Source organism: Felis catus, chromosome C2 (assembly GCF_018350175.1).
Source record: "Felis catus isolate Fca126 chromosome C2, F.catus_Fca126_mat1.0, whole genome shotgun sequence".
Classification (NCBI taxonomy): domain Eukaryota; kingdom Metazoa; phylum Chordata; class Mammalia; order Carnivora; family Felidae; genus Felis; species Felis catus.
The window spans coordinates 116,266,509-116,410,687 of record NC_058376.1 but is presented as its reverse complement, the minus strand read 5'-3'; the positions used below and the strand labels follow the sequence as shown (position 1 = coordinate 116,410,687).

Genomic DNA, 144,179 nt, shown 5'->3' with positions numbered 1-144,179 from the left:
GTCAAGCTTTCCTTTCCAAACAGTCAGATGATTTTAAAAAGAAGGCAAAGGAGAAGAAGAAAAAACCTCCACCACCATCACCACCCAAGAAATGATAAATAGCATCGCATAGCTAATCGCTGGAGGGCGCATTTACCAATTCATAATCATTTATTCTTGGTGATGTATGGCTCTTACACTTAAATCTGAAAAGCTTCTATTTGAAGGTGTAAATAGCTTTTTTTTTTTCTTTCCTGCAGTAAACCTTCCTGCATTAGCAGTGATTGATCTCATGTACAATTCGTCCCAGAGTGCTATTTTACAGGGGGAACACTAGCTTTTGGAGATTAACTGGGGAGTCTGTTACATATTAATGAAGCCGGGAGATATACTAACGTTTTGGTAATTTAGTTATTTGTGTCTATAGCTATCGTCGTTATTTTCTTTTAGACCCCTGCGGTTGTTATCCATCGAATTAAAAAGTGGTCCTTAGCATTATTTTTTCTTCCAATGGCAACTAAACGCCATTTAATGTGAAAAACAAATGTTGACTTCTCTCTTGAAGGAACTGTGTCTCTTGGCAAGACATCAAAGTGTTTTAAACTGTATTAGTGGGTTATGTTAGTTTTCTTACCCTGAGTCTGCGCTAAAATAATGACTAACAGGGAGAAAAAGGGGGGGGGGCAGTCTGCCTGCCTCTAAGAAAAATTATTTAATCTGGGAGAAAGGGATACAGTTAAAACTCTAGGATAAAAGTATTCCTGGCAAAAGCTTCCGCAAAACATTTGGAAATCCAAACTTAATGTTGGGAGTAGGGTTGGGGGAGGAGAAGCAGAGGTTTCCCATTGATTTGCAACTTGATAATTAATATCCCGCCAAATGAGACATCAGCTTCATTAATGCCTGTGGGTTCACAGATAGAGACTTTTGAGTCAATTGCAAATAAAATCCACATTCCGCAAAGAACTTGCTTCATGGCCCTGGATAAAATGGCACTGATTCTGTTTTCCTGTAGGATTTTTATGGGGAGAGAGTGTATCTAAAATGCTCTGGCTTCCCACACTAGACCTAGGGGAGTGTCTGCAGGCAGGTAGCCTCCCCAGATACTCCCCAGTTCCCAGGTTCTGTGGAGGATTCAGAACCACTACCAATTGCAGGAGTAACAGGATGAGAGGGGAGAAGCTGTTGAGAAATGCTGTGCTTAGAGTGCTGTGAGCACCTACGTGTGCCTCGCGTAATAAAAGGTGGATAACTCATTTCCACTTCCACGGAGTCGGGGAACTGCCTGCTGAGTTCAGGAGAGGCCAGGAAGTGGCATAACCTCCCCTAGGGACACATCTGCTTCTGGGTCTTGATCACATGAATCTTAGCTCCAAGGCCCTTCTGACGCTTACCCTAGGCCTCATCCTTCTCCCCTCCCCCCCAAATAAAGTCTTCTCTACATTCCCCTCCCTCAGACAGTTATCACTCTCCTCCCAGAAACCGGGATCTGGAGCTCTAGACTATGGGGGCCTTCCAGCCAGGGTTTGCCATGAGGGCAGCTTCAAGAAGCAACAAACTTTCCAGGGCCACAAAACACTGAAGCGTGATGGCGCCAGTTGGCCGGGGCGCGCCCCTTTTGTTTTGGGGGGCGATTTATGTTCTTTATAAAAATGTGGATCGGAAAAAATAGAAAGGGCCTTGAAAACGTTGTTACAATGAAAAAGGGACAAATTAGAAGACATTTTCCATGATCAAAGGCGGGAGGGAGAGCGCGCATGGGCATTCACAAAGCTTGACTTATTCACTCCCCTCCTTTGCAAGCCGGGGCAACAAGCGTGTCCCCCATTGACAAGGCGCCCTATTCAGACTGCAGGTGCGAAGTGGGCCGGCGCGCCCGGCCACATTATGTCAAGGTTGTTGGAGATTAGTGTTCGGCCTTAATAACTAAAGCGCTTGATTTACATTGGAAAAAAGCCCCCTCAGCCGTGAAAACAAAATCGTTGAACGCGTGATCATTGCGAGGGCGGCTGATATCCTAATACTCGCATTGTCCTAGGCTGGGCCCTGGCGAGACAGGCCTCCTCAGAAAGGGCAAGGCCTGGGTTGCTGGTCGTGGACCAGGTCCCCAGTCACATACCCTGTTCGGATTCAGAAAGAAAAGAAAAGAAAAGAAAAAGCTATGGGTGGAGTTTTACAGGAGCCTAAGGAGAACAGAGTGAGGGCTTCCCTGAGAGTTCAGATCTGGGATAGGAGAGTCATGGGAGTCCCCCGGCCCAAGAATAGGCCCATGGTCCATGGTCTTGTGGCAAGTTTGCTGGGCCTCCAACATTACTTTGGGAGCGAGCTGGGGACATGTGTTGAAGTGTCACGGGCAAGAACAACTTTACTCAAAGATGATGATCATCTAGGGGTGACTGGAGAGCTGGAGGAACTTACAAAGGACTAAGACACATCCACTGACAGGCTGTCTTCAAGAAGAGCTTTGCTTTCAAGCTAAATCCTCCAAGAAGAGCCCATTTCAGAGAAGTGCAGAACAGCGGGCAGCCCCTGCCAATCTTTCTAGTTTTGTCTTCCCAATAACTGAGAGGGGCATCTACCTTGGCCTTGGTCCTGTTTCTCCCTATACCCTATATGGGTATTTCAGGGAAGATTCCATTCCCCCATACACTATCTGTGTCTCCCATACACCCCTCTTCCTCCACTCATGAGAAAAGATCCAGAGAATAAGACATCTGTAGTTAGAACCTAGGAACAGGCATTTCAATATGGATATGTATCTATTCTAACTGCAATATTTGTGTGTGTGTGTGTGTGTGTGTGTGTGTGTGTGTGTGTGTGTAAGTCAAGCAACTTAAAGCGATTTCCATAAGGTCTGTCCTGAAAGAAAAGGTTTGGTGGGGACAAGGTGAGAAAGCTATTAACTATTGTCTGGCCCTGAAAAGGTCGTAAGTCAGTGCCTTGGTAGCTGACCTGTCAGGGGAAGGTATAAAGGCTTTATTCATGCAGTCGTTTCAATGTTCTCAGCTCTCACAAAAGTGTTTTTATGATTCAATTTTCTTACCTCTTTTCTTAATTAAAAAAGCTGAACCATTAGAATAGCACCTGCATCGTGTCCTGACGGTGCCTGCATACTAATTCCAGAGTCTTTACAACCAGTAATTATAACATAAAATCAGAGATTGAATAAAACAGAAGGATTTTGCTCCCAAAGCCCTGCTAATCCCCTTTTAAAAGGGTCTGGTGAAATAATTCAGAACAGTATCCGGAAGTTGGATTACCGCTCCTTTTTTTAACTTTTTACAATGAAATGATATTTCACACTTAAAGAAAGCTCTGTTTTTCTACAACAGTTTTTTTTTTTAATTGGCAGGGTTTTTTTTGAATGATAGAAAGCATTTGACTATGGATTCCTTGCTTACTAAATGCACCAGCAGAAAATGTAGGGGAAATTTTTATAGTGCATTTGAAACACTTAAACGTTCTCAGGTGAAAGTGGCTGCAGTGTGATTGAGAATTCCGTGCATCACGCATTAGGCAACTTTCCTTGTTTCCCTCAGAGGAAATAAATAAGCAAATCTTTCAGGGGCAGATACCTATTATTCATGACTTAGAAATATGCACATTTCAGGCAGAACATTTTTGAGAGTATGCTGGGTGCATTTTTAAACACTTACTGAATACATTGATGAGTGCAAAAGCTAGAGACCTCCATTAACCCTGCCCTCCCCCAGAGCAAGACCTTGCAGTGGCTTAAGCCAAGGAGTTTGAGCTGTCTGCATTTTCTCCCCTGTTCTGTCAAGAAACACTATCTTCATCTGGCTAATCTGATCTTGCTTGGGCCAGCCGTCAGCCACAAACAAGGAAAAACTGGGTCATCCTTCTGATATTCTATATAAATCATCCAATAATATTACTAGTGTTTTTTTAAACCCTTCTTTTTGCCATTATCCTACAACTGCATGGTACAGCCAAACCCATAGAAGTTTACCCAATTTTGCTCTCTTCCCTCTGCAAACATTTCCCAAGTCTGCCCATTCATTATGAGGTTCAGAACCATGCACAGCCCTGCCTGACTTGTTTTGAATTGATCAATATTCTTGCCCTGCATGTTGGCTCATACAGAGTCTCACTGGATCTAAAGAAGCCAAAAATGCAAGACAAGTTTCAAATCCATCTCCCTCCTCATATTTACATTTAATTAACTTGCATCCTAAGATGATTTTTTTTCTTTCTTTTTTTCTATGCAGCTGTTGTATATGTTTGCAAGACTACTGGAAGATTCAGAAGCAACCCCCAAGACCACTCCTAATTGTCTAATGAGTTTCCTTTTCCTGAATGATTTTGGGATCTGAACTTGATAAGATTCCTAGAAAACTCTCAAGCATTTTCCTCACTGAAGATATTTGAGCAAAAAAGTGGTGCTGTCCTGATGCCCAAACAGGAAGTTGGTGACAAAGTGAACATGCTATCATGGGATCTTTGGTCGCTTAATGATATCAAGACATGATTAATTTCCCCACAATAAACATCAGTATGAGGAAACTATAATTATAGAAAAAGGCTTTGGCGCGCTAGGGGAGACTCAGTAGAACATGCGACTCTTGATCTTGGGGTTGAGTCTGAGCCCCAGGTTGAGTGTTAAGATTACTTAAAAATAAAAAATCTTAAAAACAAAAGTTCTGATGCCTTCCTGGGAAAAATATGCTTTTCTGTGACTTTTGCTCAAACGCTCTGTCCTCCGTTGCCCACCCTGGCACTCCCCCCCCCCCCAATCGCATATTCCCTCTCTTCTCACCCGGATCTTGAAAAACCCAACCGACCTAAGACAAAAATAAATCAACCTCTGGGCCGGGCAGGCCGTAGAGTTCACTGCAGTGCCAGTGTCTTAACAAGTCATGGGGGTGACATTAAGACGATTGGGTTTCTCCAGCTTCATCTCGCACCGAAATAAACTCGATTCCCTTTAATTTTTCTTGGACCTTTTAAAAAATAAATGTCTCTGCCTTAGCGCCCTGCTGCACCAGGCTCTGGAACTCTCAGAGAAGGTTACCTCACCTGGTTTCAGAACCCTCCTCTAGCCTCGGGGCTGTCTGGAGAGGTATACCCTGCTATGGAGCTTGAGGCCCCTGGCGGTACATTTTCCGGTCAGGTCCGGACATCTGATTCTGGGGGGAACTAGGGGACATGTCTGAAAGTCGCAGTCGGAGTCATATAAAGTAACGATAGTAACATTAACAAGCACTTAACATGTCAATGTTAAATGTTTCAAGGATTATCTTATTTAACGCTCAAAAAAGAAAAAAAAAAAACCAACAAAGTGAAGGAGAGTCTTTCAAACTCTATTTTACCAGATGAGGAAACTGAAGCACAGGACAGTGGAGGAAAAGCTCAGTGGAAACCACTAGCAGGCTAAGATACCCCCAAACTGCCCTTGGCGCCGCCATTGCGCGGTGGGAGGTGGGTAACCCCCAGAGGACACGCGAGTTCGTCTCCTAGGGTGAGGCTAGCCAAGGGCACTAGGGCACCGGTGAATGCAACCTCCCCCAGAGGCTACCCCATTCAACTTTCTGCCAAAAAATAGTGGTTTCCGGAAGGAAGTCTGAGCTCTCCCGGCGTCAGGGGCTGCTGAGGTGTTTCGCAGCACGACCAGCACGAGTTGCCAAGGGCAGCCATCCCTCCTCACACTCTCTTCTCCCTCCATTCCCAGGAATGGCTCGAGCCCTAACCCCCCGCCCCCCGGGGCCCTCGCGGCAGGCACATTGCTGTCCGGAGACGGATACAGAGGGCAGGGGAAAGGCCTGGCTCTGGGCTCTCTCCAGGCGCGCACCGAGCGAAGCGCTGAGCCGGAGAGTCCTTCCCAACCCCCATGCTCCCCAGCGCAGCGATTCTGTCGGTGAAACGGGTTTAACGAGCGCTCTCTCCAGGAGGCCGGGTCGGGGAGACCGAAGCGGCAGTGGAGGCAGGCCCCTCTAACCTGTCCCTGAGCCGGAGGAGGGGGACCTTTCCTCGAGAGGGACGGGAGGGGGCGCTAATCCCAGTACTAACATCCTATGGCCCTCCTCCCTCGCGGTTCCCAGCGACTCGGACCGGTCTTGGCGGCCCCAGGGGCCTTCCCCTTGTGGCCGCTCTTTTCCCACGCGCGCGTCCCCCTATCGCCTTTGCGAGCCGGGGCCCTTCCCCCAACCTTCTCTTCGGTACTGCAGCCTTTGCCCCAAGAGCTGATCTCTAAGGTGTTCTCGATGGAGCCCTAGTACCCCAACCCCAACAGCTGTGACCCTTCCACGGAGCGCAGCCCCGGATCCCCGCCAGACCCACAGGAACCAGTTGAAAGAGACCAGGCGGAGCGTGTGCGGACGCGGCGCCTGCGCAGTAGGGGGGCAGGGCGAGGGGGTCGCAGGAGCCCTCCAGGCTCTGTGAGCGCGGTGAAGGTGGGAGCGAGGCTCTGACGATTCAGGGGGTTCTGACACATCTGAAATCTCTAGTGGCAGGACCAAATAGGGCTTCCGCACTCGAAGCTACAGCCCACTGAAGATCCCGGTCAGGACCCAGGAAAGAGTCGCTGTGGGCTGTAGCCAGTCTAACGGCTTGGCCTTTCGCAGCTCTCTGAAGGGAGTCGTGAGGTCTGAGCTCCCGCCACTCCGGGAGGGAGTGGGATCCAGCTAGGAAGACTCCTGCGGGCAACTGTGCCCGAGGTACCCCATCAGGACGTAGGCAGGGCTTGAAGCCAGCTCACTCTCGCTTGTTCTTTGCCTGTGTTTATTCCGGATGACTACTGGGCTCTTGTCTGGGAAGTGAGAAGTGGTTTGTGAAAGGGTGCGACTTGTCCCAGCGGTGGGAAGGCTACCTTTCCAGGAAGCCATTGAGAGCATCGTTTTACCTTTCCGTCTTGTGTGACGGAAATTGGTTGATGAGTGCCAGTGTTAGCGGGATGAAATTGGGGACGGAGAAGGCCTCCTTCACAAAGGCCGCTTTGGTGGGGCCCTCCGTTTTGCTGTCCTGAACCACTAGGCTTCCGAGGTGTTTCTGTAAAGCCCTGAGGGAGAGGCAGGGAAAAGGACTGGAGGCTTCAGGAGGGCCCCAATTCTTTCCCTGGATGATGAAGTAATAACAGGACACTCGAATTCAAAAGAGGAAGGGAAACGTCACAACATTTATTACCAAAGAAAGTAGCAAAATGGAGCTCCATGTACACAACGCTCTTCGGAGGGAAAGAGAATCACAGATTTTAATCCATTTTTACATATTTACAGCAAGATGAAGCCACAGCTTTCGACTATGTTTTTTCATTCAACAATCACTTTCAATCAAATACATAACAACTTTTATTTTTCTTTCAGGTTAGTTCATAATTTAAGGATCTAAGGGGGAGAGATGATAAATCACAAACAGTGTGGGTAGAGATGTACCAAATAGTATAAGGTTTCAGTCAGGCTTCTTGTGTGTGTGTGTGTGTGTGTGTGTGTGTGTGTGTGTGTGTGTGTGTGCGTGTGTGTGTGAATTTATGATTACAAAACATTTGCCTGTCTGTATAATTCACATTCATTGCAATCATTACATTTCCCATAAATTAGTGATATAAACAAACATATGGGGACTTCCAGTAAACAAATAAAAATCAATATAAGAGACAACATTTTGCAGCAACTATAATAACAGCATGGGTTACAGCTTGGGGAAACTTCTTTACAAATCATTTATTCAGCACACACAGAGTAGGGAGGCCAGTACATCCTTATGTATGTAAACCACCTTTAAAACCACATCGGGAGGTTTGGGGAAAGCTGGACAGGGTGAAATTTTCTTTCCTGGGCACAATATTAAATGAAGAACTGCATATGTGGATGGGAGGAGGGTATTTGCATGCACTTTGGGGACACTATCTTGTAAACTGAACTTTCTGAACTCCAATTGCCAAGACTCTGAAGAAAACAGGAAATGATAAAAATGTCTCTCCTTCAAGCCACTCTACTTTCTATTAATGGCAAAAAGGGCTTGCTGATTGCTGCTAGTGGGAAGAAACACACAATGGGTCTATTTTTAGAAGAGATTGTCTTTGAAGGAGCAGAAAATATTAACAATTGCTTGGCTGCAGTCAAAGGTTCCAAGCATCCTTGGCAAGAATATTGGGAGTTTGAGGGGTCCCCAAAGGAGGTTCATCCAAGTGACCTGACTGGGACTGATGAGTGCAGGCCAGTGCAGAGAGAAGCGGACACACAGTTTGTGCTTGGGGTATGTACCCTCTGCCTACACCTCCTCTGCATTCTTTCCCCCATGCCCCAGGGCCTGTGCAAAAGGCCCCTCAACATCTGTGCGCCTCCACAGACCTTGGGCCTGATGTCTCTGTGTTGCTTTTGTTTTTTCCTTAGCAGGACTGAGTCCTAAAGTTATCAGTTAGTGTACTGTGCATGTATTTTTTTTTTAAGAAGTTTGATTTTATCTCTTTAGAAACGGTTTGAAACTAACGGGGCAGAGGGAGTTTGACAGAGAGGAGAACAAATCGCTGACAAAGAACCTTTTACGTTTCATCAGCGTTGTTAGGACGACAAGCAGGAATGTCTCAGATAATAACTCCCACTTCAAAGATTTCTCAGCTCAATAGAAAGCGGACCATCCTTTTTATTCAACCACAAGGACTGGCACTAAAGAAGACTCTACTGTTTGATTTTTTTTTTCACCGTGTTTATTTTTCCCCTATTCACTGGGGTACTTGGATAAAATAAACAACAAGACAATTAAGGGAACATGGACTTCTAACTTTCCTGCCATCTTCCCTATCCCCTTGGCCTTGGGCTCTTGAGTTCATGCCCAGGGCCAGCCTAGGCCTGATGGGTATCCTATGCCCCACACTAGGGAGAAACAATATGGGGGCCTGCAAGAGACCTCTGGGATAGAGGGGGCAGAATGGGTTGATCTGGGGACCAGAGTGGTAATGTCCCAAAGGCACAGTTTGAACTCCTTAGATTCATCCAGTGTGTCCCCTCCACAAGTCCCTTTCAAATTCAGGCCTCTACCCTGCTCAAGTGGCAGAGAGGCATTTTGCACAAAATCGAGCTGGGGATGCTCATTTGTTAAGCTTCTGAGGTTGCCCTAAAGTTATTTACTCTTGACCCTGGAGCTTCTTTGGGGGCGCAGTCAAGGTGCACGGAGTCCGGCTCCTCCTTTCCTGAATGCGTCCCTGGCATCAAAACGCCCCCTCCCCACAGGAGTGTAGGGTGAACCCCTAAACGCGGGCGACGCTGGTTCCAAAGAGGAAGTATATACTGGAGAACGTAGTGACAGTATTAAATGGCGTGAAAGCAAAGGTCAGCGCAAATGTATCTTAATAGAGTGTCTGCAGTGAAGTGTGCCGCCTTTGAAGCGGCCGCTCCCCGCGCGCATTTCCATGGCGAGCCTAACGCGGCATGCTGATGCACCGTCAAACTCACACTTTCAACCCCAAAACCCGACTCTTTGAACAACCCGAGCTTGATTAGACCTTTCTCCTTTTCTTTCCCCTCTTACAAACCATTTCCTCGCCTTTAGAAACTCGCCATCAAACCCAAATGCGCCCTCTGATCACCGCAGAAAGCAGAAACAAAGGGGGCTGAGCGGCGATTCAAGCGGCCCTTTTCTTCCCTCACATTATTATCCATTTTTATTATGATCGGGAACAAGTGCCCATTCGCGTGGGTTTTGTTTACCGGAAATTAAATGAAAATGATTTAGTCCGCGTCAAACAAAAATATATACTTGTATACACAAGAAAAAAGGCCTGTTAGACGTAAATATTATGTCCTTAATGAAAAGCCTGGACGGGCTCCAGGCTCGGCCTTTCAGGATTTCAGTGCAACTTGCCCATTGCCATAGAAATCCTAACTTACCATGAAGATGCACCGTGGCGAAGAAACATTGCTTTGTGCGCGGACCCTTTGATGTCGCAGGCGCTAGATGCGGGCGCTCAGCTGCGTTGGGCGAGATTACCTTGCGAGCAACGCGGTGGACATCTGTAACAAGCAAATGAAAAATTAAAGGCTATTAGGGGCCGACCAAGCATTTTTATTTTATTTCACTATTTTGGATGGGAGTGGAAGGCAAACAGGGGCCTAGAAACAGAAGAGAAAGGAATGAGTCCGATTTGTAGAGGGAAGAATTTTTAAACGTCAGAAGAAGCAAGTTCCGCAGATGCCCTCTCCACCTTGGCGGTGGGGCGGGTGTTTCCCCGATGGGAACGAGTCGTTTGCTGCAGGCCGCCGGCCCTTGGCCAGGCGGCCTCTGGACTCCATTGTACGGGTGAGAGGAGTGGGGGGAGGGGATTGCGGGCCACTTCCACAAGAATGGATTCACTAAGTGTGTGTTTGGAAGATTCTGGTTTTTTGTTTTTTTTTTTGAGAGGTACTGAAAACACTCCCATTCCAGTTAGGACATTGTTTATCTGATGAAAGTGTGGGGCTGCAGGGCAGGAGTGAGAATTGTCTAATAGTGTCTGAAGGGGAGGCTGTAGAAGAAAACCCAGCAGAGTAGCAGGGCCAGGACTTGTTGGGCAGTCTAGCGGGCTCCCCCTAGGTGGGACTAACAGAGTGCCCATCTTCCAATTCTTAGGGGATTGGGATAGGTCTACCAAAGCTTTTTCACCCTTCTTTTTTCTTTCTAACCCCCTCCCTCATGTTAGCAAGGATTTGGGGGCAGCCCCATCCTCCCTGCAGAGGGTGGGAGGCTGGGCAACAGGCCTTGATTCCTCCCCTCCTTGGCAACAATTGCAGACTTTCCTCTCCTCTGCTCCCAACATCTGGTTCTTTATCTGGGGACTTGGTCCGCAGAATATCGAATACTCATTCGATCTAGACCCATTGGGTATTTGCCTTTAAAACATTTATTGTTGAAGTTAATCTCTCTTGTCCTCCCCCGCACACACCTTTTAAAAAATAAGACGAACAATTGTATGATTTTTTACAAAGATTATCCCAGAATTGATGAGATTCATCCAGGCACTGTTCCCTAGGCCAGATCCCTTCACTGTGGAGGCCTTGGCTTGGTGACGTCATTGGCCCACTCTGCACCCCCAATGCCAAGCACCCACAAGATTTCAAAGGCAGCTCTTCTACAAGGGTAGGGGGGCTGGGGAGAGGGTGATTGTTCCCAGGAGGCTTCAGAGCATTGAATCTTAAAGCCCCTCTAGCACTCCTTTGTCTGCGTTTTCGGTTGTTAGGACTCACACCTTATCCCAGAGGTATAAGTATAGGGAGCCGATATTTCTGGGTGCTTGGGCCAGCTCTTGGGAGAATGGCATGTGATCCACAGGGGTAGGTGCTTAAACTTCTCTCCCTTTTAACCCTTTGTATAAGTAGTTGGAAATTTTGGGGCCTGGGACTTGTGCATTTTTGTTTGAGAGGTTAGCTGAAGGAGGAGAGAATGTAGGGAGGCAGAAGTAGAAGGAAATAGGCAAGATAATGGCTCAGGGATTCCCTCTGCCACCTTCTGCGATTGGAACTTTCGAGGAGACTCCCAATGGAAGCTGGGAAGGGAGTCCCGGTGGCAGTCCCAGCCGCCCAGGCCTCGAGGAAAACATTTCACATTCTGTGAACCACGAGAGGACTTTGTGGTCTTAATTTCACCGCCTGCAGCTGCCAAGTTCGCACATAAACTCTCCTAATGTGTATTTTTTTTTTCTTTCGTCTCTTTCTGTACTTTCTCCACCCAAACACTGGTGTCACGCTACTCAGTCGTGAAGGCGTCGATGGGGGTGGGTGCAGGGTGCTGGGTGTGATTGCGGAATAAATATGGGAACCATATTTATATTTTAAAATAATGGATATTATATTAGCATATTCAATGAGCTCTAACAACTTTTAGCGGTTACCTTCCTCCCTCTCTCCCTCCTTCCCTTCCATCCTTTCTTCCTTCCTCACCCTCTCTTCAAGACTCAGTAACCCCGCCTAGACAAGCAGTCAGTGTACCGGAAGCGGCAACCAGAGCAGCAGCGCTAAAACCGGAGGCGGTGGCGGCAGCGGCGGGACCAGGTGGTGGCCGGGGCTTTGGGGGTGCGGCGGGGGCGGTTGCGGAGGGGCCCGCGCCCTGACACACGTACCATTCACTCAGGTCGGCGCCACGCGCCGCCACCGCCGCCGAGGAGGCCACCGGCGGGTCGCGGCCGAAGTCCGATGAGGGCGACAGCAGGGCAGACGGCGTGGCTGAGTCGTAGCCAGAGCTAGGCGGCGGCGGCGAGCGCCCATGCACCTTCATGTGCTTACGCAGAGAACTGGGGTGCGTGTAGCACTTGTCGCAGCCGCGCACTTTGCACGTGTATGGCTTGTCGCTCGTGTGCACGTGCGAGTGCTTCTTGCGGTCGCTGCTGTTGGCGAAGCGCCGCTCGCAGCCCTCGAACTCGCACCTGAAGGGCTTCTCCCCTGGTGGAGGCAACGCAGAGACATTAGTGCGCGTGGGTCGTGGCCCCAGTTTGGCCTCACCACCCTTCTCAATTTCTCTGTCATTTTTACAAAAAGACCCACAGAAGATTTTCATAAACCTTCTTTCCTTTTGGCCTTTCAGGACTAGCACCCCCTTCGCCCGCTCAGAGCGCGCTCCGAGCTTCCTCCAGCACGCCGTCACCCCTCCCCCTCTCCCGCCCGGGCCGGAGCGGGGGGCGGGGGAGGGTACGGAGGAGGAGCGATGAAGACTCCATCTTTGTCGAGTTTCCATCCTGATCCACTCTGGTTGTTTTCCTCCAAATTTTCTCCACTCGGAACCAGAAGTATCTTTGCCCGAGAATAGAGTTGACCGAGGAGCTAGCGTCCGTTTGCTTTAAAATTGCTGTTCTAGCCAAACGTCTGTATTCCTCGCACCACCCCCACACACAGTAGTCAACCTCGCACGCACCCTACCATGGCCCAAATTATTTACTAGAGTAGATTTTGTGCAAACGCCAAAGTGATGGAATAATTTAAAGATGCGCAGCCGTTGCACACTATATGTGCATAATGTGGATTCGTGCTGCAGGAAAAGGTATTCTGAGCAACGATTCACTTCAGACGCGATTTTTACGGGAAATGGAGCCCCCTCCCCCTTCCCTTCTACCCCCTGAGGGCAAACATTTAGCAGCATTCTTCAAATCTTGCCTAAACCGTCCGGGATCCCTCCAGATACGCGCGCCGGCAATAATATTTTATTACGCTGCTGCAGCAGCCTCCCGGAGACGCTGCCGCTGGCAGCCTGCTCTCCCAGTCCGAACTGACTTGAGAGGTCGAAAAGCCTCCCCAGACCACCCACGCCCGGCTCTCGGGCCTTGCAGGCCTGAGCTGAGAGGCGGGCGCTGCAGGGTTTGCCCGCGCCAGGCGGGATCCGGGGCCTCTCGCGTAATCGCACCCTCGAGCTCGGCGGCTTCGGGATGAGCGCAGCTGCTGAGATCAGACCAGGCCAGGACAAGCGGGCAGCCGGGGTAGACCCGCGAGGGGTTCGGATTCGTGGTGCGATGCCCTATAGAGCCGCGGGAAGGCGCGAGCGCGCGTTAGGGTGGAAATATTCGCCGAAGACAGAGCCCCAATCCTGGAGCTCACTGGCGGCTGGATTCGCTGGAATGTGGGGGTGGAAAGGACCCCAAGAACCCGGAAGCCCAGGTTCCTGCTGGAGCTGCAGATGCTGTGGCAAGGTGGAGAGGAAGTGTCTAGGCGCTTTAAACAATGGATGCCACCGGGCGCCCAGGGTTGAGAGAAAGGCTACCAAGCGTCTGGCTAAGAAAGAGATGCATGGCTGGAGGACTGTTGCCTTTGTGGTCGCTTCTCCGCCGCTTCCAGGAAGGCTGGGTGCTTTGGGGCAGGTTTGAACACACAAAGCCCCTATTCCTGAGCCGGGCTGAAGCTCAGGCGGAGTCAGAGGTTTGCGCACAACCCTTGCCTCCGTGCGGCTGCGGATAGTGAGCCCAGGGTTCTGGCAGGGCCGGGTCGTTGCGTTCTGACCCTGCAGGAGTACTGCTAATACAGTGGAACACTGGGCGGTGCTGGCATCTGCCATTTCTCGGCACACTGGTACCATTTTATTAAAACAAAAACAAAAACAAAAACGAGAAAGATGCAGAATACATCAGTGTCCCTATTTGCCCCTTGTTTTCTCCTCTCTGATCCCTGTTGGCATCTGCAAAACTAAAACTTTTCTTCCTCCCTTCCTTCTTTTCTTTCTAAGATTACTTACAAGAACCATGCAATTCAGGGCCTGCAAAAGAAAACAAGATTTGCTGAGAACACAGAGGAGGAATAGAATTTGAGGTTGACCGCCCCCCTTCCCCAATATTCCCCTGCACACTTATCCCATCTTGCCAGCACCTCGTTGGACATTCACGTAAAACAGAAACAATGATTTCATCCCAGACGAGGAGCAGAGGGGAAAAAGCATGGCACTTCGAGCAGTCTGGAAGTTCTGAGGCCCCAGGGATGCCAGGTGAGGCCGCGCCCACTCGCGCCCTCCCGGCCTCTCCCCAGCTGCAGGAGGCCCCCTGGACTTCACGCTTAACACTGCGCCCCCACCCCCACCCCCATACACTGCTTCCCGCCCCCTCCCTTCCCACAGTGTCCGGGCGCTGCGCCCTGGGTGGGTGGGTGGATGTGCAGAGGCAGGGTAGGGCCAGGACCCTGCAGCCGGTCCGGAGCGGCCGGGGCCTGGGGCTTAAGTCAAGAGGGGCCGGAGTCTCCTCCCAGAGGCTCAGCACCCGGGAGCGGCCTCCTCCGCGGCCCTGCGCCAGGCCCGCAGGACAAAGTTCGGAAGCCGCGGGGCAGTTCGGCTAGCGCCATTTTCTCGCACTTGTGGCTGGACCAGGTTACCGAGCATCTCTGTAGCGGCGCGGTCACTTCTCTACCTGGGACCCCCCCGCCCTGTCTCTCTCTAACGACTGGCGGGGAAGGTGGGGCGAGCCCCCAGCTGAGGGGTCCCGAGAAGGGGGGGTTGGGGGACAGGCGGCCGGTTCGGGCCGGAGCTCGGCGGCTGCCCCGCATCTCCCTCGCGGCGGCACCATTGTTCCGGGATTGCTGTGACCGCCACAAAGTGAAACCTTTCGGCATGGGGCTTGGGGCAGCTGCCTCCCAAGCCGGGCCCGGGCTTCAGATCCGGGAGAATCTCAACTCCTGAGAAATCAGCTCCTGTTCGCCGCTTCCGCGACTCGAGGAAATGAAACGCCATTAATATTTGAAAAGGCAATTATTTTCCTGTTGAATCGAGAACTGTCTTCATGAATAATTTGTAGTGAGGTCTATTGCCATTTGAGAAACATTTTGTTGTTTTTTTTCCCCCCCTCTCTCTGTCTTTTCATTACTTGGGGGGGGGGGAGTTTGAGAGAAACGCTGGAGCAGGAGAATCTCAGTAGGTTTTTTTTTTCTCTCTCTCTTCCTTCCTTCCTTCCTTCCTTCCTTCCTTCCTTCCTTCCTTCCTTCCTTCCTTCCTTCCTTCCTTCCTTCCTTCCTTCCTTTCTTTCTTTCTTTCTTTCTTTCTTTCTTTCTTTCTTTCTTTCTTTCTTTCTTTCTTTCTTTCAACTCCAGAGATAATGAGTCAGGACTGCCAGTGGAAAGGACGCACTTACAATTCTGTCCTGAATGGACGCAAACCTGAGCCAGCCCGGGCGCACTGAACTTGCTTCTCTGCTGTAGGTCGATTGCACTAAGAATTTAACCATTTTCTGCTTCATGGACTTCAAACAGTAGGCCGGCAAAGAGCAGTAAAAGTTTGTTTGTTAAAAAAAACAAAAAAACCCGTCATTAAAAATGAGTTCCTTCTCTGGCTCAGGACTGCGCGTCTACCTTCGCAGTACGGGCCATCAACTCCTGGAGTCAGCGGGCCTGTGGGAGGTGATGGGGCCTCACTTCTCCTCCCCTCCTCTGGGATGAAACTCGGAGAGCGCTAAAGGGGAACAACTGCTTGCGGAGGGGGTGGGAAAGATACTGGAAACAGTGGGGGGGAAATTGTACATTTCTAGATATACTATGGAAATAAAGGAAACTAAGAGTGGACTTTGGTCTGGACTCCACCTGTGCCAGCGTCCTGGCCAAGGACCTTCCCCAAGATTGCAGGGCTTGGGGGAGAAATCAGGCTTTGCAAGTTTCTTTCCCCAGCAGTATCAGCCTGGGGGAGTCCTTTGACTTCAATCCTTGCTGATATTGCCACCAAGAAGAGAGGTGAGTAAGGTAGAGCCCCAAGAGAGTAAGAGAAGCAGGGGGCACCAAGCTGGAACTTATTTTATCTTCTCCTCTCCCCACCAGTCCCCTTCTCCGGCCCCCAAAATAGAGGAGAGGAGATGTTGCCTTCTTAAACTTCTAGGGTGTTTGGGTGAGAAAACCCTAGCTAGAGAGAATACAAACATCGGCTGCTAAACTAATTAATGTAACTTCACAGGCTGTTCTGGGAAGTGTGAAAACTTTCTCCTTGCAATTGCATTAATTAGAGATGCTTCTGGCCAGAGGAGTTCAACTTTGCATGCTCTTCAGCAGGCTCCTGTTCTTTCTGTTAACTAGAACTAACAGATGTGGTTGACACATGTCCCCATTTCACTTAACAGCTCAGTAAACGACATATAAGGCAGATGAGTCTCCTTGGTCTCTGCTAAAGCAAAGGAGTTTGTCAGACATCCCAAGTGTCAGGTCACCAAGGGTCCAAAACCTGGGCAAAGTCAGCCCATGAGACCCCCAAATCCTCAAGAAGACACCAAGGGCCCGATGATCCCTCAGTTCAGGTGGTAGTCAGGTTGTCAAGTCCACCAGGGGAAGAGCACTTGCCTCAGGATTCCAAAAGGACCAAGAAAATGAAATTGGTACTTTGTCTTATGACTTTGGGGAATAGTGCTGTTTTAAAACCTGTAAATCAAGCTCGATCAGCGAACACACATTTGCACACACAGAGACCCAAGTATGTTCACACTCGCCCCCTCTCACAGAGCAGAAATCACTTGCTTTCCTCCACACACAGGCTCAGGAAACTTCTGTGATTCTAATAGAAGGGCATAATTAGTATTTTATGGACTTGGGTCATGGAAATACCAAGATAGCCTCCCTCCACCCAGATGGAACTTGAGGAAATCCAGCCCCGAGGGCCCAGAAGAGGCCGCCTGCTCCCCCAGAGGGTCCGCACGAGACAGACAGTGCCGAATACTGACCTGTGTGAGTTCTTTTGTGTATTTTGAGATTTTCTGATCTAGCAAACACCTTCCCACACCCCGGGAAAGGACAGGGGAAGGGCTTCTCGCCCGTGTGCACGCGGATGTGATTTACAAGTTTGTATTTGGCTTTAAAGGGCTTGCCCTGGCGCGGACACTCCTCCCAGAAGCAGATGTGGTTGGCCTGCTCCGGGCCGCCGACGTGTTCCACGGTGACGTGCGTGACCAGCTCGTGCATGGTGCTGAAAGTTTTGGAGCAGAGGCGCGGGGGCGCGGGGCTATCGGCTGCCAGCCACTTGCAGATGAGCTCCTGTTTGATCGGCTGGCGCATGTAGCGGAAGAAGGCACCGGGACCGTGGGGCGCCGTGAGGTTCACGGTCAGGTTCATGCCCCCGTAGCCGTGCAGGGCCGCGGCAGCTGCCAGGGCGTCGCTGCGGGCCACCGGTCCCGGCGTAAAGGGTTCGGGCCGCGCGTACATGTCTCCAGGGAGCCCCAGACGCAGGAGTCCGTTCAAAGTGCCGCTGGGGGAGGCCTGCGGTGGCTGCTCTTGAAGGCCCGGGAACACCGAGGGGCTGGAGGCGGCAGCAAGCTGGGGGCCATGGTGTCCGGAGCTGCTACCTGTTGTGGAGACAAATAGCGCGCGTGAGAACGGGCGGCGTGGGCCGAGCATTCCACCGGGCCCCGGGGGGCAGGCCCAGCCCAGCCACACCACGGCCTCTGCCGTCAGCGCCGGGACCGCGAGCCAGACAGAGGCAGCAGCGAACGGAATGGACAGCAAGAGGCCAAGCACCTCTACTGCGGACCGGCTGGGCAGCAGTTCGGTAGAGCCCCCTGCCGCTCCATGAGCGGGAGAGGGAGAGAGACTGCAGGGCAGGTGGAAAGGGCAGTGGGGTGCGCAGTGCTGAGTCTGTGGGTTGCTCGGGGACCCCGGGCTGTGCTCCAGAGGGGCCCGACCTGCGCCCCCAGAGCGCTCTGGCAGCCAATCCCCTGGAGCACTCAGGGGTCTCGGAGCCCTGCGGGGAAATGGCAGTGAGGGAAGCGGTGATGTTTTAGGTGGTGGTGGTGCGGAAGCGCCCCAGCCATTTTTTTAATTTCAGTGCCCAGCTCTGCTGAAAGAGGGTGGCCTGCTGGATCCTGGCCGGGGCTCCCCAGAGCTCCCTAGGTCAGGTCGCTCAGGCCAGTCACCTGACAGCAGGGAGAGCAAAGAACAACCACAAAAAACTTATGCAAAGTTTTTTTTCCCCCCTCAAGTTTCGGGGTGTGTTCCCCCCTCCCTCAGTCTTTAATGCCTACTTGAAATCCCGTACACTACAGAGGTAGCAGCGGGGAGCGTGAGGAAGTGAATAGAGATTCGGGGCCATGGCCGGGGCCCGCGGAGAGGAACAATCGCCTAGGTCGCCTATTGGCCCGCAGCCGGGCCCGACGTCAGCAATGACAGGTCCCGCCACACGCAGATACACACACACACACACACACACTCTCTCTCTCTCTCTCTCTCTCTCTCTCTCTCTCTCTCTCTCTCTCTCCTGCTCCAGCGCCTCTCCACCCCACCCCACCCTACCCCCAACATATCTTGCTTCTACTGCTCATGCGCTCTGACCCGGGCACGGATTCTTTTCTCTCCTCTTGAGCCCCCTCCCCCTCCTCTCTGGAAAGCTGAGTAGATCTGCTCTGCCTCACTGCTCCAGGAAGTGAGAGGGGTTGGGTTATGCCTTCTTTCACCACGACTTTGGGGAGGGGGTGTTGCGCCTTACGTAAAATACTCGGGTTATTAGACGGGCAGTCCAGCCCTGCGGACGGGGCAGCACCGGGCGCGAGGGGATGGCGGCCTGCTTGGTGGGTTTGTCCCCGGAGCCAGAGGCGGGGGGGAGGGGGGGAGGGGGCTGCTGTACCCAGGGACTACGCGTCCGGGAGCGGAAGAAACTCTCAGGCTAGCAGCCCTTGAGCTTTATTATTATTTTTTCTCGCTTTTGCCGAAATTTCTCGTGTCCCTCATGTCTCTTTCTCTCATTTCCTTGGACTCCCCGACACTTTCCCTTCTCCCCACTCTATCCTTCCCACCTAGCCTTGCCAGCCTCTCCTTTCAAGTGGCGCTCGGAGACCCCTAAACCCAAGAGTCCGGCCCTGACCAGACCCAGAATGACCTGGGAGAGACTGGCCTCGAACCCACGCCACTCTCCCGAGAGGGGCTAAGAATCCTCTCCGCCACAAACCCCTTCGCCCCGCGGGCCGGCTGGCCAAAGAAACAGAGGCGAGGGGCACGCTGCAAGGAGAAACAGGTCCTCATCCCCGGGTCTCCCCGTGTCAATTTGCAGTCTTGAGCTCTGTACCCTGACGCCAAACAGAGCCTCTGGGAAACGGGACCGCGATCACTTCCACTTTCAGCTCCCTCCACTTGTTGCCAGTGGCCGGAGTCTCTGCGTCTATGCTCGCTAGCCCTTAGGGCTCTGAGAAGAGTGGACACCAAGTTTCCCAGCCCAGGCTGTGAAAGGGACTGCGGGCCCACGGCCTCCTTTCGCCGGACGCCCTCCCAGGCTGAGGCTCTACCGTCTTGGGGTGGGAGTCGGCGGGCGGAAATAAACCTTTCAGTTTCGGCCTAGCCTAGTACCGCCTGAACAGGGGGGAGTGTCCTTTGTCTGCGCCGCCGACCGGCTAGGGCTGGCTGCACAGCTTGGCGATTTAAAGGGCTGCTCGCCCTAACGCCTGCCCTGCTCTCTGAAGCCAAAAATGCCAACTTAGGTACTTGGGCCTCCCTAGCGGCCATAGAAAGGGCCTCCAAAAGCAGAGGAAAGCTTAGATTTTTAAGAGAAGTTGTAAGGATTGAGTAAAAGGTCCCATATCCCTAGCCGAGGTGAGAAGTTTGGACAGATTGCAAGGAACTCTGACTTGGAGTTGATTGAACTGCCCCACCCACCCCCAGCACGGAGAACTATTCTTATACATTTCCTGGTCAGTAAAAAGGGTTTCTTTTAAAATTTTTTAAAAAATAATTAACTTACTTATAATGGTTGGCAGATTCTTTGAGACGTTCTTCATTTAATACATTGTTCCCCGCTCGGGCCGCATTTTAGCGAGGGATTAACTTACACAATTTCCCTCGGCTTTGACAAGTCCAGGTCTTTTGCTCCTCTGGCCGGCCGGAAGAGCTTAAGCAATGCGACCAATAGATGCTGCGTTAGCATTAAAAAGAAAAGAAAAGAAAAGAAAAGAAAAGAAAAGAAAAGAAAAGAAAAGAAAAGAAAAGAAAAGAAAAGAAAAGAAAAGAAAAAGAAAGACAGACAGAAAGAAAGAAAGAAAAGAAAAGAAAGAAAGGAAAAGAAAAAAAGAAGAGGAGAGAGAAAAGAGAAGAGAGGGAAAGGAAAGGAAAGGAAAGGAAAGGGAAAGGAAAAGGAAAAGGAAAAGGAAAAGGAAAAGGAAAAGAAAGGTTGAAGGAGAGCTTTTGACAGTTGAATCCCTTCTGCTCTGGAAACCAAGGATGTGTACATAGTGTTGAGACTAGACTTTGAGGATTTGTCTCCTTCCTGGCTTTCACCTCCTCCCATACTCTCCTTCTGCCACAGAAGCCTCCTCTCCTCTCACTCTTGTTTTCCCTTCCCCCTTGTGATGGCCAGGTCTAGTCTTAGTGGTTTCAAGGCTCCTCACTGCTCAGGTGTCTGTTGAATGCGCAGTTGTCTAGGCAAGTGTGGGCCAAACCCATGAAGGGCTTCTAAAGACAAACAAACAAACAAACAAACAAAAAGCCCCCCCCACACACACACAAAAAAACCCAAACCCAAAATGAATGTGTTCCTCCCTGGGACCCCTTGCCTAGCTGTTTCTCCTAACCAACTCTGATAGAGCTTAGTCAACTCCTCCTGTAGCTTTCAGGCCTAAGTGCAGGGATACTTCTGCAGTGGTCCAGCAATAAAAATATCTTCTTTTCCACCTGAACCTACATGATCTACAACCTACTGTTCAGGATGTTTGTCAAATCATCATCCACTTTTGCTCCCATTAAATCTCTGATTTGCACAAAAATGGATCCCTCAATATATAACTGTGACGTCACCTACATCAAAAGCTTTGAATAACAGCAGAGAACAGGGGTATTAAAATTGTTTTAATCTATGGACCCTTTTGGAAGCTTTGTGAAGCCAGTGGACTCTAATAGTCTTGTTTTTGTTAACACATATAGTAGAAAAAACACGTAACTTTCCATTAGAAAGTGGTGAAAATAAAGATGCAATTTTTCCCTTTCAAGTTTGTGGACCCCCTAAGTTCCAAGCCCTGATTCTGTAGACTCTAGGGATAAGAAGCAGAGGTTTTATACTTGTAGACTGTTAGTACACTATATACCCTTACTAACTTTACCCTTGAAAAACTTTGAACATGTGCGTGGCTTTTTTGTGCCAACAGCGAAAGGGCAGATATGTCTGATTCAGCCAAATTCACCGATAGTAACCTGGCCCCATGGAGCTCCTTCCCAGATGCAGCATTCTCTTGAAGTACTGAAAACATATGGACCCATCCTGGGTAGATGCTTCTTGAGTAGCCAGGGATTACTTGACCTGCAGGTCAGTAAGGCTGTCTGATCCTTGCAAGTTCGTTAGAGCCACATGGTTCACATGTTGGCTAAACACAGAAATGGGACAAGGAATTCTCCTAGAGGGACATTTTCCCAGGGACAGAGACAGGGAGGGGAAAAAAATCCATTTAGCCACTAATATAGACAGGGAACTCTAGGTGATTACACGAGGGTCTTTAAGGCATATCTCCGAAATAAGACCCAAAGCAGTATCCAGGTAACCACAGATGACAGGTGGAACGCCGATGGCAGGGAGGTATATTTTAGTTTTCGGGGTGGTTTCTTTGAGTCTTCCAGTGCCAAGTATCAAAGAGTCCTGACTTCATTGACTTGACAGGGCAGGCTGAGGAGTGGTGTTCCTCAGTGGTGCTCACAATTTTTCTTTCAGAAAGTTATCTCACCACACTGACTCCCAATACCAAATGCTTGGCTGGAGCATTCTATTTCTAACCATGCTGGGAGTTACAGCCCTGTTGAGTTCACTTTCCTACTTGATTTGCAGGAGAAAAACCACCACATTCTGCAGCCCAGAGATCTTCAGCAGAATTCAAAGAAGCACTGGAGGCTTTTGTAGGGGCCTGTGTGGAGCAAGCTCCACCACCAGATGCCAAACATCCATCCAGTGCCCAGAATCCTGCCCTAAGAACCTTTGTTCACCTCAGCCTGGCCAAAACAACAACATACACTAAAGTGATTTTTTAGCCCTGCTGTATAGAAATATGACATTTGGTGGCCCTGCCATCTGCCAGAGCTCCTCACATCACTGGTTCAAATAGGGGAATGTCTGACCTCTCTCCTTTGGAAAAGAAAGAAATGGGGGAGGTTTCAGATCAATAGCTAGGCTATTTTTCCACTTTGATCTTTTAAGCAATGCTAACTGATGATTATCTGTTGCAGGTTATGCCCAGAGCAGGGTCTCAGGAGCTGAGGGCCACCACACAGAACCTAGACGAGAACAAGCCTTCTTGTCTGAATATTTGCATCTAGATCTGCAGTCACTTGTTCAATCCTTTCTTCCCTGTTTCTAGCCAGGTTACCACCCCAAACAAGAAACATATCTCTTTATAGGCTATTCACAGACAGACTTTAGATTCCTGCAGTGAGAGGTTGTCTCTAGTCTTATGAAAAAAAATAATAACTTAAGCCCCAGGAGCCCACTGTATGTCCCAGCCCAAATTGTACAAAGGAGATGAGATCTAGGATTTTGGAGATAAAGGAAGAGATTTCCCTCCTCTGCTATGGAAGTTTGGGCTTTAATCATCATTAATGGAACTGAGTATGAAAGAAAATATACTTGGATAAAATTTAATTTCCAAGCAAGGGTTCTGCTAAACATCTTTTGACAAAAGATTAAGAAACATGGTCAAAGACCTTCCAGAACAGCACTGAGGGATTAAAACAAGTGAATTTACATAATAAGCACATCTCTCTTGAGAATTCTACCATCGAATTATCCCAAAATAATAGAAGAGAGCCATTTCCTGAGTTGTCCATTTAACTTTTGTTAAGAAGGTTGATTTTCCTTCCACCAAGGGAATACCTTGGAGGCAAGCATCATCAGTTGGTGGTATAGTTGAAATGAGGAAAACTAGAAGCGCCTGGAAGGGAAAACACCCAACCCTAAATCATATGCTTATTCTAAATGGAATATTAAATTAAATTCTTCACAATGAAGGTATTCCTGACAGAGTGGCTGTCAGTCACTCCCTGTTCAGACACCACATTGTGGGAACGTAGTTGCCGCCACATTGCAGAAGGCTGGTGTCCCTGGTAAAGATGATGCATATCATGTAAACCCCATCACCAAGATCAAAGTCTGCTCCTTTCATGGAAGCCAATACATGTCAAACCTCATTCCAATCAAATCGTCTGGAAATGAATTCAAGATGAATATGTCATAGAATAATGTGACAGTGGAACTGCAGAAGGTCAGGGGTGGTTGTTTCAATGAGAGAGTCGTCAAATATTAATTCTAGAATGTCCAGATGAGTAGGCATTGAGGGGGATTAGCTGGCTGCTGGTGGGATGTTGTGTCACTGATTTGTGTGCAAATGCATCAAACGCCAAGGTGTTGTTCTCAGTTTCATTGGAACTCAAGAAATATCTCCAAGCTCACAACTCAACATCACCAGAAGGCCAAACAAAACTTCCTACTATAAAAGAATAACTTCAGCAAACCAATATTCGAAAGAGGATTTTAACTTACTAGACTCTTTTAGGGAGTTTCGGTAAAGCCGTAATCTTTTCCTCATCACCAGGGAAGTCTTGTATCTCATTTTCTGACTTTGCGCCTGTTTGAGAAGAAGAGAGATGGTCACTGGTTAAACAATTTCATACATGTTTGTATGGCAAGATTGTGTGGCCTTAATATATGAGTGAAAAACAGTGTGGTCTGAAGAGTCTTTCAGTCTTTCTTAAACCATTTTCAAATTTTAAAGTGAGAGAAAGCACTCTGCTGGGAACTACCGTTGCAAAACAATATATCCTTCATGATACAAAATATTAAAAATCATTTTCCTCCTAGACATTTTTTTGTGAAACTCATTTGTTGATTTCCCTTGTAAATAGGATTTAAGCACCAGCCAGTGTTCAAATACCTCTAACTTCTTGAATTTGAATTTAATGTATGAGAAGTTCCCATTTCTTTCTTTAAGTTTACTGAGTTTAGTAAAATGTAATGAGGAGGGCTAGGTGTCCTCTGGGAGGTTGACAGGTTAAAAATTGAGGTACAAATATTGAAATTGAGAAGAGAGAAATTTCTTTGTGGATTTGTAGATCTTGCCCATAGTGGTGTGGGATCCCTTATCCTTACATGGCTTCCACCCTCAAACCCATTTGGAAATCCTCATTGGTTGATTTTTTAAAGTTAGTATAAAATTCACCACAATAGGGGGGAAAAAAAGTATCATTTCTATCATCTGGTCCTGGTTGGCTCCAGTTCTTAGTTAAGAATGTCAGAACTGCAACCCCTCCCCCCTCCCGCAATACTTGCATCCCTTATCAAATTCACTTTGTGGATAATGCTACCAAACCTTTGGCCATCTTAAAGTCTGAAACCCATCCTGGGGACCTTTGCATCTGTCAGGCAACACTAAAGACAGTGGAACAGCCAAAGAGAGACGATCCACCCAGCCCCAACCCTCAATTTGGCCTAGAAAGACAAACAGTCATTGAAAAGGTCTCAGGCTGGACAAACACAGCACGCCCTCTGTCAATGAGGACGTCTGCCTGTCTTGACACTCCAGCCCACAGAACAAGCGATTGTTTAACTTGTTGAACCACAGGCCAAATCCAAATGGGGCTCTGCTATCTCAAAGGCTTTCCAATTCTCTATGCTCAAAGATCTCTTTTTCTCTCCCTCAACCCTCAACCTGGGCTTGAACTAGCTTGTGTGTTTTTGCCCTTTCCTCTATCTTTTCTAGGTCCAAGCCTGAGGGGGGTATGTGTGTGTGTGTGTGGGGGGGGGGGTAGACTCACCTTTTCCCAGAGGGTTTTATTTATTTTCATTTTTTTCCTAAACAAAAGGCTTCTATCCCCAAAAGTAATAAGCTCTTCCCTGCACAAATCAGGAAAGAACAGGGGGCCCAACGTTGCATTCCTACGGAAGTTTGGCACGCGAGGCATCCTCGCTCTAAATTTCCTCATGGCAGGGTATCTGGCACTGGAAACATTCTGGTTGGTTGGGATTAGTAGAATTTACCTTTTTGCTTCAGAGGAAAATGGGTGTGTTTCCCTAGAGACCCCATCCACCCACAATGCTGCCCAAGTCCCTCCCTGCTTAAGAGGCCTGGGTCGCTTCTACCCCTAGATCCTGGCAGTCTTTTGTGCATTACAAACCCACAGGCATGCAAACAAATGCTGCAGAGGCTGGGCTTTGGGCTGGCAGCCTGGCAGCTGAGAGCTTATGTGCTCTGTAGCAGCTCCATCACCAGGCTGGTGTAGAGAACCAGGGTAAATATCTCCTCCTTTGGTTCAAACTCTGGTCCCACTTAGCAAGCCAGTTATCTCACTGAAGGAGGGGTGAAAGGATATGGGAACAATCCCTGGGCCCCTAGACATGAGTTCCCCACTAAGCCAGGGATATAAAAGCTCTGAAAATGCTTGGCTAAGTTCTCCTCAAATTACTGCTCCTGGTTTGTCTCCGCACACTCCCATGGCTACTTAATCAGGAGTCAGGAGCACAACCTGGAGACATCAGAACTTACCTTCCTCCTCACACTTTGAGAAGAGGAAAGGGTGCCAGCCAGCTGCCGTAATTAATTGGTTTGGGGGAGAGCCAAGCAGGTGGGCCGGTGGGTACACGCAAAAGACACTGTTTTTCTTTGGGGGAACACCGAGGCTGAACGTTGTAGGGTCGCCCTGGACTGCTCAAGCCTGCCCAAGGTCAGAGGTCACCTACAGCCTGCTCTCCAAGCCAGAGATTTTAGTCCGGGAGCCATGAACGCTGCTCTGCACTGATTAACCCCCAGGCACTCAGGCAAAGGCATGCCGGCCTCTCGGCCACGGCTCAGCTGGGACGGTGCAGAACAGGGGCCCTTCAGCCTGCCAGGGAGCTCTGAAGCCAAAACCAAAAAAAGCTCCTGGCTTCTACCCGCAGCCTGCTATTGCCAGCTGCACCGACATCTCCCCGACTCCCCTCCATCAGGCCCTTTAGCACAGAGACAAGGCTGGACTGTGTGACAGCCTTCTCGCCTTTTTCTCCTCCCTTGAGGAAAGAGTCCCGGGTTTCCCGGCTGCGGGCTGAAGGCTGGGTGACCTCCGTGGGCTCAAAGAAGAGTATGCATTAGTGGGTTGCCAGCAGGACAAGCCGGGACATTTAACTGTCTCTTTGAACACCCCCGACCCCCACCTGCCGGCAGCTAGATAGAGGAAAGGAAGTTGGTGCCTCGCCTTGGGTCGCTCTGAGGCCAATGCTGTTCGAAAGTGGGTAGAAATATGGCCTTGGAATCCATAGGGAGCCTCCTGCAGACAGTGCCGGCCAAGGTACAGCCCTTCAATACCCCTTCTCCATTCCTAAGACCTCGCTGGCTTCCAGCTGTCCCCATGGACCGCCAACCTCATTCATCAACCCAAAACTTTCCGGTCTAGCCTTTGAGGCAGTCCTAGCTTTCTTTCACATCTCGACTCAGTTCCCGCCTTACTTGCCCCAAATTTCCTGTGTCCCTAAATGTCTAAGATACTGATCAGAATTCTAGGCGGCTGCGGCCTGCTCCCCAGAGAACTAGTCGTAGCCCTCGTTCGAATCTGGGAGAAAGAAAGCCAAGTCCCGAACCCGTGGCCCGCTACGCGCAGAGAGCGGATCCCAGCGGTCAACTTCCTGAAGCAGGACGAGGATACGCGAGGGCGAGGATCCGGGCCCCGCGGCTGACCCAGCCAGCATCTCCCCTCCGGTTGGGGCGGAGAAGTTCCATCATCTTGCTGCCAGCAAGGCTGACTTAGCTCCTTTGACCCTGGAAAGGGGTAGCCGGGTCCCTCCCTGCCATCCTCGCAGGGACGGGCGAGAAGCTGCCTGGAGTGGGGGGGGGGGGTCCTCCTCCTGGAGAGGGTCCCGCTCACTTGGTGAAAAGAAAGCTCTCCGCCACGACTCCCCTCCTTGTGCCTATGGTGGGGCACCCAGGCAGTTTACAAGGAGGGGAGGAAAGGCGGGTGGGTAAGAAGCTGGTCTTGGTCCCGGTGCCAGTGGGAACCCCATTCGTCCTCCTTGCCCCCCCCCCCCCTCCCTGGGAAGAAAAGATGGACTCATCCCCAGCGCTGCCCTTGGCGGAAGGGCCCCCTCCTCCCCTCAATGTCATTGGGGTGGGGCCTATGCCCACGGTTGGGGGGCTAATGAGGGAGGGGATGGGGAGAAAGTCTAGCTGGGCCTCTTTCCCCAGTGGGGTTTGGGTGCCAGTGGCCCCGCGAAGGGCGCTTGCTAGCCGGCAGCTGGCTGTACAGGTCCCGTCTATCTGCCCCCTGGACTCACACACTTACCCCGCTCCACCTGTTGCCGGGATCGCCTCATTTCTGCACATCACTTTGGGGTGGCCGAGGGGGAACCACAAACCCCTCCAAGCCTCTCTTTTGTGGTTCCAGCGAGGCGGTCATCCTTCATTTCTCCTTTTCCAGCTTTCGGGAAGCAGTTAGGGAATGTATGATGAAGCAGAAATGAGCCGTCAGGATGATATTTTAATGGCTTATATGTCACGTTGGTGCATGTGGCTTTGAACTGGAGCCGCTTGCGTTTCCTGCAGAGAGCGCCGCAAATCCCACTTGATAACTTCTACAACCCACAACTTTTTTTTTTTTTCCTCACATTCACTCTTACCCTGTATATTTGGAAGCGTTTCCTAAAAATACCCTCTTGTCAACGTCCCCCTTGGATTTTCCACGGACTGGAGAGAGAGGACTGACTTTTCTTTTTTGAAGAATTATTTTCCCTCTCCCCCTCCCAACGGCTACCATTCCCCCTCAGGTCCCCTCCCTTGTTTTTTTTTTTTTTTTTTTTTTGAACGGCAGGCGAGGTGGGTTCAATATTTGTTCTCCCTAGTGAGAACACTATTACAGCCTCTAGAGAAAACTTCTCCTTGCAAATAAGGTTTTTACAACTGAAATGAAGGCAAGATCCAACTTCCCCTTGAGTAGTTCTGATACATCTTTTGAACAAACTGTCTAATTGTTTTGTTTTGTTTTTGAAAAACCACCCCTCAAGCCATAGCCCTTTTCCCTCCATTCCCCAACCTGGTTCCACTCAAAGTTGGTGGGGAATACTGGGCTGCTATACTGACTTGTTGCTGGGGACAGAACATATGATTTTTTTTTTTTTTCCTTTCTCAAATTTCTATTTCCCAGCACAATAAGCGCAAATGCTGGCCAGGTCCCTCCAGACACCGGGAAACCATCCCAGATACACAAGCGGAGTTTTGAGCCGGGAGAGCCCAGGGAAAGGGCAACTCATCTTGCCAACACCAAGCGACAATCTAGTCGATGAAAAGACCAGAAAATTAGAAAGGCGAGGAGAGGCTGCCGCTGACCCTGCCTTCCTCCCACCGGTGCGGCCCGCGCGGGCGACTGGGCAAAAAAATATTCATTTTCATTTTTTCCTCTCGCCGGGGCACTGGTGAGTTTCCTAACGGGGCCGCCAGTGAAAGGATGAGTTGAGGTTTCTTTGTCTGAGAAGAGTTTAGGGCTCTGATTCAGCTGCAAAGAAGCCAAATGAAGTTAGAAACAAAGGGCAAATTGAAGGATTCCGACTCTTGGCTTTTTGTGTTTTCCTTACTAGAAAATAATTAGACCTAATGAATATGCAGACGCTACAGCTAAACCCTCGGCCGGCCGGCCGGGGCTGTTGGGTTTTAAACAGAGCTTCCAGAAATGCAACCTTCATCCCCCAACCCCCCGCATCTGCGTGCATTTTTTGAAATGCATAAATGTTGCTCGCCTTAATTGATTGAGTCACAGGGATTTTTTTTTTCCTGCTTTTAAGTGCCATACTCCTCTACCTTTCAACAATCATTTTAATATATAGTCAATGGCTCTTTGTGGACGGGACAAAAAGCAACTACGCGCAGTTGTTGAATAGACTTTGCGCTGGGCAAAGACAGGTTAATCGAGGGCCGCATCGCGAAAACAAGCGAGTGTTGTATGTTTGCACTGAATCCAAATGTCTGCATTTTCCTAACTAAATCAAAGGGAGTGTTATTTCTTTTTCTGCTCACTCATCTGAAGGTAAGTAAATTTTCTCTGGCGATCAAAAGCCTGGTCGGCAACAAAGACCGCGCCCGCTTTTTCCACCGTCCTGGTGTGGCGAGTTGCGGAATTTCAATAACTGTGACAAGGGTGACTGATTTGTGAACCAGAAAAGGTTTGAATGTCACAAAATTTACATTGGTCCTATCTATCGGGGATTTAAATACCAAAAAAGTATTCGGGGATTTCTAGGGAGCTTTGGGCAGTATTGAAGAACAATGGCGCGTTGGGAAATTTACAGTTTTACCTGAATGAAAGGGGCCTCGGTTGGGAACAGGAGTGCAGAAGGAGGGGGTTAGCGGGGGCAAACCAGGGAGACTAAGGAAAAGGAAGAAAAAAGAAGAATAACCCAGGAGAAGGAAAAAAAAAACCCAACTCGGCAACAATGTTTCCAATTTGCCACACACAAAAATATGTCACCTTAACAATCTGGAAAGTTAAGAGAGCTCATCCACCTGTGCTTATTGGGGTGGGGGGAGGGAAGCGCAGGAAGCCTGGTTTATTTGATAAAAGTGAGAAAATCGAGGCAGCCGATTACCCTCAGAAATCACATTTCTTGTAAATTCATAGTGGAGTGCCCGTGTGCTACCGAGATCTTAAATTATGAACAGGAGGGGGACGAGGCAAGAGGGAAGCAAACTTCAAAAGGAGCAAATAACAAAAGCCTCCTTTGCTGCCCTTGAAGGGGTGGGGGTAGAGGGGAGAAGAAAGAAAAGAAAGTTGCTGAATCGGGACATTCTGGAAGTGCCTTAGCTGTGTTTACCAGCCCCATCCCCACCTCCTACTCTCGGAGACGCCCGGAGTAGCTAATCGCTCAGCTAAGAGCAGGTCTGAAGAAGGACTAGATAGAGAAAAAGAGAGAGAGAGATGATAGAGATAGAAATAAGAGTGAGAGGGAGTGGAAGAGGGAGAGGGAATGGGAGACAGAGAGGCATCAGAAGAGAGAAGGAATGTATATCACTGCGAGAAGGAAAAGGAATCGTGGCAAAACAATTCTTCCATGAGAAGAGGGAAAAATTTGGCTAAAAAAAAAAAAAAAGTTGCTACTCCTGGCAGCCCTGTTTGTCAAAAGGGGATGTCAAGCGCTTTACAATACCTGGGATTGATGAGGCGGGCGGGCCAATGAACGGCGCGCGGCGCCTCGGCGCGCCCTCCGTTGGCGCGGCGGCTGCAGGAGGGGGGAGTGTGGGCACACCAATGGGCGCCCGCGTCAGCAGCACGTGACACCTCCCCCTGCTCCCATTCATCAAGGGGGGGACGGTGTCGTCCTTTCAATTCATTTATCTGCAGGAATGATTGCTGCTATCAGTCTCGCGCTCACCGCCCGGCTGAGGAGGTGAAAGTTTCTCCCCAGGAAGATAAACCGCAAAAGACAATATTGTGCATGATTTGCGCCTTTTCTTTGGTTTTTTCTTTCTTTCTTTTTTCTCCCCCCCCCTTTTTTTTTCGCAAAAAGCAGAGGGGGAAAAAGGAGAGTGAAGGAGCGAGAAGGCGAGCCTGAGAGAAAGGAGAGAGAGAGAGAGAGAGAGAGAGAGAGAGAGAGAGAGAGAGAGAGAAAAGAAAGGGCGAGGGGCTAGTGGAGAAGTAAGGAGGGGCATACGGCGCGAGGCGGAGAAAGGGCGAGCAGTCGCGGCTCCGGCGCTCACATTCCTCTATGCTACAAATCCGGGAGGAAGTTTTTTTTGGGGGGCTGAGATGCTCCATGCCTTTCCCTGGGCAGCCTTGACGCAAGGTCCTCTCGGCAGAGACTGAGCGGCGAGAAAGTGCGAGCCGGGCCGGCAAGGTCTGTTTGGCGGGAGCCGGAGCCCGCCTTGCTTGCGGCCCGGAGCCGTCCGGCTTCCCCGAGCTTGGTCAGGCGGGCGTCCCGGCGCGTCGCGCCGCTGCCTGCGGGCTAGGACTTCGCGAGGTGGGTCGACTCCTCCTCCCTCCTCTTCTTCTTCTTCCTCTTCCTCCGCCTCCCGTTCCTCCTCCTCCTCCTCCTCCTCCTCCTCCTCCTCCTCCTCCTGATTTTCCCTCCTCGGCGGGCGAGGGTGGGGGGGGCGGGGGAGGCCGGGGCTCGCCCCGAGCAGCCACGATGCTCCTGGACGCCGGCCCCCAGTACCCCGCGATCGGCGTGACCACCTTTGGCGCGTCCCGCCACCACTCGGCGGGCGACGTGGCCGAGCGCGACGTGGGCCTGGGCATCAACCCGTTCGCCGACGGCATGGGCGCCTTCAAGCTCAACCCCAGCTCGCACGAGCTGGCCTCCGCCGGCCAGACGGCCTTCACGTCTCAAGCGCCCGGCTACGCGGCTGCCGCGGCCCTGGGCCATCACCACCACCCGGGCCACGTCGGCTCCTATTCGAGCGCAGCCTTCAACTCCACGCGGGACTTTCTGTTCCGCAACCGGGGCTTTGGCGACGCGGCAGCGGCAGCCAGCGCTCAGCACAGTCTGTTCGCTGCTTCAGCTGGAGGCTTCGGGGGCCCACACGGTCACACGGACGCCGCGGGCCACCTCCTCTTCCCTGGCCTTCACGAGCAGGCGGCGGGCCACGCGTCGCCCAACGTGGTCAACGGGCAGATGAGGCTTGGCTTCTCCGGGGACATGTACCCGCGGCCCGAGCAGTACGGCCAGGTGACCAGCCCGCGTTCGGAGCATTATGCAGCACCGCAGCTGCACGGCTATGGGCCCATGAACGTGAACATGGCCGCGCATCACGGCGCCGGCGCCTTCTTCCGTTACATGCGCCAACCCATCAAGCAGGAGCTCATCTGCAAGTGGATCGAGCCAGAGCAGCTGGCCAACCCGAAAAAGTCGTGCAACAAAACTTTCAGCACCATGCACGAGCTGGTCACGCACGTCACCGTGGAGCACGTCGGCGGACCTGAGCAGAGTAACCACATCTGCTTTTGGGAGGAGTGTCCGCGCGAGGGCAAGCCCTTCAAAGCCAAATACAAACTGGTCAACCACATCCGCGTGCACACGGGCGAGAAGCCCTTCCCCTGCCCCTTTCCTGGCTGTGGCAAGGTCTTCGCGCGTTCTGAGAACTTAAAGATCCACAAAAGGACGCACACAGGTACGAAAACGCTGTTCTTGAATCCTCACCCCTCATCCCGGGTCTGGGACCCGAAATCCAAAAGTCAGCGGCCGGGGCGCACAAACCCGGCCGCGATTGGGTCTGGGCGTCATTTTCCAGTAGGCAGGCAGTGAAAAGTGTGTGCTGTTTTTTTTTGTTGTTGTTGTTGTTGCTGTTGTTGTTGTTTTCAGTTTGAGGCTTGAAATTATGAAGAGGTATAGAAAGGATCGGACAAGATATATCTAGGAATATAGATTTTAAAATGAGGACTAAAAAGCCTGGGAGAGCAGAGAGACAAGCCCAGCTTTGCGGAGACCTTGGTGCGCGCGAAGCCGAGAGAGGTGGCAGGCTCTCGGCGGCGGAGGCGCCAGCCGCTCCAGCTGCAGACAAATCTAAACGTTTGCTTCCAGCCAACATCTCTCTCCACGCACCTTAGTGAGGACTTTGTCAAAGGAAGGAACTGAGAAAATTGGAAGAGATAGGACGAAGGCGCAGAGAAAGAAACAAAAACCGAAAGGGGGGGCGGAGGATTGAAAGCAAGTAAGTTGGGCCTGAGGAGGCTTTTGGAGACTTCTGCATAAAGAGCCCAATTTTAGCAGTGACTTGATTTTGAGTAGGCTTGAAGAGTTGGGATAGTCGGCCGAAGGCGAAGTCTTTTTTTGTCAATTAGATTCTATGAGGTAGTTTTCAAAACACCGAATATTCTGCATTGGCCTTTAAAAATAAAGAGACCGGTCGGGAACAGTTAAAAGAAAAGTTCGCGGCGAGCTCAAGGCTGTGGTCTGAGTCCCAGGCCATTCCAGGCCTCTAGCGCCAACAAGGCCGGGAATCCTGTCTGCTTTCCCATTCTGGTTTGCCGGGGTGATTTCTGTGAACCGCGTTTGGAACTTGGGGTTTAATGCCGGAGTGAGGGAAGAATTTGCGGCGCCGAGCTCTCGGCCCCGATTACCTTATAAAATGTGAGTGTGTGTAGGGGGTGGGGTGGGGTGGAGGAGGCGACCGGGGGGGTGCGGAGCATCGGGGAGGGGGTAGGGGGTGGAGAGAAGAGCAAAACAGCAGGAGAAGCAGCTCGCGATGTGAAAATTAGAAACCAAGAGCTAGGTAGAAGCCGCCGGAAATCGTCTGTATAGCCTCAGGCAGAAAAACCAGCAGTCAGACCTGCTGCTGCTCTGGGATCTAGAAAAACTACCACTACTTATAATAATACTAAAAAATTAAATCCGGATCTGATTGGATTAGGAGTTAAAATGGTTCAGATACCAATAATTCCGCTGAAGATATAAGACTTTATTGAAGACCCAGGTTTTTGAACTTGCAAAGAATTAACACTGGGCTGCTTTGTTTTGGTTTTTATTTCTTCCATGGTTTATATTTTTAAAAACAGTTGCAGGATTTGTTCTAATCAGACTTCTTTCTTGCCTTTCGCACCAGGGGAGAAGCCCTTCAAATGCGAGTTCGAAGGCTGCGACCGACGCTTTGCCAATAGCAGCGACCGCAAGAAGCACATGCACGTGCACACGAGCGACAAGCCCTATCTTTGCAAGATGTGCGACAAGTCCTACACGCACCCCAGCTCGCTGCGCAAACACATGAAGGTAATCGCCGCGCTCTCGCTGCCCGCCTTCGAGCCGGGGCCTGCCCTGCTCTTCGGCCAGGGTCGGGCGGCGAGTCAGGGTCGCCGGCGGGAGGAGCGGGGGGCGCAGGCAGACAGGAACCGGTCCCACTTTGCTGAGTGGGGCCGGGCGGAGAGGGCAGGGGCTCGAAAGGGGGGGTGGGGGCACCCCAGGGCGTTCTAAGTTCACCGCCGAACGAGAAAAGTAAAAAGCAGTGTGCACTGGAGCAGAAGCCGCGGCAGTTTGGCCCAGGTAGGGAGCTAGGGCTGTACCGGCGGGCTGGCTCTGCCGAAGCTGCCGCCATTGGAGCCGCCGGCGTCGGCAGAAGAGTTGGGCTCTTGCGCGCAGGCCTGAGCGTTTGCTTACCTAACTCTGAGCAAGCAAAGTCCAGCGGCTGCGGGAGGGACCATCGCGGGCTCTGGCCTCCAGTCCAGCCTCTCTCTTCCCAGTTCTATTTTTCTTTTGTGAGTCCCGGGGGCGCTGTGCCTCTCTGGAGCGCTGCCTTCGCTGGGCGGAGGCGGGCAAGCCTCCCTCCCGCCCGCCAGGCCTCCCGCGAGCTGCACGGGATTCAGCGCGGCGTGGGGAGGCGGCCCGCGGCCTTCACTCCTGCTGGGCGGCCGCCGCGCGCGCTCGGTATCTCCGTAAAAACGCGACTTTATTCCCGCAGGTCCACGAATCCTCCTCGCAGGGCTCGCAGCCTTCGCCCGCCGCCAGCTCCGGCTACGAGTCCTCCACGCCGCCCACCATCGTGTCTCCCTCCACAGACAACCCGACCACCAGCTCCCTGTCGCCCTCCTCCTCCGCAGTCCACCACACAGCCGGCCACAGCGCGCTCTCTTCCAATTTTAATGAATGGTACGTTTAAACTCAGAAACAAAACACCGAGCAAAACCCTATTTAAGAGACTGAACACACACGTACACAAAATATTACTGAATGAACCCTGCGAATCAACACAGCCCCCCCACCCCCTCGCCCCAGACCCCGCAGTCCTATTTTTTTTTAACCTGCCAAAAGACCCAGGACCGAGTAAGAGAAAGAATACCCCAAACCTTTTATTTTTTTTCCTTTTCTTTCTTTCTTTTTCTTTGATTTATCTTTCTTTTTCTTTTTCTTTTCCTTTTTTTTTCTTTTCCTTTTTTTTTTTTTTTTTTTTTTTGGCAAAGGTTTGGTAGCCGAGGGGCGGGAGGGTGGTCGAGGAGAAGGCGGCCGCCTGACCAAGTGCCGCCAACCCCGACCGAGGGCCAGTTTCTCGTCGGAATCGAACAGGCTCTCTGGGCTTCCGTTTTTGTTTTTTGTTTGTTTGTTTTTTTTGTTTTTGTTTTTCTTTGCATTCTTGTAAATACAGAATTACTAGCTTAAAAAATGTACTGTTGGATTCTGTAAATAGTTATATCTCGGTTGGAGCGGGCGGGTGGGTTCGTGGCGTTGTGGTCTTTGCATTGGGGGAGGGGGGAGGGGCTGGGTGGGTGGGGGAGGGGAGGGAGGGTGGGCGGCCGAAAGCCAACTGTTTGTACTGAATGGCAAGAATGTTCTAGTAAATGTGTACCAAAATGTGAATTACTTTGTACGATTTCAGTCTCCACGTCGACCTAACAGAATATTATTGGTATTAATGTGCTTTTTTTTTTTTTTTTTTTTTTTTTTTGTATAAAGTGCAAACATTTCGTCCCAAAGTCTAAGTACTTTAGTGCAGTAAAATGTTGTTTCACGTCCTGTCAAGAATTCGTATAGTACGAGCCTGGATCTGCGTGTCAAACTGTTCCATTTGTTTATGTAAAGTGATATTAAAAAAGATATAAACTATAACTGTCCGTTGCTTTTGGCAAAAGATACAACCACATAATGTATATAATTCCTAGTTTCCATATTTATCCGCATGTAAAGGGCCGGTTTATTCATGTTACAGCTATTCAATATTTATGGCTAGAAAAACTCGTATGTACACTTTAGTTTCCAGAACTGTTTGGTAACCTTTCGTACCTTATTAAAGATTCTTAAATCTCAGTGATTGTGGTAGGAATTTCTTCTTCACCCCCAGCAACCTGCTGCCTCTTCGGCCAGCTTTAGTGGGTCTTGAAAGCTTTCCAGTCTCCCTCGCCTTTCTTTTCTGTCATCGCAGGTCGTATAAACGTGATAAATGAACGCTACCCTGCTGGCTCTCCGAGAGGGTGTAATTAGTATTTATATCAAAATTTATGAAACAAATTTTCGGCCGCTGTATAATTTAAATGACCTTTGCAGACGTAGAATAACAACCATAAAAATAACAGAAATAGATTGCACAGGCGACATCAATATTAATGTAGGTGAATTGTCAGAAGCTCAGGGGCTCACTCTGCAGTGTTGCAAATGAACTTGAAGCAGAGGGTTCCGCTGCCCCCCAAATTAAATTCCCCGGGCTGAAACCGACTTGCAGATTTACAATATCATATTTTAAATTGCTGTCTTCAATTAAACCATTTACGGCTATAACTAATTTTCAGGATGTTGATGCATGCTTTTACAGACCTTCCTTCTTTGTACAAAAGTAAACGTCCATAAAGCGTCTTACTTATATTTCTTCAAACGTGATGCTAATTTAAATTAATTACTTCCTATGATATGTTATTATTCCTATAATTTTGCCACTGTTATTAGTTCTTTCAGAAATACATCTAGGGAAGAGAATTATTTTATGTAATTTGATTATCTTTCTATCTCTTTTATTTATTTCTCATTTACTTAAGAAATTCGTTCCATTGGCTGGCGTTGATACAGTAAATTTGTAAATGAGGAGACAATATAAAAAATCTAAATTACTTGTGCTTAATGACTGTAGCAGAACGCCTTTTCTCTAAATCAGATTGTCTTTCTTGCAGTTTAGTTTGATAGATTTGCAAGCTATGCTGCTCCTTCGAAGTTAGCTGCGCTGGTAGGAACGCGAGCTTCTTTGTCTCTGGTTGTAGCTTGCATGATCGCCCCATTAAGCAGACAACGTAGGAGAGATCACAAATCAGGGCCTTGGCTGTAGCTGCAAGGGTGTGGATGTGTCAGAGCAGGAGGCAGAAACTGACCTCACTGTGGGCAAGGACGAACCTGGACCTGCTTTTTTAATATACTCTGTGTTTCAGGGAATCACAGGCCATATTGACTCAGCGAAGCAAAGTAAGAGGGGGAAACCCTACAAAAGTGTAAGAACCCCTTCAGATACTCACATCTATTTTAAAGTGACATTAATTTTTCAGAGTATGCCATTGACCAATTACAAAATCAAAATGTTAAATTCTCTTTAAAAATTCTTTGTTGACGTGGCTTTTCATTTATTGCCATTTGTATTTGTCACTTTTAGCCGACAAAGTTTTATTGGTGGAAGGGATTGCTGCACTTTATTTAGCACATGGAAAACTGGAGATGGTGGTGTTTAACTTTTTAAAAAATACTATTGTGATTCTAAGAGTAAATATCAACCTTCCATGAAAAGAGCGCCACCTTGCAAGGTTTGGCGATATTTAAGGAAGCTGAACACCTACATAAGCATTGCTTCTGACTCCTAAGATTTGTGAGACCAAAAGCTGGCCCCAGTTGGCTTGGAGGTTCCAGATTGATTAACGGTGTAGTACTTGAAGTGACACCAGACATTAGGCCCAATAATTTTTTTAAACATGGAAAGAAGAATAAAGATAGCTCCATCTCTCTAGGAAAGTCAGATAAACACCTCAATTAATAATCCTTTCTCTTCCCATTAGGAATCAGAATGTCTGGGAGCCTGACATGAGTATTTATGACAATGATCATAATCACAATAATAACAATACTTTTTAACTTTTTTAGTATATTTGAGAAGATAGTAAATGAGTGCATTTTTTTCTTTTGACCATTCATAAAAGCAGTTGACTTCAAATTTGGAAATATAAATGTGTCATTATTTGTTATGTTCCTGGTTATTTAATATTATTGTATAATAATTATACTATGATACATGATTTAAGTAGGATATTTTAAATATAAATTTTAGGGGTCAATATTTACTCTAAAAAAACATTTGAGGAATACTGTGTGTGTCTGTGAATAACACTCACAGGAAAGGAACTTTTACAGCAGAAGCCAATATTTATGCCAAAGCCCCTTATGCTTTCTTTTCTCCAACACCCACCACAAAGAAAAAGTCATTAATGATGTAGGTCGCTTAAAAAAAATGCTTCAAACTTAAATGTAGCCTATTATTTTGCTGGTACCTTTAATGTCTGCTTCTTGAGATGTATTCTTCATACTTTTCTTCATGGGCTATTAGGTTTTGAAATACATGAATGTGAACAGCGAGATATATTGTTAGACCCTATTTAGCAGGAGCACAGGATGCTGCAAATGGCTGGTTTCTGTGTGTAGCTGTAGATTTTGGTTTAGGTAGAAAGCCATCCTGATTCATATTTCAACTGCATTGTAATCTGGATACTACCAAATGATTGGAACAGCTGACAAGTTATTAAAAAGTTATATTGTGTCAACAAAAAAATGCCCAAGTACAAGCAATCATATTTGAGAAATGAAGAGAAATGAGTTGTGGTTTGTGTGTGTGTACATTTACAGAATAAGCATATAAATATACAAGCACCATTTATATGGGGGCTAAGTAATTTTCAACCATTTCAGATCCTTTGTTTTCTTCTTCAAAAGCTACCCCCAACTGCTTTAAGCATTTGCAGCTGATGATTTTGATTTTTTAAAGTCAAGCATTCAAGTTAACCTTTAAGAAGCAAACCACCTCCAAAAGAAAGATGTAACCTTTCAATTGGCCCATATGCTTATCATTTTTTTTCTTTTTCTTTCTTTCTTTTTTTTTTTTTTTTTCTTTAGCTGACAATGAAAATAGCACTAACCTTCTTTGGTGATGGGCCTGGCATTTAGATGTTTCTATTTGTTGATTGTGAAGTTTTCTCAGAACTTTTAAGGGCTGGCAACAGAACTGTACTCCCCAGCTCTGAAGCCTTCCAGACAGCCCATTTTTGAGGCCAAGATGTAACCAGTGTGCTGGATCCCTTGTGAATCAGTGCTGGTGTAGTTAGTACCTAAACATACTGCTTTCCAGGAAGAAGCTTGGAGAAGGCCCTGGTCCCTAAAGAACAGCATCAGTTTAAGATGGGTTGGGGAGTAACTATATATGGTCTGGCAAACTCAAAAGGAAAGCCCTGAGCTTGGGCTTTTGATTATTTGTGAACTAGATATGAAACCATCAGATTTCAGAGATTCCCAATTCACATTTCTTTCTTTTTTGTAAATGTGAAATACTAATTAGAAATTTATCTCCTCTCTAGGTATAGAGTTCTCACTTCCTCCTAGCACCAAGTGTAGTTCTTAGAACCTTGTGTTATTATTGGCTAAAAAAAAAAAAAAAAAAAAAAAAAAAAAGTCTTGCTTTCATAAAGATGGTCACAGTTGACAGCACTCTCTGGTTTTAGAATTTTTTAAAATAGAGGGGCAATGAAAAGATATATCCCATCTATGCCAGTTAAGCCACTAAAGGTTGACATTATCTATGGTACTCTTTCAGCTTTTACCACCTCATTCACCATCAGTAATATGTATCCATTCAAACTGGTTGGATATAGAAAGTAATACTTTATAAGGATACCTATATATATATTTTTCAAGTGACAATTACTAGTTTGGGGCTAGAAATAATAAAAAATGTTAACAACTTCCTATGACATGTCACATTTGAGCCTTTTCTTCAAAGTTTATTGCAAATATAATGGTGTAATATGCACAGAGAATGGGCAATATTCTCCATTAATCTATGCAAGACTGGTTGCTCCAGAGTCTCTGCCTGAGCAAGAGGCAACAAGACCAGGCCAAACCAGGGACTATTTATACCATGCAAGCTGAATTCTGGCATTAGTTCCTAACGTTTATTTCCACTTTAGAGGAGGAGCTAGAACAGTATAAAGTTTCCAATTGATGTTAAATTGGAGGTGGGTTTCTCAAGAATGAGAAATGAGAGTTAGCTATCCAGTATGGAAATAACATTGTTTGGCAGCGAAGATGCTAGAGACTTAAAACTGTCAACTGTCCACAATATTTTGGCTGCCTCTAATGGTTGCAGGGCATCTCTAGTAAATGCAGGGAAATTCACTGGTTGTGAAACTTACACAGTGATATTTTCACCTACAGCACCTACAGCCTACTCTTAAGCGTGGATAGAAACATATGGGAATCGTATCTTTAAAAAAAAAAAAAAAGCCTCCAGACGTTTGAAGGCGAGATACCTTAGCAAATCTATCCTTTGTGTAACAATTTTCATTAAGCTACAGAAAACATAAGGACGTAAAGACAGTGAGAGAAGCTCACATCTTGATTCCTTTTTAAAAATCATCTGTCCACTCGGAAAAACCCTAGCTTCTCGCAAAGCAAACTGAGTTGTGGAGGAAGGTAAAACCAAGAGAATGGCGTGGGTGAGTCTATGTGTCAAGGGAGATTTTTGTCCTAGAGAATTTCCTGAAAATATATAAACACAGGGGTTGGGGGTGGACGTGTGCGTCGGGGGTGGAGGGTGCGGAACAGCAAGACTTCCCCACAGCACCACCACCAAAGGCCAGGCGGTCAGCTTTTGAGGGGCCCTTTGCGCCACCCTGCAGGCCAGCGGGGCGCTTTCCAAGTCGCTGCCGCGGGCTGGGGCTGCGTCTGGGAACGCAGTGCGCATGCGCGGCCCGCGGCCCGCGGTTCCACGTGCTGATGAATATGCAGCAGGCGCCTTTGCCCACGCGGGCTGCGGAGGGAACCTCTCAGAGGCTCAGGCCTGTGAAAGCCGCCGGCCGGGCTGCCAAAATAGTGCGGCGAGGAAGCTGCACGTGTTTGTTTTCAAGCCGCGCTGGTTTAAGTAAGTTCACAAAGCCAGGCAGACAGAGTAGGCTCGAGCCTAAGCTCGCAGAACTTAGAAAGAACCGAAAGCTGAGCCGGCCAGGCAGTCTCCCTTACCCCGAGGGCCTGCGAGGTGCGAGAGTCCCAGACGAGAGCCAAGTCCGCTGAGGATTCCTCTACCTCCCGTCCCCGCCCAAACCGGAAGCTGGCATCCTGGCTCTTCTCATCCCTTAGCTCCTAGAAGGGGCACTCTCCTCTCTGCCCATAGAGAGAACCCAAGCCTGAGATGGTGGGAGGGGGGAGCAGGCAGTAGGGGTTTCCTAGTGCCCACTTCTTTGCCCAGATATAGGCCTGAATGTCCCCCTGTCTGTCTCTCTCCCCCTTTCCTTTCTCTCTCCTGGTCCCTCTTCCTCTTTCTGTGCCCTAGCCCTAGTTACCCATTTAGGGGGTTAGCAGCAGCTCGCTCTAAGGTTTTCATTTGACCCTTCCCAAATAATGCTCGTCAGCTCGCTTGTCTAGGAGCTGATGTAGTTCTGTTAACCTCAAACGTGCTTATGTGATGACTGGTGGAGGAACTGCCCCGGCTGAGAGACCTGGCAAGTGTAGGGTTTGCTGAGAGACATCCGGAGTTCAGGCGCTGGTGACATTCTTGGGGTTCTGCACGGTGCATGACATTTTGTGGCCAATGTGCTGACAGTTACAGAGCGAGTGAATAACCTGTCTGGTGGAGTGACCAACGCTTTTAAACAAAGGGGAGGGGTGGTGGAAGGCCCTTGGATCATTCTATTCTCAGACGCCTATAGAGTCCTGTCTTTGAGTGTGTTGGTCAAAATCCTAGGTCCCATGGCATCAGATAATGGCTGCCACAGGTTCTAATCTTCAGGATTTTACTTTTAACTGAACGGGTGGACCCATTCCATGACACCCATCCCTCTTGCTTCCTCCACTGCCAACAGGAGAGGCCTTGTGCCACTGCAGTCTTACTGAGGGCCAGCTTCACCCTACCAGTTCTGATGGGGGGCCGTAGCATCATTCCATCTGACAGTCACCAGTCGCCAAGTCTTCCGCTGAAGGGTGCAGCTGAGAGGGGTTTTGGAAACGTTCCTGCCAGGACGAGGCCTTTTCTCTTTGCCAGCCTTTAGGTCTCAGAGTTCGATAATACAAAGATGGTTTGAGAAGAGCCTCACGGACCTGGATCCACAGAAGCCTGGCAGAAGCCCCTCACTCCCACACCCAGGGACTTGGCGGAACTGGCTGGAGCAAGGGGTTCTCTTGACTGAGTTCCCCGGAGGCCAGAACGTCCAACGTTTAGTCCCGGGTGCAAAATCCCTTGATCCACTGAACCCCTGCCACAAGAGCCACCTCACGGGAAACCCTTCGCGATTTGGGTCCTTTTGTGTTTAAACGTGTTATGGGGAGGGCGATTCCACGGACTCCATGCTAATGATGAAGACCTGTGTCGGGCACACTCTGAGCAGAAAGCTCAAACCCAGCGTGGGTTCCTGCGTTCCTCCCCAAAAGGCCAAAGCCCAAAGAACCCTTTTCATTTGGCGAGGGGCTTGACGAAAGGGAGGGGCGTAGGCGGGAGCGGGCCGGGGTCTGCAAGCCAGCGGCCGGACGCGACGGACTTGCCCGGCTGCTCAGCTTGGCCGCCAGCATCAGTGCCGGCGACTTGGTTGCTTCCTCTCCGGCCAGAGAGTGGGGACGCTTCTCCCCCCCCCCCCCCCCCCCCCACGGCGCCTCGGGGTCGGCGCCAGAGGCCCAGAGGCTCTGGCCTGATGGAGGCGAGGCAGGCTCTGTGGCCTCCCCGGGTCAGTCCGAGTTTAGTCTGCGGAGGCGACGGCGGGGGAGCTGGCCGGGGCCAAGATGGACCCCAAACCAGACAGGCGCTTTCCTCCCCCCCACCCCCCCACCCACTCGCGCCTTAGTCCCTGCCCATATTGCCCGTCTCCGGTAGGACTATCTGCCCGGCTTCTGTCTGCTGCCAACCTTGCCCGAAACCTAGACCCCAGACTTGGTAAGTCGCGTTCTTCCCCCACCCCGCCCTGCCACCTTCCTAGCGGACTGGGCCCGCGACTTCGTGCACGCGCGTGGCCCGAGGCGCGCGCTGAGAAGTTGGGCTGGTTTGGAGCAGCCGCGCGAATCCGGCCTCTGCGGCTGGTGTGTATGAACGCCTAGGACCTCAAGGTAGTGAGAAATGTCGCGGGGCTCCCCAGTGAGGCGGGAGCGAAAAGGGTCCAGCCTCGCTCCCCTGGATCCTCTTTGTCCCTCTGGACACCAAAAGCTACCTTTTAAGAATAAGCTTTCTGCTGGTCTCTAAAGAGCGAGAGCGAGAGGAGAGAGTGAGAGGAGAGAGAGAGAGAGAGAGAGAGAGAGAGAGAGAGAGAGTGTTGGGGGAGTATGGGGGAGGGAAACTGTCCCTTCCCTAAAGCAGTGTCTAATCCCTAAGGTCTCCAACAAAGTTTACTCAGAGGTTTCATTCGAATGCTGTGAAGTCCTTGTCGTTGTTGTTGTTACTATTTTAAGTGAAGATTTCTAAGTCACGCTTCTCAAATATACGTGCCTCTTGAGGACATTTCGACAATTACCTTGTCCACTAACTCCACTCCCTTCCCCTGGAAAAAAAAATAAACGTAATTTTTCAGTAGTTGCCCTAGGACCCATCGTTTACATGTCACTAATGTGAAGAAAGAAGGAAAGAAAGAAAAGCAGCCTTGGTGTTTCTCGCTGGAACTCCGTGTGCTCTATTATTGAAACGTGAAAGATGGATTTTGGGGGGGGAGGGGTAGGCAGGGCTCTGGAAGAGTGCTTTTGAACCGTGCTGCCCTGTTGCACGGGACTGACCTTTGGCTGACACGGCCACGGAGCGGGCCGTTCGTTAACGAGGATTTGATACATTAGACATTCGAGCTGGGCGTGTAAACCCACACTCTGAATCCAGATTTTGCTCAAATTAGTGTACGAGGAAATGATCTTTTTAAGTCCCGAGGCTTAACCAAATGTCAGGAGGGCCAATCGCTGCCTGAAAAGGGCAGTGGAGGACACCGGGTAAAAGACACATTCCTAGCTCCTTAAAAAATAAACAAAACAAAACCAAAAAGCCTTCTCTGAATAATTCCTGAAATCTCCCAAGTCACCACTTGGACGAAATGCTTATAAATAAAGCTAATCGTTCGTTCTAATAAATTCTGTTGTGTTAAATCCTAACACTAAGCAAGACTGTGAAGGCAGCGGCACAGTTAGGGCAATAATCCTTTTCTGAGATTCGTATATTTTGAGATGCTGTTTTACTCGGTGGAGATACTGGAGTATGACAATTTATATCCGCCAGGCAGTGGGGCACACACAGAGGAGGGAGTCACAGATTTTAAAGCCGTTTCAAAGTTGACGCGTCCCTCAATTTGATTTGGTTCGATTTGTCTCCAGACGTTGGAGCCCGGAAAGGGAAGGCAGGCTGGCCACCAGCACCCTGGCCTGGAGCGCAGCGGCCGCACGGATGGGGCAGAGGTTGGGGACTTTGCTGCGGCCACTTGCAGGGTGCGGCGGCTCCCGCAGTATTTATTGACTGATTCGGGAAGGTGTCATTATATCTAAGCTCACATTAAAGCTCGAACTTAAAAAAAAAAAAAAAAAAGAGTACCGCCAGAAAATGCTTTTCTTTTCTTTCCCCCAATAGCAGAGCCCGCTGTTGTCAGTTGGAAAGGGGGGAGAAATTCTCTCCTGTCGAAGTTTCCAGCCACTCAAGGAGTGGAAGGGGGAGGGCGAAGCGAAACGGTGTTCTTGCTCTGTACCTGGCAACCCTCTAACCGCTGGCTTCTTCACGTTGCTGTCCTGGGGAGAGTATCGCAGAGGCAGACGCAGACGTTTTCTGCACCTGAGTGCTGGGTTCTGCCGCTGGGTTTTGCTGGGTCTACGCAGGGGCGGTTCCTGGGATGCGGATTTCATCCAGGGGAAAACGTACACGAAACAGTTTTTGGCCTCCTATCTTTGCTTAGAGAGGCTCTGTCTCCATTCCTCGGTGTCCTCTGAGTGTAGATGAAAAGATGGAAAATTAAACGAGAAAGGCACTTACTATCATGGGAAAAAAAGATAGGTTAAAAATAAGGAATCTAGGGGAGAGAGGTCATTCTCCAAGAGCCTACGTTGAAGAAATACAGACAGGGCCTATGAGAGCTACAGGACTTGCTCCACAATGGGTTTTGTAGATAGCGTCCCCACGCACAGGCCGACGGCTCGCCAAATTCTGGTTCCCGACCCTTAGGACAAGGGCAACTGAGCCGGTTGAACACTTTTCGAGACGATAGACGTCCTGGTCCCCTTTGGAAAAATCACACCTTTCCAGACTCTTGAGAACCCCGCAGGCTTGAGAAGGTTGCAAAAATGGTCTAAGAGTTAAGAAGAGAATGGAGAAAGAAGGGAAAGGTTGGTAGAGGATGGAGAAAGGAAAGATTGTGGCCAGTTAACTGAGAGATCGAGTTCATTTTCCCCCAGTGGCGGGTCCCAGCACCCTCCTACCCAGTCTGCGATCACCAGTTACTGACTGGTGCAAGGGCGAGACACTGCCCGGGACCACCAACTTCCGAGTTGTGTCAAGTTGAGGTGGAAACGGTGGATCTATTTCATTTTAAGGTCCACTTTTGGGAGTCGGTGGGATTACTACAATGCCGATGCTTGTAAGAGTGGAAGGAAGGAAGCACTTGCCGCTTACAGACTTGCTCCGAGTTTCTTTGGCCCCCTTCTCTACAGCCTCCACCCTCGTCTAGCCCCGGGAGCCTACACCTGGGTTTGGGCCTCCGGACCCGGTCGCAACTCTGGGGTACCCGCGAGTACCCCGGAGCCGTGAACCCTGAAGTTCTAAATGCGACGTGACTTACTGGCTGGCTTGAGGAAAGCCTCTTTCGCCCCTTCTGGGATATCATCCAGCCCTGCCCGGGGCTCCCTCCCCGAAGCCCCCAAGGCCTCGGTAGGTCGGTCGGGGCCACCTTCGGGGCTGCTCGGGGGACCTGACGCAGGCCGCGCTGCCGCTGACGTCAGGGGCTCCCGGTGGCCCGAACCCCAGTCCTGGCAACAAGGCGCCCGGCGTGGGCGTCATTAATTATTAGATGGTAAATATTGCAAAGAAAGCTCAAGCTATAATTCAGGCGGGAGATTGTATATATATATATATATATATATATATATATATATATATATATATATATACACACATTTCGGTTTCTCAAAGCATAGTTACCAACTTCGCACCTTCTTGTGGTCCCGTCTGCCCTCTGGGTCCACACTTTTGTAGGTCTGAGCTCTTCACTTTGTAACTGGTTTTGGGGATTCTTGGTGGAAGCGCCAATATTTGTTCATGTGGGAACTGCATGGTTACAACTTCCCTGTAGATTCAAGCTTGAGGAGCTTAATCATCTCGATTAACCAAGGGGGTGAGATGTGTGTGGGCATTGCTTCATAAAGCTGGATCTAGGATGCTCACATCCCCTTTTCTGTTTCGTCAGAATCTTAGTCCGAGATCTCATACTATTATTGTTGTTGTTGAGTGAAAAGGAGGGGAAAAAACCCCTATCAAACACCGACAGGGCCAAGGTAAATGAATAATGCCATTCGGTATCAGGAACAAAACCTTCCATTTGTAAAATCAAACACAGCTCTCCTTTTTTCTTTTGTTTTAAAAGGAATCACACCTATAATATCTACTTAAAATAGAATGTTAAGGAGCAGTAACTTCTTCAAAATAACACTCGTTCTCGGTGCTAGCTCTAATACATTTTCAAAATCCTTTCCCCGAGGATTACTGCCGAATAAACATAGGGCACAGCAGGGTCACTGTGGCACGAATTCTCTCTTGGGCTCTTCTCTACAAAAGGAAGAAAGAAATCATGCCATATATGATGGAATTCCACAGGTGATGGTGAGGTGATTTTCTGGAAAAAGAATGAAATTATGTAAGAATTAAACTAACCCATTTGAATCAAGACAATTTTTATAGGAGTGGAAACAATAATCCACAAATTTAAGCGTCTTGCATATTATCTTACTTGTCATAAATAATTTCTCTGCAATTCTCTTGTTATATTAGCTGTTTGAAAGATCCTGTATATAAAAATAAAGTTCACATGTATCACTGCATAAGACCAAGAAGTAGCAGCTCTCAAAAATATAAAATTATCTTCATACATATGAATATAAAATGTATTTGTCAGGATCCACAGGGCCAGAATGAAAAGCCTCTCTAGTTATATCTATAGGAGGTAGAAATATCCTGAAAAGTATTCTGAAAGGCAGGTAATTTGTTTAGTGTTTCACAGACAGAAAAACAACTGACCGAACTTTTTAATTTTTCTTTTGGAAGTTTTAGAGCCCTGCAGGCAGCTTTTGACTCAGAACTGTGATGGTGACCATTTTATTCTCAAGTTTATAATTTATTTTTAACCAATAGTTATGTGGTAAATATTTAACAAATATATACAATCTCTCAGAAGTGTGCAATAATTATTTTCTAAAATATGAGTAAAAATGGAGCTCACTCTTATACATCAGATACATATATTTGCAATATTGAGAGCTTTGTGAAGGAGAATTTTAAAAAGTGTCAACAGTCACATTAGTAAATGTACAAAATTCCACAAGCATTCATCAATAAAAATTTCCAAGAATTGTGTATTAAATGTATTAGAAAAGAGATAACTGCACACAAAAGGAAAAATGAAAAGAAACCTCATTTAGGGAAATAAAAACAAACAAAGGTCCAGGGTCCATCATATACTTTTTTCTGCTATGATTATTATGTATTTCTATGGCTTGTTATACCTAGACTTTTCTTTAAAATTCCAAAAATGTGTGTTAGCTGGAATAAAAAATATTTGGAGTTGCGGACAACAGTTAATTGGCATTCAACAACTTCGGTGCTGTTTTCTATTTTACGTACTACTACTTTTATATACTACAAATCTTTCCAGAGAGTTCTGCTATTTTTGGTACAGCAGGCTGAAATTTATAGGCCTAAGATATATTCCAGACTATGTTTATAACACCCTGGCTGAGAAAAACCCTAGGATATTCATTAGATTTTTTTAAAGTCAGCTAATATTATTACAGTTCCTGAATCAATAAATATTTACAGATTTAAGGCAATAATTGAATTGAAGGGCCACATTTGAAAGTCATTATGTGTGTGTGTGTATATCTTCAAATAAGTGATTTGTACAATTTAGACAATATCCTATGGAGGTTATGTGATTTTTCTGCTGCATCAAACATGATTTCACTTGCTGACCTCGTGAAGTCAGTTGATATTCTTGGCTCTTACTTAGATTTGCACTTGTGAAATCAGTGTCCTAGACAAGATGCTCACTAAATGTTTATGTAGTCCTCAAAGTAGTGATTTCACTTAGTCTTGCTTATGGATTAAAAAAAGCAACAACAAACCTTTTAACTTTTTATTTGTGAAAAAAAAATAAATCAGGGAAATCTTAACTGATTTGGGATATAAATGAAATCAACTAGCAATTCCTATTGTAAAACCTCATTGTTAAGTTTTCTTTTTTTTTTTTTCCCTGAGAGTCTTGTTTCAGAAATGTGTTCTACTAAACAAGGAAGGCTACAGGAAACCTCTTTTTCTCCTTCTTAGTTTGAAAAGGAAATAAAATACATTTCCAGTGTTTTGTTTATGTGAATTACAAGGAGTATTTTCATAAACAGGGGCAGAGGATGCTTAAGAGATGGAAACACTATTAAATTCAAATGTTTAAGAGCATGAATTTAGGAAGTGTAAACTAAGTTCTGGTCACATACAAATAGATGTATATTTGAAGGCGATACAAATACCACCATGTAAGTAACAAGAATAAGAGGAAAACACAATGCTCCTGCACACTCTCCTCGCTAGATCAGTGTGAAGAGCTAAATATATTGAGTATATTATTCAATCCACAGGTTCTGCAGCTGTTGCTTGTTACTTACCTGTCAGCTAACTGCACTTGACTAGACCAATTAATTGATTAATTAATTACCCGACAAACATTAGAGATAAGTATAGTTATTGTTAATAGAGACTATGTCATTTCAAAATTAAATTTCAAATGCTTTCTTCCTTCCAGGCATATAACAGGAGAAATATATACAGTTATTCAAAATATAAGGTAAAATATGGTACTTGTCATAAGAGAGGCATACACAAAATTGGGGAATGTTTTACTTTTTGATTCTCTTTAGAAGATATTGGATGTCACTTGCTGCTTTAGAAAATCAGAACAAAATGTCATATCACGGATTTTTCTTTCTCTTTCCTTCATGCCCTCTTTTGCTCCTTTTCCTTCTCTTTAGCTCCCCCTTCTTCTCTTCTTCTCTTCCTTGCTCTAGAACCTAAGGTAAAATGAAATTTTTAGAAGACCTTTCTCAGGATGGTGGCAGTGGTGTTGTGAGCTCACTGCCTGAATCCTTGCCAGGCCTTTGTCTTTTGGGGGAAGTTTTGTCCAAGTGCCCATCTGTAGTCAGCTAGCCTGGGCTCCCATGGATGGGCTTAAACTCTGGGAATGCTGGGATCTGGGGCTGGTCAGAGCTTTTCAGCAACCAGGGTGTCCATTTTAATGGTCGAAGTGGGTCAGACCAAGCAGAGACCAAGTTCTGACAACTCTAGGTAAATATCTGAAAAGAGAACACTGATTGGTCACCAGGACATTTACACTTTATAGAATTGAGCAGGGTTTCTCTCTTTTCTATTATTTGTTTGATCTAAATACAGATTCCCTTGTCACTAACAAATAAATCTTTTGTTTGTTTTCATTATGGTTCTTTTGTTCATTTTAATTCAGTTTTTAAAATATTCACTATAAAAGTGTCAGCATAGGACTAATTTTTCAAGACTATTTTTTGTTCTGAAATATTAAGCCATGTTTTCCCTTCCCCTAAGGCTGATGTGATTCTCTGGCAGTATTTTCCAAGGAAATTTTATGTCCACTTTATAACATTTGATCGTCACCCTATGAAACTAAGAAATAATTCACGTTTTCTGAAAAGGGTTCCAATCAGGTTCTTTAGAAGCTCAAAGTAGGACTAACCTGTAACCAATCAAAGAATTAGAGGTAACTGGTCCAATTACATATTATTCACATTCCTTTTTTTTCCCTTTGTGCTGTTTTTGGGTCATTTGGGAAGTGGCGCAACTCAGATCAGTTTGATTTGTATTTTCTAGCTGTTTGGATGAGTTGATTCAAGCAGGAAGGGTCACAAAGTGTGTTTGAGGACTTTGTTGTGTCATTGTCATGTGATTCTAATCCTTTTTGTAACAAGTTTTAATATTGAGCAATTTCAAATACATACAAAAGTAGAGAGAATAATGTAATAAATCTTTATCACCCAACTTCAGCGTCTATCAACAAATAGCCCAGTTTATAATATTTCCATCCACCGTTCTCCCCCAGAATTATTTTGAAGCACACCCTAGACATCCTATTATTTAATATGTAAATATTTATTATTTAATAAGTTCTTAATGTTTGCTACAAAGCAGAGTGGCTTTTTCAAGTCAACTAGTATGTTTTTCTGAAACACTGCCTGGCCTGAGCTTTGAGCTGCTGTTCTCGATCCTTTTAACAGTTTTGCTTCCAATACCAGAGCCTTTATTAGCCACTGGAATCAAGGAGCTCTGTAGTTATCAAGGGCAAAAGAATAATTCACTTGATTATCATCATAATCAATGAAGATGGAAGCTTCAAGTGGGAAATCTCATAATCTCCAGAGTCTAGTAGTCATAATAGAGTGAGAATAATTCACTCAAAAGTTTCTGATTTGGGGAAAAGTGATGACTAGGAATCTTTTAATGAAAAAAAAAAAAAAACCTATGAACTTGTATTGGTATGGAAAAATCATTGTACTTGAAAAACTATCACTTAAATGCATTCAATTGGGTTTCAGCTTTATTTCACCCAAGGTAATCCCCCAATTATTGATATAATAATAAATATGAATTTATGCACTGTGATTTAAATGTATTGTTTCCTTATCTCATTAAGTCACATGAAGCCATATGTTGTTGATTTTTCAAAAGAGAGTACTGATATTTTAGAGCTCTATGCCAAACTATTTATGTATGAAATTATGTGATGTCTGGAATTTGCTTCAAATAATCTTGGGCGAGGGGTGGGAATGAGTGAGTGTAAGAACCAAGACTTTTATTGCAGGGAGATGGGTACCTGGGATTATGGTAATATTCTCTACTTCTGTATATATTTATTTTTTCTTAATAAACTAGCAAAAATGAAAAAGATAAAATGTCAAGAAGAACTCCACTAAAGTGTTTTTCTATCTATCAGTAGAGAAGTCAAAAGAAGGAATGAAATTATATTAAAAATTAAAAAGATAAAAGTTTACTTGCATCGTCCTGGACTACCCAAGCGTGTCCTTGGAGAAGCCAGTGAATCTCTTTCAACTTCAGTTTTTACATACATGAAAATACTCCCTCTGGTTTAAATAAATGCTAATATTTTTTCCATATACCCCTATGTATTAGATATGAATTCATAACACCTTGCCAGCAAAAATGTTGCTTGATAATTTAAACTTGTAGTTACTTGAATGTTTGTCATCTAAATGTTTCAAGATCTATGGAAAGGTCTAGTTGTCACTTTCTACTTGTGGTCGTTTTGTGCATTGATTATGGTAGAACATTTCTCAGTATGTGGAGAAAATAATGACAGTTATAGATTTTAAAATGAGATTCTTGCTATAGCATAATGCTTTTCTTTTTCTACTTTTCTTATGGGAAATACAGACTCTTGAAGTTCAGGGTTAACTCCTGCCTCTTGTTTCTCCTTCCATAACACATCTGCCCTTCAGACTTCATTTCTGGGCCATTCCTTATGGAAGTAGAAAACACAGCATCCTCATAATGTAATTCATTATGGAACTTGGAATTGAATTATGATTTTCAGGTTTGAGTTTTTATAGTGGGCCTCCAGTGTTGACTTGTGTTGCCCTTCCCCATTTCCTAACCAGTTCTAGAATATTAGGGATAAGAATAAGTAAATCCTTCAAAGTGCCAAGTTATCTTCCTCTCAACCTATCCTGCCCAGATTGGCATTCCGTCTCAGTTTTCTTCCATGTTCTCACTATGCTGGATTTTCCTGTCTGCAACCCAAATCTCCCCAAGGATGCAAACCAGCCTAGACAGTACCATGAGACTAGAGCATTCGAAGCATTCTAGTTCTTTCCTCCATGGGACTAGATCCTGGTCCTACATCTCTAGCAGTAGTGGTTCTTGTAACAGCATTCAGAAATGATGGTTCTTCTTATCACTTTGTTATGTCTGCTGTAACGTATGTATGTATGTCTCTCATATCAAGCCATATCTGACCATGCCAAGGTGTGGAAGCCATTCATTGAACTAACTAACCATCCCCAGTCCAGCCTTTGAAGTCAGGTAAGCTCTCTCTGGACCAGTATTCCTCAGGGGGCTTGCATCAGCTGTTTATACAAATTCATATTCCTGGCCTTCAGTTCTAAGTGAATGAGAATGAGAATGTCTGGGTTAGGCTGTTATTGGGAATCTTCATTTTAACAACGTGAAGTTTAAAACTCATTTGATTGAAGTCCTAGACTGTGTCCTTGGATGTGACTTTTTCTCTGGGCCTTGCTTCTATTGTTGTGATTTTAAACTTCCTGGTGCCTGCACTTTCTAGAGTCTGAACTTCCATCGAGATTCATAAAACAAAAAGCCAACAACAGTAATGATGTTGGACAGGTTCTTAGCAAACAAAGCTGGTGGTCTCAAACATACTATTTGTGTTACCACCATTACCCTTACTATAATCGCTGTCTTCTTGATCTAGCATTAGAGGAAGAATATGTGTGTGATATTAATAATGATAATGTGCATCAAAGTGCCTTTTAAAAAGTTAAAAAGCACCTGATAAATGCAGTGTATTATTCAACAAACACTCAGTTAATGAACTCATAGTCTGTTTGGGGGCACTGTACAACTTGCCCCCTGAACAGAGTATGAAGAAAATGAAGAACATGTTTTCTGCTCAGGGGAAGCCCATAATGAGGATAACATGCGCACATAATGTTATAGAAAAACAATTGGAAAGCAGCATACTTGATTTATATCCCAAACATACTCTTTAGTGATATAATTCTGAGTGCCCTGGGAAATATAGGATAACTATGTGCTTATGTACCAACCATTGTCTCTGTTGATGTATCTATGACTCTGTGTATTCATCTCTATCAAACATCTGCTTTCATCACCTCTACTTTTAAATATCTTTAAAGTAAATGTGATGCAGTTAGAATATAAGCTCCATGAGGGTAAGCATTTTTATGTTTTGTTTACTGATATATTTTCACTGCGCAAACGGTGCCAGCTACATGATAGACATTCAATAAGTGTTTGTTGTCTGACTGACTGTCCTAGTGGTTGACTGAATGAAATTAGTTAGAAAAGATTTCCAAAGAGCGATGAGTGTAAAGGAGATCTCACAGTGCCTGCCTATTGGTTGACAATGGTTGTGTAGAGAAAGGGCCATAGGACATAAGATAGAATTGGCTTAGTGGTGAAAATCTCCATATTTGACAATTCCAGTCTGCCCACTATGGATCATTTCAGTAACCAATGACTTGGGGTGATTGTAATTGTGATTTTCTGGCTCAGAGGAGGAACTTCCTACCTCCCTTTTATTTATTTATTTATTTATTTATTTATTTATTTATTTTTACATTTTTTTTTGAAGTTTATTTATTTATTTTGAGAGACAGAGAGCGTGAGCGGGGGAGGGGCAACGAGAGAGGGACAGACAGAATTCCCTCAGATGGTGGAGCTTGAACTCAGCAACCAGGAGATCACGACCTGAGTGGAAACCAAGAGTCAGAGGTTCAACTGACTGAGCCACCCACTCGCCCCCACCCCCTTTTAGATCTGTGTTATGAGGTGTAACTGAATTCTGTTTGTGGAGATAAACATGTGAGGTTTTGTGTTTGCTTGTTTGTTTGTTTTTGGAACGTGGCATTTCCTTTCTTTAGGAATTGTGTCTGTTTGTATACACAGATACATTGGGCAGTGACATATATTTGCCAAATGTCAATAGTTGTAGTTTAATTGTAGTGATGTCTTCTCCTTTGCAACTTCATTTTCTAGTCTATCTGAGGAAAGATAGAACATTTTCTCTTGGAAACTAATGAGTGAGGATAGTCGAAATTGAACAGGCTACTGATTATAAGCAAGTAACCCAACCAGGATTCTAAATAGAGCTGGAAACATAATTTGACAGTCTTTTCATCTAGATGCCGTGTGAAATTTTAATTGTTCAAAGATTATTTGCACATACAGCAATTTAGTTTGTTGCCTGTTTCCAAATACTGAAGAGCAGTGATACCGTGTGTGGGTGTATATTTTAAAATTGCAATTTCCAACCTTTCATTCACTCATTTAACAAATATTTATCGAAGGCCTCCTAAATCCCAGGCCCATTCTGGAGATGCGGTGGTAAGTCAAATTTCCTCATGGGGTTTACATTCCAGTGGGGAGAGCAGTGACAACAATTAACATGAAAGGAATGCATATAAAAGGGAATTTCACATAGTCGTCAGTGTTGTGCTTAAACTCAACCAGTGTAGTGGGACATGGAGGGCCTTGCAGGGTGGAGAGGCTAGTGTAATCAGTGGCCTTTCTGCGGAGCTGACATTTGACCTAAGACCTAAATGATGTGAAGGAACAAGGAGAAGGGGGTCCTGGCTAAGGAAAGACAAAATCTAAAGGTGCTGGAGTGGTAATTAGTTTGGCATGTTAATTAATCCATTCCTTTATTCTTCTCCACAAATATTTGCTAAGTGCCTGTTTTGTATCAGATGCAATGTATTCTAAGGTGCTGGGGAAATGGTGACGAACAAGACAGATATCTTGAATACCAGCTCCCATGGAACCATATTCTAGTGAAACAGAAAGACAAACAAAGCAAACAGAAAAAATATCAGAAAATAATAAATGAGATCATACTAAGCGGGATGGAACAGTGCGATAGATACTTTTTTGGTGGATATCCTAGCTTGAGGGACTAGAAAAGGCCTTTCTGAGTCAGTGACTGGTATGATAGGAAGCTCACATTCGTGTCACATTCTACCTTTGGATATTTCGAATTATGTTTTGGGATATAGTAAAACAGGCTGATGATAATGTGTGGCTCTTGTTGGTCTACCTGTAACCCCACCATTTTCTCTTCCCCTAATGAATGCATATGGGAATGCAAGGAACTGTAAATTTTCAAGTTTATAAAACAGGAAAAAAATTCATAAATTTATGTACTTTATTAGTAGTAGCAAATTACGTGAAACTTTCCCCACTGGGGGTTTGGGATATTCAGGCTTAAAACAGCTGTTTTAATTATTGGGAACGTATGGCAGAATTAAGGAATTTTTTGCTGAATAAATATTAAAGAAAAGCTTTAACAATGATGAAACTTGAAACTAAACAATGAGAGTATGCAAATTAATATAGATTTGAGCAATCCCGCAAAGGCAAGAATCAGCCTTGGTCTTAGCCTTGTTATACTTTTTAATTAAAAGCAGCAAATCCACCATTGAGCACATTTTCTTATATTTTATCATTTTTCCCATGTTGGGATATTGTCTTAGTTTTTACTATCAACAAGATATTGGTATTTAAGTCAAGATTCAACATCACAGGGAATAGAACTCTATTTAAAGTAGTTCATGTTGAAGGGTGTTTATTGATAGGAAAGAACATGGACAGGAAACAAAGTGTAATGTCTGCATGTGGATGACACTGAAAACATCTCTTTATCTACCTATCTGCTCCACTAGTTTCCTGTTTCTCTTTTTGCATACACTTTTTTTTTAGATTTTATTTTTATTATTTGTTATTTATTTATTATTTTTGTTATTTCTTAAAAATTTTTAAAAGTGTTTATTTATTTTTGACAGAGAGAGAGAGACAGAGCATGAGTGGGGCAGGGGCAGAGAGAGAGAGAGGGAGACACAGAATCCGAAGCAGGCTCCAGGCTCTGAGCTGTCAGCACAGAGCCCAACGTGGGGCTCAAACTCACAGACCGTGAGATCATGACCTGAGCCGAAGTCGGATGCTCAACCGACTGAGCCACCCAGGTGCCCCTAAAGATTTTATTTTTAAGTAATCTCTACACACAACGTGGGGCTCAAACTCACCACCCTGAGATCAAGAGGTGTGTGCTCTACCAACTGAGCCAGCCAGGTACCCCCATAATCTTTCTTGTCTTATGTATGTTTCTTTGTTTCTCCAGAAATTCACTTTACATGTGGTATTGTTTGACATTGGTCTCAAATTCCATGTGGCCTCTAGTTCCAATTTTCACAGCTCTCTGACTGCCTTTGTCTTACAATGACCAGTTTCAAATTCCTGGGAGAGATACTTTGATTTTCCCAGTTTAAATTAGGTATATACACTGGTCCAATCAGCTGTAGCTGGAGGAGGGGAGCAGGAGATAGGAGCTATACGGTATGTTCTTGCGATGTGTTATGTTATTAACAAACAATCGATCTCCCATAATATAAAAATAAGGACTATCTCACATTTAAAAACTTGAAATAATACTTAATAAGGATAAAGCACCATTTTGATATCCTCTTCCACCCACACCAATCCTGATACCATTTACCCTCTCCCTACTCAGTACTCTTCCTAGAGCTGAATGTGCTTTAGAGATATACACACATACACACATTCTAGAGACAATAGTATAATATCACACAAATTTATTTCTCTATTTAGCAAATAGTAATTGAATGCACTGGAAATTTAGCATTGCATAAAATGAACAATAGTTGTTGCCCTCATGGAGTTTACCTGCCAGAGGTGACAGACAGACGTAAAACTCGCTAAATAAATATGTTACATGGTACTTGGGAAGATCATGAGTGCTATGCAGAAAAATAAATTCTGAAGATAATAGGAAAGAAGTGGCCAGAGAACAGACCAATTTGAAGGTGACATTTGAGCCAAGACTTGTAAGAGGCCATCTAGAGAAAAGACATTATAAGCATACGGAACAGCAGGTGACTGCATGTTCAAAGAACATGAAGAAGTTCTGTCAGTCTGAAGCAGAATGAACAAGGGGGAGAAGAGTAGGAGAGGTCAGAGTAACTATGGGATTCTGGGAGCTGGGGAGGAGTCGGGACTACTCACTGAGGTTCTTGTTAACAAGTTTAAGGCCTTTACTTTAATTCTCTGTGAGGTAGAAGACACTGTAATATTTTGAGCAAAGTAACTTGATCTGACTTATTTTGAGTGGATCATCATGATTTCTGAGTTGAGACTAGACGGAAAGAGGCTGGCAGCAGTCAGATGTTAGGCTATTGCTATGATTCAGGCAACAGATCATAGTGATCTGGACAAGAGAGTAGCAGAGAAAGTGATGAGTAGTCAAGATTCTGGATTGATTCTGATGGTAGAGCAAACAAAGTTTCTTCTGGATTAGATGCAGATGTGAGAAAAAAAGAGAAATCAGTGTTGACAACAAGGATGGCCTTGAATAATTGGAAAGATGCAGTTTTCATTAACTGAGATAAAGAAGATTGTGGAAGGGGAAGTTTTTAGGGCATGTGTGTTAGGGAGTGGAAATCAGGAACTCAGTTTTGGAAATGGTAGGTTAGATATGCCTTTAGACATTTGTGTGGAATAGTTGAGCAGGCAGTTGGATTGGAGTCATCAGCATAGTGATAGTATTGAAAGCTTTGAGATTGAATGAGACCACCAAAAAACAAATATAAAGAAAGAAGAGGTATAAGGCTCAGGTCTTGGCCTCTCCAAAATTAGGAGTCATAGAGATATGGAAGAACTAGAAAAGGAGAGAAGCAGTGAGTGAGAGAGGAAGAAATCTAGGAGAGGTGGTGTCACGAAAGCTACGTGAAGAAAGTGTTTCAAGAAGGCAGGAGTGATCAGCTGTGTCAAATGTGATGGCAGGCCAAGTCGGAGTAGGAGAGAGAAGTGATCATTTAATTCAGTAACAGAGCGTACCAGTGATTTGACATGAACAATCAGGGGGTTGTAATGGTAGAGATAATGATCTCTTTGGAGTAGGTTTGAAGGAGACAAAAGGGGGAGAGGAATTGGACATAATGAGTATATAGGATAAATAAAATGGTAATATTATTTTTTGGGAACTTTTTTATGAAGCGATATGTGCTAGTGATTTATACTATTCTTTATAGCTCTAGTTCATTTCTCCTAATGATCATGTGATTTTTAATTATACGGATGACCACAAAGTGTTTAAGACAGTTCTCTAAATAGACCTTAACCCTTTTGTTTTAGTACCAAGAATATCAATCATCCCTCCCCTGAAACAAAAATATAGATGAAATGTTCAGAGGGAATCCATAGATAATAGGAGAGGCCAAACCATGTGCAGACAAGAGTTGAGATAAGCCTGGCTATAGTGGGGATTTCATAGTGGAAACCGGTTGGAAATAAACTCCCCCAAACTTTTCCCCGATAACTCTTCCTTGGTTTAGTGTCAACACTAAGCAGGCAAACGCAGTTCTCTGTCTCACAAGAGACACAAGCGTAGGTCATAGATAATTTTACCAGTTGTATTTTTTTCAAAACATTTAAGTTTGTGTGAGTTGATTATGAAACCAACTACAGTTCTCCATTATCCTTTGTGATCGAGTGGAAGGTTTTTTAGTTGTTGTTTCGGTACCAATCTTCAGGATGAACATTCTTGCTTTCTTATGTTATTCTGTCTACTCTCAAAACAACTCAACCTATTTTGGAATGCTTTGTAGCTAGAAACCCCTTTTAGTTCCAAGTCTCTCTTATGAAGACAGGAGCAGTTTCTCCCCAACCTCCCACATTGCACAGCTGTTTATGAGGCTTGTAATTAATGAAGAGTTGCTAATAACCACACACCCAGTGATGTTCCGGGCTTGTTGAAAGAAATAGGGTGGGCAACAGTCATTGGGCTGGGGCCTGTAACTGTGCCTTTTGCCAATGGGCTGTAGATTGGCTATTGTCTTTTTTGGTAAGAGAATTTCTGGGAGCTCTACTCATATAGTTCATGCTAAATTACTTTGGTAAACAGGAAATGATCTGAAATGTGGAAAAAAGTAGAAAAGTTAAAGAGGAATTTTCTAAATAGAATTAGCTTCTTTCCGTTGGACTTATTTAAAAGTCTACAGATCTTCAGGAATTTCCAGATTAATTGTCTGGGTTTATTGATTTCTGTTTTCAATTGCTTTATTAAATGGCAGCTTCTGCAGGCAACCTCATTTTCATTGTTCTAATGAAGAGAGCTTGATCTAGTCCAAAAGTTGAGAAGTCAAGTATCTGTAGGAGCCAAAGAAAGAACTAAGCAAAGCAGCCCAGAATTAGAACTCACTGGAGAGAAGTGAGGACTGGGGTGGATTTGTTGACACATGAGAATGTCTGCCTTGTCTTAAAACTCCTCAAGATTTTCAAAAGAAGATAGAAATCTGGATTTTAACATGACATCTTTCAGCTTGGAAATATTGGCAATGAGCTCAAAGTCTTAAGAAAAGCAATCTGTAACCAAATACATTTCAGGCCAAAGCAAACACATCTGCAGGCTGGATGCAACCCCAGGCCACCAGTTTGCAACTTCTGGTCCAGAAGGATCGGTGGTTAGGCAGTGCTTTGGGACCAGTTCTTCACAAAGACTTAAAAAACAAGTGGTTGCTAATTATCTAAATGTTCATCGTTACAAGTCGTTCTCTCTCTTTTTGTTTTGGTAGCAAATTTTAAATCACATTAGCCTGATGTTTGAAACCTGCTGGTGGAAAGTAGAGTGATCATATATCATGGACTTCCCAGGACAGCACTGGCTTAGGCCTGTAGCAGTTAAAATGATTAATGCTACCCCTTTTCATTTCCAACATTATATGGACACTTTAAGTGTCTCTTTTGTCCCTGCTTCCCGTTTTTCACTTATTTCTTCCCCTCCTCCTTCTCCTCCTTCTTCTTTAAGTAAGCTCTACACCCAACCTGGGGCTTGAACTCATGACCCTGAGATCAAGAGTCTCCTACTCGTCCGACTGAGCCAGCCAGGTGCTGGCTCACTTATTTTTTAATTCATTTCTTTTTATAAAAGCTATCATGATGCATTTTAAATATATAAAAAAAACCTAGACAAATATCATAAACCTCCATGTAGCCATCATTCAGTTTCAGTACCTATCAACTAATGGCCACATGTTTCTTCCATACCCTCACCCACTCCCTCATCCTGTATTATTTTGAAGAGAAGTCCCGATTTCATATCACTTCATCCATAATTTCTTATGCACCTTAAGTCAGTATTGTCTAAGTACCAGTCTAACACTAAACGTTTGGATTATAACTCATTTTGTTTTAAGTTGTCCTTACTTTTTTCCTTGACTTCTTTATAGCTTTTCTTTCTCCACTGTGCACCATGAGTCATTCCTTTTGTTCCTGAGTACTAGTACTGAGATACTTCATTAGCATTTCTCAATAACTTTTCAAGAGTCATTGAATATTAGTTGCTGCTTTATTTGTGTCTAAAAATAAATTATTCTTATATGTATTATTAAAAATAAAAGGTAATTTTGAAATTTATTTTTTCTAGTCTTTCGACTTCATCCATCTTTTCAACTACTGATTTGCCCACCCTTGAGTGATTCTTGGTGAAATTATCTCATTGCCTTGTTATAAAGTGGAAAGATGCTTGCCAGATTCCAGTTCTATGATCTCTTATCTATTGTAGGCTAATCCTGGGCCTTAATTTCAAGGTTTGTTTGACACTTTTTGGTGGAAAATGCGAATTCTGATAACTATGTCCTTTGAAAAATTTTATGAGTTGCAAATAGTAAGAGAGACAGCAGACATGATTGTTAGAGAGGAATGGACTTTGGAGTCAAACAAACTCATCTGTGTGCATGTATTTCCTCCCTCCCTTCCTTCCTTTCTCCCTCCCTTCCTTCCTTTCTCCCTCCCTTCCTTCTTTGAGAACTTCATTAAAGACTCAAAATACTTTTCTTACGTCAGAATTTTTTTCATAGTTCAAATTTTTTGGATTAGTATTTATGAAGGCATGTTATATAATACACACATATAATTTGATAATAAAAATGATTGACTCCTCAGATAAACTACTTCTGTTAACTTTCATTTCACCTATTTAGAAACCTTGAATAAAGATGTATTATATTTTTACTCTCTTTTCATTTCCTTCTGTGTTGTATTTATATTTTTCTTTTCTATGATTATTTATTTATTTACTTACTTGGTTGTCAAATGATCCTTTATTGAGTTATTTTCTGTTATAGCTCTTAACTAGCTGGGCATTCCACTGTACCTCTATTGCTGTCATCTGTAATGTCATGAGGGTGGTGGCCATCAGCATTGCAGCTCACAGATTGGGCACTCCCCAGGATCTCTTTAATGGCTCCAGAGAGTTCTCTGTCTAAAGATCTGTGTGGCATCTGTCAGGCAATGTTGACAATCTCATCAAAAGGGCTATTTCTGGTGCCTCTGGGTGGTTCGGTTGGTTAAGCGTCAGATTTCACTCAGATGATGATCTCACAGTTTGTGGGTTTGAGCCCCACATCTGGCTCTGTGCTTGACAGCTTGGAGCCTGCTTTGGATTCTGCGTCTCCCTCTCTCTCTGCCCCTTCCCCACTCATGCTCTGTTTCTCTCTCTCAAAAATAAATAAACATAAAAAAATTAAAAAAAAAGTCAATTCTTTCCCTTCCCTTTAAAAATAAAAGTGATATTTCTGCTTCTTTCTGTCTCTTGGCAGTTCCTTTAGGGCTTTGATAATCAGGGCAGAGGCAGAAGGTACCGCTTCAACCTGGGCCTATGTGTTCTGAAGGATCAATTTCACTGTAATCCTCAGACCTATCCAGTCGCCAGTTGCCTTGGCAATGTCATCACTAACCTGTTTTGGAGACAGACTCAGGGGGCCAGTCTTTGATCTTAGGGGCCAGGACAGATAGGCACCCGCTTCCTCACTGGTACACCTCAGGTATAGGACTCTGATCTCATTGAAGTCAAACTTAGGCAGCCTGGTGGAGGCTGCTGGTGATGGATGAACCCAGATTTGGGATGACCAAAGACAGTTGCACCTTTATCTCCTCTGAGCCAAAAGCCAAAAGCCAAATTTTTAAATAACATATTAAAATTTTCTCTTTAATTGAGTTTTACGTTTTTTTCCTCTTTTTTTGTGTGTTTGGTAATCCTGATCTGCATTTTTCCCCAATATTCAATTTTCATGTGGAGGGTACCAATTGCTCTATGTTCTCATATGGCACATAATTATCTTATTTTCTTATTTAATATAATTTTGAAATTCTTTGTGATCTTCATAGTTATATACATATATATGTGTGTGTGTGTGTGTGTATATATATATATATATATATATATATATATATATATATATATGAATGAAAAAGAAGATGTTAGAAGGTAAAGGAATTATTCTTTTTCTAGTTATTTACACAAGTAGTCTCACTGTCCCCACAAATTTTCGGGTTAGAACTGTGCTTGGGTTAAACTTAGAAACAAGTGAAGATTTTGCTTAAAATCCCCTCTCTCCTCTTGAAGTTCATCTCTTCTTCCTGTGCCTCATCATTCAAAGGTGTCTTGTCATTATATAAGTCATACCTCTACCTCAGTTTTTCATCATGTTGAGACAAGAGTTTTTTAGACCTTAGATTCCTGATTTTGTATTTAATGTGGTGTGCCTTCAGTGACCGAAATTTCCAGTCGAATATATAAATGCTCCTTAATCATGCCTTGTTTGAAGGCTTATCCCTTCTACTGATAGAGTTAGCTCTGATAATATATTTTGTTATTTCTAGGTTTACTTTTGCAGGTATCTAATTCTGCAAAGAATGCATGAGAGGACAAAGCATGATGTTGGTATGCGTGTGTATGTATATGTGTCTGTGGGTATGGGTGTACCAACATGTGTCTTCTTGTCCTGAAACAACGGGTATCTCTCTCCAATATCTTCATAGTGTTCTGGTATAGGATGAGTTGGGGAGGAGTTTTCAACTTTTCGAACTTTTCTAAGTTCTGCCGTCCTTGTATATTCCCTTCCTTGCCTGGCTGGGTAGACAAAGTGTAAGCTTGAAGTGCTTCATTGCCAGAGTGACCTTTCATTCTCCCAGGTGGCTGGGATTAGATACTGCAGTCCTCAAACACTCACTCACAGTTCTTAGTCAGAGACTAGGTCACAGCCAAGCAGTCAGCCTCGGGGGATGGCCATGTTCAAGTTCAGCTCATTAGTATCAACTCAGGCCGTGTCTTCTGTTTCTGTTCTCACGGTTATGTCAAGAACATGCAGAATTTAGGCTGCTTTAAAAAATTTAATCATGTCTTCTCAAGTTTTGACTGCAGAACACCTAGAGAGGACTGGATTTTGGAGTCAAACAGACTCATCTGTGTGCATATATTCCCTTTCTCCCTTCCTTCTTACCTTCCTCCCTCCCTTCTTTCCTTCTTTCATTTTTTTCTCTTTTTTCATTTGTTTATTTATTATAGGAATGGATATAAAGCAGCATGATAAAATTTCAAAAAATTTAAGAGAGTATGCAATGGACAGTAAGTAGTGCCTCCCTTTCAGGTCTCTAGACTCCTCTCCCAATTTTAGTATATGAGCTGCCCAAGCCAACACTAGACTCCTTTCCCAAAGGCAGCCAAAGCTAGCATTTTAGGTATCCCTCCATAAATTTTCGATTACTAATCAAACATCTATTTATATTTATACCCCTTAATTTAAGTTCTTTTAAAAAGGTCAAATGTTTCTGGCTTATTTTCACTTAAAATGTGTCTTGAATGTTATTCCAAAATAGCATATACAGATCTACCTCATCCTTTTTCAGGTCTATATTTGGTTACATAGTGTTCTATTGTATGGGTGTAAATGTTTTCTTGAACTCGCCCATATGGAGGGAACTTATTTCCAGTTCAAACATAATTTAAAAAAATTAAAGATGGTATACGGTGAACATTCAAAGAGACATTGGAGTATAATTATTGGAAACGTTCTTAAAGTGGATTGCTATATTTACGCATTTAAATTTTGATAGTTATTGTCAAATAGTCCCTCAATGAAGTTGTATCAACTTACCTTCCATTAACATTTAAAAGGTCCTAGTGTCAGACTATATACTTTAAGTTTTTAATTTATATTTTTTACAATTTTTTAAGTTCATTTACGTATTTTGAGAGAGAGCGCGTGCAAGTGGGGGAGGGGCAGAGAGAGAGAGAGAGAGGGAGAGAGAATTCCAAGCAGGATCCATCTGTAAGTGTGGAGCCCCCAATGGGGCTCAATCTCACAAAATCATGAGATCGTGACCTGAGCCAAAACCAAGAGTCTGATGCTTAACCAACTGAGCCACCTAGGTGCCCCACCTATTTTTTTTTAATTTAAATTTTAGTTAGTTAACAAAAAATTTATTTTTTATTAAATTTAAATTTTAGTTAATACAGTGCAATATTGGTTTCAGGAGTAGAATTTAGTGATTCATCACTTACATACAACCCCCAGTGCTCATCACAACAAATGCCCTCCTTAATCCCCATCACCCATCTAGCTCATCTCCCACCTCCCTCCCTCCATCAACCCTCAGTTTGTTCTCTATCAGGCTATATACTATTAGACTTTTAGATCTTTGCCTACAAATTCAATTTTCTTCAATAAAAAGGAAGCAAACAAACCCTCTTTCTTTCTCCATTTCTCTGCCGCCTTTAATTTTCTTGTTTTTATCACAAAATTGGATATTGAAGGTCATAACTTATTAGGGTTAATCATAAATTTCAAATGTTGATTATGTAATCACTCCTTATAAGGGAGAAAGAGGTGTTTCTCTGGGCCGACATTCAATTTCCATGCTTCAATCCCTCTTTGCTTTAACTCTGCCCACATGCTGATATGTGGCAGTGTTAATTGGGCATTCTGCTTTTTGAATCTCATGTAGAATGTACATCCAACTAATTTACCACAAAATTAAAAAAAAATGAAGAGAGCGAATACAGCCATTAGAGTTGTTGTGAATAATTTGAGTTAAATGTAAATGCAGAAAGAAAATAGGAAAACTACTATTAAGTACACCTTACCCTCCTCAATAGAAGACAATACAGATTTACAATGTTAATTATTTCCACCATCTATCTATTTAAAAGCCCTGAGATTGAAATATGAATATGTCAGGTATTTAAATACTAACTTATTAAAAAAACTACTTTATTAAAATATCATTATGCATATTTTAAAGCTATAACTCTGCACTCTGTAGACGTAGAGGTAAAATTCCCATTTATTGTCCGCTGAATGTGAGGGAAATTGGATTTGTCAGGAAGCTGATTGATATCTCGAAGTGTTTTGTTTTCAGTGACTGGCACTGCCTAGTTACAACCATCTATCATCTAACAGGTAATTAGTCAGATTTCTCATCATGAGCCTTCAATCCTGCTGTTTTATTATTGAAATACCACAAACCAGTAGGCAATTTGAATGCAGATAAAGTTCTCTGTCATGGTCTTAAGGACAAAGACAACATTTTGCAATTCAGCAGTAGTGAGTTTGAATAAAAGTCCCTGAAATGTAAGTTTGGGTCTTATGAGAAAATAAATATAAAAAATTTAATTTAATACCACATTTGTCCTCTAACGTGACAACTGAGACATTTGCGATTTACAAAGCAATCTATTGTTCTAATATGAACTTACTTTATTGTAACATGTTACGAGTAGAAAGTTAGGTGAGATAACATTGATAACATGAGAAATAAAGTTAGATAAAATAAATGAACTAAGTCTTGAGTAGCTTTCATCTGTTTTCCAAACTATTTTAAGATGCCGGATGGAAGTAATCTGTAATTAGTAGTAGCTAATCATATAAAAAGTTTACCATTTTTCAATTATTTTTCATAAGACAGTTTAGAAATTAAAATAATTGGAAATTTTAAAGATGAATTATTTTATCACTCTTACACATTGAATAAACAAATTTGCTTCTGAAGTTGTTGCTAAGACACTTTTGGGGCCTTCTATGGTTTATAGATTCAGGCAATTGATTTACATAACTGATATTCCAACAAGATTGGTTACTTCATAACATTTAATATTATTTTCTTGGCTTAATTAAAAATCATTTGGGGGCACCTGTCGGGCTTAGTCAGTAGACCATGCAACCTTGATCTCAGGGTAGTAAGTTCGAGCATAGAGCTTACTTAAAAAAAGAAGGGGGGTGCCTGGATGGCTCAGTTGGTTGAGCAACTGACTATTGATTTTGGCTTGGGGTCATAATCGAAGTTTGTGGGATGGAGACCTAACATCCAGCTCCATGGTAAGCATGGAGCCTGCTTAGGATTCTCTCTCCTCCCTCTGCCCCTCTCCCCTCCCACCCCCCCCCACTTCTCCCACCTGCTCACGGGCTCGCGTGCCTGCTATTTCTCTCTAAGAAAAAAAAAAAAAGAAAAAGGAAAGAAAAGAAGGGGAAAAATCATGTGTTATTTTTTGGAAAAATGAATCTCAATATACATCCACTTTCCAAAAAATTCACAGGACACTATAGTCATTACTTCTTAATAAAATGTAAATATAACCTCTTTTCCCTTCAACTTTTTGTGTGGGAATGAATATGCCTACATGCTTTCTCAAACCTTAGTTAAATAACAATTTCCTTTTCTCTACAAAGTATTGTATATACAGCACATATAGATTAAAATTAACCGGATCAAACGATGTTTTAATTCAGTTACATAGTCATGCCTTCTGATGTGTAATAGATTTTACCAGAAAGAACATTTTTCCATAATTAATTTCAATGTTAAAATATAAACTAGGGGCACCAGGATAGCTCAGTTGGTTAAGCATTGAACTTCATCTCAGGTCATGAGCTCACAGTTTGTGAGCTGGAGCCCTGTAACGGGTTCTTTGCTGTCAGCTCAGAGCCTGCTTCGGGTCCTCTGTCTTCCTTTCTCTCTGCTCCTCCTCCCGTGGCTCACTCTCTCATCAAAAATAAATAAACCTTTAAAGATAAATAAATAACTACATAAAATACAAACTAAACATTAGTTTTGTATGAAGATTGCACACATACTTCACAAACATAATGTATAATAATGGCATTCAACAATTCCTATGTAAAATGTAGAATATAATATCCAATATTACAAAATTGCTTACACTTGTTTAAAATATGGCGTTATAAACTTTTCTTGTACTGCACTTCAGCTCAGGTCATAATCCCACCATGGGTGAGTTTGAACTCTGTGTTGGGCTATGTGCTGACAGCTCAGAGCCTGGAGCCTGCTTCAGATTCTGAGTCTCCTTAGGTCACCCAATTGTTTTGTCACAAACAAAATGGTAACAAATGTTTTGATTAAAAAAAAAAAAAAGATTCCCTGCCTCCCTCGTTTACTGCCCCTCCCCCACTCGTGCTGTCTCTCTCTCAAAAAATAAACATTAAAAAAAAACCCTAAAAAGTTATATTAAGTTACACAAATATCTTTGTGTTTCTTTAAATAGCATAAGCTTTGTTTCTACCATGAACATTTCATAAGGACTTTTCGGATGAAAACAAATACCAATTTATTATAAGCCATGATTGCTTACATGTCTAAATTTTTTTAATTTTTAATTTATTTTTTGCAAAGATTTTATTTTTAAGTAATCTCTACACCCAACTTGGGGCTTGAACTCACAACCCTAAGATCAAGAGTGTCATCCTCCACCGACTGAGCCAGCCAGGCACCTGGCTTACATTATCTTAATGCACTAATGTAAAAAATATTCTTTCAGCTTTTATCACATGGAGAATAAAAAAATGAAGAAAATAATTATAATATTAAATAAGTGATCTTGTTAAGTAGATAAATAGAATATTGCATACATTGTTGCTCAGTGTAGATAATGCGATAAGGTTTCCAGACCTGAATAAGAAGGTCACAATCTCTATTAGCACATAAAATGCAAAGTAGCCAGTTCCCTGAGAATTTTATTTAGGTGATATTTAGGCAATGCTGAATCAACACAAACTGAAACCTTAAGTCAAACTTCTAGGCTCTTACAGGCATCAACATGGAGCACACACTCTCTGCTAACCCCTGGTACCTAAACATATTGGATTTTCTTTCTGGTTGTAAGAGAATGGAAATTTTAGATGCCTACATTGACTACTTGATTACACTGTCGTATAATAAAAATAGTGACAACTGAGATTTGGTTTGTGGCAGCTTCTCTTGCTCATTCACTCCTGTTTTGAAAAAGATACTGCGATCCCCATTTGGTGGATGGGCTACTGAAGCTGAGAGAGATTAAATATTTTGTCAGATTTCAAATAGCCAGTGAAGTGGTGGGGCTGGGATTTGGAAGTAGGTACTTCAATATGGGTCTTAGGCACTTTGTCTCCACTTGTTAGGACCAAAACATAACATGGCTGTCATCCTAAGCACTGCTCTGTTCACTCATTCTAGGGATGCAATGTCCATGATAGTCTTCAGCTATGGGCACTGTAGAGTGGACATGGAGTCACCATGTTTGGAATCTCCCGACAGCTCCTCTGTGCTGGTCTTGCTCCTATAGACTTCCTTTGGTCAGCACTATTGTTTTTTTCATCCATTACCCAAAGAGATGAAAGGACCAGTAGAAGATTACACAGCTGTTAAATGACAGTGTTCGGTAACTCATCACAAAAAGCACAAATCATTTTGTTACACACTTAACAATATTTTCTTTGGAGTATATGGGAGAAATGTGGTATAATGGGAAAAAGCATCAATTTTGGAGCCAGAAAGACCTGGTTTAAAATCTAAATTCTATCAGTTACTAGGAAGTGTGTACTTGACTGAATCACTCGACCGCTCTAAACCTTGGTTTTCATCTCTATAAAAGATTGATAAGAATATCTGTTCTAGTTATTCTGTTTGTCTGGTATGTGCAGAACAGCATCCTCTCCTCCCATATACTCCTGTTTCCTCCCATTTGAAAGCTACAATAACTCTGCTGACTCATATTTCAGTAAGTTGAAGCATAGCACTAAAACAACAAGACTTATTTTGCACTCTTTGATTTAGTTTAATTGGACTGAATTGTAGCCAGTAAATTCTTTATTCTCATGTGTAGTTCACTGAATCAATTGACTGATATTCATGAGCTTTTGGGAAGATATCAGTTGGCTGATATTCATGAGCTTTGGGGAAGATACCTAATAATATCGAGGTTTTAAACAACAAAATAGGGCTGGAGGAAACATTTGGAGGTGATGGATGTTTATGGCATTGATTGTGGTGACAGTTTGACGGGTGTATACTTTTCTCAAAACTTATCAAGTTGTATACATTAAATGTGTGCAGTTTTTTGTTGTCAATCATAGCCTAATAAAGTGGCTAAAAAATGATTTTTTGACAAATACACCTGTAAGAATGGTGAGTGGTACATCAGGATATAATTCTACAATGCTTGATCCTAGTACACTGTCCTTAGTATTTCTTAGTAATTGTATCCCTCAAGGCATGCTTGGTGGAAGGATTAAGTTAGAATCACTGGAGGTGATGAATAAATATTCAGATACCTGGGTCTTCCTTAGGAGCTATTGAATCAGAATCTCTGGAGGAGACGACAAAGAATCAACATCATTCAAGGAAATACATTATTGTATGGATTGATTGACTTCTCTCTGCCGACATTCCACCAGATCTAAAGGTAGACTAATATTCTAGCTGCTGGGAGCTCATTGTGTAGTGCAAAATCCAGAAACACAAATTAGAAAACAACACGATAAAGATTAAAACAGAGGTATATAAAAGTGTGCTGTAAAAGCATAGAGGAGGAAGTGGCTAATTGCCCCAACCAGGTAAATCAGGGGGGATTGCTTGCCTCTCAGTCATGACAGTTGAGTTGGGTTTTAAAGGATGAGTAGAGTTTCACTAGGGAGAGAATGGGAGTTAAAGACAGGGTACTCTAAACAAAAAGAGCTATAGATTAAAAGACACAAGTGTTTGAGGTGGATTTTGAAGGAGTACTTTTACATACTGTTCTTGGATATATAAGTTATTATAGATGTTTTGGAGGTCAGGTGGTCAGTAAATTTTAAGATGAATTTGTACAAATATTTGACCCTGCATTTGCCCGGTTTAATATCTACTCTAGGAAGACATGCACAGATATTCACATTACAGAAGACAATTTAAATGTCACTCATTAGAGAAATAAGTCAAGTCATAGTGCCTTGACTTATTTATTTGCCAAATATTTTCTGACACTCAGTATTATTGACATTTATGAATAGTTACCCTGTGCCGGGCACTATCCTAGGCACTGGAGATAAAAGCATTGAACAAAGAGACAAAAATATATACCTTCAGGGAGCTTGTGTTATAGTAGACAGAGAGAGGCAAACAACACAAATTTAAAAACTAAAGTATTGGGAAGTTGCAATACTTATGGAGAAAAGAAAGCAGGTCATGAGATAGAAAGTGCGGGGCCAGAGCTGGGACATGGGAAGGATGGTTTGTAATTTTAAATACTGTGATCAGAGAGCCTTCAATGAAAAGGTCATATTTGAACGGATACCTGAAAGTATATGAGGGAGGGAAACATGTGGATGTTTGGAGCATCTAGTTAGGGTTCTAATAAGTGCAACAATCCTTCAGTGAAAGCATGCCTGATGGTTCATGGAATAGCAAGGAGGCCATGTAACTCTCATGGAAGAGAATGATTGAGGATAAGACGAGTATGAAGTGAGGTCAGAAGTAGGGGTGATTTTGAAGGTAGGTCTGGTGGCTGTAGTGAGGACTCTGACTTTGACTCTGAATGAGAGGAGCCATTGTGCCATTGCAGGGTTTCAAATAGAAGAGTGAGAAGGTCTGCTTTGTATTTTATAAGGATCTTGCTAATGCTGTGTGGAGAACAGACTAAGGGAGGCAAGGGTGGAAGCAGGGAAATCAGCTTGGAGGCTATTACAATCATCTAAATGAGAATGATTGTATCTGTGACCAGAGTTGGAGTTGTTGACGTAGTGAGAATTGTTTGGATGTGTATGTAGGGAAGATAGGGTCACCAGAATTTCCTGATCGATAGGATATGGGGTGAGAGATACAGAAAGGAGTCAGACACTATGGCCATACCACCCTGAATGTGCCCTATCTAGTGTGATCTCGGAAGCTAGGCAGGGTCGGGCCTGGTTAGTACTTGGATGGGAGAAAGGAGTCCAAGAGGATTCGAAGGGCTTTAGCCTTATCAGCTAGAAGGAGAGTAGGATGAGTGGCTGTGCTGGGGGAAGGCCAAGAGTATAGGTTTTGACATGCTAGCTCTGAGTTATCTCCTAGACATCCAGCTAGGGATGGAGAGTACACAGTTCTATATGCGAGTCAAAATTTGGTGGTGAGGTACAGCTCAGAGACAGAAATTTGAGAGCTGCATGTGAATGGTATTTAAAGTCATGAGATGGAGGAGATCCCTACACATTTCAGAATTTGGAATAATATTCAGAAATTAAGAAAAATAAGGAAAATAATAACACTGATAATAGTAAGCCAACACGCATAGAGTTTATGCCATGTATCAAGCACTGTTCTAAAGGATTTGCATTTAAACCTCACAAAACCCTATGAGGGAGGTAATATTATTATCTCCATCTGCCAGATGGGAAAACTGAGGCAGGGAGGAGGTTAAATAACTTGTCTGAAGTCACACAAGTGATAAAGGGGCAGAGTTGGGATTTGACTCTATGCTGTTCTTAACCACAAACAAGATTAAGTAAAAATACCTTTCGGAATAATGTTATCAGCATGATATAAATATAAAGGCCTCAAATGCCATCATTTATCTCTCCATATGAATATCTATGAAAATAATTGCAGAGGAAATATCTGGATGTGTATACATAAAACAGGAATTAAAGATTTGGGAGGCCAAGGAGACATCAAATTCATTAGCAGTAATAGTTACATCTTTGGGGAAATAAAGAACCAGTTAGATATGCCTCAATTTCTTGATACATAAATAGGATTTGTTCCTACCTTCTTTATCACTCTTGAACCTAAGTAAATTCTTACCTCAATAGGCTTTTTGGATGTAATTTAGAAAAATAATGCTGAAGGATATTGATGGAGGTCAATAACTATTAAACCAATAAGTTTCATGTTTCTTATATAATTTTACTGCAAGAAAATTCCATGAAAGCAAATTTGTGTAAGGGTGTCATCACTCGCTATGTACTCACCTGCATAAGGTATAAAGAATTTTCACAAATGGATTTTTGGATTTCACTCCAATATGCTCTATTGTGCTAATATTTAAAATATCTTTTGAAGGGAAATACTAATTCAATCAAAGGATACTCTACTGCTTAAAAACCTTGCCCATGCAAATATCCTTGATTATTAATTCATTGAAGCATAAATAAAATATAAGTTAAATTAATTTTGACTTTGCATTCAGTTTCATCTTAAGGCCACATTCTGCCCTTTTGCATCCCAGCTGATGTCCCTGGGAAAGGTTTGCAGCTGTTTCCATAACCAGTGCTATAATGACTCACCTGCCAGGCCAGCACTGCACTCCTTGTGAGAGCCCAATGGCAGGATATTGATTTCTTTAAAGGCTATTAGCATTCTCAATGATGAGGGTGTGAAGGATAAAGCAAAGGGAGATGGGAAGAAAAAACCTTAGAAACGTTCAGATAAGTCTTCCAAATGGAAGTGCATAGCGAAGTTAATCGGCTAGTTATCTGACCTCTACACCTTTGCAGAATACAAGCCCCTCTGAAAATTTGCTTTGGAACAAAGTTGCTGTGAAATTTGGCACCTTCTGCTCCAGGTTAGAAATACTAGGTACCGTTTTCCACCACCGTTTTCCTTCTAGAGAGAGTTTGGTAGTAAAATGCTTCATGAATATCCTTATGTTTGGAAAGAAAGATGATTAAAGCTTGTTTCAGCACGTGGATCTGACACTGTATGATTATGATCCAGCCATTTCTAAATCGACGAATTTATTTATTTATTTAACACGGATGCTAAGCACTAGGATAGATGCTGGGTATGCGAAGGTTAGTAAGTCCAGATCCTTGCCATCAAGGCACACATAATCGTGGCTGCGTAGGGAGAAACACAACATACATGGCTATCCACTCTCAATGGGATAAATGTTGCTCTAGCATAAACTGCAATGGAAAACTCTGAAGGTGGTGATGACTAACTCTCCTTTGTGCAGGGAGCACAGTTGGGAAAAGGAGCTGACAGTTGAGCTAAGCTTCGAGACCATAAAGATTTTAAGCATGGGTATGATCAGAGCTGTGTAGGATATCTAAAGAGTTGGCCATCTGTGTCAGCAAGATGGCTGTGGTTGATGTGTTGAGGAGAAATAGAACCGTTGAGAGATTGAAGCATGTGACTGTTATAAAGCTATAGTTGAGAGGTGACACGGTGCCGGACTTGGGCAGTGTAGGGAAAGGAAGGCACGGAGAGGTATGAATAGGTAAGAGATTTTGGAGATACATTTCATGGGACATGGCAAACAGTTGATAGTGGTAGTTGAGGGAAGAAGGAAGGTGGAGAAGGAAGAAACAAGATTTACTCTTAAGTACCTAGTAGAGATTACCAGAAGGGTTTTTTTTTTTTTTTTTGTTTTTGTTTTTTTTTTGCAAGGAGCTATTGAGGGGAGTGATTATAGGTTCAGTTTTGTGCATATAGAATTTGGGTTTTCAGCAGATTATTCAAGTGGAAATGTCGTGTAGGGGGTTCAAAGGATATGTTTGCAACTCAGGAGAGGAGAGACAGTTCTGGAATTAGTTATATTTAAAATCATCAGTACACAGGTGATGGCTGAGGCCTCTTTGGCTGACATTCTTCAGAGAGTGGCTCTTTTTGATTCCCTCTGTGAGTCTCATTTTCTGAAGTTCAATTACTCATGTTCACTAAGTCTGCTTTTCAATCAATAAAAGTGGAACAGTAGTAGTACCTACACTATGAGTTTTTGGTGACAAGATTGATAAGACAGAGCATGCAAAGCCTCGTGCCTAGAACCTGTAAGACTTCAATCCGTGTTAGCTGTTATTGTGGTTGTTGTTTTTATTTGCTTAAGAGCAGACACGTTTAACCGACTGAGCCACCACCCAGGTGCCCTATGGTAAAAATTGGCAGAGGTAGGGAGGGAGAATGAAGATACAAGAGACAGATGGAAGACAGGGCCAGGAGGCTTAGTGGACATGTCCCTAGATTATCACCGGGAGTGTAGGACACATGGTTGGGGCTTAAAGGAAATGGTAAAGATTTACAGATTCAGTGGGGATTGAGAAAAGAGGCTATCCTGGTGTCTTTCTTTGTTCATCAGTCTTTAAGGTCCTACTGATTTTACCAGAACCTGGATTTACTTCTTCGTTAATATCTTTTCAGTCAGATACTCTATTCATGCTCTGTATCCCAGTCTAGTTTCTAAAACCCCAACCACTGGTACCTTTAAAAGGTACATATTCTGATACATGCCCAGTTAAATATTTCTGATGTCTCTTCATTGCCTACAAGATGAAAAAAATCTTGATCCCTTAATATGCTCCTTAATTCTTATTCATTGTTCTTATTGTTCTTAATATGCCTAAGGTTGCAGTAATTCTGAACTGAGACCTGCTCGTCCATGAGGTTGACCACGTGCTGTAATGTGCAAAAATAGCACTTTTGAGAGTATAAGTGGGTGCTACTAAATTATGTCAGGACAATAGATAAAAACTGGATCGTAGTGTCTATCATCCCCTTGATTTCTCACATTTGTGTCTTACTTGTGTCTACAGTTCACTTTTCTTGGGACGTCCTGCCATCAGTTTCATTCTCTCCCTAGTGAAATCCTACCCATCGCACAAAACCCAACATAACCACCAGGTGCCGGACGTAATCAATCCCCTCTGGTTTCTCTGGCTGGCTCAATTAGCCATTTTCTCCTCTATGCATTCATAGAATAGAACATTTTATGCACCCCTGCTTTAGCCTTTATCATGTTGTTTTGTAACCTGTTTGCTTGTCTATCTGCCCTTTCCAATATACGGCGAACTCCCAGAATCCAGAATATTGGTGTATACTTTGCACTTGGTACGATGTGTCAGGCCCTTAGAAGTCATTCAATAATAAAAGCATGTATTCTCTTTAAATGTCATTATCATATGTATCAATTTTCCTATTATATGATAAACTCATGGAGACTTTGCTTTCAGTTTATCTTTTTATCCTTTTTAGTACTATCACATTTTCTCGTAAGGAAAGGTCCCAAGCTGTATTTGATGAATGAAAGAATAAAAAGGCACTGAAAACTACACTTAAGTTTCAGGCTATTAGTATATAATTCTGCAAACCTGTCCTTGAAAGAATATAGTATTTTATACAATTCTTTCTTGTTAAATAATTTCAACATAAATTTGCAGCCTTGGGTTAATTTCCAAAGAGATTATTTTGTGGGCAATGGTGATTTGAATCTCATAATATGTTTAATGCTTGGACAAGCAAATCCTTTAGCATCAGTCAAATTTAAATATGCAATTTCCTCTTATTTCATTCTCTGAATATGAAGTGCAGCAACCTTTATCATAGGTTCAGCCTTCATATCCAGCCTATCATATCCAGGTTCCTGTGCTGGGCTTTATTGTTTGTGTACGGAGAGGTCATGGAGAGCTTTCTGTGAAAAAATTGCATAATTATAATATTCCTAAAGGAAGAACAGATGATGTTTTGTAAACAACAGGCATATTAGTTCCTTTCCACAAATTGTCTTCCGGGCAGAAGCCCCTGCCTTCTGATGGGAGAGAGAAATTGCTTGGGTATCTGCCTGAATGTTTGGGAGCTTCCAAATGTTTTCTGATGGTGTTTGTGGGGTTAGCCTTTTAGCTAAGCTGCTCTTTTACTAGTTGTGGTATTGAGATAAGAGAAAAAACCCCACACGCACAAGGCAGGGTTTTTATATGGAGGCAGTTCCTGTCAGAATCTTCAAACTATTTAAATTGGTTGTTAAGTGACACTTTATTACTTGAAGTAATTGAGGCTGGCAAAGACCGTTGCTGTCCCACCCATAAGCAGGTACCACTCTGAGGTGTCAGAGACCAAGGGAATTGGGATTCTTATTACTGGTTTTATTTTTAGCTTGTGTCAGTCAGTCATGCTGACCGAGGGCTGACACCAGAGCCAGCGTGTAATGAGATGTCATGATTTGTTACTTTTATGCATTCACCTTGGGGCAGTCATTATACCAAGTGAGCATCTCATGGCATCTCTTCCTGTGGTTCCTGCTGCCACCACTGGCTCCTGCTGTCGCTGCGGTCATCTCTCTCCCTCTCCTGCCAGTGCCTTCTCTAGCCAGGGCTTTGCACCTCGCTCTCCCCTGCTATTGCTGATAGCTCTTGGCTCCTGGTGGCTCAACGAATGTCTGAAGCTAAAGGCTGCTCTCTCATTGAAGTGCTGTTTCCCGGGGCGTGCAGGAAACACTGGGAAGAGACAAACCGCCTTGTGCGTTGTCACGCTTCTGCCTCTACTTGCAGACCATAGAGATGCGGCCCGTTACAGCTGGTGAAGTGGGCGGTCGGTGAACCGCGGTGTCCTGCTGTATAGCCATCTTTTAAGCATCATGATACGTGTAAGACTTTCCAAACAGTTATCTATAATTATTCTATGTGAGTCCCAATTGGAATGACCTCTAGTTCCTTATTCGGTGCTTTGAAGGTTAGCAATAAAACACTTCCTATGAAAATAACCCTGGGAACAAAATAAATGCGATGGTGCTGGAAGACTTTTCTCTTGTCCATCCAGAGTGGAGTGAATACAAAAATGGTTTTTGGTAATACCAAATGGTGTTGCTATGAAAATTCTTGTCCTCGTCTTTTAGTGAGTACATATGTCCACATTTTTGGTTGGAATTTCCCTGGAGTGGAATTATTGCACGAGAGGGGATACGTGTGTTCAGCTTTAGCGGATACTTCATTTCTCATTTAACTTCCTGCTGTTAAATATTTTTATTTATTACTACATAGTTTTCCAAACTAATTTTTAATAGTTACACAATATTTCAGCAAAGTGGTTATAATTCAGTTTACTTAATCCTTTCCTTACCGGTTTCAATGTTTTGCTGGTTTACAATCTCAGAAATCCTTAAAAAAGAGTTTATAAATCTTTATTAATTTTGGTTACAAGTCTTTTGCTTTATATGTGGAATGCCTAAATGACATCTTAGAGATGATAGTTACAGCATACATATGCCCTTACCATGTCATTTGAACCAGGCATTGAAACAGATGCTGTATTTATGGGGATAAAGCAAACGTGTTCTTAAGCGCTCAGAAAAACTCATCACCTTGTGGCTGGATTAGAATCATTCTTCCTCTCACTATCCCCCCACCCTCTCCTCCCTACCACCCCATCCCTCTTTTTCTCAATTTTTAAAAAAACACAACTCATAGAATACTCTACACTTGGCATTGTACCTTGCTATTTTTAATTTAGCGATAGATTTGTCTATTTTTCCTGTCAGTACATACAGATTTGCCTCAGTTTTCTTAATGACTTACGCCACTTCAATTCGTTGAATTACCAATTAGCATAGTACTCAAATAAAGATACCAAAATTGAGCTTGATAAATCAATAATCAGAAATCAAGACGTAATCTATAGATTTTGGTAGAATTTTCCCCTGTAGAAGAAGCTTTTTAGGCAGCAAGCTCTATTTTCAGCAAACATGACTTTACACATATAATTCATCCTTACAAAAAGGCACAAAATTAACCATTTAATTTATTCAATTTTTCAGTGACTGGTAGCTTCACTGTTTATTTCTTTCAACAAATGGGGGAACTAAAAATTCTGGTGTATTATTCAATTAAACCAAAGAAACACAGCAAGTGGTATCCAAGCTGGGATTACAGTTCAGGGGCTCTCCTGGTTTCAGGGACTGCTTATTAAGTCATGTTTCAATTAGTGCATCATTTCATATTCCCTGGTGTCTCATGCAAATGCAAAATGTTTAAGTTAAGGAGATAATGTTTTTAAGAACTCCAAATTGCATTTGAGCATAAATTCCAGGAAGCAGCCTCACCTTCAAAATAAAAAAGGATTTTATAATAGGGTCATGCAGTTAGATGTTTAGGGTCTGAATGACTGCATTTTTTTCCCCTCTTTCCTCAGGGCATTTGGAAGTGGCCCCGAAGCACAGATGCATAGCTCATTGTATGAAAAACTAAGCTATGATCAAACTGGCTTGGAGTGTGTCTCAGATTTAGAAGCAATATGTTTTCCTTTCTCTCTGTCATTCTTTGTTGGGCTTATTAGGTAAACCTTTCTATAGTCCTAGATTCTGAGTCAATGCCATGTACATCGTAGGTACCTTGTAAATACTTTATCAAATTGGCTTTTGCTTCGCTTATTTCTGTTTACATTTTTTTTTGTTTCTAAGGTTTTATCTCTTCAACATCCATTGGCATATTTTTCAAAATCAGTTATAAAAAGCATCATATTTCAAGACAAATAAGATACTTAACATTTAAATCAATAGAAAAATGTGTTCAATACTTAAATGTTGACATGACTGGATAGGGAAACATTGGTATGACCTTAGTATAATTTGTGTAGCTATTGATTTAAATAAGCAAAAAATAGGAACATGTGGAAGTAAAGATTTTCTGATACATACACATGATATACAATGTAGTCTGGTAGTCTGAAATGTACATAGTATGCTGATGCGCAATTTTATAATTTCTGTTATAAATGATTATATCCTGCTGCTAAGAGCAAAAGCATACTAAAATCAGTTTTCTATGCTTTCCTAATCATGGGATGCATAGCAGCATACTCACATCCCCAATACTTACATTATGTTAGAGGATAAGACAGTGTTCAGATACCAGACACACACACACACACACACACACACACACACACACACACACTTCTTTTAAAAACAATGACAACAGCCAAGTAGCTTTATTATTTCATTTGTCAACCAGTGGAATGTTTTTATTAAAAACAAATTACTTTTTGATAAAATAAATGATAAATTTGCTACTATGAGCTATCTAGGGATCTGCTTTGCTTTTCCCGTGGGAAAAAGGAGCTTAAGCCACTGAATGAACTCTGGAAATATGCTACATGACAAAAAAACCACATCCTTATATTAATAGCATCATAGAATTTTCATGTCATTACAACAGTTAATTTCAGTATATTAAAGAGCATCTTGACTAAATTGAGACTCAGTCCTGCCAAATAAATATTTCCTTATCAGAATTAACTACTGTATATTTTTCTTTTTTTTAATTTTTTTTAATGTTTATTTATCTTTGAGACAGAGACAGAGCATGAACGGGGGAGGATCAGAGAGAGAGGGAGACACAAAACCGGAAGCAGGCTCCAGGCTCTGAGCTGTCAGCACAGAGCCCGACACGGGGCTCGAACTCACAGACTGTGAGATCATGACCTGAACGAAGTCGGAGGCTCAACCGACTGAGCCACCCAGGCGTCCCTAACTACTGTATATTTTTCTAATTAATCAAGAAACATATTTTGGAAACACCAAAATGGATACATACATTATACTTATTCTCTTGACACTGATATTCTCTGCCGAATAAGATTTAAATAAATAGGATCCCTCTTTTGTTTAGAGTACAGAAGGACATAGCGTGTGATAATAATGTGATGAATTTTAATATTTCAAGATTTTGAAAGGAAAGATATATGTTACTGTGTTTGTGTACCTACACATGCTCTTCATTAACAAAGTACAGCGTGATAATTTTTTCCAAACTGGTATAGTTAGAACAAATATTTGTCAGGGTTAGTTTCCGAGAACAGAACCCAGTGAGCTAGTGTCAGCAGAACAAGATTTATTACAGAGCGTTAAATGGCTTGCTGAATCTTTGGGAGGGCTCAAGAACCAGATTCTGGGTTGAGTTTCCAGGGACACCTCTAAGAGCCACGCTCCTGAAATGGGCTGCCAAGAGAGCTGCTGGTGTTGCCATGACTGTGTTTACCTGGGACGCTGCCACGAAAGCTCCTGGCTCCATGCTGTCTCTGCCCCAATTTCCACTAACAAAATGGATGTCTCTTGTCACTTCTCTCCCATTTACTTCAGATCCAAATTCTAGTCTTGCATAAATGCACTTGATGGCAGAACATGGTATCTGGACAGCTAACTTCAAGGGAGTCTGAGAAGTTTAGTTTTTAACTCCCTAGCCCTTATTGCACCTAAAAGCACATTAGAAGATTGGAAAAGATATTTAACAAAGCAATTTACTGGATATGCGATAGAAAGAATAATCATTCGTAAGAATACACAAATTAAATAACTATCGGAGCCTCAAAAATGGCATGTGTAATTCATCGGTTTCGTGATTTTATTTCCAAGGTATTGATTTCTACTCACCATCTTCTTTGTCATTGCATAGAAATTCAGGTACTCAGTCCTCTTTTTGACATTCAAAGTTTCCAAAAGCTAACATTTCCATGACCATTCAATATCTTTGCCCTTATGACTCCTTAACACTACTTTATTTCACTCCCCCAAACCTGCTATGTACAGCCATATCTCCCTACTTACCTGGTAATGTTTTGTTTGGAATTCTTTTTTTTTTCTTTCCTCTTCTGAACTCATTTAATTTCTATTCAGCTTTCAAGGGTAAACACAAATTTTATTTCTTCAATGAAGACGTTGCCAAACATCCATTTCACGGTATTTTCTTTTCTTATAAGCATAAAATGAAAGGAAAGTGACACATTTTTAATATTTGTTTTGTAAACAGATTTTGTAAGCATAATTGACTTAAAGTAAACTGCACATATTTATTTATTTTTTAATTTTTTGAGAGGGAGAGAGCATGTGCATATGTTGGCTCATGCATGCAAGAGCAGGAAAAAGACAGAGGGAGGCAGAGAGAGAGAGAGAGAGAGAGAGAGAGAGAGAGAGAGAGAGAAAGAAAAAGACGAATCTCAAGCAGGCTCCATGCTCAGCACGGAGCCCGATGAAGGGCTTGATCCAACAACCCTGTGATCATGACCTGAGCCTAAATCAAGAGGCGGACGCTCAACTGACTGAGCCCCTCAGACACTCCTAAATTGCACATATTTAGATGTACATTTTGATGTTTACCTGCTTACACCATTGAAGCCAAGAGTTTCCCCTTGCCCTTTTTTCCTGTTTTTTTTTTTAAATTTTTTTTTTCAACGTTTATTTATTTTTGGGACAGAGAGAGACAGAGCATGAACGGGGGAGGGGCAGAGAGAGAGGGAGACACAGAATCGGAAACAGGCTCCAGGCTCTGAGCCATCAGCCCAGAGCCTGACGCGGAGCTCGAACTCAGGGACCGCGAGATCGTGACCTGGCTGAAGTCGGACGCTTGACTGCGCCACCCAGGCGCCCCTCCTGTTTTTTTTTTTAATTGTGATAAAATATATATAACAAAAGTTACTATCATAACCTCTTTTAAGTGTATAGTTCAGTGTTTTGTAAGCGTTCATATTGTTGTACAGCAATGGTATTTTCTTCTTTATTTACTTTACTTTTATTTTTATTTTGTTAAGTAGGTTTCTTGCCCAGCATGGAGCCCAATGCGGGGCTTGAACTCACAATCTTGAGGTCAAGACCTGAGCTGAGATCAAGAGTCCGAGGCTTAACCGACTGAGCCACCCAGAAAGCCCCAATGATATTTTCTTATTGTACTTGTAATAATGTTAGTCCACTGGATGCCCCAAATTGCCCTGCCTTCTATCATTGACATTATAGACTTCCTGGTCAGTAGCAATAGAAATGGACTCTGGCCATCTAGATGAAAATCCAGGTATTCATGGAACCATGGAAAGCTGAAAACCAGGCTGGAAAATGAAAGAAAAACAAGGGTTAGGCAGCTTACACAACAGAAAATATCAAAGTGGAGGAGTAGTCCTTCCTATGTGCTCCCTATGTTACAGGGAAATTTGAATTCCAGTGATGTACACATAGCAGGAGATTCCCCAGAAGGGGATTTCATCCTTTGTGTATGTATCTTCTGACTCTCTACTGTGATTAGAAGGCCTTGCCTTGTGTTCCTTTCATTTCTTCCACAATAACTAGAAAGTTTCTAGACATATTATAGCTGTCTATATGCATATGTTGAATTTATTTAAATGATAAGATATTATCCTCATCTTTTTCAGAACCTATGCTGACAAAATAGTCACTGGTTCATTCAGTAAAAAATAAAAAATTAAAAAATTAAAAAATAAGTAAGTAAGTAGGGGGAGAAGGAGTTATTCAAAATTGCTTCTATGTATGACCCGATTTATTGAAGAGTGGAGATTAAGTGATTAAGCTCTGTCTGGTCTCATTTATGTTTTCAACTCTTCCATTTTCATCCAGTTATCTTCTTTTCCTGCTACCCTGCAATGATTTCACATTTCACTCTGGACTGTCAAGGACGTCTATAATCAAAGCCACCTATTTATTTCCTGCCACCATCCCCTTGTTTATGTCTGTCCACTGATCAGACACATACATCTACTCAGGAGAATTCACCAAGATCCCTCAGCTTGGAACACTCAGTTTCTTCCAATAGCCTACTCTCTTGGTTTCTTCAGGTCTCTGTTTCAGCCAAGGAGGGGGTCATCTGACAATCCTACATAAAATCATTGTTTTTGCCATCTTTCATTAGCCACCTTTGATTCCTCCCTCCCTGCTTTATTTGTCTTTATAGCATTTATCACCATGTGATGTATTATATTTGTTTATGGCCTATATAACTTATCCCTCCATGAGAATATAAGGATTTTTTTATGTTTGGTTCAGTGATTGGCATACTACAGCCATTTCTGGCCTATCATTCTGGTATTGCCTGAGCTTAGGATGCACAGATGAACATTTGCAATGGATTTGATTATAGGAATACTAACTTTTAATCTAAATTAAGCAAAATGTTATCCTTTCTAGAGAAAGGATTTTATTTGTCTCATTGGGAGACCTGTATTACAAAAAACTTGTACTCATTTTTTATTAATATATTTTTCATTTCATTAATAAAAATTGAGGATATTTGTTTTCTCTTTTGTTTTCTAAGTACTACATTATTGATTTTGCCCCTTGGCCCACAAAGCCTAAAATATTTACTATCTGACCTTTTACAGTTTCCTGAGCTCTGGTTTAGTTCATAGCTGTCTTCCCAGTATCTACAGCAGTGCCTGGTATAGAGAAAGTCCTCAACAAATTTGTTGAATTGATAAATAAATGAATTACTCCTGGAACTGTTAGAAGAAACAGATTATGGAGAACGGGTTATGAAGCTATCTAAGCATAGCTTTGAATCATCTGTAAAAGCCGCTGTCAGAATCAGAGACAGGAGATGGGGATCAAAAGAGTGGGCCAAATTCAGGCAGAAGACAAAAGACCTAGAGGCCCCTGAGGCAGCAATTGCTTTATGAAGCAAGCTTATCATTTATTTCTTTTTTCTATCATGGTGTCATAGTATGTGACAGAAACTAGGCGGTAGTGAATAAGAACATCTCTAACCCTGGTTAACGTCTTAGCTTTACCACTACTAGCACTAGGATTTGGGGTAAGTTAAACTCTCAAAATCTCTATTTCTTCATGGAGAAAATGAACATAAAATGAGTAACGACCTCATTATATTGTCGAGAGGTCAAAAAAATAATGTAAAACAGAGAGCACACAATAAAAATTAGCTGTACGTGTTTTACTGCTACATGTCTTTCCCCCTCCTCCCCCCTCTGCTGCTTGCGACTTGTTTTTTGTTACCTTCTTCATTAATTTATCTGTAACAATGGAACATGGAGTTTGAGTTGAGTAAAAGGGAACTGATGGCCTGGAGGAGGGGTGGTGTAAGATGGTAGCATCAATGGATGGAATGTCTTGGTGGTTTCAGTAATGATTGGAGTTGGGGTATTCGGTGGAAAGATAGTTTACGATCAAGGAGTGGGACCTTTGGAATTGATATTGCAGTGTTGTCAATGATAATGGCAAGGTCTAGGGTAATACTGCCCAACAGAAATATAATGCAAACCACAAATGTAATTTTCAGTGTTCTAGAAGCTACATAAAAGGTAAACAGGTGCGCGTGGGTGGCTCAGGCGGTTAAGCATCTGACTGCAGCTCAGGTCATGGTCTCACAGTTCGTGGATTCAAGCCCTGCATCTGGCTCTGCGCTGGCAGCGTGGAACCTGCTTGGGATTCTCTCTCTGCCCCTCCCTGACTCACGTTTTCTGTCTCTCTCGAAATACATAAAGTTTAAAAAAGGTAAATGGATAAAATTAGTGTTGTTTTTTGTTTTAATGTTATTCATTTTTGAGAGAGAAAGCATGATCGGGGGAGGGACAGAGAGAGAAGGGGAGAGAGGTTCCAAAGCAGGCTCTGCTCTGACAGCAGTGCGCCCCATGTGGGGCTTGAACTCACAAACCATGAAATCATTACCTGAGCTAAAGCTGGATGCTCAATTGACTGAGTCACTCAGGTGCCCCAACATAAAATTAATTTAATTTAATTTAATTTAATTTTTTTAACTTTATTTTTTATTTTTTAAAATTTACATCCAAATTAGTTAGTATATAGTGAAGCAATGATTTCAGTAGATTCCTTAATGCCCCTTACCCATTTAGCCCATCCCCCCTCCCACAACCCCTCCAGCAACCCTCAGTTTCTTCTCCATATTTATGAGTCTCTTCTGTTTTGTCCCTCTCCTTGTTTTTATATTATTTTTTTTCCTTCCCTTATGTTCATCTGTTTTCTCTCTTAAAGTCCTCATATCAGTGAAGTCATATGATTTTTGTCTTTCTCTGACTGACTAATTTCACTTAGCATAATACCTTCCAGTTCTATCCACGTAGTTGCAAATGGCAAGATTTCATTCTTTTTGATTGCCGAGAAACACTCTGTTGTGTGTGTGTACATATATATATATATATATATATATACATATATATGTATATATATATACATGTATATATATATATATACATACCACCTCTTCTTTATCCATTCATCCATCAATGGACATTTGGGCTCTTTCCATACTTTAGCTATTGTTGATAGTACTGCTCTAAACATTGGGGTGCATATGTCCCTTCGAAACAGTACACCTGTATCCCTTGGATAAATGCCTAGTAGTGCAATTGCTGCGTCGTATGGTAGTTCTATTTTTACTTTTTTGAGGAACCTCCCTACTGTTTCCCAGAGTGGCTGCACCAGCTTGCATTCCCACCCACAATGCAAACGAGATCCTCTTTCTCCACATCCTCGCCAACATCTGTTGTTGCCTGAGTTGTTAATGTTAGCCATTCTGACAGGTGTGAGGTGGTATCTCATTGTGGTTTTGATTTGTCTTTCCCTGATGACGAGTGATGTTGAGCATTTTTTCATGTGTCAGTTGGCCATCTGGATGTCTTCTTTGGAGAAGTGTCTATTCATGTCTTTTGCCCATTTCTTCACTGGATTATTTGTTTTTTGGGTGTTGAGTTTGATAAGTTCTTTACAGATTTTGGATACTAACCCTTTATCTGATATGTCATTTGCAAATATCTTCTCCCATTCTGTCAGTTGCCTTTTAGTTTTGCTGATTGTTTCCTTTGCTGTGCAGAAGTTTTTATTTTGATGAGGTCCCAGTAGTTCATTTTTGCTTTTGTTTCCCTTGCCTCCGGAGACGTGTTGAGTAAGAAATTGCAGCAGGCAAGATCAAAGAGGTTTTTGCTTGCTTTCTCCTCGAGGATTTTGATGGCTTCCTGTCTTACATTGAAGTCTTTCATCCACTTTGAGTTTATTTTTGTGTATGGTGTAAGAAAGTGGTCCAGGTTCATTCTTCTGCATGTCGCTGTCCAGTTTTCTCAGCACCACTTGCTGAAGAGACTGTCTTTATTCCATTGGATATTCTTTCCTGCTTTGTCAAAGATTAGTTGCCCATACGTTTGTGGGTCCATTTCTGGGTTCTCTATTCTATTCCATTGATCTGAGTGTCTGTTCTTGTGCCAGTACCATACTGTCTTGATGATTGCAGGTTTGTAGTATAGCTTGAAGTCTGGCATTGTGACGCCTCCTGCTTTGGTTTTCTTTTTCAAGATTGCTTTGGCTATTTAGGGTCTTTTCTGGTTCCATACAAATTTTAGGATTATTTGTTCTAGCTCTGTGAAGAATGCTGGTGTCACTTTGATAGGGATCACGTTGAATATGTAGATTGCTTTGGGTAGTATTGACATTTTAACAATATTTGTTCTTCCTATCCAGGGACATGGAATCTTTTTCCATTTCTTTGTGTCTTCTTCAATTTCTTTCATAAGTGTTCTATAGTTTTCAGTGTATAGATTTTTCACCTCTTTGGTTAGATTTATTCCTAGGTATTTTATGGTTTTTGGTGCAAATGTAAATGGGATTGATTCCTTGATTTCTCTTTCTGTCGCTTCATTGTTGGTGTAATGGAATGCAACCAATTTCTGTGCATTGATTTTATATCCTGCAACTTTGCTGAATTCATGAATCAGTTCTAGCAGTTTTTTGGTGGAATCTTTGGTGGAATTCCATATAGAGTATCATGTCATCTGCAAAGAGTGAAAGTTTGACCTCCTTCTGGACAATTTGGATGCCTTTTATTTCTTTGTGTTGTCTGATTGCAGAGGCTAAGATTTCCAATATTATGTTGAATAACAGTGGTGAGAGTGGACATCCCTGTCTTGTTCCTGACCTTAGGGGGAAAGCTCTCAGTTTTTCCCCATTGAGGATGATATTAGCGTTGGGTCGCTCATATATAGCTTTTATTTTATTATTTATTTATTTATTTATTTATTCACTTATTTATTTATTTTTAATGTTTATTTATTTTTGACAGAGAGAGAAAGAGAGAGAGAGAGAGAGAGAGAGAGAGCGCGCACGCATGAGTGGGGGAGGGGCAGAGAGAGAGGGAGACACAGAATGCCAGGCAGGCTCCAGGCTCTGAGCTGTCAGCACAGAGCCCGACGCAGAGCTTGAACTCACACATTGTGAGATCATGACCTGAGGTGAAGTTGGATGCTCAACCAACTGAGCCACCCAGGTGCCCCTCGTATATGGCTTTTATCATCTCGAGGCATGATCCTTCTATCCCTACTTTCTTGAGGGTTTTTATCATGACAGGATTCTGTATTTTGTCAAAAGCTTTCTCTGCATCTATTGAGAGGATCATATGGTTCTTGTCCTTTCTTTTATCGATGTGATGAATCACGTTAATTGTTTTGCAGATATTGAATCAGCCCTACATCCCAGGTATAAATCCCACTTGTTCGTGGTGAATAATTCTTTTTAATGTATTGTTGGATCTGGTTGGCTAATATCTTGTTGAGGATTTTTGCATCCATGTTCATCAGGGAAATTGGTCTATAGTTTTCCTTTTTTAGTGGGGTCTCTGGTTTTGGAATCAGGGTAATGCTGGCTTCATAGAGTTTGGAAGTTTTCCTTCCATTTCTATTTTTTGGAACAGTTTCAAGAGAATAGGTGTCAACTCTTCCTTAAATGTTTGGTAGAATTCCCTTGGAAAGCCATCTGGCCCTGGACTCTTGTTTTTTGGCAGATTTTTAATTATTAATTCGATTTCCTTACTGGTTATGGGTCTGTTCAAATTTTCTATTTCTTCCTGTTTCAGTTTTGTCCATTTCTTCCAGATTGCCCATTTTATTGCCATATAATTGCTCATAATAGTCTCTTATTATTGTTTTTATTTCTGTTGTGTTGGTTGTGATCTCTGCTCTTTCATTCTTGGTTTTACTTATTTGGGTCCTTTCCTTTTTCTTCTTGATCAAACTAGCTAGTGGTTTATCAATTTTGTTAATTCTTTCAAAGAACCAGCTTCTGGTTTCATTGATCTGTTCTACTGGTTTTTTTTTTTTTGGTTTTGATAGCATTAATTTCTGCTCTAATCTTTATTATTTCCTGTCTTTTGCCATTTTGGGGTTTTATTTGCTGTTCTTTTTCCAGCTCCTTAAGGTGTAAGGTTAGATTGTGTATCTGAGATCTTTCTTCCTTCTTTAGGAAGGCCTGGATTGTTATATACTTTCCTCTTATGACCGCCTTTGCTGCATCCCAGTGGTTTTGGTTGTGGTGCTATCATTTTCATTCACTTCCATATACTTTTTAATTTCTTCTTTAACTGGTTGGTTAGCCCATTCATTCTTTAGTAGGATGTTCTTCAGTCTCCAAGTATTTGTTACCTTTCCAAATTTTTTCTTGTGGGTGATTTCGAGTGTCATAGCATTGTGGTCTGAAAATATGCACAGTATGATCTCGGTCTTTTTGTACTTACTCAGTGCTGATTTGTGTCCCAGTATATGGTCTATTCTGGAGAACGTTCCATGTGCACTGGAAAAGAATGTATATTCTGCTGCTTTAGGATGAAATGTTCTGAATATATCTGTTAAGTCCATCTGGTCCAATGTGTCATTCAAAGCCATTGTTTCCTTGTTGATTTTTTGATTAGATGATCTGTCCATTGCTGTGAGTGGGGTGTTGAAGTCCCCTACTATCGATGAGTTTCTTGATTGTGATTAATTGATGTATATATTTGGGTGTTTCCACATTTGGCGCATAAATGTTTACAATTGTTAGGTCTTCTTGGTCTATAGACCCCTTGATTATGATATAATGCCCTGCTGCATCTCTTTGATACAGTCTTTATTTTAAAGTCTAGATTGTCTGGTGTAAGTATGGCTACTCCGGCTTTCTTTTGTTGACCATTAGCATGATAGATGGTTCTCCATCCCCTTATTTTCAATCTGTAGGTGTCTTTAGGTCTAAAGTGGGTCTCTTGTAAACAGCATACAGATGGATCTTGTTTCCTTATCCATTCTGTTACCCTATGTCTTTTGATTGGAGCATTGAGTCCATTGACGTTTAGAGTGAGTACTGAAAGATATGAATTTATTGCCATTATGATGCTTGTAGAGTTGGAGTTTTTTGTGGTGTTCTCTGGCCCTTTCTAATCTTTTGTTGCTTTTGGTATTTATTTATTTACATATATATTTTTTCATCTTTTCTCCCCTCAGAGAGTCCCCCTTAAAATTTCTTGCAGGGCTGATTTAGTGGTCACAAACTCCTTTAATTTTTGTTTGTCTGGGAAACTTTTTAATCTCTCCTTCTATTTTTTTTAACGTTTATTTATTTTTGAGACAGAGCCAGAGCATGAACAGGGGAGGGGCATAGAGAGAGGGAGACACCGAGTCTGAAACAGGCTGAAGGCTCTGAGCGGTCAGCACAGAGCCCGATGCGGGGCTCGAACTCACAGATGGTGAGATCATGACCTGAGCCGAAGTCGGACGCTTAACCGACCAAGCCACCCAGGCGCCCCGATCTCTCCTTCTGTTTTGAATGACAGCCTTGCTGGATAAAGAATTCTTGACTGCATTGGGGCACCTGGGTGGCGCAGTCGGTTAAGCGTCCAACTTCAGCCAGGTCACGATCTCGCGGTCCATGAGTTCGAGCCCCGTGTCGGGCTCTGGGCTGATGGCTTGGAGCCTGGAGCCTGTTTCCGATTCTGTGTCTCCCTCTCTCTCTGCCCCTCCCCCGTTCCTGCTCTGTCTCTCTCTGTCCCAAAAATAAAAATTAAAAAAAAAAAACACGTTGAAAAAAAAAAAAAGAATTCTTGACTGCATATTTTTCTGATTCAGCACACTGAATATATCCCGCCACTCCTTTCTGGCCTTCCCAGTTTCTGTGGATAGGTCTGCGGCAAACCTGATCTGTCTTCTCCTGTAGGTTAGGGACTTTGTTTCCCTTGATGCTTTCGTGATTCTCTCCTTGCCTGAGTATTTTGTGAATTTGACTATGATATGCCTTGTTCATGGTCAGTTTTTGTTGAATCTAATGGGAGTCGTCTGTGCTTCCTGGATTTTGATGTCTGTGTGTTTTCCCAGGTTGGAAAGTTTTCCACTATGATTTTCTCACATAACCCTTCTACCCCTATTTCTCTCTCTTCCTCCTCTGGGACCCCTGAGATTCTGATGTTGTTCCTTTTTAATGAGTCACTGATTTTTCTAATTCTTAAATCATGCTCTTTTGCCTTAATCTCCCTCCTTTTTTCTGCTTCACTATTCTCTGTAAGTTTGTCCTCTGTATCGCTGATTTTCTGTTCTGCCTTGTCCATCCTTGCCGCTGTTGCAACCATCCATGATTGCAGCTCAGTTATAGCATTTTTAATTTCATTCTGGCTATTTTTTACTTCTTTTATCTCTGCAGAAAGGGATTCTAATCTATTTTTGACTCCAGCTAGTATTCTTATTATCATGATTCTAAATTCTGGTTCAGACATCTTGCTTGTGTCTGTGTTGGTTAAATCCCTGGCTGTTGTTTCTTCGTGATCTTTCTTTTGGGGTGAAGTCCTTCGTTTTGTCATTTTGAAGGGAGAAAAGGAATTAATGAGGTAGAAAAATTGAAATTAAAATTAAAAAAATATTAGAATTAAAAATTAAAAACACACACACAGAAAAATCAAATAGATGATGTAGATCCTAGGTGTGTTTTGGTCTGGGAGTAGAAAGTGGTTTGACAGATTAGAGAAACAAACAAACAAAAAAAGGGGGTGGAGAGAAGAGAAAAAAAAGGAAATCGGTTGAGAATTTGAAAAAATGAATACACTACCGTAGACTAAAATACACAAAATTAGAGAATATAGTAGGAAAAAAATTATAGAAAAATATTTTTAATAAAAATTAAAAAGAAATATGGATTGTTTTGTTTTCTGTATTTAAGAAAAAAGAAAAGAAATGAAAAAGAGAAAAAAGATAAAGAAAAGAAAAAAGAAAAGACAAAAAAATAAATCATTTGAAAATTTGAAAAAGTGAATGCACTGTAGTAGACTGAAATAAAATGATGGGAGTAAGATAGAATTTGAAAAAATTTACATAAAAGCAAAAGATACAGTAATAAAAATTAAATAAAATATTTTTAAAAGAAATTGAAAGTAAAAATTAAGTTTTTCCCTTTCTGCATTCAAGAAAAAGAAAAGAAATGAAGAAGAGAAAAAAAGAGAAAGAAAGAAAAAAAGGAAATTGTTTGAAAATTTGACAAGGTGAGTACACTGAAGTAGACTAAAATAAAATGATGGAAGTAGAATTTCAAAAAACTTACACAAAAGTAAAAAATATAGTAATAAAAATTAAAGACATATTTTTAATAAAAATTGAAAATAAAAATGAGTTTTTTCTCCTTCTGTATTCAAGAAAAAGAAAAGAATTGTAAAAGAGAAAAAGGAAAAAGGGAGAAAAAAAATTGAATAGGTGAACCTGCTAACAGATTGAAGTAGGACTGAAATTGCTTCATTTTCCCCTGGAGGTCAGTCCACGTAGCTCTTTATAGTCCATAAATTAAGCCCGCGGTGAGGTTTGTGTTCTTGAAGAGCAAAGCTGGCCCAGTTGGGCAGGGCTCGGTGTAACAGCTCCGCTCTCCCCTAGATGGCGTTGGTAGCCTACTGGGGTAGATTGTTGAGATGCTCGTCAGGGTGCATGCGCGGGAGGGGTGAAAAATGGCGCCACCCAGCCACCCAGGCTGTTCTCCTGGATCAGCAATCGCGCACCTGTCCTCCGTCTTCAGCTCTCGTCCACTCCCCGCTTTTTCACTCTCCGTGACCAGGCCTCAGGCAGTACCTCTCTCCCAAGTTTTGTCTGAGATGCGGCTGTTTTCCCTGGCCCCTTACCTCCGAAGGACTGCGGCTTTGACCCGCTCTGCCCCTCTGCAGGAGGGTCTCACCAAGCAATGGCCAAATGAGCAATGGCCAAATGTCGGCTGCACCCAGGAACGCCCACTAGACCCTGCTGTTGCCGGTGCCCTGAGACTGTGGCCAGGTGCCAGCCCGCCCCCAAAAAAGATCGAGAGACAGTGTAGCCTCAGCGTTTCAGGGATTATGGAAAATTGCAACCCACATCTGGCACCAGGCTTCACCCCCAACAACCTTGCCCCAGCACCAGCGAATGTGGCTGCCTTCCAGGGTCTGCTGGGACCAGGTGGCTTCAACAGTCTCTACCAAATGTCCTTCCAGCAGTGGAACCGCTTTTCCCTGTGTGGCCCGAGAACCTCCTGGACCCCATTGTGTTCCTGGGGATTTGCCCTACCTACCAGAGCACCGCCAGGTATTGAGCTGCGGAGTTGCAGCCTTTGCACTCCCCTTGGTTACCTTCTTAATGGAATTTAAACCCTCTCCTTTCTCCTTTCTCCCTTTTTAGTTTAGTCCCTGCGGCCGTTTCCAATTTTCCACTTTCTCTCCAGCTGCTTTTGGGGAGGAGTGCTTTTCCCATATGCTCCCCCCTCCCCAGTCTCTGTCCTCTCTCTGCCCACAAACGGGGTTCCCTACATTTTGGGGCTTCTTGCTCCCCAAGTTCAGCTCTTCGTGTTGCATACCTGTTGAATTCTGTGGTTCAGGTTGTGCAGATTGTTGTGTTAATCTTCCAATCAGTTTTCTAGGTGTGTAGGATGGTTTAGTGTTGGTCTGGCTGTATTTCATGGACGTGAGACACACGAAAACCTTCCATGCTGTTTTGCCATCTTGACTCCTCCTCCAGAGGAAAAAATTAATTTTAATAATATATTTTATTTAACCAGACATAGAAAAATATTATTTTATTATTATTTATTATTTTATTATATATTATTAATATTATAAAATATTATTAAACAGGAAATCAATATAAAAACTATTAACAAAATGTATTGCATTCTCTGTTCCTCATCCTAAATCTTAGGAATCTGAGATATATTTTATACTTATCATACATCTCAATTAAGTAGTTAAAATTTTAGGGGCGCCTGGGAGGATCAGTCAGTTAAGTGTCCTACTTTGGCTCAGGTCGTGATTTCTCACTCCGTGAGTTCCAGCCCCATGTTGGGTGCTGACATTCAGAGCCTGGAGCCTGCTTCGGATTCTGTGTCTCCCCCTCTCTCTGCTCCTCCCCCCCTCACTCTCTGTCTCTCTCTCTCTCAAAAATAAATAAACATAAAAAAAAGAAGTTAAATTTTTATCAGAGATGTTTGATAGGTATTTAGATTTCAGAAACATTACAGTTGGAAAAAGTCAATTTGAAAAGTCAATTTGAAAAGTCAAATTGAAATCAATCCAAACATTCTTAAAAGTTTTTCAATAACTAAATCACACATCATTTGAAAATTCTAAATTAAATTAAATAATATTAAATAAAATTTAAAGGTCAGTCTGTCAGTCACACTAGTGTGAATGTCAGTCACACTCAGTCACACACTGAGCACAAAGTTCAAGAGCTCAAGAGCACATGTGGCTGGTGCCTACTGTATTAGATAGTGCCCTAAGTGTGCCCTAGGGTGTGATCGAGGAGTTACCGGCAGAAACAAAGTAGTTGGCAGGATCCTTAAGAAGATCATGTAAGAACATGCTATCTGTGAATAGAGATACTTTTATGTCTTCCTTTCCAATTTGGATGCCTTTTATTTCTTTCTCTTGCCTAATTGCTCTGACTAGAATTTCCAGAACTATGTCGAATAGAAATGGCGAAAGCAAGCATCCTTGTCTTCTCCTTAATCTTAGGGAAAAGCTTTTAATCTTTTACCATATGTTAGCTACACAAGATGTTTTGCACTTTAGAATATTCCATCCGCTTCCACCTCCTTCCCCACCATTTTGAACTATTTTTTTGGTTCTATTTTCTGTGGTCTCTTTTTAGACATTCAAGTTATTCATGTATTAGATCTGTGTTCTGTGCTTTCCACAACCATAGTCTTCATTTCTATCATTTTCATCTCTCTGTATCCTGTTTATTGTAGGAGGGATTTCTGAATTTTGTTCCACATATTACTGATATTACTTTCTCCATGTTGGTTTGGTTTTGTTCTCTCTCCAGTATGGATTTTTATTTTGACATTATATCTTTTATTTCCTTTCATTTGGTCCTATTGTGCGTATTGTCCTTTTTTTTTTTTCTGAATTGTTCTCTTATAATCTTCTTTTTCTTTTCCATAGAGGCTACATTATTTTTTACATCACACTTATATTTGTATTACATTAAAATACATAAATACAAAATATAAAATTTACATACATTGTCATATATGAGAATGACAAGAAATTTTATAAAATTTGTCTTGAATACTGTAATATAGCTTTCTATGTCCTTCCATACCTTTCTTTATAACAGCATCAAAATATGTGTGTAATTTTTTAATTGATATCTGCCTTGCCTATTTGACTTTAAACTTAGTGTAGAGTATTCATATATGATTTATCTTCCCTTCTATGTCTAGTGCCTCTGATAGTACTAATTATATAGAATTAGAATTATATAGGTTCAAAGATATTTGTTGAATAAATGAGTAAATAAATAGTTTATAGATTTATCTCTACCTTTCCCTTAGTCTATATTTTTTCAGAGATATCAGGTTGAATTTTTACATGTATTTGTCTACTAATGAGGCAAGATCCAGCCACACCTAAGACTTTTTATTTTTTACTGTCTTTTGTTTAATTTAATTTTTTAAAATTTACATCCAAATTAGTTAGCATATAGTGCAAACAATGATTTTAGGAGTAGATTCCTTAATGCCCCTTACCCATTTAGCCCACCCCCTCTCCCACCCCCCCTCCAGTAATCCTCTGTTTGTTTTCCATATTTAAGAGTCTCTTATGTTTTGTTCCCCTCCTTGTTTTTATATTATTTTTGTTTCCCTTCTCTTATGTTCATCTGTTTTGTCTCTTAAAGTCCTCATATGAGTGAAGTCGTGTATTTGTCTTTCTCTGACTAATTTCACTTAGCATAATACCCTCCAGTCCCATCCACATAGTTGCAAATGGCAAGATTTCCTTCTTTTTAAAAAAAATTTTTTTTAATGTTTATTTATTTCTGAGACAGAGAGAGACAGAGCATGAGTGGGGGAGGGACAGAGAGAGAGGGAGACACAGAATCAGAAGCAGGCTCCAGGCTCTGAGCTGTCAGCACAGAGCCCGACACAGGGCTCAAACTCACAAACCGTGAGATCATGACCTGAGCCGAAGTTGGTTACTCAACAGACTGAGCCACCCAGGTGCCCCAAGATTTCATTCTTTTTGATTGCCCAGTAATACTCCATTGTATGTATATATACCGCATCTTCTTTATCCATTCATCCATCGATGGACATTTGGGCTCTTTCCATACTTTGGCTACTGTTGATAGTGCTGCTATAAACATGGGGGTGCATGTGTCCCTTCAAAATAGCACACCTGTATCCCTTGGATAAATGCCTAGTAGTGCAATTGCTGGGTTGTACGGTAGTTCTAGTTTTACTTTTTTGAGGAACCTCCCTACTGTTTCCCAGAGTGGCTGCACCAGCTTGCATTCCCACCAACAATGTAAAAGAGATCCTCTTTCTCCACATCCTCACCAACACCTGTTGTTGCCTGAGTTGTTAATGTTAGCCATTCTGACAGGGGTAAGGTGGTATCTCATTGTGGTTTTGATTTGTCTTTCCCTGATGATGAGTGATGTTGAGCATTTTTTCATGTGTCAGTTGGCCATCTGGATGTCTTCTTTGGAGAAGCGTCTATTCATGTCTTTTGTCCATTTCTTCACTGGATTATTTGTTTTTTGGGTATTGAGTGTGATAAGTTCTTTATAGATTTTGGATACTAACCCTTTAACTGATATGTCATTTGCAAATATCTTCTCCCATTCTGTCAGCTGCCTTTTAGTTTTGTTGACTGTTTGCTTTGCTGTGCAGAAGCTTATTATTTTGATGAGGTCCCAGTAGTTTACTTTTGCACACCTAAGATTTTTTAACAAGGATAGCCCTGGTTATCTCTTGTCTATGAGAATAGTAGTTGACTTTTTATTCAGATATGAAATCACAAAGCAAGTTGGTGTTCTATTCAAATTTCTAGCAGGAATTTTCTGTATACAATTCTTTTTTCCTTAGGGTGCTTACCTATCCTTCTCCCATTTGATTTTAATAACCTGAACTAATGAAAGTTAAAAAAAAAGACTACAAATCCCAGCATGCACTACTACCTGGTTTAAGCTTGCAGACATGGCAGGATGCAACTTGCCATTGTCCATCTTTCCACATGGTCTATATATGGATACAATGTGCAGATTTGGGGGACTGGGGTTGGAAAGGAATTTGTGTGTGTGTGTGTGTGTGTGTGTGTGTGTGTGTGTGTGTGTGTTTAAAATCGTTTTCTGGCTATTTGAAAATGCAGCATCTTAGTCTTCTACAATAAGTAGGTCAATCCTTGGCTTCCAGGATGCTATCAATTGTGAGTGCCTTGAACTAAATAGTCAATATTTTACCTCCTTTTTTAGAAGTAGTCTATATTTATTGAGAGGAAGTCTATATTATTAAAAAAATCAATGCAGCTATATTCCTTTCATAGTTCATGGATTTTTCAGGCTAGTTTTGCATATTAAGTATTTTTTATTCAGTCTCAATTTTTAGTTGTGATATGATATTTGTTTTTCTTTTTCCCTGTACATTTTAGTGGGAAGTAGGGAAAGTCTGTATTGGTGACTCCTCTCTAGATATCATTGCAAACTGGAAATTCCTGAATTCTGCTTTCAAATTGATAGCTGGGTACCACCTGAAAGAACTATAAATTCAGAGTCCTCCAAATCTTATTTGCAAACTAAATGTGGTAATTTCACTAGGTGATGATCAATGAGAAATCTGGAGTCTCTCAGGAATTAAAATGTAGATCCATGGGCCAAGATATGAAGGAAAAAATTATAAACATGCACCACACTGAGAGACTGGGCAACTATTAACATGACACCATTCTACCAAAAGTTGCTGAAAGGTATCTGCTAATTATAGATCAACATATCTTACTTTCTTAATGGAAAGAATTAATAACTTGATTAACATCATCTTAATAACAGTGGCATTATTGCTATAGCACAGGGGATATGGCCCCCTAAGTTACGTCAAGCTTAGTCTTAGCATTAAAGAACTATTTCTCTGCCAGGGTTCTGCCATTCTTGGGCTCTGCCACTGTCATTGTCTACCCTGCCATCAAGCAGCACTGATATGACATGTCTGATACCCACCGGAAGGGTATCAATTTCTAATCACTGCCATCTCATTCATTTTGAGGCAAGCAGCAGCTATGGTTGCCCTATATGACTTTCTTGGAATTTTGGATATTTGATCTTCAATGTCAGAGTTTGATGTTTGGGAGAAACTTCTTACTACTGCCTAAAATTGTTGATCCTAAAATTTCAATTTAAGATCTCTCAGTTTGGGCTATATTAATTTATTTAAGCTTCAAATAAAGTTTTGTTAGACATGCGGTCGGTGGTATGGAACATGTGACATAAAGCTCCTCACCTCCAAGCTAAGATACTTCATTTTCTTGGCGTATGAGCTATTTTTCATTTTCCTCAAGTCTTAACATGTTTAGGGGATAGGGAGGTAAGGTCAGCTAGTTCTAACTGTTGTTGGGAATGCATGTGGGCTTATAACTACTGCCAAATCCCTGTGGGATATGGAGAGTGGTGTGAAAATGAGTCAAACAATCTTGGAATCTTTCCTAATGAAAACCAAATGATAATGTGATACTGATCAACTTGTTTGTCAGCCTGAAAGGGTGGCTATTTGATATGTTTACATGTTTGCATGACCAGCTCTGAGTGGGAGAATATGATCTCTGCTAGGAACCATTGTGAACAACCAATACAGGGCTTGATTATATATACAATGTTTGCTCAGAAACCAGGCAAAGTCACAGTGAAGAGTAACTGTGAATGCCACCATTTTACAAGCCAAGTAGGAGAGGCACAAACTGGCTTAGAAATTCCTTAGGGTACGTCACAAATTAGGGACAGAATTAGAATGAAATTCAGAGGCACTGAGGTTCCAGTCTGTTGCTTAGTCACCGAATCTTTCCTCTATTCAGCCTTCAGTCATGGTTCTCCTTTAGATTGAAAGACAGATTTACTTATGAAAGTTGGTGCATACAGTGTGACGGGGGAATGAGCAGGAGTGAGAATCCAAGTGACGTTTCTAAATATAGCATTGGTGGACACGGCCAAATTTAGGCAGTAAATATTTTATTCATTACTTCAGCTTTATTTTTCACTTTAAAGATGAAACATACTTTCAAAAAATTTGGCATTATAATAAAGTGAGAAAAAAACAACTAAAAATAATTGTCCTATCATCAAAATAAAAAGATATTCAACATTTTGCTGAATTTCCTTTTTAAACACACATACACAATTTTTATTATATGCATTATATTGTAATTTTACCAATATTTAAACAATGTTTTGAAATTCAAAGAGAAAGTAATTGTAGAAGAATATTTAGATAATAATTATTGTAAAGATCAGAACTCAGTGGTTAGAGTTCAAAAGCACTGGATATTAATGTGAAATTGAACATACAAATATAGCAAAAATTCATGGTTGCCATGTAGTTCTATAGGAGTTTACTAAATACTTGCTAAACAAATAAACATGTATATATGTACACAGATAATGCTTTATATTTATTTATATATTGTGAAAACCCATAATTGGTTCAATTGGTTAGAAAGAGACCAGAAAAAAAATGTCAGTCTTTAATGAGATTTCTTTATCTCATAATGTTACGTAATAATAATAACAACCATTTATTATATACCTATTATTATACACAGTGCCATACAGATGTAAATTCTCTTTACGGCAACAACCAAGATGAACAATTGAGGCTTAGAAAGTCCAAGTGATTTGTACAGGTTCACACAGTTAGTCAACACTGAATTTAAATAATTTTATATTTAATTCCAATGGATCAATGCAAACAGGTGATGACAAACTGGTTTCTGAATCTCAATAGTTTCACAAAAGGTTAGATGCAATTAAAAGAATGTAATGGGTGAAATTAAGTCTCTTACTAGCCAAACTCAGTGCCCTATCATAATAAAGTCTGTAGATTTATTCCTTTATGTAACATGCCACAAATATCTTGTGTAGCAGGAAGCTGTTTTTTGTATAAATTACTAATAAAGTAAGTTTGTAGTGTTCTGGATGTTGTGGGTTGGAAATTTACTCTGCTAGACTATTCTGGCCTGCTTATCACTTTAAAAGACAGTTTTTATCCATTGAGGTATACTTGAAATACAATAAACTGAACGTTTAAAAAATGTGCAATTGATAAACTTGACATTTGTATACACACATGACACCCACATGTCCATCACGTCACAGTTTTCATGTCTTTAGGTAATAGTCCCTCTCACCCTATCCCCTCTTTCTCCTGCCCCCTAGGCAACCACTGATCTGTATTATAGATTAGATGAATCTGTATTTTCCACAGTTTTATATAAATCAAATTGTGTGGTATATATTCTTTTTTTTTTTTTTGGTCTTGGTTCTTTTAGCATAATTATTTAAAATTCATTCTTTGTTTTGTGTGTATCCAAAGTCTATTCCTTTTTATTGCTGAGCGGTGTTTCATTGTATGTGTGTGCTACAATTTGCTTATCTATTCTCTAGAATAGGTTGCTCTAGTGTTAGCTATAAAAAGAAAGCTTCAATGAACATGCGTGTATAATTTGCTGTATGAACATACACTTCCTTTTCTCTTGGGCAAATATCTAGGAGTGAAATGGTTGGATCACATGACAGTGTAAATTTAACGTTTTAAGAAATTACCAGACAACCCAGTACTACATGAGAGTTCCAGTTTTTTCATATTCTCCCATACATGTGGAAAGTTCAGTCTTTTAAATTTGAGTAATTCTGATATACCTGCCATTTTCAAATTATATTAACATCTAAACAATCATTTAGTTTTTTGGTGGTGTCAGAATTCAAACTAGGGAAATGTTAGGCAAAAATGTCAAAAGGATAAAGTCTTCCTCGGTCACATTATGTAACATTGTCATTTTATTTATATTTGATAATGTTGTGAACACTTATATTTCAGGGTTTTACAACTAAAATGACAACTTTTGAGGTATAGAAAATGTTATCTATGGGTCTTCTTTTTATAGCTTTAATGAAGTTTTACAATTTTCATATGCAACTCATATATTTTTGTTACTCTAGTTTTGGCCATTTTAAGTTTTTGTTGTGAAAATGATTTAAAAATAATATTTTCATATATATTTATGTATTTTTAAAAAGTTGTTGATTTTTTATAGGAACACTGTCTTGTCTAGCCACTTTGATAAACTCATTTCTTTCAACGGCTTATCTATAAATTTATTTACATTTTCTATGTAGGCAATAATTTTGTCTGTAAATAATGACTTTTTTCTTCCTTTTCAATTCTATAGCTCTTATTTCTTATTTTATATTTTATTGCATTGAAAGTAAATATTTTTTGGAAGTGACAAATTATTAAGTTTCTCTCTTTAGTGTTCATCTTGGATCAAAATGGTATCCTTTGAAGACATGAATTCTAGTCTCTGATACTAATTTATATAGCCTTGAGCAAATAACTTATTTAACTGAGCCTCAGTTTCCTTATCTGAGAATAAGGATAATAAAAATGTTTGCAAACCCAATTTACAGGGATGCTGTCAGAATCAAATAAATTAAAATATATGAAAGCAATTTTTCAACTGTGAATTGACATGCAGGGATTAAATTATATGTCCATTATGGAGGGGCTATTGTGTCTGTTTCTTTGGAGTTGTTTTAAAGGGGTTATATTATCCCTAAGTAAGTTTATAAATAGATATTAGCTTGTTAAGAACTTCACTTTTTACTTAGTGATTAGTTCAGAGACAACTATAAGAAAGTTTAGCATGAGAAATTAATATAAATAATAAGAAAGTCATATCAATTTGGTGTTTTAGCAAAAAGGTGAACATTTGAGAAAAAGTAAACCACATTAATAAAGGTGTTACTATACGTGGGAATGCTTTTGAGAGTAAGACATTTCCTTAGTTTGGAAATTAGGTCATATAAACACCTGAAATATGATATCTGGTCACTCTGGATGACATATAGTGAATGCAATGATCATAATTGCACCTACGTTTTGATAGTCTGTAAGAGGTCTACTCATAGCTGCATAGATGAGTATTTTAAAGTATTTTTTTTCATAAGAAAAAATATATACATGAAGTATATATAGCCACATGCTCTGGCTAAACATACTAGTTGATACTTAGTTACTCATAAGGCTGGCCATCAAGAAATTGTTCTGATCTTTGAAGTAAGACTTGTGTTCTGATCATTGAACATTCACTCTTGTTGATCAAAGGCAAACTAGTTATCAAAAGAAGAAAGAAAAACTAGGTCAAAGGTGAAAAACAAAATGAGGAATAAACTAAAAGAAAGTATTTCTCATTTCTAGCTCATTAGTTAGTCATGTATTTAAAAAAATTGTTTTAAATGTTTTATTCATTGTAAGATACCATTTGTTGTTTAGTTTTCATCAATTTAGACCCAAGAACAGAATTCATGGTGATCTATGATTTTGACATCTGATAGTCAAATGGAAAGAATATTTCATAATAGTGGAAATGAAGTAAACTTGCAACTCAAAATTTACCCAGAATTTATACATTATGATATTTACCAATTACTGTTATATATTCATGCAACATGGATAAATGACTGGACACTAACTTTAAAACTGTGTACATATACTCAATGCCATGGTAGACACTGATCTAGTAATTTGCACATGGTTCGGACCTTGAGGGCTAGAAATCTTAAATTTTCTCTGAGTTTGAACTATTTCTGACTTACTCAAAGTTGATATGTGCAGGGTGCCTGGCTGGCTCAGTTAGTGGAGCCAGCGATTCTTGATCTCCAGGTCGTGAGTTCGAGCCCCATGTTTGGTGTAGAGATTACTTTAAAAAAAAAAAGGAAGAAAGAAAAGAAAAGTGCATATGTGAGTGTGTTGTGGGAAGGAGGAGAGGAGACAGGGGATATTGGGAAAGTGTCTCAACAGGGAAGTCGTTGATCACAGATAAAGGTATGGCTTCTAACTGCACTGTTCTGAGTCTGAGGTACAGAGAATGCCATATAGTCATCACTTGGATGTTGACCTTTAACAATTGTAGATTCATGAGGAGATTGGAGCTACTTGCTGAAGAATGTTATTTAGGAGAATCCTAAACAAAACATCACTATAAGCGGACTATGGAGTTTTACATATCTTCAGTCTTTTCTATTATTTCTTACAATTCATTCTAAGGTAACTTTTCTCAGTTCTTCATCTGTCTCATTTTACCTTTTCTTTTCTTTTCTTTTTTATTTTTTTTGACTTTCATCCCCAGGTCTCACCACTGTGATGAGTTCCACACAGGGTTCAGAGTTTCTTTTCCATTCTGCATTCTCATCTCTCTCTTTGTGCTCAACTCATACAAAAATGGACTAAAATTTCCTGAGTCACTTCAATTTTGTTGAGTTCAAATCTTCAGTTCATTTCAGCCGTGGATCAACCACCATCCGCCTTTAGACCATGTCAGCATTTTGAACAACTGAGTCTCTTGAACTAACAGGCCCCTTCCTCATCATTTCCTTGATGCTATGTGTTTCACTCCTTCATTTCTTCCATCATCCGTTACTTTCCAGAGATAGTCCTTTCCCTCATTATGATCCTTTCATTTTTTTTTAGTTCTCATAATATGTTTCCTGCTCTTTGCCTTAGATTATACCATTCTTTCTGTTCAGAATATTATACATCTGTCAAGATATTCTTCATCTTCCAAAGATCATTCTGAATGTCACTAACCTGAATTATTTTCTGATCTCTTTAGTTACAATAAAAACAAAACCAAAAACACCAACTTTACATTTACAAGGTGATTTCTCCTACAGTATTTTGTTTTGCTATCGTACAGAGAGCTGTTACTTTATTTATCATACAGACAGCTGTTATTTTATTTATCGTACAGAGAGCTAGGTGACAGAACTGGATCTACAGATGAGGTTTTACTCCTTGTTCAGTGCTTTTTCTGCTAACTCAGCCTGGCAGAAGCAAATTTTTAGAATTTGTTTAGTGTATCATCTGTATCATTCAATGACACTTAACATGCAGTAGTTTATTATGTAGTTATTTTCATACACGTAAGAGCTCCTGCTTCTATTTTTTAAGCTCCAGATAATGTCTTAATTTCCTTTAGAGTCCCAAAGCAACTGCCCCCGTGCCTTAAACGTGGAAGATGCTCAATATATATTTGTTGAATAGATGAACAAATTAATTAAAGGACACTACAAAAGATAGAGTGTTGGAAGCCAGAGCCAGGATGCGGAGCAACATGCTTTCACAACACTATTTTGTAAGTAAAACAATTGAGGCTTAAAGAGGGCAAAAGGTTTCTTGGGGTCACATCACAAATTAGGAACAGAATTAAAAAGAAAACGCAGAGGCCCTTGAGGTTCCACTCTGCTGCTTAGTCACTGAATCTTTCTTCTTTTCAGCTTTCAGTCATGGCTCTCTGTCTAGATTGGGGAAAAAAAAAAGATTCGTTTATGGAAAATGGTGCATATAGTGTGACGGGAAATGAGAGTCTGGCCCTGCAACATTTCCATATACCCGTAACAAGATCAACTGTGTTTAGCATCTTTCTTTATCAATTTTGCCCACTTCATGATCTTTCAGGTTAAAATATGGTCCTTACTTCAATAGATCCCCAAAAATACGGGATATTATGAAGATGAGTGATGCAAGACACATAATATCCTCTAAGTTCCACAGAAGAAACGTATTACTACATAGATACAAAGCATGATTATTTTTGCCACTAGCAACAGGACTAAGCTTACCAACACATAGTTAACAGGCTGCTGAGCCACCAGCAGATGATATATATTTTTTCCTCTACATGGATTAAAGTGGCAAAGATTTCCCTTGGGATATTTGGACCATTTACTCCACTTAAGGTTTTATTTTTTTTTCCCCTGAGGGTGGGGTGGATGGTGGTGGTGGTGATAGGAGAGGGTTAGAAGTGAGATTAATTTCAGATTAAAACATGCATAGAAGGCATAGAAGGCCAAACAGGAAAACCAGTATAAAGAAATAAGTACAAAACTAATATTAACGTATAAAAAATGTGGCGTTTGTCCCTTACTTGCATTTCTTGTGATGTTGGACTTATTCTGAAACAGACTGTTATCAAACACATTGGATTCAGGTGGTCTTTAATAGGAGAACAACTGTGAGGTCTTTTAGGAGAATCCTCTTTATTAACAGAGAAATGATAGAATTTAGAGTTGGTTACAAGAAAGGTTATTTTATGAAAATAGTTTTGTATGAAATCAGTGATATCACTTGATTTGTTGTGACTCACACTTCACATGTCTGGAAGCAACGTAATTCCATGACGTAAAGGTGAGATAATAATATCAAGTGGTGAAAAACTTGATCTTTTTTTGTTTCACTTTTGTTTAATGTGTATGCAAATACATACTTTTTAAAGTTTATTTATTTATTTTGAAAGAGCATGCACAAGCATGGTAGGGTCTGAGAGTGGGGAGAAAGAGAGAATCCCAAGCAGGTTCTACACTGTCAGTGCACAGCCCCATGGAGTGCTCAATCTCACCAAACATGAGATCTTGACCTGAGCCAAAATTAAGAATCAGAGGCTCAACTGACTGAGTCTCCCAGGCACCCCTATATGCAAGTATTGTTATATGAACTAACTTCATATCTCATCTACAATGTTGTTCAAATTGAACAACAGTCTGATGACCTAGTTTGATGGCTCCATGAAGTGAATAACTATAGAATTTATTGCTGGCAAGATTAACTCAACATTGACTAGGAAAAGGGAGACTCATTATCTGACAAAGACATGCTCCTGAAATTAGGGTAGTGAATACTAAATGTCTTTATAAATCTAGTTCATGTGTTCAGTGATCTGGGCATGCATTTGCAGCTAACTAACTCTGGCATGCTCATGGAAAAGCTAAGTTCAGAATCATCCAACCCTTGGAAGTGGTACTGAGTCTACTCTCTTTGGACAATAGGAAGAGTCTGATTCATATAGTTCCCAGGATGATATTAGACAATGCTATAGTGTGAAAATCTGGGATCTCACTTGAAAACTTGTCAAATTCCTGAAGGGGAATGCCAGATGTTCCCTGAGGGGAGATCTGGCTTGGCTTCTTTCATGAGTTGGTAGGTGGGCCTTCCATGGGATGACCATCTTGGATAGTTTTTCAGGCCTCATAAAAATTGGAACAGTTTTACCTGCTCATCTAGAATCCAAGGTCTCTCCTTATTTTTCTGGAGCAAGTAATGCCTTTTCCCAAGGCATGTGTCAGATTTTTATTTCTCACCTGTACATTTCCACTAATGAAACTGAGGCTCAGGGAAATGAAATAAATTGCCCAAGAGGAAATAGATTGTCAAATCTGGATCTTCTTGATTCCAAAGTCTGTGATCTTTCCCATGTGTGACCCTTCATCTAAAGTTGAGTCTAAGAAGTGATTTTTTAAGAGACGTTAGTCCAAAGGCTGGTCCTCTCTCAACTTCTGTGGATACTCAGGTATTATCACTGGATCCAATCTGAAGACAGAATGGCAATAAAATCCATTTATATTAACTTAGACCTGGTAGAATTACTCTTCCTGCCTCTAGCTTTTATTGGAAGAGATCACAAAAAGCAGCAACATTCAGTGTATTTCTTTCTCAGAGGTTTCAGATTAAACCGCACAGGACAATGGGGGATAGAATTTTCTTTTGTGAGGAATTAGCATGCTTTCTACTTTTACTTTTGATTAATAAGAACTATACACCTTTATAAGTTTCTTTTCTGAGCTGGCTATTACAAAGCTCAAAGTTAAATCAGATATTTTGACACATGAACCATATAATGTTTTCACTTAGAATATTTATTTTTTCTCCTCTTCTTTATGCTCACTTTCTAATTTAGGTGTATTTTGCATCTTATTCATTTCAACCATCTGAATTCTTGTCAATAAATAAGAGTAAATACCTTTATAAAGAGAAGAGAATTTAATCCCTCTTCTACCTTTTATCTTCTTATGCTCTCTTCAAGAGACATTATATGCCTTACAATGTGTCCTTTGAGAGAAGAGCGTCTGAAGTCTAGGTAAAGATACTAGGGAGAATGACCATGTTGCAGATAAAGAATCTAATTAAACTCATCCAGTGCCTTTTGAGTACAGACTATGTGTTGGGCACCGTGGGGTATTACAAGCATTAATATACATGTAAACACAGCCTCTGACTTTTCCAGCTCACAGACTAGAAAACAACAAATAATGGCACAGTATATAGTTAATTTTATAAAAAGATGAAAAAGGCTCAAGGAAAGTGAAAAATATCTAGGATATTTTATATTATGACAGTGCCATCTTAAACATGAAACCCTCCAAGTCAGTAATTCAAAGCTTTTATTCTTGAAACTATACAGGAATCTATTCTAATGTGTGATTAACCTTGTGTTCCATTAGCAACATACTATGCACACAAGATTCTACTCTAACATCTATGGACTTGTGAGCTTTCATTCTAAATTAAACACATGGATTGTTTATACATTCAACTTATTAGAATCCACGGCTTGTTTCACTTGTTTTTATTGATAGTAAGGAAATTAGGATTGTTATCTATGAAATATATTATTCTGTGAGTTTGACGAGACCTTTAACCCTCTTGTGCTTCTCAGGATTTTTGATATCTCTGAAATTTCTTAGTTATAAGATAACTAATACATAAGTTTAGCCTAACACATAACAATTTCTTTAAAAAAATTTTTTTTCAATGTTTTTATTTATTTTTGGGACAGAGAGAGACAGAGCATGAACGGGGTAGGGGCAGAGAGAGGGAGACACAGAATCGGAAACAGGCTCCAGGCTCTGAGCCATCAGCCCAGAGCCTGACGCGGGGCTCGAACCCACGGACCGCGAGATCGTGACCTGGCTGAAGTCGGACGCTTAACTGACTGTGCCACCCAGGTGCCCCAACAATTTCTAATTATATGTATTTGGCTATGGTAACAAGTATATGATTTTGGTTGAGGTTTTGGAAAATTTTTGCCATCATGATACAACACAAGAATAATCTACTGTTATTAGTCAGGATAGATTAGGTTAGGCTACAGTAACAAATAACCTCTAAATCTCAACAGTTTATTTTTTTTTTAATTTTTTAACATTTTATTTATTTTTGAGACAGGGAGAGACAGAGCATGAACAGGGGAGGGTCAGAGAGAGGGAGACACAGAATCTGAAACAGGCTCCAGACTCTGAGCTATCAGCACAGAGCCCGACCTGGGGCTCGAACTCATGGACCGAGAGATCATGACCTGAGCTGAAGTTGGCCGCTTAACCGACTGAGCCACCCAGGCGCCCCTAAATCTCAACAGTTTAAAACAAAAGATTTGTATCTCTACAATGCAGATTGCTGAGGTTGGTATGTGCTGAGAATCACTCAGAGACCTAGGCTGACAGAGTCTTTATTATTTTATACTTCCATTTCAACATAAGCCTTCACGGTTTACCATTGTAACCATGGAGAATCATTTCCTGCTTTTAAATGGCTCCACCTAGACGTGACGTGTCACTTTGGCCCATATTTCATTTGTTGAATCAAGCCACATGGTTATGACAAACTTAAAGGGACAATGAAGCTTAATTCTCCTTCAAGACCAGGAAAGAGAAGAGCACTAGTTAAGATCTATCACACTTAATGGAGTTTGACTGTGGCATCTATTGTGGGGAGACATGAAAGAAAAAAAATTGAAAGCTGTGTTTAAATAATTTATGTGCATTTTAAAGTATTCTTATAAATCTATCAATATCACATCACAGAAAAAAAGAAAAAGTATAATACTACATAACCTACTACTACCTGTTGGACATTTGTGTATCTTCCTTGGGAAAATGTCTATTCAGTTTCTTTGCCCCACTCCCTTTTTTAATGTTTATTTATTTTTTGAGATGGGGGAGGGGAAGAGAGAGAGGGAGACAGAATCTGAAGCAGGCTCCAGGCTCTGAGCTGTCAGCACAGAGCATGACGTGGGGCTCAAACTCACAGACTGTGAAATCATGACCTGAGCTGTAGTTGGACGCTTAACCACCTGAGCCACCCAGGCACCCTTCTTTGCCCCTTTTTAAATTAGATTATTTATTTATATTTTGCTGTTGAGTTTTTGGAGATTCTTATTTGTTTTGGATATTAACCTGTTATCAGACATATGGCTTGGAAATATTTTCTCCCATTCCATAGGTTGCCTTTTCATTTTGTTGATTGCTTCCTTTGTTGTGCAGGAAATTTTTAGTTTGATGAAGTCTCACTTGTTTATTTTTCTTTTGTGGCTGTTCCTTTGGTGTGATATCCCAAAAACCCTTACCAACACCAATGTCAGGGAGCTTTTTCCCTTTATTCTATTCTAGGAGCTTTATTGTTTCAGGTCTCACATTTAAGTTTTTAATCCATTTTTATTTGATTTCTATATGTGATATACAATAAAGGTCCAATTTTACTCTTTTGCATGTGGATATTCAGTTTTCTCAACACCATTTATTGAGCAGACAGTACTTTCAATTGTGAATTCTTGGAACCCTTGCTGTAGATTAATTTATAGTATATGTGTGGATTTTTTTTGGATTCTTAATTCTGTTCCATTTAGATATGTGTCGGTTTTTATGCCAGTATAACACTGTTTCAATAACTATAGCTTTGTGATCTAGTTTGAAATGAGGAAGTATGATGTCTCTAGCTTTGTTCTTCTTTTTTTTTTTAATTTACATCCAAATTAGTTAGCATATAGTGCAAGCAATGATTTCAGGAGTAGATTCCTTGATGGCCCTTCCCCATTTAGCCCATCCTCCCTCCCACAACCCCTCCAGTAACCCTCTGTTTGTTCTCCATATTTAAGAGTCTCTTCTGTTTTGTCCCCCTCCCTGTTTTTATATTATTTTTGCTTCCCTTCCTTTATGTTCATCTGTTCTGTGTCTTAAAGTCCTCATATGAGTGAAGTCATATTCTATTTTTTTCTTTCTCTGACTCACTAATTTCGCTTAGCATAATACCCTCCAGTTCCATCCATGTAGTTGCAAATGGCAAGATTTCATTCTTTTTGATTGCCAAGTAATACTCCATTGTGTATATATATATATACACAATGTATATATACATATATACAATGTATATATATATATATATATATATATATATATATATATATATATATACAACATTTTCTTTATCCATTCATCCCTCGATGGACATTTGGGCTCTTTCCATACTTTGGCTATTGTTGATAGTGCTGCTATAAACATTGGGGTGCCTGTGTCCCTTTGAAACAGCATACCTGTATCCCTTGGATAAACACCTAGTAGTGCAATTGCTGGGCCAGAGGGTCGTTCTATTTTTAATTTTTTGAGGAACCTCCATACTGTTTTCCAGAGTGGGTGCACCAGATTGTTTTTCTTTCTTAAGATTGCTTTGGTTAGTTAGTATCTTTTGTGGTTCCTTATGAATTTTAGGATTTTTTCCCCTATTTTTATAGAAAATGCCATTGGAATTTGATAGAAATTGCATTGAATTTTAGATAGCTTTGAGTAATATGGACATTTTCAAAGTATTAATTATTTCAATCAAACAACATGCATTATCTTTCCATTTGTTTCTATCTTCTTCGATTTCTTTCAGGTCTTATAGTTTTCAGCATACAGATATTTCACCTTCTTGTTTAAATTTATTCCTAAATATTTTATTCTTTTTAATGCTATTGTAAATGGATTATTTTCTTAATTTCTCTTTTGAATAGTTCATTTTTAATGTACAGAAAAACAATTGATTTTTGTATGCTGATTTTGTATCCTGCAATTTTATTGAATTTGTTTGTTAGATCTGGTGGAGTATTTAGGGTTCCTTATATGTAAGACATGTTGTTGGTAAACAGAGACAACTTTACTTCTTCTTTTCCAATTTGAATGCCTTTATTTATTTATTTTTTTTCTTGTCTAATTGCTGTGGCTAGGACTTCCAGTATTATGTTGACTAAAAGGGGTGAGAGTTCTATAACTAATTTGTTGAGAGTTTTTATCATGAAAGAATGTTGAATTTTGTCAAATGCCTTTGTACATATGTTGAGATGATCATATGATTTTACCTTTCATTCTGTTAATGTGGTGCATCACATTTATTGATTTACATATGTTGGACCATCTTTGCATCCCAGCAATAAATGCCATTTGATCATGGTGAATGATCTCTGTTTATGCACCACTGAATTTAATTTGCTAGTGTTTTGTTGAGAATTTTTACATGTGGGTCAATCAGGGATATTGACTTGTAATTTTTGTTTTTCCTTATTTGAATTTGGTGTGGGAGTAATGATGGCTTTGTTAAATGAATTTAAAAGTATTCCCTCTTCTTCAATTTTCTGGAAGAGTTTAAGAAGGATTGCTATTAATTCTCCTTTAAATGTTTGATAGAATTCACCTGGGAACCCATCTATTGGGTCCTGTGCTTTTGTTGTTATTGTTGTTTTTGGGAGGTTTTTGTCATTGTTTACCATTGCTATCCATTGTGAATGCTGAAAGTTATAAAATCACCAACAGGTACAGCTCCTAAATCTGTAAAACAAGGATAATAATTTCTACTTCAAAGGTTTTTTGTGAGATATATTAGATCTTATATACACAGAATCTAACAGTGCCTGAAACAAATGTTTGTTTCCTTGTCCTTGAATTGTTTAATAAATTATATCTACTCATTATTCTTCATTCTGATTGTTAATATCATAACTTTGGTGGATTTGGTCTACCATTTCAAGACACTTCCCACTCTCAGTCTGGCTCTAACCCAGTGGTTCTTAATTGGGGTTGAATTTGCCTGCCAGGTAATATTTGGCAATGCCTGGAGACATTTTTAATTCTCCCAGCTGAGAAGTGGAGGGCTTGTTACTGGCATCTAATAGGTAGAGGTCAGGATGCTGCTATACATTCTATAATGCACAAGACAGCCCCCAGCAACAAAGAATTTTCTGATCCCAAGTGCCAAAACTGCCCTGTGGAGAAACCCTGCTTAGCCTAATTACCTGGTTTTAGCTCTGACTTCTCTGATATGTTGGCAGGTAGTTTTGAACTCTCTCTCCACTTCACCTCTTTATTCTCCTTTGATAATCCTTGGGGTTTTCCCTCCTTTTCTACCTTGAGGAGAAAAATGAGTCTTGTCTTAATATTTCCCAGAGCAGATGCAGGTTTTAAGAAGTTCTGAGTTGGTATTTACTTAATTAATACATGATTCTGGGCATTATTAGTATATGAGAATAAAGTTATTGCACAAGTAATTGTATTTTTTTCAGGATACTTAGTGTTGAGATTTGGGGGGTTGGAGGACTGCTGTAATACTAAAAACGAGGGTGTATATCTACACATGTCTTTCTTCAGACAGGAAAAATAGTTTTTTTAAGTGAATTTGACACACGTGAGAGAAATAAAGTGTGATTAAATAATCAAAGAAAAAGAATGTGTTCCCTTTACATAAATATAGATGAAAATAAATAGAATGTGTATCTATGCCTTTATTAAGTAATGATTTTGTTTAGGCATTTTTTAAAAATTAATATATAATATTCTTTTATTGATATATAATTATGTTGTCATTTGAATTTTATATTTCATAAGCTATTCTGTGACTTTTGCCTTCTGTTAAGCTACTCTGCACCTACTTTGTATTTTAGTAATTGTAAGATCATGGGCTTTTAGCAGGTAAACATGTGTAGTACTTTTTTTTTTCCAGCTAGGAGTCAATATTTTCACCAGCTTCTTTCTTAGTTCTAGTTTGTCTTATATTTTGCTCTAGTGACATTTCCTTTCTTTCAAATAGGAGATAAGAAACTTTCAAAGTGATATTCTACAATTAGAACATTGAGAATGGAAATCTTTTTTTTTTCAATGTTTTATTTATTTTTGAGAGACGGAGACAGCATGAGTGGGGAAGGGTCAGAGAGAGAGGGAGACACAGAATCCGAAGCAGGCTCCAGGCTCTGAGCTGTTGGCACAGAGCCCGATGTGGGGCTCGAATCCATGAACCATGAGATCATGACCTGAGCTGAAGTCAGACGCTTAACCAATTGAGCCACCCAGGTGCCCCGAGAATGGAAAATCTTATGAAAGCAATTTCTATGTGATGACGTGTGTGGAAACCAGATAGTTGAGAAGTGAGGGGGAAATGAGGTAATGGAGACATCAATAGTAGATGATTCTATTGATAAATTTGACCATGGAGGAGAAGAGAGAGAGCCTGGGAATAGCTAAGGGGTAGAGGAGTGGAAGGATAATTTATTTTTCATTGGAGGGAATTTGCTATGTTTCAATCTACCAGTGTCCATATTTTTGAGTCATTTCACTCCCATTATGCCATCTGGAAACTTTTTCAGTTTAAAATTCACACACATTCTTCAACATTCCACTAAAATTTTAATGCAAATTATATTTACCCCTCAAACTCAGCAATTAAAATTGTTGCTAATATAGCACAAATAAGATACACAAATGTATCTTAACTGGTTCTAATAAATAGCAGCACTGATTTTTATTGCTATATAACTTTTGGTTCATCCATTAAGTTTGATTTTCCCAATTTATAAGTTATTCTATGCGCATTTCCTTACATTTAATAGTATATTTAGTTGTGTTCACTGAAGAAATATTGTTGAAGACATAGTCTCTTACATGGTATTATGGAATCTTCTTAATGAAGCCAGGCCAAAAAAATTTTTTGTCACATATCAGTTTCACAGAAAGGTTTATTCAAGTAAACTGCCTATAAACTTTGCATCTGATTGTATTTTCCTCTTGGCCCTGGCTGTTGGAAAGGTCAGCTTCAGATCCGAATATTGGTCCACCTACAGCATCGTATGAATTCTTTTAATACTGGATCTTATAACTGGCCTTATCTTTGTTTTCTGCCTTATTTCACTTCAATCCCATTTCTACACTAATTTTGTTCCTTATTTTATTGTGTGTCTTCCAAATAATCTGTTGGAATTTTTTGTAGTACAATAATAAATTATAAAGTGAAATTATAATATGAAGGATAAATTTCTTTGTATGCTTATAAGTCTTAATAACTTGTATACAGCAGCCCATACAATTAATATTTATTCTTGTTGATGATGATAATAACTCTTAATGTGAGAAAAGTTCTACTGATAGTTGAGTCAAATATATAAAAGACAAACCAAAATCAAAACCAAAGCCAAAACCAAAACAAATGAACAACAAAACATACCCCAATCTGGTTTCCTTTTTTAATTTTCTAAAGCAAATGAACATTTTTAGTTCTAGTCGTTGTCTTCGTATGGGGAGGTAGGTATTACACATGCTGACAAGCTAAATTTCCTTCAGTCACACCTTTTTCCTAAATTGCATAAAAAGTTTTGGATCAAGAAATGTATCTGTTTTTTTTTTTTTTTTTTTTACCCTTGTTGCCATTGGTTGGGGCCTTACTAATGGAAAGTTGTTTCATGGACTATTATTATGCTGACAGTGATGGGGATGGTGATGATGATGATGATGGTAATGATGATTATCTGATAACTGGTTAGAAATGAATATTCTTGGGCCCCACCTTTCATTTACTGAATCAGTTTTCAGTTTAACAATATTCGTAAGTTGCTTGTATACACAGTAAAATTTGAGAACCATTTATTCAGACCGTTCTTAGTAGACTGATACTGACTGGCTTTAGGAGTAGGATAGCTTTAGAAATACAGAATAGTGCCTGTAATTAATATTTAGATCTACTGGTTCTCTAATTTTATTTCTCCAGAATTTTCTCAACCAAACAGGCCAAAGTTGCAAATTGTGCTTTTAAAAACATTTAATTTTGCTAAATCCAAATCTGCCTTGTAATTAACTTTAGAAATGTAGCAACTAAAAATCTATATAAATACATGAACACAATCTTCCTATGTATTTGTAGGCAAAAAGGCAGTCGAGTAGATAGTTTCAGTGGCTAATTTGCATTTGTTCTCTCCATGAATACATTTTAGATACATGTCTGCTGATAACTTCATAGAATTAGTTTGATTAAAAAGGTTCTGTGTTATGACATATATTTAGACCTATCAATTTATCTATAGTTAACACATAAGTAACATGCAGGTTAAGTGTACTGACCCCCTCATAGTCGAAAGAAGTTAAGTAGAAACTTAATAGCCTACTGTTGGCAGGAAACCTTACCAATAACATAAAAAATCAACACATATTTTGTATGTTATATGTATTATATACTTACAATGAAGTAATCTTGAAGTAAGAAATGTTATTAAAGAAATCATAAGGAAGAGAAAATACATTTACGGTGCTGTACTGTATTTTATCAAAGTGGTAGGTTTATGTCATCTGTTTACAAGATGAATCATGTCAGTACCTACATCAATATTGTCTTATATGATACAAAACACTGTAGATATTATATATATTATTATCACTAGATCTAAGAAATGAGAAGATAATGTGAAAAAGAAATTCATATTTTTTAATGGGTATAATGATTCATGTGTGGATAATGAAGAAGCAGCAATAGGATTGCTTTATGGTAGCTTAGTGTAATCAATACAATTGCTTTATGGTGGTTTAGCCTATACACTAATGAATGAATCATTATAAGGTTTTTATGGCATATAGTAGTATAGTCATACTCATAATACAGTATTGGAAATATTAACATTCAATATTTCTAGTCTGTGGGGTTTGTCTATGATTTTTTTTCAAAAACTTTACAATATATTTGTGGAAAAAAATCCACTTCTAAGTGGACCCATACAGTTCAAGTCTGTGTGTTTAAGGGTCACCTGTACCTGCTTATGTATCTATCTATTTTTGGATCCGTCACCAGAAATTTTCACTTCTGACATCTAGGTCTATGCCAGTATTTATGTTTATATCTACATCTAAATGTTTCTGTATCAAATAAATGAATCTGTGGTTTTTTAGTCACTTCATAGATCATAGAATATTAAAACTGGAAGAAAGTATATCACACACATCAATTCAGTCCCTTGTTTCCATTGTGGATCTAAATCTGTTATTCCAAAACTTTCAGATTATAAGATCCATCTGAACCACTATGTCCTGGAATATGAATTTTAATAAGATCCTAAGGTAATTCTTGTGAATCAGGTATGTTTGGGAAGCATTGAAATCAATGAGTTACTGAAGGGATAAATTATTCTCCTTTTATTAAAAAAAAGCTCACATAATATTGAAGTTAATATTTATATTCTTTTTATTCATGTTTTTAATATGAATTTAGGGTTAACTCTAAATTTAGTATTTGGAAACCCTGTATTCAACATTTTATAATTCAGAATAATCCAACCCCCTATGAAGAGTTATAAAAATCAATCTTTGGGGTGCCTGGGTGGCTCAGTTGGTTGAGCGACTGAATGTTGATTTTGGCTCAGGTCATGATCCCAGGGTTGTGGGATCCAGCCCCTCAATGGGGCCCCATGCTGAGTGTGGAGCCTGCTTAAGATTCTCTCTCTCTCTCTCTCTCTCTCTCTCTCACTCCTCCCTTCTCCTCCTGCCCCTCTCCCCAACTCACGCTCTCTCTCTCAAATATAAAAAAGAAAAACAGAAACAAAAAACCCCAAAACATTTAAAAATTAATCATTTGTGGCACACTTTTAGTGTTTTTTAATATATAATTTAAAAGGTACAGTCCATGTCATTTGTGAAAGTGGATATTTTTGATTATGAAAGATTGAATTAAGAAAGGATATATTCTTTTTTAAAAGTTTTTATTTATTTATTTAGACACACACACACACACACACACACACACACACACACACACGAGTGCCCTGAGAACAGGGGAGGAGCAGAGAAAGAGAATCCCACGCAGGCTCTGTGCCTCCAGACTTGGGGCTCGATCCCACCAACCATGAGATTCTGATCTGAGCCAAGATCAAGACTCAAGAGGCCCAACTTACTGAGCCACCCGAGTGCCCCAAGACAGGATATATACTTTTTTTTTTCTTAATTTTTAACGTTTATTTATTATTGAGAGATGAGAGAGACAGAGCACGAGCATGGGAGAGACAGAGAGAGGGGGAGACACAGAATCAGAAGCAGGCTGCAAGCTCTGAGCCATCAGCACAGAGCCTGACTCCGGGCTCAAACTCACAAACAGGAAGATCATGACCCCAGCTGAAGTTGGACGCCTAACTGACTGAGCCACCCAGGCGCCCCGAGAAAGAATATATTCTTAACACAAGCATTGGTGTAGAATATATTATTAGCTTGTTTGTGGTTGCCTTGATTTTGACTTCTGTGTGCTTAGACTTTGGGGTCCATATTTGGTCTTTGTCTATACATCTTGCAGGGAGACTTCAACTCAGCTGCTGAAAACAATAAATGCAAGATAAGGAAGAGATTACAGTTGAGCTGGCTACTTAAAATAAACAACAGGTATAGTAATTATCTCTGTCTATAGCTTAGGGGTGCACAAAATGTTTACAATAACTTGCTTGGCAAACTGGTTTTTCTCATATTTCCTCATGGTGTAGGTGTCAAAACCGTGTGCTACCTATAATAATGGACTTTTCTAGGGCACAAAACTATTCATATTCATGTCACAGGATATGTTTACATGGGAGCAAAATGCTCTAACATCAGAATAAATCAGTAACATCTTAGAGTTCAAGTTTCCATATGCTTCCTTGGCATAATAAAGAAGAAAAATTCTGATGTTGTGTAATACACTTTAATTAAAAACAGAACTTTTCTACAAATCATGGAAGTTCCCAAATAGTGCAGACAAACGTATCATTTTGTCATATCATAAACATTTATCATCATTAAGTGGAAATAAGGATAGAAGCTATAATGCAGATATTATGTGCCGTTTTTGATCTCCGAAAATATCCATTTCTTTTAATCAATTAAAATAGGATTTGACTTGGATTAGGTTTTAGAGTTGTGGCATGTCAAACTGCATCAGGAGGAATTGAACTATGTTGTCTAGGTGATGCAGAGGTATCTAAAGCATTTCATTCTTTTGATAATTATGAGTCGAGGTTTAGTCCTTAGAAAAACATGTAATCGTTTTTATGTTCACAAACTTAGGCTCTTTTGGTTTCCTCTTATCATAAATATATTACAGTTTATATCAATAGTTGATGATGTTACTGTTATTTAAAAACTATTTCAGTTATTTTGTTACCTTTCAGTGAAGAAAGGTCAGCAGTAGTGTATATAACTGAGAAACTTTCAAAACGAGATCCTGATTATGATAGGGAAATATTAGCCTATTGATATTTATTTGAAAATAAATTATGGATAATTTATATGAAAATAAATTAATTATGAAATGTAAGCTTGTAAACCAGAATTCTGTCTTATGTGATGAGTGCTTTAATGTACATGTTGATTCTCTTTGGGAAAAAAATGTCATTTGAATTATTGAGAGGTACCCCGAACAAGCAAGGTGTTTATAATTATTTTGGCAAAATATTCTCTAGCACAAAGGTAGAAGAAGTAATAAAATCAGTGTGGTTTTTTTTAAAAACTGAAGTTTCAGCCTTACGTTACTAAAGGGACTATGAAAGGAGTGACCTTTGGAATACTTCCTTTCTATACTGCATGATTGAATTACATCATCTGAACCTAGGATTTAGTATTGTCATCAAACAGGTCCCTAGTTTTGATTAACATGCTCTTGGATTTCCCCTCACTCTGAAAAAGTAAGTAGTAGAGCTATGAATTTCATGTAAAAATAAGAAGAACCTCTATTTAGATACTCATTTTGAATAGTAATTGCAAATAAATAATAAAAATTAATACTTCAGATCTTCCCCCCAATAATACTACATATTTTCAAATAGAAAAGGCAGGATTTTGTACTAGACCTCCAAAGGGTAAACTAAGGAAAAATGGGAATTGCAAAGCACACTGCTTCCAGTTGCATGGGTCTCATATTTCGAACCCACTAGCAGTAAACTTTCATTTTCACCACTGATGGGGCACTTCGCGCTTGAATGCGTTTTCTGAGTTAGTCAGGACCAAACATAATATAAAGTTATGCATATGTGTATATATCTATATATATTTTTTGTGCTACACTTTGAGTTGCACCTGGAAGTAAATAGCTAACTAGAATAGACTAATGACATGCTCAGTGTCGCCAACAGCCGTGGAGTAAGCATCTCTCCCTGCCTGGGTTCTCCGGTGAGCTCTTAAACCATTGGCTTTTAATTCAGGAACACACTCGGAGGAGCATGTCCCCTGCTCTTTATTACATTCCAGGGGCAGTTCCATCAAACTGCATCACTGCCGCTTAGCACAGCACTCACTCTCTCTAATAAAAAAAACACTCCAGGTGCTATATTGAATGGGTTATTATCAACAGAGGAGTCCAAAATTTGGTTTATGCCCTACTCTTTCAAGATTCAGGGCAGACTGAGGTCCCAGATGTTTTATGAGTGCCAACATGACAAGCAAAAAAGATCTGCCTGATGCATAAAGGTGGTCGGGAGAGAGCTGTATTCTGACCCAACGTTCCATGTTGTTGGCTTAGGAAACAATGTCAGGAGATGGTTACTAAGCCTCTTTGTGGAAATGGCATTGAAGGCAAAACTATTGATAAAGAAAAAAAGAGAAACAACGGCAGTGAGAGAGAAAGCAAGGGCAGAGCGACAAAACACCAACAGGACCAACAGGATCAAGGAGAGAATCCTTTAGCTACACCAGTTCCCTTTAGAAAGGATCTAAGAAGAGCCTATTTCTTTCAAGAAAGAAAACCAAGGATTTAAGAGAAGATCTAAATGATGGGATCCATATTCCCTTCCAAGATTATCTAAGAAAAGTATTTTAATATTAGGCGTAAAACAATCAAATCCTAATAGACTAGACAGTATATACACTTTTAATGATAAATCTTTGTGTCAAAAAGAGATTTTTGTGGGGCACATGGGTGACTCGGTTGGTTGAGCATCTGATTTCAGTTCAGGTCATGATCTCAAGGTTCAGTTTGTGAGTTCGAGCCCCACCTCAGGCTCAGGCTCGCTGTTGCCAGTGCAGAAACCACTTCGCTTAGAATCCTCTGTCCCCGTCTCTTTTTCCCTCCCCTGCTTTCACTCTCTCAAAAATAAATACTTAAAATAAAAGAGATTTTTGTGTACATAATAATTCTTTGAGGTCACAGACTAAACTCTAACATGGTGTATAATCATCCCTTGCCTTCTGCCTCCTTTCCTCCCTTGTCTCCTCTCTTAAGTCTTTCTGTGTACATATTTTTATGTTCCGTTAGTATTGAAGATCCTATTATTTGCCACACATACTGTTTTTTTTTTCTTTCATCTCTGTAGCTTTGTATATCATCTCTTCTGTACTTGGAACTTCACCCCCCCCCCCAGCTTTGTTTTGTCTACCTAACAAGCTCTTTATGAAGGCTCCGATCAAGGGTTACCTCCTCTAGGAAGCCTACCTTGATGTCCTCACTTCCACTCAGTACATCTCTGAGTGACCCCTTAATGCTCCCTGCATCTCTCCACTGCATTAGAGTTGTAGTTTTCTGTTGTGTTTTGTCTTTCTTCCTAACTAGTCTCTGACTTGTTTGTAGAAACTGGATTGGATGCATCATTTAAACCCATGTCCCTACAACTCAGTGGATGTTCAGTAAACAATTTCAGAAAGAATGAATGACTGAAGTATCTTTAGTGAGTTACACACCTACCCCTGGGAAAAATTGACTTAGGAGATTTTATAAAGGCAAATAGTTTTAGTCTCAGCTTTGCAATAATTATGGGCTTCCACTAAAAGCCTTTATTGCTGGAGTAAGGCAAAGCTGGCAAAGCTGGGGTAAGAAAGAAGTTCTTGGTAGTTAGGGACACACCGAAATGACTATTTTAGCAGAACTAGGGAAGTTGAGATCTACTGCACCGAGTCATTCAGAAACTGTGGATTTCACTTTATTTCATGTATCTTTAAAAATAGTGTAGTTTCTGCTCTTCATTTATATATTTATTTTTGCGAACTTACAATGAGCCCAGCATTATGTTACAATCTGGGGTAATCAAGCTGGATATGGCACATGTTTTGTCTCTGAGGGTTCATAGTCTGGTCAAAGATAATGTTATGGCTTGCAGACCATCCTACAGGGATGCAAGATTTTGAATGATGAGAGTTCAGCCCAGCAAATGTAGAAAAATCTTTGAAGAGAAACAGACAGTTTAAGTCAGTCTGCGCACCAAACTGGTACAGATGTGGTAAAGCAGGATGAGGGAAGTTCTCAGGAGGCATCTCCATGGACGAGAACTCAGATTTGTGTGATTTCTTTCACTAGGGTGGACCTCAGTCCACAAAGAGAAGGCAAACAGTGACACAGACTGCCCGACGTGGATTATGGTGGTGGAGGTGAAAGGGTTACATCTTTGTTCTCTAAAAGCCCTTGACACTGACCTCAACTAGGGTTCAGTTTGCTCATCTGTGAAATGGGTATGAGGATCAGTCAAGTGTAAGAGCCTTGTGCAAAGGCAGAGTGTGAACCAGACAAAAGTGCGGTGTTTTGTTTTGCGTTTTACAGATCAAGACGGGTTTTAGTGTGTTTTTATGCCCAGACTACACATGCTCTGAAACACCGAAATGGGCGTTGCTTGGCTCTTGCCCAGCCACCCAGCCCAGGCAGAGCTGCTTGAGCAAGGCGCACTGAGCTTCAGAGCACAGCATGGCCTTCTCTCCTCTGCATTTATAGCTCGAGGCCTTAACCTTTTATCATTATTTTAACGATGTTTTTATGTTTAATTTAACTGTAAATCACATTAACAGAGTTTTGGCAGCTATGTCAGAGGGCTTGAAAACCGAGTGAAAGTCGTTCTAAGAGCTAAATTTGTCAGGTCTGACATACTTCGTCAAGTCGATCCAGTCAAGGGTAGAGATGTCTGAGAGTTGGTGCGAGATGGTATTTAATTTGTTCAGGACTTGAGGGGTGGAAATGGACTTGTAGTAGAGCTTGCTCCATATTAGCAACAGTTAAGGGGATAATTTATGGCTTTTGTTAAGGACATTCACCAAGGCAAAAATGCCCCTATAAAGCTACTAATTATAAATGATGCTTCAATTATTTTCTGAAGAATATGATTTCTATATTTGGAAACCATACCTTTAGGGATCCAAAATCCCATTTGTGAGGTTTTTACTACTGAAGATTTCCTTTCCAAAAAAAATTTTATTACAGGGGTGCGGGGTGGATCAGTCAGTTAAGCATCCGACTCTTGATTTCCGCTCAGGTCATGATCTCAGGGTCATGAGATCCACTGGGCTCTGAGCTGGGTGTGCAGCTTGCTTGAGATTCTCTCTCCCCCTCCTCTCTGCCCCCCCCTCCAGTCTCAAAAAATTTTTATTGCCAAATAGGTGTTCAAGCAAGAAAAATATAAGATGTAAAAAATGAATCACCATTACTATTAACATTTTGATGTACATCTATAGTTTTTTAAGTCTTTCTAATGAATAATATTGGGATATTGCAACTGCTGACATAGATATGCCTCTAAAATATCAGTGGCTGAACACAATTGTTTATTTCTTACTCTGGAGGGGGTTGCCAGCAGTGGCGGGTGGGGGGGGTGGGGGCCGAGGCTGGAGGATGGGGGAAGGGCCGAGGTCCCTCATGTTCTGCTCCATACAGTCACTCAGGGCAGTGTCACCATTAACCTTGCTACTGAAGATTCCTGGCCATCAGCCTCCAGTCAGAGGGAAGATAGGACGGCCAGTGGGATGTTTATAAGTTTTAGACCATAGGATAGCAAACCATCTTTTCTGTTTACACTAAGAAATTCTGGGGGTGGGGAAGCAAGTTCAACATTACGTTGTCTTCTTTGCCATCACAAATACGTATGACAACAGTCTCATGTTCTAAATATTCTGCTGTGTGGTATTGTCTATTTTCCTAGCAATATATCTCACACTCCTTTCCTTGTTATTTGTAGTATTGTTATTTGATTGTACTATAATTTTGTACTTTTAAAGTCAATTTCTTGTTACACGTTTTTGTTACTAGCAGTTTTCATGAATGTTTGCAACAGTCTGATAACATTCCTGTGACCTAAAGTTTACTTAAACGTGTATTTAACTTTAAAGGTTAGTTCCTTAAAAAAAATTCCCAGAAGTAGAATTGTTGGGTTAAAGGGTATGTACTTTAAACAACAACAACGACAACAACAACAACAACAACAAACGACTTTTGACACTTTGCTAAATTGCCTACAGAAATTTATATTCCCACCAGGAACGAATGTGCCAACTGATGACATCTTTCTCTTGACTAATGGGGTCTGTAGATGGAAGCTGAAAATTGCGCTTCCAGCATCCTTTTTATTTTAGTGTGAATTAAAGAACCAGTCATCAAGTGCTTGTTGAGCTTCTACTAAGTGACTGGCTTGTGCTATAGGGGATTTAAAAAAAAATAATTAAGGTTGTTTTTATTGGGAACCAGCACTCTATTCTATCTGTTTAACACTAGAAGGGAGTTCTGACATCCTGCCCCTCTCCAATGCAATAAATGAAGCTTTGATTTTTACTGTGGCTATAGTAAGGAGTAAGAAGAGGTTAGGGTGTTTCTTAAAATTCTATAAATAATTCAAATGAAAAAACTAAGGCATGTTAAATGTATTCTGAAAAATACTGTGATAATGAGTTAAAAATAATTTCTGGGAACTGGTGACCACAAGTCCCATTAGGTAAAGGCGGGACAAATCTGGGAGATGAATGAAGAGGCAGAATCATGCCTCAGTGTTGGCTTCATGAATTTCTTGAAAAAAAAAAGTATATATAATTAGATGAGGGTTGTCATTGCAAGGTATGAATTCCCATGGCCAGTAGTAGCCGAAGTCAAATGGATTTTTTTGTTTATTTATTTATTTTGAGAGAGAGAGGGAGCGCACATGAGCAGGGAATTGGCGGGAGACAGGGAGAGGATCCCAAGCAGGCTCTGAGCTGTCAGCGCTCAGAGAGTCTTGAACTCACAAATTGTGAGATCATGACCCGGGCTGAAACCAAGAGGTGGTCAGTCATTTAACTGAGCCACCCTCCTGCCCCTCAAACTTAAATTTTAAGTTTACTTTTACACAATAGGAATACTTTTGAAAAGGTATAAATTTTGAGGCCTCTTGTGAGCTTTCTTTTTCTCATTATTTTGACAATCATTTTCCAAGTTGCTAATGATCATTATACACTCATTTAAAAATATAATGTTTGAAAAAAATGTGTAATGTCTGGATATACTCTGACACCATGTAGATTGGTTTTATTTCAATGATAAGTATTATCTTTCCTTCTCTTACTTAAAACTATATTTGGGTTTAATTGTTATTTTAAAGTTATGAATTTCTTAGATTTAGATTTGTTGCCATGTTTGTTTATGTGTGTTAAAGGGAAATAATTTATTGCAGAATTCGTTAATTAGATTCTTGTTTGCTTTTCTATTGTAAGATAAATGAATTTTTAGTGAAAGTAAGAACTTGTGTCCTCCTGAGATGTAGTGTCTATAGAAATGTTATTTCCACAAAGTAGAAATATAATCTTTGTTATTAGATACCTGAGTTGTTAGTATGTATATGTACACCGTGATATATAAGCACTGCTATAAACAGATAAATTTATGTAAGTCGTGTAGAAATCTGAAACTTTTCAGTTAGATACTCTACTCTCTAAAGACTCAGAATGGCCCTGTCAAAGTTAAAAGAATACTACAGTAATTTTTAAAACTGATAGACACATATACTTAGAATTGAGATTATAATTATAAACAACAAACCCAATAAATCACATGAAAAATGAATCCACATTCTTTTTAAAATATCCAGAAATTCTTAAAGTCTAACCTTGTCTCATAACTACTTTGTTACCTTCAAAAACTTTTTTTGTAATACCTGAGGCCATTAACTCAATTAACTCATGTAGCATACATACGTTGTATATGACATACATAGTCCACTTTCCTTAAGACTTTTTAGTCCACTGGGGGGAACAGGCAAACAAACAGAGAACTACAATTCAAAATAATAAGTATTCTTATAGAGGGAAGTCCTGGGGTCTTTGGGAATGTAAGAAAGAGTTCTGAAGGAGAAGATCAGAGGTCAGATGGTTTTATATTTGCATTGGTGATGGCTGTATTTTGAAACACTTGATAATTTGTTAGTTTTGAAAGCTTCTGAGTTATCACCATTGCTGAAAGACTCTTCAGATCATTCAAAGAGAAACACATATAGCTGTTCAAGTTTGTGAATAAGTACTATAAAGAGTGCTGGAAGGCAGTCTATCATGAACCGTGGTGGTCTATTCAGCTTGCTATCTTTGACTTCAATTATTATTGGTGTTACTCTTCCAGACAACACTACTTGCAAATCTTATTAAAGTATACACTTAGGAAAATTTTTTACTGCTTAAGTATTAATGGTTATGATGTTGTGTGAGAAGTTTTCATTGTTTGTCGTTGATCCTGTAATTTTAGAAACGGTTGCAATCAAGTTCAAATCGACTTGAGGTAGCTTAGGTCAAGGGGGAATTGAAGGACTTGAACCAGCCTGAAAGAGGTCAGAAAGGACTAGGGAATCAGCAGTGGAGGGTTGGAGTTGCCTGAGGTCAGGAAGAGGAGGTCTCTGTAAAAGGCTCCCAACAGCTGGGCTGTAAAAGGTACAGCTGGAGCAGTTGGAAGGGAGATTGGAAAGGCCTGCAACTGTGGAAGAATGAGGGTGAAATGAGATGTGCCTTGCTCAGGACAATAAAAGAAAGGCAGGAACAGCTGCGGGGTTTGGATCTGTGATACAAGGCAAACCCAGTTGCAGGGAAGGTCTAAATGAACAGCAATGGGAAACATATATAGGTAATATCCGAAGATGCACAAAACAAATGCTTAGGAAAGACTAACATTCTTAGCGATGAACTGGAAAACGAAGATTAAAAGCCAAAGAGAATCGAATGGGCAGATATCTTGATTACGCTTTTCAGTTAGAACACACTATCCATGCCATGCTAAGAAATACTTGGAACTCTACACTGGACACCAAAACCAATTAGGATCTAAGTGTGTTTGGTATATTGTTAAGTTCTTAATTAGAGCCTTTAAAACATTCCCCAGTCTATTTATACACGGACTAATAGGAAATCAATTTAACTTGCTCTATGATAGTTTAAAAATATTAAAACATTTACATAATTTTGTGATATTTCTCATTGTAATAGGACACAGTAGTCAATTAGTTTTTCCCTCCATTATTAACAGTGAGCTTTTATGAAATTGCTGCTTGGTGCAAAAGCTGGTTTCTATCTTTGGGTCATTAGATTTGCTGATTTGAATTTAAAGGGGAAATAATATTAATTCCTCCAAATATCTTTTCTTCAAACTATATAGCAGTGTCTTCCCCCCTCCCCCTTCTTTTTGCACTGCATAATATAATCTGGCAAAAAGTAAGTGTGATCTTAATTGTTAGACTTGTTTATTCCAGGGAGGAACCAATGGAGCACTTACAGTAATTAACATATTTTCTCGGTCTTCTCATTTTGTTAATGATATCTTATTGAAGGCTGTGCAGTAATTACTGCCCACTGAGGTACATACGCTGAAACAAATTAATGGCCAATGACCAATAATGATTACACTTGTAATTATCTATTGTAAAGTATAAGCAGAAAAAAAATTGAAATTAAAAACAATGTTCTTTGAAGCTAAAATTAAACTGTATTGTTAAACTGTGCTAAAAATCATATTAACAATTCGGTGGAGAACTGATATTCTCTGTTTTATCATAATCTCCATCGGTTTTACATAAGTTACACGAGACTTATTTTTTTTTTTTTTTGCTGTGTTGCACAGTTCTACCCAGTGGGGATACAGAGGTAAAAGTGTGAAGAATAGGATATGTATCATGTCTGCTTTTAGATAAGACTTTTAGATATTTGTAGCACATTTACCTTAACATGGGCAACATAATTTTCAATGACTTCAAGAAGTTAAAGTCATGTTTTAAAGATCTCATTGTCTTTATTAAGAGATTCCTGAATTGGGCAGTATTCCATCCAGCAAGTAGAGAGATGCCTACATGAAAGTAATTTTCTACATCAGATGACAATATTTCCTTCTTCCTTCTCTAGAGACTTTTTCCCCCAGTTGCTTCTTGCTACCTGTTCTTCGTTTAAGAAATTCTGGGTCACTTGCCATGTTTAACATTTTCAATACTCTTTAATACTCAAACTTCACTTGTCTCATGGGTTTGTCAGAATAAAGAGTAGTTTGCCTAAAACACAGTCCACTACAACTTGGGCCAGAGGGTGGGGGTAGATGTTCATACAATTTTCACACAAAACAACTTGATTTTGTAAAGTTGAGCAGTTTGAAACTCCTCTTTCTTTACACAACCACCAACTTCAGTGCATGTATTTTACACATGGAAAAATAATAATAAACTTTAGCTGCGGATTAGCATAGTACGATGTTGGGGTTCTCCAGACTGGAATACAAGAGACTTGCATCCTAAGTCTGTGTCACAATGACTCGAGTCACGAGTCACTCATTGTCTCTGGGACTTGGTTTTCTGACCTGAGAAATGGAAGCATTGTACCAGCTCATCTCCAACGTCACTCATAAGCTTTAATGTTCTAGAATAAGTTTTGTAATAAGGATCCCAGGAGATTGGGAATTGTTTCTCCTATCTCTGGTTACATTCTTGTGTGAAAACATATTATTAAGAATTTTGGGGTGATTTTAATTATTTGGAGTTCACTTTACGAGTCAAGTTTTCTCATGTTTGATTCTCAGGCTTCATCAGATATTTGGAATATGAAATAGAATCATAAATTTTTGTTGGCCTGAGTAAAAAAAACGGCACTAGTATCTAAACTTAGGTAGCCTCATTTAAATACACACTCTATTTTCAAATAAACTTAAAAATAATATGTAGACAAATGATTTTTTGTTAAAATATTTAATGAAATGTAATGTTTTTCTTTATAATAGTGTTTTGTTCCTTATGAAAATTTGGGTGCCTAAAAGATCAGACTTAAGTTTTTATGTATTTTTGTACCTTGACTCTTAGTATTGACTAATGTTAAAGAAATACTTGTTGAAAGAAGAAAAAATGATTGTCAACATATCTTTCTTTGCTTTTGAACACTCTGCATGTTGCTATGTTGTTTTAAATTGTTCTCAGTGTAGAATACCTTCTCTCCCTCAAATAGGAAGTTGGCTTTCTATCTGACAACTTAAATTTTGTTTTACAATGAAGCAATTAAAGCTTGATTCTTTGAGGTAAGGTTTATTATTTGGATAGGGATACCATGGTGGAATTATAATCTTGCTGTTTTAAGTGGAATATCACATCCAATCTTTTTTTTTTTACATAAGAGAAAAATTGGCATAATGAGGATATAAATTGCTAGATTATTATCCCAAATTATCTAAAATCTCTGCCCTGGAGATTTCAATGTATCAAATCTTCTTTTCGTATCCACTAGCAAAAAAGGAGAAAAGTTGTTATCTAGCTTTAAGATTTTTTAGGACATCTGACTGCTTTTAATTTTTTCTTTCAGTTCATGGGAACTGGTCTTGTACGCCTGGCTGAACTTGTTTTAGATTTTGACAGTTTTTTATTTGCGTCCCATTTGGATGTTTTTCAAAATGTCCAGACTATTCACATTACATCTGAATAAGCACTACCTAATGGTTTAATTCAAATCGTCTGGCTTACCTCTAATTAGTATTGTTAATGTTTACATATTATTCTGAAAAAAATAGTTTTATGGCTTTATTTTAAAATAAAAATAATGTGGACATTATCAGAAGTTTTAAAGAAAAAATTTCCTTAAAAAAACTGGTAGAAAACTCTTGGTTGGGGTAAAATTGGAAATGACAGAGTGGCCAAAATAACTATCTCTTATGATATAATTCCCAATCTGGAATAATCTGGGTAGTCATCTGTTAACAGATTTAGATTTAGCAACACTGGAAAACTGAAGGTTATAGAGACCTGCATACTTACCTGCTGGTCTTACTATACTAATAATTAGCACTAAATTTTAAATATATCCAAATCTAGTGCATGTCTGCACATGTGTATTTTAGTAATTTAAAAAAGGCAGTTTGCTACAATATTAAGTTAGAAATTGTTTCCCATCTAACTTAGCAATTAGTGAAAAGACAGACAACAGATTCTGAGAAAACTATTATCTAGAAGTATGCCGGAAAAATAAAATACTCATTACTTGGCTATTTATTTCTGGCCCTGAAAACACGAAAGGCTTTTGTTTATGTTGCTCAATATAATTTAACGAAAGTTATTTAAAAAGTTAATAAGGCAAGAGCCTGAATTTATTTAATTAAAAAAATCATGAATTTTAAAAAGGGAGGTTATGGGCAATTATACTATAGTCTTTTCTCTACATAAGCTGCTCCATGAACGTGGGCAAGCATATTTATCTTTCAGAGGCTCATTTTCCTCATCTGACATTCCACACTTTTCTCATCTAGAGCATCACTAAAGTTCTGTCAGAAACTATTTGCAATGTGTATATTGGTGTTTATGGTTTTAATTTTTATATATACACTGTATGCATATATATATATAATATATAGTTATAGTTCTAACTTATCTTAAAACCTATATGAACATTTATAATTTTAAAGGTATATATGCTTTGTATATGAAAAAAATAATCCAAAGGAATAAATTACTTTTCTTATTTTGTTCGCATATGTAAAATAATTCCTACCATGTCATTTTCTTCAATGGTGTATACACTGGAATTATGGTCATAAGAATATCACATCCTTTTTTTTTTTTTTCTTTTTTGGAAACATTTCAACATCTCTATTCAAGGACTGACTGGATCATGTTTACAGAGGCTTTTCAAGGCATCTGTTCTTAGCCACAGCTGAGAATGGGGCCCACCGTGCAGACTGGAAGGATCCACCTAGAATTTGTTGAATTAAGTCCTTGCACCTGGATATAATTGTCGTGCCGCTGTGCTGGGGGTTTTCTTAAGCTACTGGTAAAACAAATTAGCTCAATTTAAACTGGCATCCAGTAGAGAAGCAACAACTCACCTCATATAATGTTTTTCAAATAATTATTTTTGTATTGCCAGTTTTGCCTCATGAATATTTTCCTGGGGGCTGGGTGAGAAAAAATGTAGCTAAACCGGAGACGTGATAAAAATTCTACGTATGTTATAGGCTTTGACATTGTTGCAGTATAATTAAGATATGGGTAAATATGTGATGATAGTCAGTGCAACTGGATTTTTTTCCACCACTAAACAAAACATAAATTCAGATATTTAGTGGAGTTTAAGAAATGTGGAGTTTAAGAAATATTCTCATCTCCATATGCAAGTTTCATAAACCATTGATATATTTGCTGTAGCTTTAATAATACAACTATTTTTTTACAAATAGAAAAAAATGCATGTGAGAATCATGATAAACAGGAGGCAAGATTCATTTATGTTTGTCGGTAGAATTAATGAAATTCATGTGGTTATGTATTTTTGAGTCATTTATACTTGGCAACCGAATTCACAAGCTTTCTGGAAACTCAATAAACTCAAAGGTTTAATGGTTGGTAAGAATGAGACTAGTGCTTTTGGGATTATGGGGCTAATACATGTATGGATTTCTGTGTGTATTCATTACTTATCCACTTAGTACAAATTTCTTGGTTACCAATTACGTGCCAGGCAGGATTCTCAGCATCGAGGACACAGCAGGGAAGCATGAGAAATTCCTGGCTTCCTAAAGTTTACATTCTAGTTTGAGAAACACACACAGAAAGAAGGAAAGAGAGAAAGGAAGGAAAGGAGAGAGGGAGGAAGAAAATCTAAGAATCTAATTATATAATTTAAGTTTAATGTTGAGTTCTATGAAGAACATAGCGTGAACTAGTTCCGAGAGTAGTCAAAGGTACAGTTAGATTGCTTAGGAAGGCTTCTCTGAGAAAGTTATCATGTTGATATATGGATTATAGGCACATATGGTAGCTGTATTAATATACCCATGTGTTTCTTAACATGCCTTAGCCCCCTTGCATGAGATTGGAGGGAAATCTTCCCTACTTGTATGGAAGGCACCCAGCGTTTAGAAGGGTCTGTGCACATGTGTAGGATATATATAGGATATATGTTTTCCCCCAAATATAACATACAGAACACAATAAATCAACATTAGAAAATGACTTCTTATAAAGATTTGGTCATAAAGTCCTATAGAGCCTTTCCCAACCATTTTTCTTCTGACATTGTCACTTCTTCCTTGGTCGTAATAACTTGCACATATTTCTCTTATAGTACGCTTTGCCTTGCATTGTCATTAGTTGCCTACCAATGTATTTTCCTTTCAAGATTTTACTCTGACAGAGGCCTTTGTTTAATGTCTCTTTGTATTTCCAGGGCCTTACAACAAGTCTAGAAGGAAATAGAATGCGTTTTAGTGTGTGTATGATGAAAGGATTCTACTGTAGTTCAATTACAATGTTCAGAACTGTTACATAGGACAATTTCACTTCTACACGGAAGTTCTGAGAGTGAAATGTTGTGGTCAGGTGGCAGAGCTGAATTCGGAATTCAAGCCACCCAGCTGGCCGACTTGTGCCTATTGTTGGCAACAAACACTGTGGCAGAGTTTGATTAGCAATGACACCACCACTGCTGCTGGTGGAAATAACTACCATTTATTCAGCTCTAAAGTCAGCTAGTGGCCGCTACCTACACTGTCCTAGCAAATCCTGATAATTACCCTATGAGGCAGGTGTTATACACCCACTCTACAGATAAGTAATTGAAATTCAGAATGAAAAAGTGCCTGAAGTCAGCAAGCCGGTCATAGTTTAAAGTAATGTGTGTACTGAGGTATACTTATGAACTGTATCATGTGCAATAAAAATACCATAAAATTCCAAGTTAACAATTCATAAAGTGGCTGCTTTATATACATAATGTGTATGTGTTGTTAAATGGCAGTGGTATAGTCTTTTGAACGTTTCGTGAGGGAAGGATGCAAAATGTCAGGGATGTGTATCTTGGCAAAATTTGGAATAGTATGTGTGTGTGTGTGTGTGTGTGTGTGTATACACACACACACACACACACATATACTCATCATTGTGTGCAGAGTTTTGCAAAGTTATTTGATATTATTAGTTTTGAACCAATTTGTAGTCATTATGGTATAATGTCTCTTTACTGAAAAATGAACTTTTGTTTGGAGGACAGGGCCATTTCATGTTTGTCTATATTCCCAATGCTTAACACAGTGTGTGGTACAATGTAGACACCCACTAAATAAAAAATTAACATAAATTAAAATAAAAAATTAACCAAGTAATTTTGTCAGTAAGGTGATCCATAGCGCAGGAGGGCCTAAGGTTTTTCATTTCCATCGGCTTTAAAAATCAATGTCAAGAACAGGGGAAAACAGTAAACGCTGGTTATTATCATATTTTATTCCAAAAGCTCAGTGGAGTTTTATTTTTATTACAAAAATTAATCTATTTCAGTAGTTCTGAGTTAGACAATATGGTATGGAAATACTAAACTTGAGAAAATCACATATATGTGCAAAATCTAGAAATAGTTTTTCTTGTAAAGTCTAAAATAGGCCTGTAATCAACAAAATAAGCAGCTAAATAAATATTTTATGAATTTGATGCTATCACTGATATTCACACATTCATATTTGTTCACACAGAAGATCATAATATTGACTGATTATATATATATATATATATATATATATATATATATGCATGTTCTAATACATCATTCACACACAGACAGACACTCTGTAACTGAAAATGAGGCTGCCACACTGTGAAGCTATGAAGGCTCACCAAATATCATCACGTGATTTTCAATTTATGGATCCTTTTGTTATTATAGAAAAAGGCAGAAAAGAGGTATGGACAAAAAAAAATCTCTAACCTGAAAATCAGGAGAAATATGAATCTTTAGAATTAAGCCTTTTCAGAAATATAAAAATAGAAATATAAAAATAGGTTCAAAATTAAGTAAAAGGATATTTTTATCTCCCCGTGGGATGATGGAGGCAAAGGTCGGTCCTCACTGCTGGTAATTTATTTTATGTTTATATGTCTCCAGGTACAGAGAAAGTAGAACTCACCCCAAATGCTTTCTAAGAGTTTAAGCACACAGACTCTATTATATGCAGCAAAAAATGAAGAGTTGGTTTATATATAAATGTAGGTGACTTGAGGAAATGATATCACTTTTACATGGTTATATGTATCGAATATTCAAAAACCAAAATATGGGTTCAACCTCTGTAATTACTGAGGACAGAGTAAAAACAATCCTGTCCATAAACTCTATTAATTAGAAGTAGGTATTTGGGGTAGAAGCCCCTCTATAAACTGTGAAGGACAAGTGTACAATTCTCCAAGTTTAAAGGAGGCACTTTATAAGGATGTGTTTATCTCTGATTTTTTTTCCAGGGGGACTCAGTTCATTCTATGGAATTGGAACAACCTTGGGAATAATCTCAGGATGACGTGCTGCCCAGTGTAAGCGAGGCTCTCACAGTTCTAATATTTTTCTTAAATCAGTATTTAGACCAAGAATGGCAGTGTGACAGGCTTTAAAATTCCCCAAATTATCTAATATTAGTGTTCCACGCGTAATTCTGAAAATAACTTAAATTGTGTTGTGTTGAAAGACAGTGTTGTAGAGACTCAGTACAAGATTCTAGAAGTTACCTGCCTGTCACAGAAGATTTGCTTTTGTGGACTGGATGATAGACGGTCGATTTCATAGGAAATTCTATATTTTCAAATTTTTTGTCCCAAATTTAATTTTACTAACTGATACCCACGGAGTTGTTATGCTAATGTGATATGGAGATAGGTAACTGGAAATGAGGAGTGTGCAGTAATCTAGTTGCTCCAGACAAAAACTAAGGAAATATCTTTGATTTTCCCCACTTTTTCATTACTGCAAATGCTCTACACTGTGCTTTCAATGTAAGTATTGTGATTCTATTGATTTCTCTGTATCTTCACTTGAGCAAGTACCTTCTTCTGTCACCTGGACTGCTATGCTGGTTTCCCTGCCTCTGGCCTCCCACTAAAATGTATTCTTTATATGGGAGCCGGAAGGATTTTTTTTTAAGTTTATGCCAGATCATGTCACTCCTTCTTTAAAAGCTTCTATAGCTTTATTCGTAATGGCCCAAACTGGAAACAACGCAAATGTTCATCAACCAGTGAATGGATAAACAAATAGTGCGTTCACACAATGGAATTCTTTCAGCCATAATGAACAATTGATACACTTAACGTGGATGTGTCTCAAAGGCATTACGCTAAGTGAAAGGAGCAAGACACAAAAGGCTACATGATTCCATTAAATGACATCCTGGAAAAACTATGGGGACAAAGATGCGATCAGTGGTTGCTAGGGGGTGGAGGACATGAGGGAACTCTTTGGGGTGACAGAATGATCTATTTCTTGATTGTGGTAGTTACACAACTTATATATTTGTCTATAATCATCAAACCGTTAGGTACATGAAAAGGGTTAATTTCGTAACATGCATATATATGATGATTTTATATATAGAGAATATATACAGGATATATAGGATATATAACCATCACATATATGAATGTAATAAAAGTTATTATATATATTGTTTAGAATAATTATATACATAGACATATATATCTATTTTTCAGAGAGAAAGGGAGACCCAGTTCCATAGAATGCTTTAAGTGTCTTTTAGAAAAAAAATAAGAGAATAAATCCATCCTCATAAAGCACCTTCCTTTAACTCTGACAATTGTTCTAGAAAGTCTGTGAGGAGCTTCTATCCCAAATTATCTCTACATGAGATAAATTATATCTCAATGAACATGACTTAACACAAATGAAAACCATTCTATGGCCTCTTCCTGTATTTAGTATAAAAATCCACACTCCTGACTCTGACCTGTCAGGCCCTTTGTGAACTTGCTTCTGCCTGCCCTTTACATTTTTGTCCCAGGTTCTCACCATTCAGGTCTACTTAGGGTGTTTTCTTAGATGTTTGCTATTTAACACTAAAAACAAAGAAGTTATTAGCCTTTAAGGTAACATTTGACTTTTATTAATGAGGATTTAAAGTATAAAATTATGTATTGATAATTCTTTAGCATAATCCCTTCATTTTCTCATAAAAAATTAAAAGCCCGCTCTACAAAAACTCTGTTTTCATCATAATAGGCTCCTGATTCTCTCTTAGTTCATGGAAAGAGAAGAGAGAGGCAATAATTTTAAGTATCTGAGATCACATTCAACTTAGTGACCAGGTATTTTCTGTCAGTTAAACATGGTGTAAGAAAAGATGAATTTATGCCATATTAATTAATTAAACACAGGATATTTTATACCTATTATGTAACAGGATACTCAAGGGAGGCGTTTTTTAATTTATAAAGATATAAAAATTAATTTGATTAAATAATAATCCCTCCTATTTTATTTATAAATATAAATTTAACATACAAACATTTGAATTACATGTATTTCAGATATACACCTTGAATATGGGTCAACACACAAACTTATAGAGTTTTATAACATATAAAAGTATAGAAACTGCATGTAGAAAACACACACATCTAAAGCCCCACATACATTTTATTCAGTTATAAGAAAAATATACTTTTCTAATAGTGGCATCATATAAAAGTAAAAATTCAGTTCACATATCTAAATCAGATTTATAAAGCTTCTATAAATGCATTAAAACAGATACACATAAATCACTAAAATGTCATCTTAAAAAAACAAGTCACATTTATTATCTGATAGTGTACCTCATCTCATGGATCAAATTTACATATTATGCACCCCAGGAATATGTCAGGGCTAGACAAAATTTCCAGCTCATGTGAGAAATAAGACAAGTACTAGCTAATTCTATAGTAGGATTATGGGACTTGAATTTTTAAAGTTTTTCAAATGACTATTTCCTTCCTCCCTCTTTTTTTCCCTCCCTCCCTTTTTCCCTTCTCTCCCTCTGTTCCTCCCTTCCTTCCTTCCTTCCTTCCTTCCTTCCTTCCTTCCTTCCTTCCTTCTTCCACTTCTCATTCTTCTTTAGCCTTCCTTTTCTTGTTATGCTCACTGAAAAGATATGGTCATTGAAGAAAGTTTCCAGTATATGACTTCAGGATATATATTCAATTCACCTAAACTTTTGCTGTTCAGCACGAATATAGTTAATAGATTGCTTGGTAGCCTGAGTCCCAGAATTTGTTTTAAGGTATCCAAGAACAGGATGACAGTGCTCAGGAAACATCTTGTGCAATGATGCCACATCCATCACTTGACTAAGAGCTTGTTTTCAACTTTATAAACCAGTAGGGTGACCTTCTGTTCCCAAGAGAGGGCCTAAAACGTACTGGGCAAATCTTTGGCTCTTGAAATGGCTGTTCAATGTTACAGATGTTCAGGTGACTGACTAATGGTTTCCTTCCCCCATAAGACAGCTCCTGGGAAGCTCTAGGATGTGGCTTTAAACTGGAAAGACTCTTGGGAGCTGGGTTTGATATGGCATGGTCTCTGAGGCATCCCTAGTCTGAAGTTCTTCCAGGAAGTCTGGTGAGTTCTAAAATTTCCCTGGCAAACCAATCTGCTTGACAACACAGAGGGAAATGTAAATGAGGGAAGTGCCAAGGTCAAGGCCTTGCTTGGTACTTCCTGGATATAGTATAACATAGTGGTTAAAAACTCTACAAGGTTGAGATGCTTGGCTATAATTCCTAGTTTCATTTCTACTGGCTGCATGACTGGAGCCTCAGCTTCCTCACTAATAGTAATAGTAATAGTAATAGTAATAGTAATAGTAATAGTAATAGTAATAGTAATACATTTTCCAATGGAATTGTGAGGCTTGAACAAAATTAACAAAGTGCCTAGCACAAAGTAAACATTAGCTAAAAGTCATCTATTAGTATTGTTGTCACCCTAAGCCTCAGAAAATAATTTAGCCATAATTGAGAGACTACTAGGGATTTTCTCACTGCATCAGTGATAAGAATAATTCATACAACAGTTGTGATTAATATATATGCAGGGAGCTAAGCACATTGACAAGTAGAGGGCAGAATGCAAGTGGGTGCTGGAATTTAAAATATTCATAACTAGTTTATATAGAGATAGGAACATTTTGTGCTTTGAGTCAGTTTACGTTCTTCACTTTAGGCATAAACATCTGATTTTTTTATGTTTTATAATTTGATATAATATTTAAGGCCACCAAAATATTACTTTCAGGAGGACGCAGCTTAAGAAGTAAACCAATATATGTTATATATTTCTAGTCTAACATTTCTGTGAGAAATTAGATTAAGGTAAGAAAAATAAGATCTCTTGTTGGAGTTCTTTTGGCATTTTGTAATGCTTCTTACACAAAATACTAAAACTGAAAAAAAATCACATTTATTTCATTTCATTTCACCTGTACCAGGTCTAGGAAGCTAATTACTAAAAACACATCTTCCAGAAGTTAAATAGCCAAATATTGTTATTGTTTTAATATAAAATCAATGGAAAATATTTAACACTTTTATATCTATTTCTTTATCTCCTTTTTTCCTCATTATTCTTTTTAATACCATCATCATTATTATTAGAGCTGCACAGAAGTGACACATTACTAAATACCAGTGAACACTGGAAGAAGGTTAAGCAAAGTTAATTTATGCAAGAAAATTCCCGCTAGAAATGTGGGAAGACCTTATTCTATTTAATAAATACATTATTTGTACAGGTCATTTTTACCTGCTGAGTATTTCCAGGCATCCAAATAATTGTTATTCTCCACTGTCTCTTTTCATATCTTAGCCAAGCTAAACCACAAAGGATGAGCAGCTCAGAGCTTAGCAAGTGCTTCCTAGCTGCCCCCCAGGAGTGCTGGGAGCGAGTCTGGAGAGCTTCCCAGAAGACCTAAAAGGCCGCAGCAGCATTGCTTACAGAAACGGCCCTGGATAACGTTCATTTTGGATTCATCTTCTGGCTTTGTGATCTTGGGCGAGTTACTTCTTTTCCTCCATTTCTCCATATGGAAAACTAGAGGAGTAATACCTACCTTACAAATATTGCTTTTATGAGAAACAAAGGAGATGATGTTTGTAAAGGATTTGCTAAGTGTAAAATGCTTATTCCACTTAAATCTATCATAGTAGTTAAAAGTGTACCATTAGCTTGAATCTTGGCTCTCAACTGGGAATAATAATTGTGCTTACTGCTCATTCAGTGTTGTTGGGAGGGAACTACTACATATAAAACATGTGGGCCAATTCTGGATGCACTTACATGCTTTTGTTATTATTACTCTACTCACCCTTATTTTCACTCAGAAGCAGACCAAATGGACATACTTAATATATATTGTAAGAATGATAGAGAAATGAGATTAATTTTTAAAAATGAAATGAAAAGAATAAATACATATTGTTTTGAATATGCAATATTTAAGTTATATATGTTATGAGGTGATAAAAATAATTTCATTTATAACAATATTAACTGAAAGAAACAATTTTGATCATTTCAATTTGTATGTTCCTTGGTCAGGCTCATGTGAGCCCAAAATGAGATGGCCTTTGAAAGTCTTTCTGGCTTTGGCTGGAGATAATGTTTTTAATTGGAGAGTGTTTTGTATTACCTGATGGGTTTTAACTTCTTGAACATCTTTAGTAATTACCATGTGCAGCATTAGCTAGATGGCTTTCAAACTTTCATAGTTATTCTTTATTAATCTTTTAAAAAGATTGTGTTTTATGCTGTTTGTAAATATGTGAGCTTATATGCTCTTTAAGATGAGATGAAAGGGAATGATTTCATTCTATATTAGAAAAACTAGGTTAGTGCTTCCCGAATGTTAGTTAACAGGTGCAGTGAAGATCATAACCAAACACAATGAAAATATTCCTCTGGTCAAGTTTGAGAAAAAACACTAGAGTAATTAAAACTCCAAAATACAGCTTTTATTGTATCACTTCTCAAAATCTTTAACATATTAATGTGTAAGGAGAGTCTCTAAGGATGGCAGTAGTATGTTTGCTAATATTATTTGACCACTAAGACCTTTTCCTGAGGAGCTATTGTTAAGGAATATATTTTGGTAAGTGTGAGGCTGGAAGATTATTGTGTTTTTCGTCTTTGTTTTTAAATGAGAGAAAACACAGTTCATATGAGTTTAGAATTTTCTACCATATTTGCATCTAGTTTGCTCAATTCTATTGGGGACATCCTTGCAAAGCTACTTTACCAGACAATTTCCAGGGATAAGGGACTGTGGTTCCTGGCCTCTCCCTTTCTTCCTTCTCCTATTTTAAAAGTACAAATGATTCCATAGACTAGGCCAAGGAAACTTCCAGTTTTGCCCCTAAGAGGGTCTGATCCTGAAGATGGAGAAAAAAAGTAGCATCTGAGATTTAAAGATGAGCAAGAGGCAGTATTCGAAACAAAAGTGGTATCCACAAGAACAGCCTTGGAACTTCGAAAAATTATTTTAGGGAGAAAATTAGAGGCATCAATAAACTCAAGAAGGAGATAATGATGACAATCATTTTGTCATGTGAAGGAGAGAAACAATAGAAAAAGAAAAGCTCAATTGACGATCCTTTTGTTTTGTCTTGTTTTTGTTTTTGTTTTGTTTCATTCTTCCTACCTTGACACTATTGACATTTGGGGCCAGAGAATTCTACTTTGTAGAGGACTGCCCTGTGTACTATAGTGTCTCTGGCCTCTACACACCAGATTCCAGTAGCACCTCATCCCCCACAATGGGATCCCCCAAAGTGTCTCCGGACACTGCTGAATGTCTTCTGGCGGGGGGGGCAAAATTGACCCCAGTTGAGAACCATTGGTCTTTCCCTTTCCCACAGTATTTTCTCCTTTGGTGCTAGAAGGTGAATACAGAAAATGGAAGGGCATCATGCCGTAAATGTTCATGTGAATAATACAATACAACCGCAAATACATTCAAGAGAGATAACACTTCTTTAATAGGTTTTCTGTCATTTCTCTAAGTCTCACTCTGGAAGTATGGGATCACTTTTTAATCTCGCATTAGCTGAGTTATTTTTTTATTCTTTTGCCTGGACTGATTGCTATTTTCACTTAAAAGACAATTAGTAAAACATTCACTTCTTTTTCTTTTCTTTTCTTTCTTTCTTTCTTTCTTTCTTTCTTTTTTTTTTTTTTTTTGGTCTTAAAGCATTTAAGATGGAATCACTAAAACTGTGGCTTAAAATATCTCCTGGTTGGTGTAATCTTTCTGGAATTAACAAACATTAGTCTTTCAGATAAAATAATGGTTGCCAAATATGTTGGTTAAAGCTATAAACCTAATGAAATAAAATGGAATACAGCACCTTGCCTATTTATATTTTTACATTCTTTTGGGCTATAAATTCACACCTATTTTTCTGTCTCTCAATGGTTTCCACCTCTATATTGGTGTTTGGGACTCTAAGACTAGAAATGAAGCTGTCCATGATAGGTTAGAAAAGAGAGAATCTGAAAATAAACTTGTAGTTTCCTAGCACAATTGAGGTCAAAAATGTGCATTACAGTATTGTTTTAATTACTGTGTGTGTTTTCTTTTTGTCTTGGGTCTCCAGGACTGAACATTCACTTCTGGAAAGGAGCACGTTAAATTTATGTCAACCTGTACTGGATTTGAGAAATTCCCTAAATAAAGGAGGAAAAAGGAGAAATACCTAAAAAGAAAAAGAAGGCAGGTATATCCTGATAACTAGATAGATTCTCAAAGCTTGTATCTGTGGTGTAGTCATGAAATAATTTAACATTGTGACATAACATTTTCTGCTTAATTAGCATTCGATTATATGTTTTCCAGTTTTGAACAATATAATTTTAGTATAGGTAGAAAGATGAAGCCTAAAGGAAACTAGATCTCAATCTAATAGAAGGAATATTATTTTCCTTTTGCTTTCCGAAGTTTCTTTTGAGTACAGAGTTTTAAAATGAAATGTAATACATTCACCACCCAGTTATTCTTAGTGCTTATATTAGCCTTAAATAATAAAAAGCTTAAGGTCCATTTTTCCATTTTAAAAATTTACATATGATTACATTTAAGTTAATCTTCTTTATTTGTTTTCCTTTTGTAAAAAGGTACTCTGTTACCTCTGTCAGATTACATTAGAGGATTTCGGTGACATTCTTGTACTAGAGAAACTATGAACACTTCTACAGGCTATGTATTTATGCAGCCACAATGGGTATAATCCTATTTTTATGAAGAATGAATAGAATTGACTTAAAAATAGAAATAGCTTCCTGAAATCACCTACATTCTATTTAGCCCAATTTAAAAAAATAACTTAAAAGCTTGTTGCAAACATTTAAATCAGATAAGTCAGCACAATCCCTTGCCAAAGGTCAAAAAGATTGCAGTAAAAATCCAAACAGAATATCAATTGGGACCTGACAAGGCAAAGCAAGTGGACGATTCAAATAAATTTCTTTCTGAATACACATTTGCTCATCTTTGCTCAAGGGTCAAAACAGAATTATTCTGGAATAGAAATGGTGACTATATGACCTGTTGTTTAACGAGTGTTTCTAAACTGGTTTATAATTACCAAATTAATCTCAGAATATATTAAAAACCTATTTGCACAAGCTATGTACAAGTAAAAAAAAAAAAGGAGTAGAGCACTTTACCTGCATCGATACAAAGCATTGCATAACAAGTATTTGTTTTTGTAGTTATTGTGGCTTTGGGAACAAGCAAATATAAACAGCAGGAAACAAAAATACAGCAGCAGTGCAACTGGAGGTTGTCAGGGAGCAGTATGGTGGCTTTAGGAGCTGAATTCGGCTTGAAATAAGCTTTGTTTCAGTATGCGTAAGAGGCTTTGGCGCTGTATCAGACCTCTGGGGCAACCACTCAGCAGGATGGGGATTATCCAGCGGTTTACTATAGTCTGTGCTTCCCAATTCATAGAAAACTTGCCTCCTTGTCGTACTCTTACATTAACTCACTTTTCCATCTCCTCCCCCGCCTTCTGGGATTTTAGGTCTTTTGGCTAAAAAGAGTAGCGGATGTTAATTCAGAATCTAAAAAGTATTTAATGAACTTAATTGAAAAGATACCAAACGTTTGACATCTATAGATAGTGAGTAAGCCTAAGCATGGGTAATTTTGCAAACTGAGTAAATCCATTTTCTGAAATTGATGTTTCTTTGTCATTGGTGGCCCTACCAAAAATGTCCTATGCACAAATTGACTGTATTTTAATACAACTGCTATTCATTCACAATAAATTTCCAAATGTATTTCTTTCTAACAATGAAATGCTTGCTTTCTTTCTTTCTTTCTTTCTTTCTTTCTTTCTTTCTTTCTTCTTTTAAGGCTTGACAGGGTTAATTCCATTTAGCTGTGAGAAGACTATGCTATGGTGGAAACCCCATGGTTCTTCCAAACGCATGACCATCAAAGAACCAGATTAGCTGAGTGAGGAGGGGAAAGGAAACTGTGCCCTTCCTGTCTCTTAATAAAGCTAAGATTACAGAAGTATTTAATAACCATTGTGGGTTTTAATAGGAAATTGTATGAACACTTTTGGTAATTCACTCAATCTATGGTTACCGTTGAAGATTGTTTTTGTTTAAGCTAGCTTAGATATCTAGAAAATGTTGTAAAACCAGGATCCTATTACGCATAGCACTGCTAAGTAATCAACTATGAAGACATTAAAAGTTCTTTTTGGATATCTCATTTGCACTGAGAACAGTGAGTTGCACCACGGCTAAAGAAACAACAGCAATTGTTTTATACACACTGAGAAGGCAATAAAATGTGGATTCCTTATGTAGGTCCAAATGTAGCAGCTGGATTTGGCTTTATGAACCATGAAAAATAGTTCCCATCTGGAAGTTGATGTTGAATAAAGATGCAACAGTAAGAGAGCATTTTACATGAAACATTTTTTACATGTCTGACACAATCGTTGCTAATTTCTAGTTATAATTGGAAAATAATAATGGGGGGTCAATGAGTTTGGTATCAAATACCCAAAACTTTTAAAATCTTGGTGTGATTGTTTTGTTCATTAAAAACAAAATAGGCAACAGCAATATTAATTTTAAATTTTCTGAATAAATAATTAGTACTTTAATAACTATAGTTATACAATTATAAACAGTCACATTCTAGAATTTAAAATGTCATTGACAATAATGGTGAATTTTTTGTTATTGAAAAATGTATGGTGATGTGTACAATCCACTCCTTCATTCTACAGCATATTCTAAAATGTTAGTTCTGTCTTTGAATAAATTCTTATCAAAGATTCCCTGTAACTCGTATTTGAAGTTACATATAAGAACTGGACCTTCTGAGGTTATTGTACCATCCCTTTGCTTTTGAGGAGGAATATTCTCAAATAAAAAATAAACATAGAACCATAAATCCAAGTTTAGAAGATTGGATAATGCTTGTCAGCATATTCCAATCTCCCCCTGAATTTATTATGTAAATTGATCAAAATTATTGCTTACTGCCAACTCTTTTTAGTACATGTTTTGCATTTAGCAAGGACACACATAATTTGCCCCCTTTTGGCAGTTGTTTTTGCCATATTAAAATTGAGAGACTGAGCAGATAATAAGACTGTTGACAATATTTACAGGCTATAATGCATCATTTTATTTATGTTAATCCAACTACATAAGATTTAAATTTGAAGATACCGTTGTTTCAGTTTTTAGCTATTGGTTCTTTAAAACAGATAAAAATTTTAAATTACTAAAGTCTCAGTCTTTTTGTTTTCTTTTTTTTTCAAAATAAACTTTTGAATTACTTAATTATTCCAGATAAAACAAAGCTTGCTTTAATATATAGTATATCTGCAAATTAAAAAAAATACTGTAGCATATTTTAAAGTTCATTGAAAATGCAATACAGCAAGGAAGGACAGGGACACAAATAGAAGGTGTAAATCTAATAAAATTTGTTAAAACTTGAGAAAATTTACTAAATAATAATTTTCCTAAACTTCCTGTTTTTTCTTAAATGCTTGTTTCTAAATTCATCTACCAGCATAGAGAAAGATCAATACATTTTAGGAAGCTATTGTTTTTCCAAAGTAACTTTTCTTCATGTAGAGGTCTGCATATTAGGTTCACTTGATTTAAAAATGTCATGTCTTTACACTTGTTACGTATAAAAATAGAAGATGTACAAAATGATTGTGAGGCCCTTAGTATAGTACCTAGCCTTAAGGATTCAATTAATGGTAGCTATTAAGGACAAATGACGGAAACTCTTTCTCTTAGAGTTTGTTCACTTTTGTTTGGGATGTTAATTGTTGGCGTTTATTTATTATTTAATATAAAGTTGAGAACGGTAATTCAGAATTCAGAATTCAGTAATTTCAGAAATTCTGAAAAATCAAAACAGATTAAGAATTGATGTGTGTAGGGGTGCCTGGGGCTCAGTTGGTAGAGTGTGAGACTCTTTGATCTTGGGATCATGTGTGTGAGCTCCACATCGGGTGTAGAGCTTAAAAAAAAAAGAATTGATGTGTGGAATATAAGTTCTAGCTATGTGAAATAAAAACCAAACTACCAGAGACTTTACACTATGTTCTATCTTGATAACTATTCAGTATATTGATTTGTTAGCCTGCTTTCTGCTAAGCCCCCAAATCTACAGCTTAAAGTTTATGAACTACAAAATATTATTTTAGACTCTTGAAACATTGTATGATTAAAATTTGCAAGATAAATGAATGTCAGTAATTATAGAGAAATATTTTTTTATTTCCCAAACAAATTAAGCATAAATTCTTTTTAAAAAATGGAAAGACAATTCTTTTTTCCAGTTATTTTTAAACAATCCTCCTTCCTTTCTAGAGTCACATTACTTGTGCCTTTACAGAGATGGGCCAAATGTTTTTTTACCCAGTGTTTTCTCTCCAAACCCAACCTTGAAGATGCAACTGAAATTGAACTATTCCATAAAGCCTTTCTTGATTCTTCCATTGCAGTTCCTTTCATTTTTAGACTTGTAGAACTGGGGGTGGGGGACGCCTGAGTAGCTCAGTCAGTTAAGTGTCAGACTCTTGGTTTTGGCTCAGGTCATAATCTCACCGTTCGTGGGTTTGAGCCCTGCATTAGGCTCTACACTGGCAGCACAGAGCCTGCTTGGGATTCTCTCTCTCTGCCCCTGCTTTCTCTCAATAAATAAATAAACAAATAAATAAATAAATAAACAAACAAACATTAAAAAAATAAAATTACAGAACTGGGATCATCTCAGTAATTTCTTGGAGGACTATATATATATGTATGTGTATGTGTGGCATTACACATATATGTATATATATGATATTATCTATGTAGCTTTGACTTTATATTTATAAGCTTCTACTCTTTAGATTGTAATGCAAGTAAATTTTGGAACTCCGTGTGCATCGTAACTTCCTTAAAA

At 40.4% G+C, this 144,179-nt stretch overlaps 2 protein-coding genes and 2 long non-coding RNA genes across 12 annotated transcripts; 2 read left to right on the top strand and 2 right to left on the bottom strand.

The window, feature by feature from the left end:
• Positions 1 to 7,082: 7,082 nt before the first annotated feature.
• Positions 7,083 to 34,692, bottom strand: ZIC4 (Zic family member 4). 7 transcript variants are annotated; one of them, XM_019810594.3, is made up of 6 exons: positions 34,390 to 34,692; positions 27,600 to 27,853; positions 23,836 to 23,920; positions 17,066 to 17,683; positions 12,026 to 12,344; positions 7,083 to 9,944 (listed from the first exon to the last, which is right to left on the bottom strand). In XM_019810594.3, coding segments are annotated over exons 3-6 (1,008 nt in total). In that variant the 5' UTR covers positions 23,906 to 23,920; positions 27,600 to 27,853; positions 34,390 to 34,692; the 3' UTR covers positions 7,083 to 9,943. The 7 variants fall into 7 exon arrangements, with proteins under 7 accessions (XP_019666153.2, XP_019666152.2, XP_019666156.2 ...); XM_019810593.3 differs by lacking the exon at positions 34,390 to 34,692 and adding an exon at positions 30,451 to 31,327; XM_019810597.3 differs by lacking the exon at positions 27,600 to 27,853.
• On the top strand, positions 31,404 to 34,897 carry ZIC1 (Zic family member 1). The gene is made up of 3 exons (XM_003992031.5): positions 31,404 to 32,410; positions 33,842 to 34,005; positions 34,691 to 34,897. The coding sequence occupies exons 1-3, from the start codon at positions 31,429 to 31,431 to the stop codon at positions 34,886 to 34,888; spliced, it is 1,344 nt and encodes a 447-aa protein (XP_003992080.2). The 5' UTR covers positions 31,404 to 31,428; the 3' UTR covers positions 34,889 to 34,897.
• Positions 34,898 to 42,600: 7,703 nt separating this feature from the next.
• On the top strand, positions 42,601 to 136,737 carry LOC111562292. 2 transcript variants are annotated; one of them, XR_002745419.2, is made up of 4 exons: positions 42,601 to 42,877; positions 132,163 to 132,231; positions 135,196 to 135,307; positions 136,553 to 136,737. It is a non-coding gene; the product is annotated as an uncharacterized LOC111562292 (long non-coding RNA). The 2 variants fall into 2 exon arrangements; XR_002745420.2 differs by having other exon boundaries at positions 135,192 to 135,307.
• LOC109491454 lies at positions 44,131 to 67,222 on the bottom strand. Of its 2 annotated transcripts, none has more exons than XR_002745421.2 (4): positions 67,026 to 67,222; positions 49,058 to 49,224; positions 46,105 to 46,784; positions 44,131 to 45,245 (listed from the first exon to the last, which is right to left on the bottom strand). It is a non-coding gene; the product is annotated as an uncharacterized LOC109491454 (long non-coding RNA). The 2 variants fall into 2 exon arrangements; XR_006585419.1 differs by having other exon boundaries at positions 44,131 to 44,885.
• Positions 136,738 to 144,179: the final 7,442 nt, after the last annotated feature.

Bases quoted from the DNA above. Each gene is read 5' to 3' on its own strand.
- ZIC1 (XM_003992031.5), top strand. From the start codon at position 31,429: ATGCTCCTGGACGCCGGCCCCCAGTACCCCGCGATCGGCGTGACCACC. The intron at 32,411-33,841 runs GTACGAAAACGC...CTTTCGCACCAG, and splicing joins CCACAAAAGGACGCACACAG to GGGAGAAGCCCTTCAAATGC. The intron at 34,006-34,690 runs GTAATCGCCGCG...TTATTCCCGCAG, and splicing joins CGCTGCGCAAACACATGAAG to GTCCACGAATCCTCCTCGCA.
- ZIC4 (XM_019810591.3), bottom strand. From the start codon at position 25,274: ATGAGGAAATTTAGAGCGAGGATGCCTCGCGTGCCAAACTTCCGTAGG. The intron at 23,921-25,106 runs GTGAGTCTACCC...CTTCTCAAACAG, and splicing joins ATAAAACCCTCTGGGAAAAG to GCGCAAAGTCAGAAAATGAG. The intron at 12,345-17,065 runs GTCAGTATTCGG...TGCCTCCACCAG, and splicing joins ACACAAAAGAACTCACACAG to GGGAGAAGCCCTTCAGGTGC.